At 43.4% G+C, this 121,470-nt stretch overlaps 1 protein-coding gene, 1 long non-coding RNA gene and 1 pseudogene across 8 annotated transcripts; 2 read left to right on the top strand and 1 right to left on the bottom strand.

Moving 5' to 3' along the window:
• Nucleotides 1-1,347: 1,347 nt before the first annotated feature.
• Nucleotides 1,348-102,420, top strand: lrch1 (leucine-rich repeats and calponin homology (CH) domain containing 1). 7 transcript variants are annotated; one of them, XM_071355131.1, is made up of 21 exons: nt 1,348-1,684; nt 40,914-41,058; nt 51,310-51,436; nt 51,939-52,044; nt 67,627-67,763; nt 68,152-68,282; nt 69,185-69,272; nt 69,912-70,017; nt 72,537-72,655; nt 74,032-74,099; nt 75,056-75,136; nt 79,696-79,773; nt 79,862-79,904; nt 85,905-86,021; nt 87,488-87,557; nt 88,770-88,886; nt 94,759-94,868; nt 94,998-95,135; nt 95,249-95,326; nt 97,117-97,381; nt 99,251-99,372. In XM_071355131.1, the coding sequence occupies exons 1-21, from the start codon at nt 1,468-1,470 to the stop codon at nt 99,253-99,255; spliced, it is 2,346 nt and encodes a 781-aa protein (XP_071211232.1). In that variant the 5' UTR covers nt 1,348-1,467; the 3' UTR covers nt 99,256-99,372. The 7 variants fall into 7 exon arrangements, with proteins under 7 accessions (XP_071211232.1, XP_071211231.1, XP_071211235.1 ...); XM_071355130.1 differs by having other exon boundaries at nt 97,117-102,420; XM_071355134.1 differs by lacking the exon at nt 97,117-97,381 and having other exon boundaries at nt 99,251-102,420.
• LOC139546585 (S-formylglutathione hydrolase-like) lies at nt 102,417-106,718 on the bottom strand (annotated as a pseudogene).
• Nucleotides 106,719-107,094: 376 nt separating this feature from the next.
• LOC139546586 (uncharacterized) lies at nt 107,095-107,842 on the top strand. Its single transcript, XR_011669256.1, has 2 exons — nt 107,095-107,202; nt 107,491-107,842. It is a non-coding gene; the product is annotated as an uncharacterized lncRNA (long non-coding RNA).
• The last annotated feature ends 13,628 nt before the right edge of the window (nt 107,843-121,470 follow it).

Here is a 121,470-nt window from a genome sequence, read left to right on the forward strand (position 1 = left end):
CTCCAAGAAGTGTCTCAGAACTACACATTATTATATGTTTGACTTGACAAGTAGGCCTACTAAATCTTATACACATTAATTCCAACAGCTCACACATCTCTGGTGCGAATTGAGTTTTCATGCACAAAGAAATAGACTGAACCTAATCCATATGTAATAGTCTTCCTTATTAATGTTTGGGTCAAGAGTAGTGAATTCTGCTTTGTAGTCCTGATAGGTTCCCTGCAGCGGCAAGTAATGCTTTGTTCAGCATGAAAATGTTGCAGAAATCAGCCTTAAGCCTATCGAACCCTGTGTCACTGCAGAATGCAGCTTGAACAGAAAAGAGGAACTATCAGGAGTATCCATTTATTTGCATTGTACTTATCTGATAATAATAGAAGATGAAGTAAGGGGATGAAAGTGACAAATAACCCACTGGGCACAGACGTCAATTCAATGTCTATTCCACATTGGTTCAACGTAATTTCATTGAAATGACTTGGAAACAACGTTGATTCAACCAGTGTGTGCCCAGTGGGAAGTGACATGAAGATGTGGACTGGCTTTTCAGGCCCTGAAAATAAATAGTCACACTGTCATGAATATTGGGAATAGTAGAACTATAGGCTATTTCTCTTAAGCAGGATTAGTCTGGAATAGAATTCCAGAAGCCTTTACTAACTCCAGATGTAACCAGACTGAAAGATGACAGGATGAGAAGTGAGGTATGACAAAACAGAGACGAGTCTGTCACTCCACCACTCTCACTCACTGTCTTCTTTCGGTTCTGTATCTGAAGGCATATATCTCTGCCTCTCTGTTTGTCTCTCTCACTTTATGTGTGTTTGTGTCAGTGTGTATGTGTGTTTATTGTGTAGCCCCCATGGTGATCAGTATATCTGCTGATGCAAGCAGGTTATTCAAGCGTTTGACTCAGCACTCTCATTGGCAGTGAGGCCTCTCTCTCTCTGTCTCTCTGTGTGTGTTTCCCTCTCTCTCGCTCTCTCTCTGTTTCTCTCTCTATCAGACTCAACGAACTCCAGGAATCCTCATCCAAGATATAACATGAAATGAATGGTATGAAAAGTTTTTCTGTAATTGTAATTCTGTAAAGTTATTGTGCAGGCCTTTCAATCATTCAAAACCCATACTCACTGTGACTGAATCCCTAAGATGTGTTATTGTTCTGTATCACTCAGTTCATATGAACTACATAGGTAGGCTAGGGTACAGATAGTCATGTCATAGTAGGTCTTGAAGATAAATTATGGAAGTTTTATGTTTCGTCAGCAGGGGTCGCAAAATCCAAATTTACCAGTATGCCGTTGGTCTGGCTAGAGTTCAATGTAGTACTGTAAATAGCGCAGTCGCAGTGGGAGCGGAGGCAGTCGAAGAGGAAATCGCAAACCGTTGGAGTCTCTCCCATAGTTTGTGCTTGGATACAGTCGTTGCAGAGAATTTCTTTTAAATAAAGCAGGGGCTAATATGGCGACGTTGGGACCAGACCCTCGTCCCCATTCCCAGCTCGCTTCTGCCTCGATACAAAGTAACATCAGTGGCAATAACCTGCCTCCCAACCGCGGTTTGGAAAGAGCGTTGGAAGAAGGAGCGAACTCCGGGTTTTTGAACCTCAGCGCCAGGAAACTCAAAGAATACCCCAGGACAGCATCTAACTACGACTTATCAGATACGGTGGAAGCAGGTAAGAATAGACAATGCCGTATAATTCTTCTGAATCTCTTCCGCTCCTGCGCCCAGCAGTCCCGACAAAATGCATGGATTTTTGGAATTCAGGTAGTCTATTGGAGACGGAAGGGTTTTGTATTCTGTGTAAGCGATAACTTGATGTGTGGAGTTTGTTTGAATTAAGAAGTTTCAATTCCAGACACATGAACATGACAATGATGGAGAATTTTATGGACATGCCGTGTCTAGCGCACGACTAAGCTTTTCTCGATGCGGAGAATCAGCTTTGGCTGGGACAGATGTTCAGTATTGTGCGTAGGCAACGAAATGTGGGCCATTATAGATAGTATGGCCATAATGCTCCAACAAGGCTACTACTATAAATGCCCCCGGTCTGTATGTTTATGTCAAACAATGACGGAACAGCACGCTGCCCTTTCCTTTGAATTTTGTCCGGAAGATGTCGTGGAAATTCCCATATTATTTCCCAGAACCGTACTATTCCCTTTTCGGTGTCACACTCACCGCAGCCAATCATGGACAAAGTTTCTATGGTAGGCTGTCATACAACGAGCAGTCACGCTATTAACTCCAGTATTTTATACTGAAGAAAAATAGAAACGTAACATGCACGAATATAAAATATTTTACTGAGTTACAGTTCATATGAGGAAATCAGTAAATTTTTATTAATTAATTAGGCCCTAATCTATGAATTTCACATGACTGGGAATACAGATATGCACCTGTGTATCCTTTAAAACGGATCATTCAAATTGCCATAGATAAAAAGCAATTATGTTCGTTGTCTGTAGCGTATACCAGCCCAATACACAACCCCACCGCATGACTGCCCTTTATTGTCCACAGCACAAGGTGTGTAATGATCATGCTGTTTAATCATCTTCTTGATATGTCACACCTGTCAGGTGCATGGATTATCTTGGCAAATGAGAAATGCTCACTAACAGGGACATAAAGAAATGTGTGCACAAATGGAAAATGTCTGGTATCTTTTAATTCAGCTCATGAAACATGGGACCAACACTTTGTTTATATTTTTGTTCAGTATAGATGGGCTGGGCCATGCATGACTGCGCACTGCAGCAATTAACCTACTGACAGATCAATGGATTTATCTTAGTAATTGCCTGGAAACCCGAAGTTGAATTGCGTTGAATTCTACGTCGGGAAGAAATGAGCATTTGAATCAGGAAAGTTTCCTCTCACGACCTCTACATGCCAGAATGTTGAATACAAGTATATTTTAATTTACTTTACCGGTTGTTCATGTGGTTGGGCCTTTTGGCGGTAGTAATGTGAGACAATATCCACAGGAAACTATTATTCCATCAACTTTTCAAAGCCCTGGTAGTGCATTCAGATTTCTATCACCCGAAGCATGCGATGTCCCGAGAAGAAAGTTTCCTGATTCAAATGCTCATTTCTGCCTGATGTAGAATTCAATGCAATTCAATGTTGGGTTTTCAGGCAAGCTTAATAAGTAAGGGCTGTCAATGGGTTTGACAGTAAATCCTAGTCTTTGTGTTTACCCCTTATGTGCATGTGTTTAGGATTGCACAACGCATCATACATGATTCATGTGTGTTTAGTTGTGTCCTTGACCATTTCAGTGAGGAGTCAACTTATTGGCTCTAGTTTATAGTTTACATTATAACAGAGCGACCATAATCCATCCTCATAACCTGGAGTAGAAAATAGATCATTGCATTATTGTCATGCGTTTGGACGTAGTAGCAGGGGAGTTCCAGTCCATCATACGCAATCTGATACTAAATTACAGTTGGCAACATTCCATCAGCCTTGTTATCATGAGGTAATGTCATGAACATTGGCATAACGTTGCAGAAAAGTTATTAGAGCATATTGTACTCATGTAAATCAAATGTATTTATAAAAACCTTTTTACATCAGCAGATGTCACAAAGTGCTTATACAGAAACCCAGCCTAAAACTCCAAACAGCAAGCAATGTAGATGTAGAGACACAGTGGCTAGGAAAAACTCCCTAGAAAAGCAGAAACCTAAAGAGGATCCAGGCTCTGAGGGGTGGCCAGTCTTCTTCTGGCTGTGCTGGGTGGGGATTATAAGAGTATATGGCCATTAAGACCAGATCGTTCTTCAAGATGTCCACCATTGTTCCTGTACCCAAGAAAGAATAGGTAACTGAACTAAATGACTATCGCCCCGTAGCACTCACTTCTGTCATCATGACAGTGCTTTGAGAGACTAGTCAAGGATCATATCACCTCTATCTTACCTGACAGCCGAGACACACTTCAATTTGCTTACAGGCCCAATAGATCCACAGACGATGCCATCACACTGCCCTTGCCCATCTGGACAAGAGGAATACCTATGTAAGAATGCTGTTCATTGACTATAACTCAGCCTTTAACACCATAGTTCCCTCCAAACTCATCATTAAGCTTGGGGCCCTGGTTCTGAACCCCACCCTGTGCAACTGGGTCCTGGACTTCCTGATGGGCTGCCCCCAGGTGGTAAAGGTAGGAAACAACACCTCCACTTCGCTGATCCTCAACACAGGGGCCCCACAAGGGTGCATGCTCAGCCCACTCCTGTACTCCCTGTTCACCCATGACTGCGTGGCCACGCATGCCTCCAACTCAATCATCAAGTTTGCAGACGACACAACAGTAGTAGGCCTTATTAGCAACAATGACGAGACAGCCTACAGGGAGGAGGTGAGGGCCCTGGGAGTGTGGTGCCAGGAAAATAACCTCTCACTCAACGTCAACAAAACAAAGGAGCTGATCGTGGACTTAAGGAAACAGCAGAGGGAGCACCCCACTATCCACATCGACGGGACCGCAGTGGAGAAGGTGGATAGCTTCAAGTTCCTTGGCGTACACATCACTGACAAACTGAAATTGTCCACCCACACACAGTGTGGTGAAGAAGGCGCAACAGCCTCTTCAACCTCAGGAGGCTGAAGAACTTTGGCTTGGCACCTAAAACCCTCACAAACTTTTACAGATGCACAATTGAGAGCATCCTGTCGGGCTGTATTACCACCTGGTACTGCAATGGCACCACTCGAAACCGCAGGGCACTCCAGAGGGTTTTGTGGTCTGCACAACGAATCACCAGGGGCAAACTACCTGCCCTCCAGGACACCTACAAAGATCATCAAGGACAACAACCACCTGAGCCACTGCCTGTTCACACCGCTATCATCCAGAAGGTGAGATCAGTACAGGTGCATCAAAGCTGGAACCGAGAGACTGAAAAACAGCTTCAATCTCAAGGCCATCAGACTGTTAAATAGCCATCACTAGCACCTTAGAGGCTGCTTCCCTATATACAGTGGGGAGAACAAGTATTTGATACACTGCCGATTTTGCAGGTTTTTCTTACATAGCATGTAGAGGTCTATCATTTTTTTTATCATAGGTACACTTCAACTGTGAGAGACGGAATCTAAAACAAAAATCCAGAAAATCACATTGTATGATTTTGAAGTAATTCATTTGCATTTTATTGCATGACATAAGTATTTGATCACCTACTAACCAGTAAGAATTCCGGCTCTCACAGACATGTTAGTTTTTCTTTAAGAAGCCCTCCTGTTCTCCACTCATTACCTGTATTAACTGCACCTGTTTGAACTCGTTACCTGTATAAAAGATTCATGTCCACACACTCAATCAAACAGACTCCAACCTCTCCACAATGGCCAAGACCAGAGAGCTGTGGAAGGACATCAGGGCTAAAATTGTAGACCTGCACAAGGCTGGGATGGGCTACAGGACAATAGGCAAGCAGCTTGGTGAGAAGGCAACAACTGTTGGCGCAATTATTAGAAAATGGAAGAAGTTCAAGATGACGGTCAATCACCCTCGGTCTGGGGCTCCATGCAAGATCTCACCTCGTGGGGTATCAATGATCATGAGGAAGGTGAGGGATCAGCCCAGAACTACACGGCAGGACCTGGTCAATGACCTGAAGAGAGCTGGGACCACAGTCTCAAAGAAAACCATTAACACACTACGCCGTCATGGATTAAAATCCTGCAGCGCACGCAAGGTCCCCCTGCTCAAGCCAGCGCATGTCCAGGCCCGTCTGAAGTTTGCCAATGACCATCTGGATGATCCAGAGGAGGAATGGAGAAGGTCATGTGGTCTGATGAGACAAAAAAAATAGCTTTTTGGTCTAAACTCCACTCGCCGTGTTTGGAGGAAGAAGAAGGATGAGTACAACTCCAAGAACACCATCCCAACCGTGAAGCATGGAGGTGGAAACATCATTCTTTGGGGATGCTTTTCCGCAAAGGGGACAGGACGACTGCACCGTATTGAGGGGAGGATGGATGGGGCCATGTATCGCCAGATCTTGGCCAACAACCTCCTTTCCTCAGGAAGAGCATTGAAGATGGGTCGTGGCTGGGTCTTCCAGCATGACAACGACCCGAAACACACAGCCAGGGCAACTAAGGAGTGGCTCCGTAAGAAGCATCTCAAGGTCCTGGAGTGGCATAGCCAGTCTCCAGACCTGAACCCAATAGAAAATCTTTGGAGGGAGCTGAAAGTCCGTATTGCCCAGCGACAGCCCCAAAACCTGAAGGATCTGGAGAAGGTCTGTATGGAGGAGTGGGCCAAAATCCCTGCTGCAGTGTGCGCAAACCTGGTCAAGAACTACAGGAAACGTATGATCTCTGTAATTGCAAACAAAGGTTTCTGTACCAAATATTAAGTTCTGCTTTTCTGATGTATCAAATACTTATGTCATGCAATAAAATGCAAATTAATTCCTTAAAAATCATACAATGTGATTTTCTGGATTTTTGTTTTAGATTCCGTCTCTCACAGTTGAAGTGTACCTATGATAAAAATTACAGACCTCTACATGCTTTGTAAGTAGGAAAACCTGCAAAATTGGCAGTGTATCAAATACTTGTTCTCCCCACTGTACATAGACTTGAGATAACTGGTCACTTTAATAATTGGAACACTAGTCACTTTAATGTTTACATATTTTGCATTACTCATCTCATATGTATATATTCTATTTTGCTGAATTTTAGTCTATGCCGCAACGACATTGCTCGTCCAAATATTTATATATTCTTAATTCTATTCCTTCACTTTAAATGTATGTATTGTTGTGAAATTTAGATATTACTTGTTAGATATTACTGCACTGTTGAAGCTGGAAACACAAGCATTTCGCTACACCCGCAATAACATCAGCTAAACATGTATATGTGACCCATAACATTTTATTTGAGATGACCAGCAGGGTCAAATAATAATCACAGTGGTTGTAGAGGGTGCAACAGGTCAGCACCTCAGGCGTAAATGTTAATTGGCTTTTCATAGCCAAGCATTCAGTGGTCGAGTCACTGTTATTCCAGTGTCACATTAACGGCCTGGACACACACGCATTCTTGTATAGCTAACTTTGTGGGGACATATAATTCAGTCCCATTCAAAATCCTATTTTCCCTAACCTTAACCCCAAAACCTAACCTTAAGAGTAAAACTAACCCTAGCTCCTAAATCTAACACTAATTCTACACTTTATCCTAAACCCCCTAGAAATAGCATTTGACCTTGTGGGGACTAACAAAGTCCCCAGTTGGTCCAATTTTTGTTTGTTTACTATTCTTTTGGGGACTTCTGGTCCCCACAAGTATAGTTAAACATGTGTACACACACACACACACACACACACACACACATGCACTAGAGGCTACAAACAGGCCTTTAGCTACTCTTCTGTCATCGGCTGTCAGTCTGTCAGAGGGAGTGTGTCTTTACAGGCACACAGTACCACTATAACCCAACCTGAGGAAGAGATTAGTCTACCTGACAGGCTATACTGATGACTGATGAGGGAATGTGTGTAATAAGCACTACACAGTGTATGATTCGAGAGTGGGATCGAGGAAGGGTCAAATCGAAGTGTGCTTGGTTATGCTGCATGAGAAATCCATTGATGGCAGTTGAAGTACCCCCTTATCCCACTGTTAATGAATTGACATATGGCATAGAGATGGGACCAGCACCACTAACTGTAATGATAACATGAATAGGCTGTAATACTGTACCTAAGATCACTTAAAATGGCGCCGGAAGAAATGGCAGCAGTTTTACGGGCACCCAACCAATTGTGCTATTATGTGGGGTGATTTGTAACTTATTTTGTACATAATGTTTCTGCAACCGTATCTTATGGCAGAAAAGAGCTTCTGGATATCAGGACAGCGATCACTCACGTCGGATTAGACAAAGATTTTTTTCTTCAACAAGCAAGACTCACAGGACATTCTCCAAACACCCGACAGGGCCAACATCCCCGTTATTTGCAAGAGGAAGAAATGCAGGTACAGGGGACACAGAGCGGGATGCCTCGTGAGGACCCGCAGAAGGCGAGTGGGAAAGCTGCCGTTACCATTGATATTACTCGCCAACGTGCAATCATTGGACAATAAATTAGACGAGGTACGATCACGAATATCCTATCAAGGGGACATCAAAAACTGTAATATCCTATGTTTCATGGAATCGTGGCTGAATGACGACATGGATATTCAGCTAGCGGGATATACGCTGCACCGGCAAGATAGAACAGCACACTCCGGCAAGACGAGGGGGGGCGGTCTGTGCATATTTGTAAACAACAGCTGGTACATGAAATCTGAGGAAGTCTCTAGATTTTGCTCGCCTGAAGTAGAGTATATTGTGATATATTGGGCAGGCCACACTATTTGCCTAGAGAGAGTTCAGCTATACTTTTCGTGGCTGTTTATTTACCTCCACAGACAGATGCTGGCACTAAGACCGCACTCAGTCAGCTGTATAAGGAAATAAGCAAACAGGAAACCACTCACCCAGAGGCGGCGCTCCTAGTGGCCGGAGACTTTAATGCAGGGAAACTTAAATCAGTTCTACCAAATTTCTATCAACATGTTAAATGTGCAACCAGAGGGAAAAAAATTCTAGATCATCTGTACTCCACAAACAGAGACGCGTACAAAGCTCTCCCTCGCCCTCCATTTGGTAAATCTGACCACAACTCTATCCTCCTGCTTCCAATCAAAAATTAAAGCAGGAAGCACCAGTGACTCGGTCTATAAAAAAGTGGTCAGATGAAGCAGATGCTAAACTACAGGACTGTTTTGCTATCACAGACTGGAACATGTTCCGGGATTCTTCCGATGGCATTGAGGAGTACACCCCATCAGTCACTGGCTTTATCAATAAGTGCATCGAGGACGTCATCCCTACAGTGACTGTATGTACCTACCCCAACCAGAAGCCATGGATTACAGGCAACATTCGCACTGAGCTAAAGGGTAGAGCTGCCGCTTTCAAGGTGCGGGACTCTAACCCGGAAGCTTACAAGGAATCCTGCTATGCCCTGCGACGAACCATCACAGGCAAAGCGTCAATACAGGGTTAAAATTGAATCACACTACACCGGCTCCGACGCTCGTCTTATGTGGCAGAGCTTGCAAACTATAACAGACTACAAAGGGAAGCACAGCCGCAAGCTGCCCAGTGACACGAGCCTACCAGACGAGCTAAATCACTTCTATGCTCGCTTCGAGGCAAGCAACACTGAGGCATGCATGAGAGCATCAGCTGTTCCGGATGACTGTGTGATCACACTCTCCGTAGCCAATGTGAGTAAGACCTTTAAACAGGTCAACATACACAAGGCTGCATGGCCAGACGGATTACCAGGACGTGTGCTCCGGGCATGTGCTGACCAACTGGTAGGCGTCTTCACTGACATTTTCAACATGTCTGAGTCTGTAATACCAACATGTTTCAAGCAGACCACCATAGTCCCTATGCCCAAGAACACTAAGGCAACCTGCCTAAATGACTACAGACCCGTAGCACTCACGTCCGTAGCCATGAAATGCTTTGAAAGGCTGGTAATGGCTCACATCAACGCCATTATCCCCGAAACCCTAGACCCACTACAATTTGCATACCGCCCAAACAGATCCACAGATGATGCAATTTCTATTGCACTCCACAGTGCCCTTTCCCACCTGGACAAAAGGAACACTTATGTGAGAATGATATTCATTGACTACAGCTCAGCGTTCAACACCATAGTACCCTCAAAGCTCATCACTAAGCTAAGGATCCTGGGACTAAACACCTCCCTCTGCAACTGGATCCTGGACTTCCTAACGGGCTGCCCCCAGGTGGTGAGGGTAGGTAGCAACACATCTGCCAAGCTGATCCTCAACACTGGAGCCCCCCAGGGGGTGCGTGCTCAGTCCCCTCCTGTACTCCCTGTTCACCCACGACTGCATGGCCAGGCACAACTCCAACACCATCATTAAGTTTGCAGACGACACAACAGTAGGCCTGATCACCGACAACGACGAGACAGCCTATAGGGAGGAGGTCAGAGACCTGGCCGGGTGATGCCAGAATAACAACCTATCCCTCAACGTAACCAAGACTGAGATGATTGTGGACTACAGGAAAAGGAGGACTGAGTACGCCCCCATTGTCATCGACGGGGCTGTAGTGGAGCAGGTTGAGAGGTTCAAGTTCCTTGGTTGTCTACATCAACAACAAACTATCATGGTCCAAACACACCAAGACAGTCGTGAAGAGGGCATGACAAAGCCTATTCCCCCTCAGGAAACTAAAGAGATTTGGCATGGGTCTTGAGATTCTCAAAAGGTTCTACAGCTGCAACATCGAGAGCATCCTAAATGGTTGCATCACTGCCTGGTACGGCAATTGCTCGGCATCCGTCCACAAGGCACTACAGAGGGTAGTGCGTACAGCCCAGTATATCACTGGGGCTAAGCTGCCTGCCATCCAGGACCTCTACACCAGGCGGTGTCAGAGGAAGGCCCTAAAAATTGTCAGACCCCAGCCACCCAAGTCATAGACTGTTCTCTCTACTACCGCATGGCAAGCGGTACCGGAGTGCCAAGTCTAGGACAAAAAGGCTTCTCAACAGTTTTTACCCCCAAGCCATAAGACTCCTGAACAGGTAATCAAATGGCTACCTGAACTATTTGCATTGTGTGCCCCCCCCCAACCCCTCTTTTACGCTGCTGCTACTCTGTTTATCATATATGCACATTCACTTTAACTATACATTCATGTACATACTACCTCAATTGGCCCGACCAACCAGTGCTCCTGAACATTGGCTAACCGGGCTATCTGCATTGTGTCCCGCCACCCGCCAACCCCTCTTTACGCTACTGCTACTCTCTGTTCGTCATATATGCATAGTCACGTACATACTACCTCAATCAGCCTGACTAACCTGTGTCTGTATGTAGCCTTGCTACTGTTTTTCACTGTCTTTTTACTGTTGTTTTTATTTCTTTACTTACCTATTGTTCACCTAATACATTTTTTGCACTATTGGTTAGCATTTCACTGTAAGGTCTACACCTGTTGTATTCAGTGTATGTGACATAAACTTTGATTTGATTTGTCACTGCAGGATAGCACTGTCTGTGCCACTTCTGCTTTTGCAGTGAGACGGTTATCAAAAGTATACACACGTTCTCTCTCACACACACACATTCTTACTCGGCTAAGGAAAATCCCAAACACAGTTTCATATTTGCTCATCTGCCTAAAACCAAAAGCTTACTTCTACCTGGTACCTACATGTTAGGACCTATGTGCAGACTGACACTGCTATGTAATACTACTGTATGTGGCCTGAATCTGATGTTGGTGCCCTTTTAACCCCCTCCCCACTGCCCCTATTTCCCTGTCAGTGGAGCTCAATGACTGAGATTGAGCCGTGGCCCAGGTCGGCAGCAAGGTGGCCAGGGGATCGCTAGATATTACTAGCGGTGATAATTACCCTACTACTGTCTGACTGGGTTTACACACTGATAACATTACTCCCAGTTACACACATACCTGTTGTTATTAATATCCTGGAATGTCACTTCTGACCTTCATCTGCTCTGCACCCTACCTGATGCGCGCACACTCCTACTACTGTGTCCACTCACTATAGACATCACTCATAGTTAACACATACAGACACTGTGCCACACAAAACGATGACAGTTGAATTGAGCGAACATTGGAACAGGCCTCCTCATAGTGGTCGGTTTGGCCACTCTGTTCTTTCTAGATCAGATGGTAAAGTAAACATTGCTGGGTATATCACCATTGGTGGGTATATCACCATTGGTGGGTATATCACCATTGGTGGGTATATCACCATTGTGAATTTGCACTGGGATGACGGAGGGTACTATATTTGAACTATATTTTAATAATCCATCTCAAATTAGTGGTCGCCATCAATTAAAAAAAAAACTGAGTTATGTACACAGATGAAGCTCTGTCTTACACTTTGATGTTATGATGATCCTAAAGGTGTTTAGCTTTACAAGGTCCTGTTGGTCTAATCAGATTGCTGGTAGGATTAGAAAGGAGGAGGAGGACACTCCGGCAACATTACCATTCTGCCTTCCTGACCGCAGAACTCAACTCACCCAGACTAGAGCGAGACCTTTTTTGGTTGTCTCCAGAAAGAGCCTGATTGATTTCATAATGATTCCCAGGGGAGGTTTTTGAGGAAATGGGAACCAAGCAGAAATGTAAGAAAGGCGTCCACTTCAACTGGTGGCGAAAGTTCTCTGAATGTTGTGGTGACGTTATGTATCTGATTGTAGCATTGTTCTCTGGTTATTTATGTTTGAGTGTAATAGTCAGTTGTAGAGATTTTATTGGCCTGTTCTGAGGAATATGTCAGGAAAGGAAACAGCCTCCCATGACAAAGGGCATTTCTGGCATTGTTTCACGCCGTTCACTCACATTCTAGAGCTACAGCCTGAGTCTCTCTCTTTCTCTCTGTGTGTTGTGATGTGAGATGTGTTAGGGCCCAGACACACCAATAGCGTTTGCTGGCTGAGAGTACTTAGCACCTCAATGAAATTTGCGACCCGAGTGCACAATGATTACATGTAGAATCGCATGAAAAGTCTAGGCAGTTGCTCCCTTAAACACCACACACTGAACGATCGGCGCACCAACGAACGCAAATCCACATTCGGTGCGATGTGTGCCAGCCCTTAGCCTGGTTCCTAAAGAGCCACCTCCCCAGGTGCTGTGTGTGTGATCCTGTATTACGACCCTCAGCTCCAGTCCAGCCCCAGCACTCGTCCTTCACCACTGGGCTGGCTGCCAGGATACACTCTGGTGCCCTGTAAACACACAGACACCTGCTTTAATTTCTCTGTCCCCTCCCTGGGATGTCCTGTCAGACGTGCACGCACGTACGTACGTCTCTCTCCAACAGGAAGCTGTGAATTCCCAGGAATGCAACCAGGGATAGGGTGTTAGGGTGTTGGAGGGTAGAGTTTGTCTCTTCTGTGTACGGACCACACCTGAGAACTGTCATAAACCACAGCTGAGTTTTAAAAACAGACTCACACATCTACTATTCCCCCTCTCGCTCTCTCGCTCTCTCTCACACATTTACTGCCTATCTCACTAGTGTCTAGCGCTCCTTTTCTCTCTCCAATTATATCTCCCTTACACACATGTTAAGTTTTAGCATGGGGAGGATAATATGAGTCTTAGACAGACCTCATCGCCTCCAGCTAGTAAACTAGCTTCAAAAGTTAATTGTGTATCCTGTAGCCTTAGTATCGCTCACTCACACACATCCCTATATCACCAGGTCTAGATCTTAGACACGACACTGTGGGCTAGGCGCCGTGACGGTAACCGTGGTGATGGGATAAACAGGTTGCGGCGGGTGCTATGGTGGAGTATAGTCTGGGGATAGGAGAATAATGAGCTAATGCATTGTTAATGGAGCTGTTCAGAGGAGGTGATGCCCCAGAGACCAGGCCAGAGACGGGCTGGAACAGCAGAAGATTGGGTTTCAGTATAGCAGGGGTCGGCAACAGGTGGCCTACAGGCCAAAACTGTCAGTGAGTGATTTAAAAATATATATATATATTTGGCCCCCAAATTTGCAGTGAACAAAACCTCAGGCTGAATCTAGTGGCCTACACCTGCACTACCGTATAACTAGTGAAATAAAGGTTTACTGTGGTGAGATGCAGGGCAGAAACTCCACAGGGCAGAAACTCCACAGGGCAGAAACTCCACAGGGCAGAAACTCCACAGGGCAGAAACTCCACAGGGCAGAAATTCCACAGGGCAGAAACTCCACAGGGCCTAACCTATGGAATGTGGACAGATGCAGTAGTAGTGGAATGGATGGCAATGATAGACTATGTTGCTTTGGCAATTTATTACTGAATTATCACTATTGATATATTAGGTCAGTAAAGTTAATTGAATCAAAATAATGGAATTTAGATGCCTCTACCCTTTCTCTTGCTTTGTTGGTACAGCTGTATAGATCCTCAATCTTCTGTTATTGTGTTTTTAATCAAGTTCGTTACCTCCGTGTGTGAGGGGGGTGTGTTTTTAAAAATGTATTTTTAAAAAACTGGAGCGTCACCATGGAGCACGGAATACACACGCTGCTCTAGAAACTGTTTGTTGTGACCCAGTGAGTGGCAGACAATCAGGGATTAGGACTAGGGATTATATGGGCTGGTTGTAATCCCTCCCTCCGCCTTTGACCTGTCAGTCCCTGGTAGGACTGTACTGGTACCATCAGACCTACACCTATAGCTCTACAGACACACTTTGACATTGTTTGTGTGTCTGACTGACTGGGTTTAAGTGTGTGTGTGTTGTGTGTGTGTGTGTGTGTGTGGCTGAGGATGGTGTTAATGTGTTTTTTTTGTAGTTGGTACATTTAGGTGTTCTTTAATGAACTCTCCAGAGAAATGTGCAAACTCTAGAGGTATAGCGGAAAAGACGAGGGCATGCTGATGGTATTAACTCGATTAGAGGGTTAATTGCCTCTGGCTGTGATGTTTCGCTGGCAACCCCCGACACTGCACTGTCACGGCTCAACTGTGTTTTATACACACACACACACACACACACACACAAAATACCCTCACAAACACTCCACGCCACTACACACTCCTCCCTCCTCCCCACTCCTACAACCACTGACCCGTGTCTTATCAGTCTCTCCCTGCCTCTGTATTAGTGCCCTTCTCTCGCTCTCTATCTATCCAATTCAATTCACTGGGCTATATTGGCATGGGAAACATATGTTAACATTGCCAAAGCAAGTGAAGTAGATAATATACAAAAGTGAAGTAAACATTCCCTGCTCTCTCTTCTCTCTCTCTGCCACTGGCTGGGATGTGCTGTAGGGGGATGTGCTGTAGGGGGATGTGCTGTAGGGGGATGTTGACACAGTAATGTACCCCCCTCTGCCTCTTCACCTCCCCTTCACACAGACACAGTGTGACAGGATGGCATGGTGCCCTGCAGAACACATTCATAGGGTGGGTGGGTAGGTCAGTGGGGGAGGGGTGCAATTATGATGCCAGGGGCAGAATTTGGGTGATGTTGGGGAAGGGGTGGTGAGGTTCTAGTATGTGGGGGTGGATGAGAAGGGCTTATATTTTGGAGGATTACATTTTTTATTTTTAAAGGAGCTTATGTCTTCACATCATACACCCACCCACAGCCTTGAGCAAGTGCCAAATACTATCTTCGGTCCATTTTAGCACTATGAATGTTAGAATAAAGTTTAGGGCTTTTTGGAGGCTCAATAACATTTTTGTTGCTTTATAGAACTCTGTTATGGTGAGGGTTCGTAAATGTGCGTGGGGTATTTGAATGGCCTTGCTAAATATCATTGATTATAGGAAAACACAAGTTATTTTGGTGATCCTGGATATTGTCTCAAGCCAGCAGATGACCCAAAACCATGCTGCAACGCCATAACAACACTGGTAACATTGGTTGTTGGTCAGAGCTGTTCTAATAGAACTCTTCAGGCATGTTTGGTTGCTAAGAGAGGGAGAGGTTCTTGTCTGGCGGATATGAGCGTCTGTGTTTGTTTCACGCTCCACAGGCTGGGTTCAAAGCTCTGCTCTGTGGAGGCATGAGGGGAGCAGCATACCGCCCTGCATCCCACTGCTGGCTTGCTTCTGAAGCTAAGCAGGGTTGGTCCTGGTCAGTCCCTGGATGGGAGACCAGATGCTGCTGGAAGTGGTGTTGGAGGGCCAGTAGGATGCACTCTTTCCTCTGCTCCAAAAATAAATTTCCCCAATTCCCCAGGGCAGTAATTGGGACATTGCCCTGTGTAGGATGCCGTCTTTCGGATGGGACTTTAAACCAGTGTCCTGACTCTCTGTGGTCACTAAAGAGCCCATGGCACTTATTGTAAGAGTAGGGGTGTTTACCCTGGTGTCCTGGCTAAATTCCCATTCTAACCCTCATACCATCACGGTCACCTATATCATCCCCAATTTATAATTGGCTCATTCACCCCCTCTCCTCTCCCCTGTAACTATTCCCCAAGTCGTTGCTGTAAATTACAATGTGTTCAGTCAATTTACCTGGTAAAATAAGGGTTAAATAAATTAAAATGTGTACAGCAGATAGGACCTGTATAAAATAGTTATTTTAGCCTGGTAAACACAGTCTAGTTAAATGGTATCGGTTCTGGGGAAGTGGTGCACTCAGATAAAGATGACAGGAACTGGAGTTTCTACTCGATTCCTGATCTCTCTCTCTCTAGGGGGTTTCTGTGTGTGTCATTAACACCCTTGGCGTATTGGTGTGAGGTGTCACCAGAAATCCCCTTCTAAAGGCTCAATGACAGTACTGTCTCCCAGTGTTCTCAGATTCACTTGTTCTCTTGAGTCGGGGTAGCAAGGGATGGCCGACATTGCAGTAGGGGCAGGGAGGATGGTAGGATGGTGTGATATAAGGTTTGGTGTACGGGGGGGTATGCGGTGCCTCAGCATTTCCCAGCCAGGAAATGGCCTTAGCTGCTGCCCTTCCAAACAATGAGCCAGGCGGGGTGGGACTAGGATGGCTTCCTGCCTCTGTTACAGTACAGACCTGCCTCAGCCTCACAGCCCTCAGATACAAAACGTCACACAGACAGCAACACCATGTACCAGACCAGTACTGACCAGTAGAGAGCAGAGCAGTAAGAGCGGAGCTGTGTGTGCGTGTTGGAGCCAGGTGAAAATGTGTAATGGGTGTTTTCCCTGCTGCTCTGAGGCTGTCATGTGTCTAAAGGTAGCAGCAGCCTCAGCTGGGCCCCAAATGTGGTGACCTCATCACTCGACAGCATCAGTAGGCAGAGAGGAGGGCAGTAAGCCTGGGCATTCATTTGATAGGTACAGATTAAAACATCTACAGATTAAAACATAATTTAAAACATTGAATTCTACTTCGGCTGTGCTGTTTGAGGCGGAGGTAGCGGTCCTGCTGCTGGGTTGTTGCCCTCCTACGGCCTCCTCCACGTCTCCTGATGTACTGGCCTGTCTCCTGGTAGCGCCTCCATGCTCTGGACACTACGCTGACAGACACAGCAAACCTTCTTGCCACAGCTCGCATTGATGTGCCATCCTGGATGAGCTGCACTACCTGAGCCACTTGTGTGGGTTGTAGACTCTGTCTCATGCTACCACTAGAGTGAGAGCACCGCCAGCATTCAAAAGTGACCAAAACATCAGCCAGGAAGCATAGGAACTGAGAAGTGGTCTGTGGTCACCACCTGCAGAACCACTCCTTTATTGGGGGTGTCTTGCGAATTGCCTATAATTTCCACCTTTTGTCTATTCCATTTGTACAACAGCATGTGAAATTTATTGTCAATCAGTGTTGCTTCCTAAGTGGACAGTTTGATTTCACAGAAGTGTGATTGACTTGGAGTTACATTGTGTTGTTTAAGTGTTCCCTTTATTTTTTTGAGCAGTGTATATAAGCTATATACAGTGGGGAGAACAAGTATTTGACACACTGCCGATTTTTCAGGTTTTCCTACTTACAAAGCATGTGGAGCATTTTCTGGATTTTTGTTTTAGATTCCCTCTCACAGTTGAAGTGTACCTATGATAAAAATTAACGACCTCTACATGCTTTGTAAGTAGGAAAACCTGCAAAATCGGCAGTGTGTCAAATACTTGTTCTCCCCACTGTGTATCTATATATATATATTTTTTTTTATATATTTGTAATAATGACTATTGCAACAATACTGACTGAACAATGAACTCTTTTATTTTAACTTAATATAATGCATAAATAAAATCTATTTAGTCTCAAATAAATAATGAAACATGTTAAATTTGGTTTAAATAATGCAAAAACACAGTGTTGGAGAAGAAAGTAAAAGTGCAATATGTGCCATGTAAAAAAAAAGAAAAGCAAATGGTTAAGTTCCTTGCTCCTGGTTCAATATTCCCAGTTAAGAAGTTTTAGGTTGTAGTTATTATAGGAATTATGACGCTTCGACTATTTATCTCTATACCATTTGTATTTCATATACCTTTGACTATTGGAGGTTCTTATAGGCACTTTAGTATTGCCAGCTTTATCTCGGGAGTTGATAGGCTTTAAGTAATAAACAGCGCTGTGCTTCAAGCATTGCTTAGAGCTGCTGGCAAATGCAGTAAAGTGCTGTTTGAATAAACGCTTACGAGCCTACTGCTGTCTACCACCGCTCAGTCATACTGCTCTATCAAATATCAAATCATAGACTTAATTATAATAAACACACAGAAATACGAGCCTTTGGTTATTAATATGGTCAAATCCGGAAACTATCATTTCGAAAACAAAACGTTTATTCTTTCAGTGAAATACGGAACCGTTCCGTATTTTGTTGAACGGGTGGCAACCCTAAGTCTAAATATTGCTGTTACGTTGCACAACCTTAAGTGTTATGTCATAATTATGTACAATTCTGGCAAATTTAATTACGGTCTTTGTTAGGAAGTAACACAGTTTGCAATGAGCCAGGCAGCCCAAACTGTTGCAAATACCCTGACTCTGCTTGCACTGAACGCAAGAGAAGTGACACAATTTCCCTAGTTACTATTGCCTGCTAACATGCAGTTATTTTAACTAAATATGCAGGTTTAAAAAAATATATATACTTCTGTGTATTGATTTTAAGAAAGGCATTGATGTTGATGGTTAGGTACATTTGTGCAGCGAATGTGCTTTTTTCGCGAATGCGCTTTTGTTAAATCATCACCCATTTGGCAAAGATGAAGTAGGCTGTGATTCGATGATAAATTAACAGGCACCGATATGATTATATGCAAGGCAGGACAAGCTAGTTAACCTAGTAATATCATCAACCATGTGTAGTTAACTAGTGATTATGTGAAGACTGATTTGATTTTTGTAAGATAAGTTTAATGCCAGCTAGCAACTTACCTGGCTCCTTGCAGCCACAAGGTCCCTTTGACGCTGCACTCACGTAACAGGTGGTCAGCCTGCCACGCAGTCTCCTCGTGGATTGCAATGTAATTGGCGTCCAAAAAGGCTGATTACCGATTGTTATGAAAACTTGAAATCGGCCGATTTAATTGGCCATGCCGATTTAATCGGTCGACCTCTACTCTGCACCCTACCTGACACACACACGTATTAATAACATTGCAGTAACTTTAGAACCCAATAGTAATCAATGTTTGGGTAAAAACAGCTAAACCCAGATTAGTGTGTATGTGAGCTTGACCCAGATACTGTAGCCCAGATACACACCCTCCTGGTCTGTAGTAAATCAGCTGTGAGGCTGACCCAGATACACACCCTCCTGGTCTGTAGTAAATCAGCTGTGAGGCTGACCCAGATACACAACCTCCTGGTCTGTAGTAAATCAGCTGTGAGGCTGACCCAGGTACTGTAGGCCAGATACACACCCTCCTGGTCTGTAGTGAATCAGATGTGAGGCTGACCCAGATACACACCCTCCTTGTCTGTAGTGAATCAGCTGTGAGGCTGACCCAGATACTGTAGGCCAGATACACACCCTCCTGGTCTGTAGTGAATCAGCTGTGAGCCTGACCCAGATACTGTAGGCCAGATGCACACCCTCCTGGTCTGTAGTAGATCAGCTGTGAGGCTGGGTGGCCTGAACTACCCTACCTTTAGGGAGCTGGCCTATGTGATTGTCTCTGATGAGGAGACTGGAGTCACATGTTATTTCTGGTTTCTGCCCTAGTTTACTCAACTGGGATAGAAGCACCAGGACACTATGAGTGGATGACTTAATAGAGCACCACGTGTGATGTGTGTTTTAGACGGGTCAGCGCCACCATAGTCCAAGCTGTGTTTACTATTCAATCAAAATCTGCACGGAATTGACGTTGTCATACAAATCTCTTATTTATGTCAATGTAGGATTGACGTGAAAGAGTTCCACATTGATATCTCAAGTTAGGATTCAGCTCTTATCTATAGGAGTTTTTAGGTGAGCTGAAGACTGATGAGGTTGTCACATACTGTAATTCAGACTGAAACAGAAGGATAATGTGATCTGTGTTGTAGAGTGAAATGCCCAACAGTACGAGAGCGTGTGTTTGTGGGTGTTTAACATTGCTCTGTTACATAACATGGTCATCTCCTAGTGTGCTGCTATTGTAGTGGTACAGAGGGAGTGATTGTGTGAGGGAGAGAGCTACAGTATACTGTTTTTAGAAGAGAGACAGCAGATGGACAGTGACTGGCAATCAGGTCATTCAGAATTCTTGTGGAAGTACGACTCACACTGGTCATCCGCTATGGGTTACAGCTAGGGTTGCACATTTTGGGGAATATTCGGAGGTGGAAACTTTCCATGGGAATTAACGGGAATATATGGGAATTAATATTAATAACATTTAAATGTAGATGGTTTTATTTCATTGGCTATATTTACCATATCATATGGAGACAGAAACATAAACCTTTTACCTTATCATAAGTAGACATAATTGCAAATGATTAAATCCTTCCAATAGAAATAAAACATATTTTTTTGTTACAAATTGAACTTTAATTAAATGATTTAACTCTTCACATGGGATGATTTCACTGAACAACAAAAGAAAGGGAATATTGAATGATCAATCGCATCTTCCAAAAACGTTTTCAACATACATCTGTAAAATGATAGTCTAGAAACAAAAGCTTTGGTTTTCTTCCTCTCAGGCTTCCATGTCTTCTCCCTGGACCTTCTCAATGTCCACCTCTTGAACATCAGACTCTGAGTACTCTTCTTTTACTGTCATTTTCCAACCTTGTTGAGGATGGCTCGTGTCAGGCTCAAAAAGCCTCAATTTGCCCAGATGGCCACCAATTTTTCAACCCTTGTATTGGTCAGCCTGTTGCGTGCTTTGGTGTGTGTGTTCCCAAACAAGGATCAGTTGCGCTCTGAGGCGGCTGATGTTGATGGGATTTGGAGGATGATGGAGGCAACAGGGGAAAGAGCCTCAGATCCACAAAGGCACTTCCGCCAGGTGGCTGATGAGATCTGTTGGCACGACTGCCATATTGCATCTCCATCCCAAATCCCTTGCTTGGAAGTGTACTTTGCCAGACTGCCAAGAACCTTGCCCTCATCCAGGCCAAGGTGGTGAGATACGGTAGTGATGACACCATAGGCCTTGTTGAGCTCTGCACCAGACAGGATGCTCTTGCCAGCATACTTGAGGTCCAACATGTACGCTGCGGCATGTATGGGCTTCAGGCAGAAGTCTTCACACTTTTTGATCTATTTCAGAACTGCAGTTACCTCTGCTTGGAGCAACAGTGAAGTGGGCAGGGCAGTATGGATTTCTTCTCTTACACCTGCAAGCTAAGTCTGAACATCAGACAGAATGGCATTGTCTCCTTCAATCCGTGCAATGGCTACTGCAATAGGTTATAAAGTTACCACTCTCTCCCAAAAATACATCATCCAGGATGATCCTCTTGATGGGGCTGTCCATATCGGCAGACTGTGATATGGCCATTTTTTGGAGAGACTCCTTCCCCTCCAGGAGACTGTCAAACATAATGACAACACCACCCCAACGTGTGTTGCTGGGCAGCTTCAATGTGGTGCTCTTATTCTTCTCACTTTTCTTGGTGAGGTAGATTGCTGCTATAACTTGATGACCCGTCACATACCTAAACATTTCCTTGGCTCTCTTGTAGAGTGTATCCATTGTTTTCAGTGCCATGATGTCCTTGAGGAGCAGAATCAGTGTATGAGCAGCACAGCCAATGGGTGTGATGTGAGGGTAGGACTCTTCCACTTTAGACCAAGCAGCCTTCATGTTTGCAGCATTGTCTGTCACCAGTGCAAATACCTTCTGTGGTCCAAGGTCATTGATGACTGCCTTTAGCTCATCTGCAATGTAGAGGCCGGTGTGTCTGTTGTCCCTTGTGTCTGATCTTGCAGAATACTGGTTTAGGGGTGGAGATGATTTTGTTAATAATTCCTTTCCCACAAACATTCGACCACCCATCAGAGATGATTGCAACACAGTCTGCTTTCTCTATGATTTGCTTGACCTTCACTTGACCTCTGTTGAACTCTGCATCCAGCAAATGAGTAGATAAAGCATGTCTGGTTGGAGGGGTGTATGCTGGGCAAAGAACATTCAGAAATCTCTTCCAATACACATTGCCTGTGAGCATCAGAGGTGAACCAGTTGCGTACACAGCTCGAGCAAGACACTCATCAGCATTTCTTTGACTACATTCCTCCATTGAGTCAAAATAACTTCTGATTCCAGGAGGACCATGAGCTATTGTTATCGATAAGGTGTCTGATTCATCATTTTCACCTCGAATAGAAGTAGAGGGACTTTTGTTAGAGGTTGCTTATTGTGAGCGATGAGGGAACTTTAAGCACTTGGCCAGATGAATCTGCATCTTTGTTGCATTCTTCACATATGATTTGGCACATTATTTGCAAATGTACACAGCTTTTCCTTCTACATTAGCTGCAGTAAAATGTCTCCACATATCAGATGTGTGGTATTTTCCTGTAAATATTAGAAAAAATAGTAAAAAAACAACAAATCCAATTCCATGTACAAAGCAATAGTTAATTAAGCAGTTAGATAAAACATTTATCTTACAAAGGAGTTGTATAAAAATAAAACATGTATGGAAACATGTGAATTAACACTCAGTTAGCAGGCTCAAGCAAGCTAAAACACACATGGTAGCAAAAACTAACTAGGAGAAATTGTTAACAAGTTAGAAATGATTTAAACACACTTTGCTGTATGCTAGTATTTACTAGTTATCCAAAAAATCATGTATGTCATATAAAATATATTCACCCCACCCAGTATTGTAATTAAAACTTACCAGAAAGCATGTAGTCCTTGGCTCAGACAGTGTAGTATTGTGGGTCAAATAGCATCTCATTACTGTGCAAGATCTTGAGAATCAGCTGTACATGTGATGGAAGAATGCACTGTGCATGCAGAGGGTTGCAATTCCATTGAATTGGGGATAGTTTAACCAAAATATGCCACAAGACCTAGAATTGCCTTATGTGTATCCCCCAAAAAGTTTCACTGTTATAAGCTAACTTTTTTTTAATGAATTTAAGCAAAATTCCCGGGCTTAACTTCCCATGGAAAATGTCAGACCCTTTGCAACCCTAGTTATACAGTTGAAGTCGGAAGTTTACATACACCTTAGCCAAATACATTTCAACTTCGTTTTTCACAATTTCTGATGTTTAATCCTAGTAAAAATTCCCTGTCTTAGGTCAGTTAGGATCACCAATGTATTTAAAAAATGTGAAATGCCAGAAAAACAACATTGCTTAAAGAAAAAAATAGGCAAACACGTTTGGTGATTGCCAAAAGGCACGTAGGAGACTCCCCAAACATATGGAAGAAGGCACTTTGGCCATCAACGAAAATGCTATGTTTTGCGCAAACCCAACACCTCTCATCACCCTGAGAAAACCATCCCCACAGTGAAGCATGGTGGTGGCTTTATCATGCTGTGGGTATGTTTTTCATCGGCAGGGACTGGGAAACTGGTCAGAATTGAAGGAATGATGGATGTCGCTAAATACAGGGAAATCCTTGAGGGAAACCTATTTCAGTCTTCAAGAGATTTGAGACTGGGACGGAGGTTCACCTTCCAACAGGACAATGCATACCCTAAGCATACTGCTAAAGCAACACTTGAGTGGTTTCAGGGGAAACATTTAAATGTCTTGGAATGGCCTAGTCAAAGCCCAGACCTCAATCCAATTGAGAATATCTGTGGTATGACTTAAAGATTGCTGTACACCAGCGGAACCCATTCAACTTGAAGGAGCTGGAGCGGTTTTGCATTGAACAATGGGCAAAAATCCCAGTGGCTAGATGTGCCAAGCTTATAAGAGACTTGCAGCTGCAAAAGGTGGCTCTACAAAATATTGACTTTGGGGGGGTGAATAGATATGCACGCTCAAGTTTTCAGTTTAAAAAAAATCTTATTTCTTGTTTCACAATAAATATTTTGCATCTTCAAAGTGGTCGGCATGTTGTGTAAATCAAATGATACAAACCCCCCAAAATCCATTTTAATTCCAGGTTGTAAGGCAAGAAAATAGGAAAAATGCCAAGGAGGGTGAATACTTTCACAAGCCACTGTAGGCTACACTCTTAGAAAAAATGGTTCCAAAAGGCTGTCCTCATTGGATAACCCTGAGGAACTCTCTTACGGTTCTACCTGGAACCAAATAGGATTCTTCAGGGTCCTCCTATGAGGACAACCGAATAACTCTTTTTTTAATGTTCTAGATAACTGTATATTTTCTCCCTCTTCTTCTTGACCTTGTATCATTCCTGTAGATCTGTCACAATCTGAACAACCAACCAGTCAGTCAACCCTAGACCCTGGTGTTGTGTTTTTATTGACGGCGAGATGTTGGTGGGTCCACTGGTTTTGATGTGTGACTGCTAGGGGCTGTGGAGATTGGCTAATGCTTCTTGAACTTAGCTGTTGTTCAGTGATGCAGACCTCGGACTGTTTTTCTGGCAGTATTGTGAGAATCAGATGGCTCCCTCAGCCCAACTACATTGTTGTTCATCTGCAGCAGTGTACTGTGTGCCTCTACTGGTTCTCAGGATAGGCTTTTTAGATCACTGCGGTGTGTGTGCACATGTTTGTGGACCTAAAGTGTGTGTGTGTGTGTGTGTGACACAGACCCTGTCATTAGAGCTAGAGGGAGAGGCCTCTTCCTGCAGGGCCTGAGGATGCAGCTGGAACAGAGCAGTTAAACAGAACAGCAGTACAGGGAGTTTTAGTTCTCTACTCAGCCATGTGAGTTGGGTCCCATGGGACTGCCCTGTTGGGACAACTCATACACATGGTGCATACTATAAACAATAGGTGTATTAGTCTATATCAAAGATACTGTGTGAACAAATATTATCAGTGAGATGCAGAGTTTTGTGTGTGCCACTGTGTGTGTGTGTATGTGGGTCTTTTCTATAAACTAGGATACAAGTGAGGATTTCCTACGCTGGATAACTTGTTACAGCTGTTAAGTCATTGATAATAATCTACCAATTTGTTTCATGTCTTACATTAAGATAAGGTGGGTCATAGCTATAAGCTAATAAGATCATAGCTATATTCTATACAATTCATGTTTAACCCTTTATCATGGTTGGTGTCTCCATGGATTTGTCCAAAATCTTGTAACATAAAATATTTTGTTTTCTGTCTTTGCATGTATGGCAGTGTAAGTTATCGTTATATCATATATTAAGCATTAATCAGTTAAATTAGACATTTACACTTAAACCCTGTAAGAATCCTGGATCTAGCAACTGTTGGACGGTTTCTTTTTTTTTTTTTTTTGTATAGAGATCTCAGAAATGCAGTTTAACTCCGTAACATTTTGTGTCTTATGTTACAGGGTGAAAACAATTTTCATGTGCACACAAAATCCAAAATAATAAATGTGATTGCAAAATCGAATGCTTTTAACCGAAAGAGTCACCTTACCTTGATACTTAACCTAAATCGATACTGTCATTAACATGGTTCTTCAATAATTATGCATAATAATTGTTGGATGTGCATTTGGTGTCCAGCTGATTAATTACGCCTTGATAGTTTCACACATCATCATCTGATCCAGGATGGAATTTTCTGAATGACAGTCAAGTGACGAACAGCTGTTGTGATGGGCAGTTGCATCGCATGCGCGAAGTGCTAGAAAAAGGGTGTTCGCGAGGGATGTCCAGAATATTTTGGTGTCAATCGTTATGCTGGTGAAGACCGTTGTGCCTGGATCCACGTTCGATCTAATATCCCTAGCGAATTGATGTTGATCGTCTGTTGATTTACAGCAGGGTCTCGTTAGATATAACAGAAAAGCATCAAGTAATGTGTTCATGTTTTCAGTTGTCTACTGTGTGCAGTTGTGTAGGCTAGACTATTGCGCAACACCCAACGCTATTCCTAATAATTATTCTGGATATGGTGACAACAAATTACATAGCCTTGTGGGTTTATTGACAGTATGATCTGGTAATGAAATAACATGGGAACACGTATTTATCATGTTACACCAGCAATTTTAAGCAATACAAGGGGCTTGAAGTGGCCTACTTGAATTTGAATGTGGAGCTGAGAAATTCAAGTACTGGAATAAGCCTACCTTGAAAATCAGACATTTCCTCAATTTGGTGCTTCAAAAGTCTTTGTAATTATTGTAGCCAATTTATCCGTTTTCCTACTCCCTTATAATTTTTTATCCGTTTTTGTGAGGGATGTGGCCACTCGTTTGTTTTCCGCCGTTTCATTTGAAGGGTGTTGCGCTACTCTTGAGGTAAAACCACATGCAGTTGTTGAGGTCGACAACATCAAATTCTGGCTTCGACTTTGTTTTCCATACAAATCCTTCCAATAAAAAGGAACCTGGTCTTTGGTAACTTTCTCTTTATCAAAACAACGATGGTGAGATTAAAATGGTAAGATTCATGCTACCACTATTATTCTTGGCTTTATTATGGGTCCATGTGTCGGCCACATGGGCTACAGAAAAATCATCATGCAAACATTCAATCTATTTAGTCAGGCAATGTCCATATTGTTCCCACATATTTTAGAATGTAATAATAATTTGAATATCAATTGTTGATGCACCGATGTGACATTTTTGGCAGATACTGATATCCGATATTTTCCTTGGCAAAAAAACCCAATACTGATACTTAAAATTTGATGCTTTTTAAGCATTCTTGTACAGTTAAATAGTTAACACACACATGGACGCAGCGGTCTAAGGCACGGCATCTCAGTGCAAGAGGCGTCACTACAGTCCCTGGTTCGAATCCAGGCTGTATCACATCCGGCCGTGATTGGGAGTCCCATAAGGCGGTGCACAATTGGCCCAGCGTCGTCTGGGTTTGGCCGGGGTAGGTCGTCATTGCAAATAAGAATTTGTTCTTAAAAACTGACTTGCCTAGTTAAATAAATACAAGTTATTTTGTTGGCATTTACGTATGTCCCAATTACCAGTAAAACATAATCAAAACCTATTTCTTTCACTTACTTGCTGTGTTTTGTTGTTCATTTGTTCAGTCGTTTCATTCTCAACCAGGATTTCTATGGAACGCCGTTTGGGTCTTTGCTATGGAACGCCGTTTGGGTCTTTGCTATGGAACGCCGTTTGGGTCTTTGCGTGTCAAAAAGAAAACAATGACCAGGAGAACACTATTTGATGTGTCAAATAAGCTTGTTGACCAATCAGGACCTGAATATGACTGCACGTCACATAATAATTTAACTCGTTCATACATTTTTTACATAGTGTGATCAATGTGTAATAGCTATCACTTGTACTTCATGTCACAACGATTCATCGATACGTATGCTATGGTGCTGGTAAAGTTGTCTCGTGCACCTACAGTGCTGGTCATAAAAAAAGCTAGCTTGCTCATGAACGCAAACAATGTTCCTCCCCAAAAACATAGCAAAGCGACAATCTGTTTCAGTAGCTATAGTTAGCTAGCTAACTATATAGCTAGGTGTCATCATCTACAATAACCCTAATTTATCAGACAGTTATTATTTGATTTAGTGGTGGTCGGACTCATCTATGTGAAGCTAGCCACAATAAGGATTAGCCACAATAGTGGACTTTCAGTTAGCCTTCAAAATAAGTGTGGCATACTTCTATTTGTATTCATTTGCAGCACTGTCAATGACATAACCTTTTTTATTTTGAAGGCAAACTGCAAATTCCACTATTGTGCCTAATCCTTATTGTGGGTAGCTTCACAACACCTAACCCGGTCCGGTCGAGCATCACTAGCCAGATGAAGCTAGCTGGCTGCTTATAACGTTAGCTTTGGGCAACAGGGTTAAGTAGCTGGCTGCGATTTATTTTCATGAACTGAAGTTCAATTTCAATAGGCGAACAACAACTTAATAGCTAACCTAGCTAATACTTACAAGGATTCCTAAATCATTGCTAAGAATAATGAAAATGACTGCAGTTTCTTCTGGTCATTGTTTTCAGGCTGGTTGAATTGGTGCCATCTAGGTACCAACCTAAAGCTAGCTATGCCAGAAGTTGCGGTCGAACAAATTATGCTTTATTACCAACGCGGTATTGTAAACACATCGTTCGTGGCCGGTGTTTCCTTGTTTGCAGACTTTTTTGTACAGATTTGACAGTGCTACTGTATCTTCTTTGACACGCAAAGACCCAAATGGCGTACAATAGTATGTATGTCGTGAAGCTAATAGCAGTGACGCTATTACTGTGTAACTCCATTAGGGCAACATTTGAAAAATAGTGCACTTGGTAGTGTGTACTGGTGCTCGACCAGTCGGCGAAAGCCAACATCACCCAAGACGGAAAACGGTTGATTGTCAAGGGCATTGAATTCCATTATCTTGGCTTTAATGGATTTCGCCTTTTGAATTGTCATACTCTTTCAAATGACTGCTCGACTTGTTGACTGCTCAATCCACACAGCAGACATTGCAGCAGACAAAAATGTAACGTGGCGTCATTACAGCATGTACCTTCGTTATATAGGTATGCACGTCAGCTTTGACATCAGTTTTTCACATCAGCGTTAAATTAGACGTTGGCCGATACCGATGTTGGCATTTTTTAGCTAATATTGTCCGATTCCGATATGTTCACTGATATATTGTGCCTCCCTAATAGCAATGCATTGGCAAGGCCCCCCCAAAATGTAATTATTCTGAATGGTAATGGCCTTAATTTTGGACACTTTTTGCATGTTTTTTTTGAGGGGCGGTATTTATATTAGGCCCTATATGTACAATTATTTAAATTATACAATTGTGTAACATTAAGGTCCTTGAAAAAGTCCCTGAAAGTCCTTAAACTGGACTTGCCAATGTCTCAATGAACCCTGCTTAACGGGGGAAAGGCCTATATTGTAGGTGGAGTTATGTGAATATATGCAAATTGACACATGTATTCCTCTTAAGTACACATGTTGAACTACATGAAAATCCTTGATATTTTTGTTTCAAATCATTTTGAAATGTTTATCCCAATGTCACACAATTGGCCCCATTTTATTTATAGAAAAACCCATGTGCTCCTGATTCTCCAGATTCCTCAGTGGGTCCAGTGAGGGCTATAGTGTGCCCACAGTTGAGATAATGTTAGACTTTCAGCTGATTTCAATGACCAGCCTGTTCCTCTACCAGACTGGAGTGGGACTCAGAGAGAGGAGAGGGAGAGAAACAGTCTGTGTAAGTGAGTGGGCCCTCCAGCAGAGGGAATTGAGATCAGCAGTTATTTAGAGTACTGTGGAATCTGTTAGGCTTGATATAGACCCTAACTCCCTTAAGATGCTGGATATCATCTGATTGACAATGATACTTCTACACAGCAACAGGGAAAGAATGAATTTGACACTGATGGATGGACATGTCCTGTGTCTTCCTGTTTTAGTCACACACTCTATCAGGTGATTGGTCTGTGAGGTCAGACTCATGTCATGTGGGGGAGCGTTGATGTGGATAAAGGGTGGGTGGGTGGGTGTGGTGTGGTGTGTGTGTGTGAGAGAGTGTCAGCAGGTTTTCTCTCATGCTCATTCTCTTAAATTCCACTGTGGTTTTGATTCAGTGGTAGTGTTCATTTGGAGGGATTCCTTGGAAGCTGGCCTCAGGATGGGAAAATCCTGGGAGGTCTGATACACTGTAGGAGGAGGCCCATGTCAGGGTAGGGTGTTGGACCCACACAGTCATATGAAGAGTGAGTGAGATAAAGACCAAGTGAAAGAGGGGGAGAACAGAGTGAAACCGAGACAGTGTGTGTGAGGGAGCTAGCGAGGGCCAAGGTCACACCATGTCTTGTTTATGTCTTTCGTTCCTGTCTGTTCCTGTCTGTAGTGAACCCTGCCTCTGAGGGATGTCCTGAGAGCATACTGGAACTGATAATGAACATGTAGCCCTCTATGGATACACAGCCAAGTCAGAGAGTAGGTGGAAGGCCCTGTCCTATCTGTAACTTCTAAGAACTCCACTGTAAATCTTCTTAACACTCTCCCACATCAGTCTTTGGTATGTGGTATTCCTGAGAATGTTTATCAGGAATCATAAACAGCACTGGCCTCAGCCATTTCTGCTGCTATGACAACCAGCTCAATGCTACCTTTGTTTACCAGTGAGTTATGAGCTAACCTGTGCCCCTGTGCCACCACTAGTCCAGTGGACTGGCACCACATGAACGGCGGAGCAGAACAGAAACTCACTTTCTCTGACTCTGAAGACACTGGAGCCAGCTGACAGGCCTATTTAAGGCATCTAGGCTCTAGACGTTGGTTGATGTGCCTGTGGTGGCCATTTTGTGGCGGTGTCGGTAACAGCAAGTGGTGGAACTGATGTGAGGTTTACATTTTCAGTAGAGTAGGGGAACCATGACTCAGTCCTAAGCCTTCTACGAGAGTGTAAACATATGTTTTGAGACCTTCTGGAGAAGTTTGGAGCTGGGAGACACAGTAGTGATGGGAAAAATCCATACAGTTACATATCAGGATATTATGTTTGCCCTAGTTGGCTGTACCTGCACCAAACTTTTTAGTTCATAGCTTGTTCTCCAGCTTTTTAAATAAGGAGCCAATTTTGTTTTCAGCACTTATTTCCATGACGGATCAAAACTTGTTTTCTCATGGCTCCCTCTTCTTCCTCTGCAATACACACATGGTGAGCAATATACACTGCTCAAAAAATAAAGGGAACACTTAAACAACACAATGTAACTCCAAGTCAATCACACTTCTGTGAAATCAAACTGTCCACTTAGGAAGCAACACTGATTGACAATAAATTTCACATGCTGTTGTACAAATGGAATAGACAAAAGGTGGAAATTATAGGCCATTAGCAGGACACCCCCAATAAAGGAGTGATTCTGCAGGTGGTGACCACAGACCACTTCTCAGTTCCTATGCTTCCTGGCTGATGTTTTGGTCACTTTTGAATGCTGGCGGTGCTCTCACTCTAGTGGTAGCATGAGACGGAGTCTACAACCCACACAAGTGGCTCAGGTAGTGCAGCTCATCCAGGATGGCACATCAATGCGAGCTGTGGCAAGAAGGTTTGCTGTGTCTGTCAGCGTAGTGTCCAGAGCATGGAGGCGCTACCAGGAGACAGGCCAGTACATCAGGAGACGTGGAGGAGGCCGTAGGAGGGCAGCAACCCAGCAGCAGGACCGCTATATCCGCCTTTGTGCAAGGAGGAGCACTGCCAGAGCCCTGCAAAATGACCTCCAGCAGGCCACAAATGTGCATGTGTCAGCATATGGTCTCACAAGGGCTCTGAGGATCTCATCTCGGTACCTAATGGCAGTCAGGCTACCTCTGGCGAGCACATGGAGGGCTGTGCGGCCCCACAAAGAAATGCCACCCCACACCATGACTGACCCACCGCCAAACCGGTCATGCTGGAGGATGTTGCAGGCAGCAGAACGTTCTCCACAGCGTCTCCAGACTCTGTCACGTCTGTCTCATGTGCTCATGTGCTCAGTGTGAACCTGCTTTCATCTGTGAAGAGCACAGGGCGCCAGTGGCAAATTTGCCAATCTTGGTGTTCTCTGGCAAATGCCAAACGTCCTGCACGGTGTTGGGCTGTAAGCACAACCCCCACCTGTGGACGTCGGGCCCTCATACCACCCTCATGGAGTCTGTTTCTGACCGTTTGAGCAGACACATGCACATTTGTGGCCTGCTGGAGGTCATTTTGCAGGGCTCTGGCAGTGCTCCTCCTTGCACAAAGGCGGAGGTAGCGGTCCTGCTGCTGGGTTGCTGCCCTCCTACGGCCTCCTCCACGTCTCCTGATGTACTGCCCTGTCTCCTGGTAGCGCCTCCATGCTCTGGACACTACGCTGACAGACACAGCAAACCTTCTTGCCACAGCTCGCATTGATGTGCCATCCTGGATGAGCTGCACTACCTGAGCCACTTGTGTGGGTTGTAGACTCCGTCTCATGCTACCACTAGAGTGAGAGCACCGCCAGCATTCAAAGGTGACCAAAACATCAGCCAGGAAGCATAGGAACTGAGAAGTGGTCTGTGGTCACCACCTGCAGAATCACTCCTTTATTGGGGGTGTCTTGCTAATTGCCTATAATTTCCACCTGTTGTCTATTCCATTTGCACAACAGCATGTGAAATTTATTGTCAATCAGTCTTGCTTCCTAAGTGGACAGTTTGATTTCACAGAAGTGTGATTGACTTGGAGTTACATTGTGTTGTTTAAGTGTTCCCTTTATTTTTTTGAGCAGTGTATTTGGACCAGCAATATATTTGGAACATCAAATCGCAATAAAATCACAGTATCGAATCGCAATGCATATATGTAGAATCTTGAGTATCGTGATAATATTGGTGTCTTGGCAATTCCCAGCCCTAAGGTATTGTGTGTAAGTGGTTGAGGCTTGTCACACTGTTGGAAGGTAGGCCCTCAGGCTGCAGTTATAATGTTAGTAGGTTGTAGTAGTGTTGAGGAGTTTGGAGAATATTTGATGTAGTGTAGGTGGAATGCCATGCTTAGGATTGAGGTTGGTTGACACAAGCGGAGTACAGTGACTTCATATGTGCTCCCCTTTTCATACTGTCTGTCATATTGTTTATTCCACAGAGGTCATGTGCAGGAGAAACTGTTATACAGAGCTGCAATTTTGTCTGAAAAACATGTAATTCAGGTTCCCCCCTGTGACGAGTCACCTAATATATGGTTGTGTCCAAATGATTGTTGGGCGGGTAGTTATACATCAGGGGCGGGGGTGTAAACAAGGTCCTAATGACAGGGTCTTGCACCATACAGTGAGAAATTCCCTTGTGTCTAACCCTTTTATCAGAAACACACACACACATACACACCCCAATCCTGTGCCCTAGTAGTAGTAGCAGCAGCAGTCGCAGCTTTGTCAGTATGTTGTGTGCCGTGGACTAGAATGATAAGCCAAGCCATCTGGACAACCTTTCTCTATTGTGGTGGTGCCGTGTGCTTGTGCATGCGTGTACGTTTGTGTGTGCGCCACTGTATCTATCCAACAAAGAGCCAGACTCTATTGAGCAACGCTAGTGTCTGTATCTGTTGGCTGTCAGTCGAACCGTTCAGCCCATGGCGTCTGGATAAAGGGAAGAGATATGTCAAGTGCTCATATAACGTGTGAACGTAGAACGTGTTCTCAATTTGCCTACCTGGTTAAATAAAGGTTAAATAAATAAATATATAAAGAGAGAAAGTAAAACTAGCTGCAAAAGCGTGAATGAAAAGGGGGGAAAGATAAGGAACTTATAACAAGAATGTTCTTGTCCATAACATAGCTATCACTAAGAGTATCTGAGCTGTAGGGCAATTCCGCAGTAACGGAATTGTGCTGAGCCACTTAAATGTATGCCAAACAAAAACCATTGATTTCAACGTTTTAACAAACCATACGTGCAACACAGCATTCCTAATATGTACAAGGACCACTTTTTACACAAAACATTTTACAAAACACATTTACTGAAAGAACTGTCCAGATGCAGTTTGGTAACAGAATTTCAGTAAAATCTCCCTCTGTTTCTTTTGTGTCCATGTTTTACAAAACAAAATATCTCCCGAATTAAGATTGAACAATGTCTGCAGAAAGAATGGGTGTCAGCTATGACATCACACCTTGAAAATCTCTCTTGGTTATTGAACTACAGTAAGTGAAGAGGATTTACACCTGGTAACGGAATTGCAGTAAAGGAATTTCATCATGGGTCCCTGATCTGTACTACACAGAAATGCATAATTATGGATATGAATGTCGTTCTCTTCATGGTGATGCATCCTACAGTAATTAGGGACACAAGGGTATAAATATTCAATATCCTCCTTTGTAGATTTGCATATTATTCTACACACTGGCTATTATTTTAATGAGCTCTGCCCCCAAACAAGACCATATTTGGTTGGTTCAGATTTGGTCCGGATCTTTCATATAGATGTCTGTTTCACAAGTTTGGAAAGCACAGTGGAGTACAGTTCAGTAGATTTTAGTACAGGACATGTATACTGCCATACAAAGGCAAAACGCAGTAACTACGAATTTGGTCAAATCTTTCATCTGGGTGCCTCCCGAGTGGCGCAGCGGTCTAAGGCACTGCATCGCAGTGCTTGAGGCGTCACTACAAACCGAGGTTCGATCCCTGGCTGTGTCACAACCGGCCGTGACCGGGAGTCCCATAGGGTGGTGCACAATTGGCCCAGGGTTGTCTGGGTTAGGGGAGGGTTTGGCCGGGGGGGGCTTTACTTGGCTCAATCCGCTCTAGCGACTCCTTGTGGCAGGCCAGGAGCCTGCAGGCTGACTTCGGTAGTCCAACTGATGCGGCTGGCTTCCGGGTTCAGAGGGCGGGTGTTAAGAAGCCCGGTTTGGTGGGTCATGTTTCGGAGGACGCATGACTCGACCTTCGCCTCTCCCGAGCACGTTGGGGAGTTGCAGCGATGAGACAAGATCGCAATCGGATATCACGAAAAAGGGGGTAAAAAATGTATAATTCAAAATAATCTTTCATCTGTTGTAATGACCAGATAAATGATCTGATTAATGTGGTTTTTAGTTTCCTGACACGAGAACAAGCCAGTTGAACGGAATATATAATTGAGTATCAGAAATTGCTGTCTGTCAAGACAGAAAAATACTTAAGTCAGATTTTGCAGCAAAAAAAAACAAAATATGAAGTTACTGTGTTTTGCCTTTAGGGCAGTATAGTGTACTCTACTTGTCTTTAATGTTCTGTACTGAACTATACTCTCCTTTTTTATTTATTGTGCTGTACTGCACTGTGCTGTCCAAACTTGTGAACCCAACTGTGGTTTGTGACTAATATAATTTCCCATTATTGACATTTCAGTAAAAACTAGGGATGCACGATATATCAGTGAACATATGGGAATCGGCCGATATTAGCTAAAAATGCCAACATCGGTATCGGCTAGTGTCTAGTTTAACGCCCGATGTTCAAAACCGATGTCAAAGCTGACGTGCATACCTATATAACGAAGGTAACATGACGTAATGACGCCACGTAAAATTTTGCGCTTTACGTGCAACTCAGCATTCCTAATCTAAGCATTCCTAATCTAGCCCACAATGTCTGCCGTGTGGATCGAGCAGTCAAGCAGTCATTTGAAAGAGTAACAACATTTCAGCGAGACAACTCAAAAGGCCAAATCCATTAAAGCCAAGATAATGGAATTCATTGCCCTTGACAATCAACCGTTCTCTGTCTTGGGTGATGTTGGCTTTTCATAATTCAATTCCCTTAGGAATCGACTCCTAAGATTCAGTATTTTTAGAATGGAGGAGACTGATTAGTTGCCGTACTTCCGAGAACACAAACACTAACATCTTTCATAGCGAGCTAGCGAGGGACGGGGAGAGAGAGGGGAAGAGCACAGTATAAGCAGGTCAGCCACCAGGCAGACCGATTCCAAACCGTGTACTAGGCCTATCTATCGGCAATAAAAAGCTGTATCTCTCAATAAAAAGCTGTATCTCACAATGGAATGCTGTATCTCTCAATAAAAAGCTGTATCTCACAATGGAATGCTGTATCTCTCAATGGAATGCTGTATCTCTCAATGGAATGCTGTATCTCTCAATGGAATGCTGTATCTCTCAATAAAAAGCTGTATCTCACAATGGAATGCTGTATCTCTCAATGGAATGCTGTATCTCACAATGGAATGCTGTATCTCTCAATAAAATGCTGTATCTCTCAATGGAATGCTGTATCTCTCAATAAAAAGCTGTATCTCGCCATGTCTTGTCTTGTCTTGTATCCCTCGCAAATTCACCAAAGTATCCTAAAGTTTACCTCGTCCTCTCTGGTTTTATTTAAATGTATCTTCTAGTTAGGCTATTTCATGGAAAAATAATGTTTTGTGATGACTGCATTGTGATTTTTAAAGGGACATTAAAAAAAAATTCAACTTCATATTCGTCATCTCCAGCCCAACATCGACATACTGTATGAAAATGGTGCATTTCTATGCTTTGTTGAAAAAAAGATAAAGGAAGAGAAGTGTTTCCAATGACATCATCAGTGTGCATCGTGATTTTAACCAATAATGCCGACTAATTGTCTAATGATTGGTTGATGTCACTGGAAACACTTATCTTCCTCGTTATCTTTTTGACTACAAAACATAGAAACGCACTATTTTTACATGCTCATGTGTGGGTGGTGCTGGAAATTCTGAATATGAAGTTGAACATTTTAGAAATATCCCTTTTAATTCTGTGGGGGGGGGAATTATTTTTGGTTGGGGATCTTCTTAACATTAAGGATTCCAATTTAATTGAAACGTTCACACCCCTAGCATTTGTGTGTGGTTCCCAGCACTATAGGGTCATGTAAAGGGTAGTGGGGTAGAATACTGACACATCTCACCCTTGGTCCTTGAGCATGTGCAGTGTGTGTGTGAAGGGGAATGTTTTTTGGTTTGGTAATGGCATATGGTACTCTTTATTTATTTATTTATATATATATACAGTGGGGAGAACAAGTATTTGATACACTGACAATTTTGCAGGTTTTCCTACTTACAAAGCATGTAGAGGTCTGTAATTTTTATCACAGGTACACTTCAACTGTGAGAGAAGGAATCTAAAACAAAAATCCAGAAAATCACATTGTATGATTTTTAATTAATTAATTTGCATTTTATTGCATGACATAAGTATTTGATACATCAGAAAAGCAGAACTGAATATTTGGTACAGAAACCTTAGTTTGCAATTACAGAGATCATACATTTCCTGTAGTTCTTGACCAGGTTTGCACACACTGCAGCAGGGATTTTGGCCCACTCCTCCATACAGACCTTCTCCAGATCCTTCAGGTTTCGGGGCTGTCGCTGGGCAATACGGACTTTCGGCTCCCTCCAAAGATTTTCTATTGGGTTCAGGTCTGGAGACTGGCTAGGCCACTCCAGGACCTTGAGATGCTTCTTACGGAGCCACTCCTTAGTTGCCCTGGCTGTGTGTTTCGGGTCGTTGTCATGCTGGAAGACCCAGCCACGACCCATCTTCAATGCTCTTACTGAGGGAAGGAGGTTGTTGGTCAAGATCTCGCGATACATGGCCCCATCCATCCTCCCTTCAATACGGTGCAGTCGTCCTGTCCCCTTTGCAGAAAAGCATCCCCAAAGAATGATGTTTCCACCTCCATGCTTCACGGTTGGGATGGTGTTCTTGGGGTTGTACTCATCCTTCTATTCCTCCAAACACGGCGAGTGGAGTTTAGAGCAAAAAGCTCTATTTTTGTCTCATCAGACCACATGACCTTCTCCCATTCCTCCTCTGGATCATCCAGATGGTCATTGGCAAACTTCAGACGGGCCTGGACATGCGCTGGCTTGAGCAGGGGGACCTTGCGTGCGCTGCAGGATTTTAATCCATGACGGCGTAGTGTGTTACTAATGGTTTTCTTTGAGACTGTGGTCCCAGCTCTCTTCAGGTCATTGACCAGGTCCTGCCGTGTAGTTCTGGGCTGATCCCTCACATTCCTCATGATCATTGATGCCCCACGAGGTGAGATCTTGCATGGAGCCCCAGACCGAGGGTGATTGACCGTCATCTTGAACTTCTTCCATTTTCTAATAATTGTGCCAACAGTTGTTGCCTTCTCACCAAGCTGCTTGGCTATTGTCCTGTAGCCCATCCCAGCCTTGTACAGGTCTACAATTTATCCCTGATGTCCTTACACAGCTCTCTGGTCTTGGCCATTGTGGAGAGGTTGGAGTCTGTTTGATTGAGTGTGTGGACAGGTGTCTTTTATACAGGTAACGAGTTCAAACAGGTGCAGTTAATACAGGTAATGAGTGGAGAACAGGAGGGCTTCTTAAAGAAAAACTAACAGGTCTGTGAGAGCCGGAATTCTTACTGGTTGGTAGGTGATCAAATACTTATGTCATGCAATAAAATGCAAATTAATTACTTAAAAATCATACAATGTGATTTTCTGGATTTTTGTTTTAGATTCCGTCTCTCACAGTTGAAGTGTACCTATGATAAAAATGACAGACCTCTACATGCTTTGTAAGTAGGAAAACCTGCAAAATCGGCAGTGTATCAAATACTTGTTCTCCCCACTGTATATATAGTATATATATAGTGTGTCAGGTTGGGAGGGTGCTAAAGGCTTTGTGTGTATGGGTCACAAGTGGTCAGACTAGGAGGCCACCTTGCTGCTCAGTCAGCGATTCACTCCTCCACCTGTCCGTCTCATCTGTGCTCCTTTCCTCCTATTCAACCATAAGCTACACACACACACACACACACGTGTTCCATGCCTAGGAGTGCTGGATAACAGTACACACACATGCTCTCTCGATCGCTTCTTTCTCTCTCTTCACATAGAGGGGAAATTATGCAAATCAACACATGGTCCTGAGTGCTCTCTGTATGGAGACGTTAGCCCCTCAGTAAAAGAGGTCTGCTCTCTGGTAACTCATAGTTCTGATAACACTGTTTACTGCCTACACACACGCACACGCTGCTTCCTCTCAATCACATTTTCTAGTGTTGCATAGTTCTAAGCCTCTCAGAGCCTAACCGGGATACTTGTCTGCCTGGTTTATGGAGGCTACATGTTTCCCCATGTGATTGTACATCACACTGGTGTTGAAGGAGAAATCCACTCATGCCTTTTAATTTACAGTGTCAATTAACACTATGTAAGAACAATATTTTTTGTGAACAAAATGTTTGCGTTTATAATAAGGTTGGTAGCGACATGGAAAATCGTTGTGGAAATCTGTTGCAGCTCAAGACTATTACAAAATCCATAATGCAATGCTCGTTCTATGGGCTGGATGACTAGCAAACATGGCTACACACAATAATACCAAAGACAATATCAGCATGTACCGTAGATAGTTAGCTGTAAAATCCCCTAAATAAATGGCATTATCAAGGATTATTTAGGAGTCTACAATCTCACCATGTTCAACCTGCAGATCGATGTGCCTTACAGAGTAGAGTCTAACATTCGCAATGGCAAATATATACTTTTGAGGAGACGGGAAACATTGCCCATGCTATGTCAATGGACCACACAGTGCCTTCTGGGCGATTTCTGGAACAAGGAGCACTCTCCTTCAAGGAGTGAATGGGAATCTATTGGGCGCTAGCTCAAAAACCCAACATTAGCACGAATTTCGTCAACAAAAAGTAGAACATCAAAAATCCAATAAAAAATGGGTGAACCTTTCCTTTTAAGGTTGAATCTGTCCCATGGGGATTGTTGTTCCCTTCACTTCCTGTACTGGGTCTGGTGAAGTTCCCTTCCCAGCATGCTCTGCATTGACTGATGGCCCTCTGTGTGTGTGCATGCTTGTATGAATAGGTTTCTCAGATGTTTGTGGGTGCGTGTAAATATATAGGTATGACTCTAAACTAACTAGACCCCTAGCTGTGTCTATGTATTTAGTCTACGTGCTGAGTGAGTGCTCCTGCGAGTTGATGGCTAACTCTGTTGGGAAAGCGAGGGAGGAGGGATTATTAGTTCTCCTCCACTTCTGAGGGAGATGTGGTTCAGCTGCTGTACAGTGGAAATATGAGGCACTTAGAGGGCTGTAAAAGAGCGAGGGAGGGGAGGGAAGGGGGGGGGGGGGGGTTAAGAGGGCTGTAAAAGAGCGAGGGAGGGGAGGGAAGGGGGGGGGGTTAAGAGGGCTGTAAAAGAGCGAGGGAGGGAAAGGGGGGGGGTTAAGAGGGCTGTAAACTTTTTTGCTTTCTGGATCAACACTTCAGTCTGGCTGGGGCAGGGGAATGGACACAGCTTTAGAAGAGTAGCACAGAGAGAAGATGATGTGTGTGACAGGAGGAGGACACTACTCCTAATAGTCTTCATCCTCCAGACAGTCTGGGTTGTCATGGAAGCTATCTGAACTAGCCTAATCTGAAGATAAACTACCCAGAGTGAATTGCAGCGAGATGCAGGATATGCTGATCTTATCTTTGTCACAGTCACATGGTTGTCTCCTTGCATGAAATGTCACGCATGCACACATTTATGCAGGTGTGTTCATGTGTGTCATGAAAAACATCAAGGCTCCTGTGTCTGGTTTGTGGGGGGTGGTTACTACGGGAATGCTCTAATTTACCAGGGTCACATGACCTGTTGTATAGCCTACACTGCCGCCATGCAAACACATAGACACATACATGCACACGTCCCCACCCCCTAATGTCTCAGTTTGAGCCTTAATCGGTCTGTCATGTTGTAGTGTAACAGGAGCTGTCCCATTAGATTTGAAGCATAGTAGGATGGGGGTCATAGTGATGCTACATGACACTAACACCATTCACTGTGGGTATTTGGTCTTTCTAAATACATAGTACATGCGCACACACACACATCGTGATGTTATTTTCAGTCCTTAGTCATTATTTCCAGTCTGCGCTACTAGTGCTAGCAGGGCTTTGAGTCACACTGAAGCTGTTTTGCTAGAGCGGAAGATCAACTATGAGTAGCCTTTTGTCTCTGAGTGTTTTTAACAGAACTTCCTTCCCCTGTGGTGTCCATAATGTAACACAGGCTTCTATATTGACTGAGTGCTCTAGGTCATCCCAGTTGAATTCACTAAATCACTTTGGAACAGTAGGTAGGAGTGGAGCTAATCTGAACACAGTGGCTAATTGTTATTATGGCCTCAGCTGATATCAATGTTGTTATTTGCTGCTGGGAGCCAGTACAGGAATTCTTGTGTTAGCCTGTAGGCTTTGGATAGCTTGGCTGGACTGGGTTGTGTGGAGGGGAGGTCCTGGGCCAGGGAGAGACACCTAGTGGCACTAGTATATAACTACAGGTGATATCTGTCTCTTCCTATTCTCTCTCTCCCTCAGACCTGTCGAGGAATCGTTTGGCGGAGGTCCCCTTAGAGGTGTGTCACCTGGTTGCCTTGGAAACGCTGAACCTCTATCACAACTGTATCAAGACCATTCCTGACACCATCATCAGCCTACAGTCACTCACCTCCTTAAACCTCAGGTAAGACTTGAACCTACAGTTAACAGGTGACTGTGTTGAGTGAGAAGCACATTTGTTTTCAATGACAGAAAGAAAATGTAGGCGTTTCTAAGATTTGCCGAATATCAGTGGTTTATCCTTAAAGTTGTTTGCACAGTTATCCCTATAAAGGCGGCAGTATTGGTTCAGTGAAATGTTAAATATATTAGATTAGATATTATTTGATAAGCAGCACAGAAGGTTGGCAGTAGTCTGGTTGGACCAGGGCTTGTTTAGACTCAGGTGTTTGATCCCAGGGCAGACACGCTTGTTAGGCTTCACGCATCACTGACGCCTCTCAATGGGCTGATGTTACCGCTTCCAACCTCATGGCAGGACCACAGAGCAATAGCATATCTTGTCTCTGTGTTTGTGTAATGCGCTCAGATCACATATTGGAATGATGCATGACACTACTTGTTTCATTTTATCTCTCTCCACTCCCGCTCTATCTAGCTATCGAGAGACAGAGAGAGACATAGAGAAAGAAGGGGAGAGGGAGAGAGACAAAGAGAGAGATGGGGGAGGAAGATGGTAGAGAGAGAGGAGAGGGAGAGCGCGAAAGAGAGACCGAGAGAGATGGGGAGAAGGTCATCATATAGCCTGGTTCTTTACTGCCTGCTGTACGCATCATCAACCTGAGACCGACTCGGTACTCTCTGTCTCTAATCTCTTCCTCTGTGCTCACACCACCGTGCAACTGAGGGAGATTCATTAGTCATATCTCTGACACACACACACAGAAGACCAAACCCACACGCATGCATATGGTGTTGCGGCCATATCAGTTGATTCATTGAATTTAAGCTGAGTTAATAAGTTGATTCATTGAATTTAAGCTGAGTTAATAAGTTGATTCATTGAATTTACACTGAGTTAATAAGTGATTCATTGAATCAGTTATATAAATGCTACATCTGAACGGGGAGGATGTAAAATACCCTCGGTGGAGGGTAGCTGATGTAGGTTAATGTGAGTCTGTGGCGTGTGTCTGAGCATAATGTGATGTGAGCACCACAGTGACCGCACCAGGGTATGTGTTTTACACCACTAGACAGGAATGTTATCAGACGCCATGGAGACACTGGCAGATAATCTCATTTGAATTTGTGGTATTTCATATTGCTGTCAAAACAGGAAATAGACAATGTTCTCCATGTCTGCACCAGGAACACATGAAAAGGAAGGCATTATTTTTAGGATCGTTCTGTTCCTGGCCTGCATCGTGGTGGAAAGAGGATAAAGGCTCTTTGTTGTCTAGATAGAACTTTGGCAGTTGTGGAATAAAATGTCTTATTTTGAAGTTGATGGGATGGAGGCTGTTTAGAGCTGTCAGCTGTTGTCATTGAGTTTGCTGATTTTGTTTTGCTGCTTTTGTTCTGTTAGCTTTTATTAAGGCAGGCAGCTTTTACTGTGACTGTTGTCCTGCTCGCTTGTTACTCTATTGTGTTAGCTTGTGCTGCTGCGCTAGCTGCAGTGCAGTGTAGTGGTTTTCAGATCGACACACTAGCCACTTGAAATATAATAGCCATAAAACATATCACATGACTCTTCATGAGGGGTTGTAAAAAGCTATCCTTAATATGAGTGTTCACAGAACAATAACATCTAACATATACCAGACAACACATTGTTTCAGGGAGGGAGGGAGTCATGAGCCAAGGTCATGAATGCCTTCTACCTACTATGGTCCTGTTGTGTATCTGGAGCTGAAAGGTCGTTTCCATAGCAGAGAGAAAGGCCTGCCCTCCCTGGTATATGGAAAGATTAAACACAGAGAAAGACGGTAAGGAAACAGAAAAGGAGAGAGAGAGGTTCAATAAGGAGCTTGAGACGGATTACCAGGAATCTCACTCTCCCTGACCCAGTCTGTAATACCTACATGTTTCAAGCAGACCACCATAGTCCCTGTGCACAAGGAAGCGAAGGTAACCTCCCTAAATGATTACCGCCCCGTAGCACTCACGTCGGTAGCCATTAAGTGTTTTGAAAGGCTGGTCAGGGCTCACATCAACAGCATCATCCCAGACACCCTGTGGATGCAGATCCACAGATGTAAGAATGCTGTTCATTGACTACAGCTCAGCGTGCAGCACCATAGTGCCTACGAAACTCATCACTGAGCTAAGGACCCTGGGACGGCGCCTCCCTCTGCAACTGGATCCTGGACTTCCTGACGGGCTGCCCCCAGGTGGTAAGGGTGGGCAACAACACGTCTGCCACGCTGATCCTCAACACTGAGGTCCCTCGGGTGTGTACTTAGTCCTGTACTCCCTATTCACCCACGACTGCGTGGCCAAACACAACTCCAACACCATCATTTAAGTTTGCTGACGACCCAACAGTGGTAGGCCTGATCACCGACAACGATGAGACCGCCTATAGGGAGGAGGTCAGAGACCTGGCAGTGTGGTGCCAGTACAACAACCTCTCCCTCAGTGTGAGACAGCCTATAGGGAGGAGGTCAGAGACCTGGCAGTGTGGTGCCAGGACAACAACCTCTCCCTCAGTGTGAGACAGCCTATAGGGAGGAGGTCAGAGACCTGGCAGTGTGGTGCCAGGACAACAACCTCTCCCTCAATGTGAGCAAGACAAAGGAGCTGATCATGTACTATTGGAAAAGGAGGGCCGTACAGGCCACCATTAACATCAACGCGGCTGTAGTGGAGCGGGTCGAGAGTTTTTCAAGTTCCTTGGTGTCCACATCACCAACGTACTATCATGGTCCAGACACACCAAGACAGACGTGAAGAGGGCACGACAAAACCTTTTCCCCCTCAGGAGAGATTTGGCATGGGTCCCCAGATCCTCAAAGTTCTACAGCTGCACCATCGTGAGCATTCTGACTGGTTGCATCACCGCCTGGTATGGCAACTGCTAGGCATCTGACCATAAGGCGCTACAGAGGGTAGTGTGAATGGCCCAGTACATTCCTGGGGCCAAGCTTCCTGCCATCCAGGACCTATATAATAGGCAGTGTCATTGGAAAGCCCATAAAATTGTCAGACTCCAGTCACCCAAGTTATAGACTGTTTTCTCTGCTACCACACGGCAAGCGGTACTGGAGCACCAAGTCTAGGTCTAAAAGGCTCCTAACAGCTTCTACCCCCAAGCCATAAGACTCCTGAACAGTTAATCAAATGGCCACTGGACTATTTACATTGACCCCCCCCATTTGTTTTGTACACTGCTGCTACTCGCTGTTTATTATCTATGCATAGTCACTTCATCCCTACCTACTGTACATGTACAAATTACCTCAACTAACCTGTACCCCCGCACACTCAACTAACCTGTACTCCTGCACACTCAACTAACCCCCGCACACTCAACTAACCTGTACCCCTGCACACTCAACTAACCTGTACCCCCCGCACACTGACTCAGTACCGGTACCCCATGTACAGTTGAAGTCAGAAGTTTACATACACCTTAGCCAAATACATTTCAACTCAGTTTTTCACAATTCCTGACATTTAATCCTAGTCTTAGGCCAGTTAGGATCACCACTTTATTTTAAGAATGTGAAATGTGCCAATAATAGTATAGAGAATGATTTATTTCAGCTTTTATGTCTTTCATCACATTCCCATTGAGTCAGAAGTTTACATACACTCAATTAGTATTTGGTAGCATTGCCTTTAAATTGTTTAACTTGGGTCAAACGTTTCGGGTAGCCTTCCACAAGCTTCCCACAATAAGTTGGGTGAATTTTGGCCCATTTCTCCTGACAGAGCTGGTGTAACGGAGTCAGGTTTGTAGGCCTCCTTGCTCGTTCTGCCCACAAATTATCCATAGGATTGAGGTCAGGGCTTTGTGATGGCCACTCCAATACCTTGACTTTGTTGTCCTAAAGCCATTTTGCCACAACTTTGGAAGTATGCTTGGGGTCATTGTCCATTTGGAAGACCCATTTGCGACCAAGCTTTAACTTCCTGACTGATGTTTTGAGATGTTACTTCAATATATCCACATAATTTTCCTGCCTCATGATGCGATCTATTTTGTGAAGAGTACCAGTCCCTCCTGCAGTAAAGCACCCCCATAAAGTGATGCTGCCACCCCCGTTCTTCACGGTTGGGATGGTGTTCTTTGGCTTGCAAGCCTCCCCCTTTTTCTTCCAAACATAACGATGGTCATTATGGCCAAACAGTTCTATTTTTGTTTCATCAGATCAGAGGACATTTCTTCAAGAAGTACGATCTTTGTCCCCATGTGCAGTTGCAAACCGCAGTCTGGCTTTTGTATGGCGGTTTTGGAGCAGTGGCTTCTTCCTTGCTGAGCAGCCTTTCAGGTTATGTCGATATAGGACTCGTTTTACTGTGGATATAGATACTTTTGATACCTGTTTCCTCCAGCATCTTCACAAGGTCCTTTGCTGTTGTTCTGGGATTGATTTGCACTTTTCACACCAAACTACATTAATTTCTAGGAGACAGAACGCGTCTCCTTCCTGAGCGGTATGACGGCTGCGTGATCCCAGGGTGTTTATACTTGCGTACTATTGTTTGTACAGATGAAAGTGGTACCTTCAGGCGTTTGGAAATTGCTCCCAAGGATGAACCAGACTTGTGGAGGTCTACAATTTTTTTTCTGAGGTCTTGGCAGATATCTTTTGATTATCCCATGATGTCAAGCAAAGAGGCACTGAGTTTGAAGGTAGGCCTTGAAATACATCCACAGGTACACTTCCAATTGACTCAATTTATGTCAATTAGTCTATCAGAAGCTTCTAAAGCCATGGCATCATTTTCTGGAATTTTCGAAGTTAAAGGCACAGTCAACTTTGTGTATGTAAACTTCTGACCCACTGGAATTGTGATACAGTGAATTATAAGTCTGTAAACAATTGTTGGAAAAATGTGTCATGCACAAAGTAGATGTCCTAACCGACTTACACTTAACAAACTATAGTTTTGGCAAGTAAACTTCCGACTTCAACTGTATATAGCCTCGTTATTGTTATTTTGTGTTACTTTTTATTCTTTATTACTTTAATTTATTTGGTCAATATTTTCTTAAATCTTCTTGAACTGCACTGTTAAGGTCTTGTAAATAAGCATTTCACGGTAAGGTCTACAGTTGTTGTGTTCAGCGCATGTGACAAATAAAGTTTGATTTGAGTGAGTGTCAGTAAGGAGAGGGGGAGAGAGCGGGTCAATATGGAGAGGGGGAGAGAGCGGGTCAATATGGAGAGCGGGTCAATAAGGAGAGGGGGAGAGAGCGGGTCAATAAGGAGTGGGGGAGAGAGCGGGTCAATAAGGAGAGGGAGGAAGAGAGGGGCTCTATAAGGAGAGGGAGAAAGAGAGGGGCTCTATATGGAGAGAGGAGGTCTATAAAGAGAGGGGCTCTATATGGAGAGAGGAGGTCTATAAAGAGAGGGAGAAAGAGCGGGTCTATAAGGAGAGGGAGAAAGAGAGGGGGTCTATAAAGAGAGGGGGTCTATATGGAGAGGGAGAGAGAGGGGGTCTATATGGAGAGAGAGAGAGAGAGAGAGGTTTAATAAGGAGAGGAAGAGAGAGAGTCAATACGGAGAGAGAGAGGGTCAGTACGGAGCGGGGGAGTGGGTCAATACGGAGCGGGGGAGGGTGTCAATACGGAGAGAGAGTGGGTCAATACGGAGTGGGGGAGGGTGTCAATACGGGGAGGGGGTCAATACGGGGAGAGCGAGAGAGAGGGTCAATACGGGGAGAGCGAGAGAGGGTCAATACGGGGAGAGCGAAGGAGAGGGTCAATACGGGGAGAGCGAGGGAGAGGGTCAATACGGGGAGAGCGAGGGAGAGGGTCAATACGGGGAGAGCGAAGGAGAGGGTCAATACGGGGAGAGCGAAGGAGAGGGTCAATACGGGGAGAGCGAAGGAGAGGGTCAATTCGGGGAGAGCGAGGGAGAGGGTCAATACGGGGAGAGCGAGGGAGAGGGTCAATACGGGGAGAGCGAGGGAGAGGGTCAATACGGGGAGAGCGAGGGAGAGGGTCAATACGGGGAGAGCGAAGGAGAGGGTCAATACGGGGAGAGCGAAGGAGAGGGTCAATACGGGGAGAGCGAGGGAGAGGGTCAATACGGGGAGAGCGAGGGAGAGGGTCAATACGGGGAGAGCGGGGGAGAGGGTCAATACGGGGAAAGCGGGGGAGAGGGTCAATACGGGGAGAGCGAGGGAGAGGGTCAATACGGGGAGAGCGAGGGAGAGGGTCAATACGGGGAGAGCGAAGGAGAGGGTCAATACGGGGAGAGCGAGGGAGAGGGTCAATACGGGGAGAGCGAGGGAGAGGGTCAATACGGGGAGAGCGAGGGAGAGGGTCAATACGGGGAGAGGGAGGGAGAGGGTCAATATGGGGAGAGGGAGGGAGAGGGGCAATATGGGGAGAGAGGGTTAATGGGGAGGGAGAGCGGGGGTCAATAAGGAGAGAAAGGGGGTCAATAAGGAGAGAAAGGGGGTCAATAAGGAGAGAAAGAGGGAGAGGGTCAATCAGGAGAGGGAGAGGGTCAATCAGGAGAGGGAGAGCGAGAAAGAGGGTCAGTAAGGAGAAAGAGGGTCGAGAAGGAGAAAGGGGGAGGGGGTCAATACAGAGAGGGGGAGGGGGTCAATAAGGAGAGGGAGAGAGAGAGAGTATATAAGTGGTGAGAGAGAAAAAACTAAGTGATATAGAAGGGAGTATAGAGAGAAACATAAGAGGTGCAGTTTTTGTATAAGGATTTGTCTTTTTTTGTGGTCCTAGCTGATAGCTGATAGCTCCTCTCTTGGCCTGTGTGTTGTTATGTTACTGCTTCACTGGGGATTCCATTTTGCGTACACAGGTAGATGGAATTATTGGATGGTCGGTTGTTAGAATTTTTCATTCAGCCAGTCACCATGTTATGTCTATACCTTCTCCCTCGTCATATGGAGTGGATCTAAGCGGCTCTTGTGGGAGGATTCAATAGAGAGTGGATCCCAGAGAGGAACTCATGCCGTCTTTAATCTCTTGGGTCGGAGACAGAGACCGTGTTTGACAGCTCTGGCTCTGTGGCGCCTCTGGACTGCACAGTGATATGGCTCGATCTGATGCAACGCACGCATGCCAACTCGTAAGCATGCAGGCACGCACGCTCACACGTACACACAGCAAACACCGCTGAGGGGTGTGAAAGCATCCAGTTTTCCAGAAGGTTCCCATACTATAAGTTCTCACCACTCTCAATGTTCTCCAGCACAAATAACCAATAACTCAGGGAAGTGTAATCAAAGTCTTTGCACACACTCCAGAACAAGAGGCCTTCCCGTGTGTGTGTGCATGTGTGTGTACCAATGGGTCATTTCCAGGATATTTTTTTGCCTTTTGTTATTGCTGTGGAGAGCTTGTTTTCTCTGGGTCAACTGTAATCGGCTCTGCTCATGCTGGCAGCCTCTCTACCAACCTCTCTGTCTGTTAAATATCTCTAAATTCTCTCTGTCTATGTTAAAGGCCTCTGTTCGTCTCTCTGTCTACATATTAAGGCCTCTTTCTTGCTCTGCCACAGACATCCTGCTGCGTGCTGGCTAACTGCAGCTGTAAGCCGGAGACAACACCAGAAGTCTGTTTTAATGAGGTTCAAACTGTTTTGGAGGAGTTCTGATCTGTTTTGGAAAGGCTTTGGATTGTTTTCCAGCATTTTGTTTAACTGCTCATGTAAACCAGGGAGGGAACACCAACATCCTGTTTTTATGAGGGGTGTTGGGCTGTCGTGCTGGACTGAACTGAATTAGATTGGGACTGTGTGTTTTATGTTTTGCAGAAGTATGAAAGTGTTTATGGGAAAGCTAATGAGTAGTTTTTTACAGTACAGTAGTGTTGCACGGTATACTGAAACTTCTGTACTTTTTTCGATGCTAGAACATGAAAAACAGTTCGGTACCAGAATTTCTGTTACTTTCGGTACTTCCCTCAAATGTGTCTCACAGATCAAGTCTGTATCAGATAAAGCTGATGTCCCCTTTATAGCGCATGTGCCTGTTCCGCTTAGCTTGCACTGGGAGACCGGGCTGCATCATGTTATGTCCCCACACATGCCACACAGAAGTTAACACACTTCAATAATGCAACATGGCATGTAGACATGTTAAAACAGTTCATTACTGTTCGCAAAACAGGCTAGAACACTTTACAATGCAAGAAGATACCGGTATCTTCCAGCTTTGTAGACTAACCTTCCTTGCTAGCTTACAGCTGAAGCTAACATCAATTCACTACCTAGACCAAGCAGCCTTCATGTTTGCAGCATTGTCTGTCACCAGTGCAAATACCTTCTGTGGTCCAAGGTCATTGATGACTGCCTTCAGCTCATCTGCAATGTAGAGGCCGGTGTGTCTGTTGTCCATTGTCTGATATTGCAGAATACTGGTTTAGGGGTGAAAATGATTTAGTTAATTATTCTGGGCGAAGAACATTCAGAAATCTCTTCCAATACACATTGCCTGTGAGCATCAGAGGTGAACCAGTTGCATACACAGCTCGAGCAAGACACTCATTAAGCAAGACACTGTTATAAGCTAACTTTTTGGATGAATTTAAGCAAAATTCCCCCAAAATTTCCCAAATTCCCGGGCTTAACTTCCCATGGAAAATTTACCGGAAAGTATCCTTCCTTTTGCAACCCTAGTAGTGACTCCTCCAGCACTGAGATGCAGTGCCTTAGAACGCTAAAAACAGAGTCAAATTGATTGTAGAATTGATTCATTAATGCAACATGGATGTTGACGTAAAACATGTCTAATGGAATGATATTGAACTCATAAGATGCCCAACGATTTAACAGAGTAGTAGCTGAGTTTCTGTCGGGATCAAGTGTCATTCTGTGACTGGCTAATATGCTTTATTTTTTTGCTGTGTTGTCTTGGTATTGAGTATCGTGATACTATACCTTGTACCTAAACATTTCTGGTATCATGAAAACACTACAGCACATTACACACAAGCAATTACACACACTGAGTCATTTACATCTACTGTTAATATGAATATGTCAGGGATGGGCAACTTTGATGGGGGTGGGAGCCACAAAAAACTCCTCATGAGTGGCTGCAGTGGCTCGTGGGTCTGCGTACCCACATCCAGACCCCCCCCCCCCCCCCCCACCTTAAACATTGAGTTAAACATTTTAGCGGCCCCACCTTGTGACAGCGAAGACAAAAAAAACGTTTACAGCTAATATCCTGCTATTCTACAAATGTTGCAATAGGGTGGATGTTTGCAGTTTTTATGTTGATAACTGGTTATCAATTAATTTGACCATGTTTACTACACGTTTTGATACATAGTCAAGCAGCTAACTTACCAATATAAAAATGTTTTGCAGACAAATTTCAAAATTGCACTTGTGTATTCTGTTATTCTAACTCTCAACAGTAAGTTGAAACCCTGACTGAGTCGTCACCCCCCCCCCCCCCCCCCCAAAAAGCAACAGAATTGGTCCGCGGGCCTACAACAGGGGGGCCGCCAGTTGCCCATCCCTGGAATATGTCATTACATTCTTAGAATGCAGATAGTGCGCTTTGCCTTTACACTCTTAACCTTCATTGATTTAAAATTATTCAAAAAGCTTATGTTTACATAAGAAAATAGACAAGGTCTTTCTCCTGTTGGGTATAACCATGTACAGTGCATTCGGAAATTATTGACACCCCATAACTTTATCCACATTTTGTTCCGATAAAGCCTTATTCTAAAATTGATTAAATAAATAGAAAATCCAAATTTAATCAACACACAATACCCCATAATGACAAAGCAAAAACATGTTTTTAGGGATATTGTGTGTAGATTGATGGGGGGAAAACAATTGAATCCATTTTACAATAAGGCTGTAAAGTAACAATGTGGAAAATAAATCTAGATTTCTGAATACTTTCCGTATGCACTTCCTGATTCTACCAGTGAAATGAAAATGTTCTAGCTTGTGGTTTGGATAATTGTGATGTTTATGATAAAAACGTAATGTTGTTAATATAGTAATGACTATAGGCCGTGGCAGAGCCAAGGTAATATTCCCCTTTTAAGGAAATGGGTTCAGTTGGTATGGGGTCGTATTCATGTATATTAGAGTACATGACACAAGGTCCATCACACATCTGACACTTTTTTAAATTGAAGTTTCCATCCAAGTGGATCGTCGTCAGGTCTAGATTGTAGACACTCTGGACATCCTATGTATCGCTCTTTGATCTGCATCTCTCTGCTGGTGTGTAATATAATACCTCTGTGTGTTTGTGTCCACAGTCGGAACCAGCTGTGTGCTCTGCCAGCCTCCCTGTGTGGGTTACCCCTACGAGTCCTCATTGCCAGCAACAACAAACTGGTGTGTATACCTGAGGCCATCGGACAGATCAGGAGCCTCATGGAGCTGGTAAGAGATTATCTTTCTTTCTCTCTCTCTTGTGTGTGTGTGCCAGTCTCTGACTCAGCTCTTAGTTTCCTGTGTGAGCTCCTAGCCAGGCCTTATGTAACTGTTCTGTTCTCCACTGAGGGGTGAAATTAATGGAACCGGCCCTCATGCAGCTAGAGCAGGGAAGGAGAGGAGAGGGGAGACATTGTCTGACTCCATGTGAGGAGACAGGGAAGAACAGTGGGATAGGGAGCATTTAATATGGATGTGTTATGAGCCATACAAACCCCTAGTCCTTAACGTAGCTCTTGTACACAAGGGGCGACTAACCATCCTCCTGGAGAGTTACTGGGTGAGCAGACCGGCCCTTCTCTAACACACCTGATTCTCTTATCTGCAACTCATCAGGACCATGATTAGATAAATCAGGTGTGTTTGAACAGGGCTGGACCAAAATCCTGCACACTCACCAGTAAAGCGTTAGTTGTGTGTGAGTTAACTCAGTGTGTTGTGCCCCCTACAGGATGTGAGCTGTAATGAGATCACTGCTCTGCCCCGTCACATCGGCCGACTCAAGGCCCTCAGAGAACTCAACGTCCGCAGGAACCTGCTCTGTGTCCTACCTGAAGGTGAGTTTAGACCCATTAAACCATATTACCTGCCATGTCTTTCCTGTAAGTGAGTTTTGATACCTAAGGAAGTGTTTTCCAGATGGGTCACGAAGAGACTCGGATGTTTTGTCGCAGCTGGGTCATGTCCGGGTTGTGTTTGGAAACAATCGTTTGTTTATTTAGCTGATTTTGGTGGATCACAGAATATTTAGGGAACCAGTTACCTAAAGAGGAATTCTATGTTTGTCTTTGAATTACAATCTGTGGAAACTATGAGAATAGAAAGGTTCAGAACTTTTGTAAAGCAACACAGTTGAAAAATATATGGCAAATCGAAATCAAACTGGATGGACATCAGACATAGATGGGAGAGGTTGAGGGTAGAGGAAGGACAAGCCAAAAAACAAACAAAATATAACTATTGTAAAATAGATTGTGTCCTTAAAATGTACAGTCGTATGAAAAAGTTTGGGCACCCCTCTGAGGCTGCATAATAATTTACTCTGTCGTCACAGAAAATGATCACAATGGCATGCCATTCATTTTATAATATAAGCTGAGTACTGGGGTATTGTCCAGACAAAGAATTTTAGTGTAGCAGTATTAAGTGTAGCAATATTAAGTTAAATCAGATGTGAAAAATAGGCTATGCAAAAATGTGGGCACCCTTGTCATTCTGTTGATTTGAATACCTGTAACTACTTAGCACTGAATAACTGGAACACACAATTGGTTTGGTGAGCTCATTAAGCCTTGAACTTCATAGACAAGTGCATCCAATCATGAGAAAAGGTATTTAAGGTGGCCAATTGCAAGTTGTTGTTCTCTTTGACTCTCCTCTGAAGAGTGGCAACATGGGGGACTCAAAACAACTCTCAAATGACCTGAAAACAAAGATTGTTCAACATTATGGTTTAGAGGAAGGCTACAAAAAGCTACCGCAGAGATTTAAGCTGTCAGTGTCCACTGTGAGGAACATAGTGAGGAAATGGAAGACCACAGGCACAGTTCTTGTTAAGGCCAGAAGTGGCAGGCCAAGTAAAATATCGGAGAGGCGAAGGATGGAGAGAACGGTCAATAACAGCCCACAGACCACCTCCAAAGACCTACAACATCATCTTGCTGCAGATGGTGTCACTGTGCATCGTTCAACAATTCAGCACACTTTGCACAAGGAGAAGCTGTATGGGAGAGTGATGCGGAAGAAGCCTTTTCTGCACACACGCCACAAACAGAGGTATGAGGTATGCAAACGCACATTTGGACAAGCCAGCTTCATTTTGGAATAAGGTGCTGTGGACTGATGAAACAAAGATTGAGTTATTTGGTCATAACAAGGGACGTTATGCATGGAGGTAAAAGAGCACAGCGTTCCAAGAAAAACACTTGCTACCCACAGTAAAAATTTGGTGGGGGTTCCATCATGCTGTGGGACTGTGTGGCCAGTGCCGGTACTGGGAATCTTGTTAAAGTTGAGGGTCGCATGGATTCCACTCAATATCAACAGATTCTTGGGAATAATGTTGAAGAATCAGTCACAAAGTTGAAGTTACGCCAGCGCTGGATATTTCAACAAGACAACGACCCAAAACACTGCTCAAAATCTACCCAGGCATTTATGCAGAGGAACAAGTACAATGTTCTGGAATGGCCATCCCAGTCCCCAGACCTGAATATCATTGAGAATCTGTGGGATGATTTGAAGTAGGCTGTCCATGCTCGGCAACCATCAAACCTAACTGAACTGGAGATACTTTGTAAGGAGGAATGGTCCAAAATACCTTCATCCAGACACTCATTAGAGGCTATGGGAAGCGTCTAGAGGCTGTTATTTTAGCAAAAGGAGGCTCTACTAAATATTGATGTGATTTTTCTATTGGGGTGCCCAAATTTATGCACCTGTCTAATTTTGTTTTGATGCATATTGCACATTTTCTGTTAATCCAATAAACCTCATTTCACTACTGAAATATTACTGTGTCCATCAGTTATTTGATAGATCATAATGAAATTGCTGATCCTAACACCCAATTATTTAGAAATGGAAATCATGGAAATTGTCAGGGGTGCCCAAACTTGTTCATACGACTGTATATAGTGTGTGTATAAGCTGGAAGTAGAAGCCTAAGGGTTGTTCATTAGTTTACTTCAATTAGGGGAGGGGTGGTAGGGTTAGGGGAAAATAGTAATAAAGGAAACTATATTGTTAAAAGATGTGTGTGTGGATATATACAGTACCAGTCAAATGTTTGGACACACCCACTCTAGAGGTAGTTTTGAGTTGCGAACCGCCACAGGATTTATGGTCTTGGAATTTGAGGTTACAGTTAGGGCATCCCGCGGGACCTGCGTGTCCCGACAGAGAGAATTGTGGCGCTATCTGCATTTCTCATGCTGCGGGTGGCGGGAGCAGGCAGTCAGACAGATGACTTAGCGATTTAAAATATTTTTGTTGTCCCGCGGATTATTTGGCAACTAATTTTTCTGCTTTGTATGCGTCAGCCTGAGCCTACCTATTGTATTAAAACACATACAGCATTATTCACACACAGAATTTGCTGCTTCAACTTCAGTAGCCCACCTCTCCTCTCCTAGTTGGGTGTGAGTCCAAGTGCACCTAGTATGTGTGGTCTCATTAAAATAGAGTACGCTGTCTACATGGGCGGAGAATCGTGTGGCAGTTAACTTAAATATGAAAGTAACATAAATATGATTGTAATTTACTACAGTGTCTAAATAAATATTGATAATGAAAAGAAGTGGAGGCTGCTCAACCAACATGAGTCGAGGTGCAATCAAAAAATGTAACATTTAAAAGGAAAAGACACAACGTGCTCATAGGTTAGGCTGCTATGGTGAGCGAGCATTGTGCCTTTTCATTTTCAATAAGTATTGATTACTCATGTATTTGTCTCTGCTGGCAAATCATCCTCCTAAAAAGATAGGCTATATCCTATATGAAAAAGTAGCAATTGTAGCTGTCATCATTCTTGCTGCTCCAAGTTCAAGTTCAGTAGCCATACATTAGAGATCAGGTGTGTTGGTCTTAATTAAATAAAGTAGGCTATAGTATATGCAGGTGTAGTTGCACTACATGACCAAAAGTATGTCGACACCTGCTTGTCAAATTTCAAAATCATGGACATTAATACGGAGATGGTACCCCCTTTGCTGCTATAACAACCTCCACTCTTCTGGGAAGGCTTTCCTCTAGATGTTGGAACATTGCTGCGGGGACTTGCTTCCATTCATCCACGAGCACTGATGTTGGGCGATTAGGCCCGCAGTTGGGGTTCCAATTCATCCCAAAGGTGTTCGATGGGATTGAGGTCAGGGCTCTGTGCAGGCCAGTCAAGTTCTTCCATACCGATCTTGACAAACCATTTCTGTATGGACCTCGTTTTGTGCACGGGGGCATTGTCATGCTGGAACAGGAAAGGGCCTTCGCCGAACTGTTGCCACAATGTTGGAAGCACAGAATCGCCTAGAATGCCATTGTACAGTGCCTTTGGAGACTATTCAGATCCCTTGACATTTTCCACATTTTGTTACGTTACAGCCTTGTTCTAAAATTGATTAAATCGTTTTTTCCCATCAATCTACACACAATACCTCATAATGACAAAGCAAAAACAGGTTTTAGATGTTTTTGATCATTTATAAAAAATAAAGGAAATATCACATTTATATAAAGTACTCAGACCTTTTACTCAGTACTTTGTTGAAGCACTTTTGACAGTGATTACAGCATCGAGTCTTCTTGTGTATGATGCTACAAGCTTGGCACACCTGTATTTGGGGAGTTTTTCCCATTCCTCTCTGCAGATCCTCTCAAGCTCTGTCAGGTTGGATGGGGAGCGTCGCTGGACACCTATTTTCAGGTCTCTCCAGAGCTGTTCAATCGGGTTCAAGTTCGGGCTCTGGCTGGGCCACTCAAGGACATTGAGACTTGTTCCGAAGCCACTCCTGCTTTGTCTTGGCTGTGTGCTTAGGGTCGTTGTCCTGTTGGAAGGTGAACCTTTGCCCCAGTCTGAGGTTGTGAGCGCTCTGGAGCAAGTTTGCTCCGGGTCTGAAAACTTAAGTAAATAAGGTATTTCAGGTTTTTTAAATGTTAATACGTTTGTAAATATTTCAAAAAACCTGTTTTCACTTTGTTATTCTGGGTTATTGTGTTTAGATTAATTAAGATTTTTATGTATTTAATACATTTTAGAATAAGGCTGTAATGTAACAAAATGTGGAAAAAGGCAGGGGTCTGAATACTTTCCGAATACACTGTACATCTTTATTTTCGGAATTGTCCGTAGAGATCCGAGACAGGATTGTGCCGAGGCACAGATCTGGGGAACGGTACCAAAACATTTCTGCAGCATTGAAGGTCCTCAAGAACACAGTGGCCTCATCATTCTTAAATGGAAAATGTTGGGAACCACCAAGACTCTTCCAAGAGCTGGCCGCCCGGCCAAACTGAGCAATCGGGGGAGAAGGACCTTGGACCTCAGAAGTGACCAAGAACCTGATGGTCACTCTGACAGAGCTCTAGAGTTCATCTGTGGAGATGGGAAAACCTTCCAGAAGGACAATCATCTCTGCAACCAGGCCTATATGGTAGAATGGCCAGACGGAAGCCACTCTTCAGTAAAACGCACATGACAGCCCACTTGGAGTTTGCCAAAAGTCACCTAAAGACTATGAGAAACAAGATTGTCTGTTCTGATGAAACCAAGATTGAACTATTTGGCCTGACGTCTGGAGGAAACCTGGCACCATCCCTAATCAAGTCAAAACCAATTTTATTGGTCACATACACATGGTTAGCAGATGTTAATGCGAGTGTAGCTAAATGCTTGTGCTTCTAGTTCCGACAGTACAGTAATATCTAACAAGTAATTCCACAACAACTACCTAATACACACAAATCTAAAGGGAAAGAATAAGAATATGTACATATAAATACAGTGGGGAGAACAAGTATTTGATACACTGCCGATTTTGCAGGTTTTCCTACTTACAAAGCATGTAGAGGTCTGTAATTTTTATCACAGGTACACTTCAACTGTGAGAGACGGAATCTAAAACAAAAATCCAGAAAATCACATTGTATGATTTTTAAGTAATTAATTTGCATTTTATTGCATGACATAAGTATTTGATACATCAGAAAAGCAGAACTTAATATTTGGTACAGAAACCTTTGTTTGCAATTACAGAGATCATACGTTTCCTGTAGTTCTTGACCAGGTTTGCACACACTGCAGCAGGGATTTTGGCCCACTCCTCCATACAGACCTTCTCCAGATCCTTCAGGTTTCGGGGCTGTCGCTGGGCAATATGGACTTTCAGCTCCCTCCAAAGATTTTCTATTGGGTTCAGGTCTGGAGACTGGCTAGGCCACTCCAGGACCTTGAGATGCTTCTTACGGAGCCACTCCTTAGTTGCCCTGGCTGTGTGTTTCGGGTCGTTGTCATGCTGGAAGACCCAGCCATGACCTATCTTCAATGCTCTTACTGAGGGAAGGAGGTTGTTGGCCAAGATCTCGCGATGCATGGCCCCATCCATCCTCCCCTCAATACGGTGCAGTCATCCTGTCCCCTTTGCAGAAAAGCATCCCCAAAGAATGATGTTTCCACCTCCAAGCTTCACGGTTAGGATGGTGTTCTTGGGGTTGTACTAATCCTTCTTCTTCCTCCAAACACGGCGAGTGGAGTTTAGACCAAAAAGCTCTATTTTTGTCTCATCAGACCACATGACCTTCTCCAATTCCTCCTCTGGATCATCCAGATGGTCATTGGCAAACTTCAGACGGGCCTGGACATGCGCTGGCTTGAGCAGGGGGACCTTGCGTGCGCTGCAGGATTTTAATCCATGACGGCGTAGTGTGTTACTAATGGTTTTCTTTGAGACTGTGGTCCCAGCTCTCTTCAGGTCATTGACCAGGTCCTGCCGTGTAGTTCTGGGCTGATCCCTCACCTACCTCATGATCATTGATGCCCCACGAGGTGAGATCTTGCATGGAGCCCCAGACCGAGGGTGATTGACCGTCATCTTGAACTTCTTCCATTTTCTAATAATTGCGCCAACAGTTGTTGCCTTCTCACCAAGCTGCTTACCTATTGTCCTGTAGCCCATCCCAGCCTTGTGCAGGTCTACAATTTTATCCCTGATGTCCTTACACAGCTCTCTGGTCTTGGCCATTGTGGAGAGGTTGGAGTCTGTTTGATTGAGTGGGTGGACAGGTGTCTTTTATACAGGTAACGAGTTCAAACAGGTGCAGTTAATACAGGTCATGAGTGGAGAACAGGAGGGCTTCTTAAAGAAAAACTAACAGGTCTGTGAGAGCCGGAATTCTTACTGGTTGGTAGGTGATCAAATACTTATGTCATGCAATAAAATGCGAATTAATTACTTAAAAATGTGATTTTCTGGATTTTTGTTTTAAATTCCGTCTCTCACAGTTGAAGTGTACCTATGATAAAAATTAACGACCTCTACATGCTTTGTAAGTAGGAAAACCTGCAAAATCGGCAGTGTATCAAATACTTGTTCTCCCCACTGTATATGGATGAGCGATGACCAAGCAGCATAGGCAAGATGCAATAGATGGTATAAAATACAGTATATAGCAATGGTGGTAGCAATGTAAGATATGTAAACATTAACGTGCATTATTTAAAGTGACTAGTGATCCATTTATTAAAGTGGCCAATATTTCGAGTCTGTATGTAGGCAGCTGCCACTCAATGTTAGTGGTGGTTGTTTAACTGTCTGATGGCCTTGACATAGAAGCTGTCTTTCATTCTCTCTGTCCCAGCTTTGATGCACCTGTACTGACCTCGCCTTCTGGATGGCCTTCCTGTGACATCGGGTGCTATAGGTGTCCTGGAGGGCAGGTAGTTTGCCCCCGGTGATGCGTTGTGCAGACCTCACCACCCTCTGGAGAGCCTTGTGGTTGAGGGAGGTGCAGTTGCCGTAGCAGGCGGTGAAACAGCCCGACAGGTTGCTCTCAATTGTGCGTCTGTAAAAGTTTGAAGGATTTAGGTGACAAGACAACCCAGCCTTCTTCACCACACTATCTGTGTGGGTGGACCATTTCAGTTTGTCCGTGATGTGTACGCCAAGGAACTTAAAACTTTCCACTTTCACCACTGCTGTCCCATCGATGTGGATAGGCGGATGCTCCCTCTGCTGTTTCCTGAAGTCCACGATCAGCTCCTTTGTTTTGTTGATGTTGAGTGGCAGGTTGTTTTCCTGACACCACACTCTGAGTGCCCTCACCTCCTCCCTGTAGGCTGTCTCGTCGTTGTTGGTAATCAAGCCCACTACTGTTCTCTGCAAACTTGATGATTGAGTTGGAGGCGTGCATGGCCACGCATTCATGGGTGAACAGGGAGTACAGGAGGGGGCTGAGCACGCACCCTTGTGGGGTCCCAGTGTTGAGGATTAGCGAAGTGGAGATGTTGTTTCCTACCTTTACCACCTGGGGGCAGCCCGTCAGGAAGTCCAGGACCCAATTGCACAGGGAGGGATTGAGACGCAGGGCCTCAAGCTTAATGATGAGCTTGAAGGGTACTATGGTGTTGAATGCTGAGCTGTAGTCAATGAACAGCATTCTTACTTTGGTATTCCTCTTGTCTAGATGGGATAGGGCAGTGTGATGGTGATTGCATCGCCTGTGGACCTGTTGGGGCGGTATGCAAATTGAAGTGGGTCTAGGGTGTAAGGTGGAGGTGATATGATCCTTAACTAGTATCTCAAAGCACTTCATGATGACAGAAGTGAGTGCTACGGGGTGATTGTCATTTAGGTCAGTTACCTTTGCCTTCTTGGGTACAGGAACAATGGTGGCCATCTTGAAGCATGTGGGGACAGCAGACTGGGATAGGGAGTGATTTAATATGTCCATAAACGCACCAGCCAGCTGGTCTGCGCATTCTCTGAGGACGCGGCTAGGGATGCCGTCTGGGCCAGCAACCTTACGGGGGTTAACACGTTTAATTATCTTACTCACGTCGGCCATGGAGAAGGAGAGGGGGGGCCCGCAGTCCTTGGTAGCGGGCCGCGTCGGTGGCACTGTATTATCCTCAAAGCGGGCAAACGTGTTTAGTTTGTCTGGATGCAAGACATCTGTGTCCGTGGCTGGTTTTCTTTTTGTAGTCCGTAATTGCCTGTAGAACCTGCCACATACGTCTCGTGTCTGAGCCGTTGAATTGCGACTCCACTTTGTCCCTATACCGACATTTCGCTTGTTTGATTGCCTTGCGGATGAAATAACTACACTCTTTATATTCGGCCATATTCCCAGTCATCTTTCTATGGTTAAATGCGGTGGTTCACATTTTCAGTTTTGCGCGAATGCTGCCTACGGTGAAGCATGGTAGTGGCAGCATCATGCTGTGGGGATGTTTTTAAGCGGCAGGGACTGGGAGACTAGTCAGGATCAAGGCAAAGATGAACGGAACAAAGTACAGAGAGGTCCTTGATGAAAACCTGCTCCAGAGTTCTCAGGATCTCAAACTGGGGCGAAGGTTCACCTTCCAACAGGACAATGACCCTAAGCACACAGCCAAGACAAAGCCGGAGTGGCTTCGGGACAAGTCTCTGAATGCCCTTGAGTGGCCCAGCCAGATCCCGGACTTGAACCCGATCTAACAGCTCTGGAGAGACCTGAAATTAGATATGATAGAGGATCTGCAGAGAAGAATGGAAGAAACTCTCCAAATACAGGTGTGCCAAGCTTGTAGCATCATACTGTATCTAAAACAACTCGTGGCTGTAATCTCTGCCAAAGGTGCTTCAACAAAGTACTTAGTATAGGGTCTTTATACTTATGTAAATGTTATATTTATTGTATTTTTTTTTATTCATGTTTTTGTTTTTGCTAACATTTCTAAACCTGTTTTTGCTTTGTCATTCATGAGGTATTGTGTGTAGATTGAGGGGGAAAAAACAATTTAATCCTATTTAGAATATGGCTGTAAAGTTACAAAATGTGGGAAAAGTGAAGGGGTCTGAATACTTTCCGAATGCACTGTACATGAAAATAAAGTTAATGAATGTAGGGCCTATTTTAAACAGTTTTGATGGGTATTTTATTGGCAGTGTTCATAACGGTCAGTTACACGGTTATTCAATTAAGTCATAGCTAACGTTCACTATAAATTGCGCGTGTGCACAAGAGATTACTTCCATGATTGCCGCGCTATATAGATCAACGTTTTTTCTGTGATCGACTCAACATTATATCAGCAACTTTTCAATGCAACAAACCAAAAACAAATCTAACTTTGCAAGATTGAGTCTTTGATTTTCTTTTAGCCAGAGTGCAACGGAGTAGAATTCTATTGGCGGGGTAGCCCACGATCAGTCTTCCAATCACCCGGGAGGCAATGGGTTTTTCAGATTTGATCCGCACGTGTGCACATTTGTTGATATTCTTTGCTAGTTAGCGAGTTATTAGCCCAGTTATAGATAAGTATAGGTCAGCAATGGGGTGTTACTGCTTCCTACAAGAGCACAAAACGTGTAGGCTACATTTCAAGTTGTCTTTGAAAAGCCAGTCAGGTAAAAAGCTTATGTCATAAAGGGGCAGTGTTGTATTTTGAGACAGGCTTGACTGTGCAAATAAGCCAATAAGCAGAGGGGTAGGCTACATTGTCTAATTCTCTGTATGGTAATGATAATTAATTGTAATTGTTTTTTTGCATCCTGCAACACAATACAAATTAACCTAACCTAAAACCTATTTGGCCTATGATGTCACAGACCAAGTAAAACATCATGAATTAATGTCAAGCCCTTTATAATGTAAAAACGTGTTTAAAAGTCTCATGCAATGTAGGCCTGCATTGAACAGCACGTATAGGCTACTGTAGACTATAATCATAGAAATCAAAAGCTATTTACATATGATAATGTTATGGGATTTGCTCCGTTTTGTTTTGTTGGTAGAACTATGTTATACTCAAATAGCCACAATGGCCTATCGGCTACTATCTAAAACTAAGGGTACAGCCTCAGTGTTCACTGTAAGCACGCTGCATGAGGCAAATGGTAGTTACACCAGATACTGACTGGTTTTCTGATCCCCGCCCCTACCTTTTTTTTTTAAAGGTATCTGTGACCAACAGAGGCATATCTGTATTCCAAGTCATGTGAAATCCACAATTTAGGGGCTAATCAATTTATCTGAATTGACTGATTTCCTTATATGAACTGTAACTCAGTAAAATCTTTGAAATTGTTGCATTTCGTGTTTATATTTTTGTTCAGTGGGTCTGTGATTTGGCTGGGCTCAGATATCAGTTACTTGGAATATAGTTCAGAATATATAAACATTTCAAAGAAACACATTCAGCAGGGCTGTGACCAATGTTCCCCCAAATTTTTTGGGGCACTGAGAAAATGTTTGGTCTTGTGAGCAGAAACTTGGTCATTGTGAGAATTTACACATCTCCTTCTCATAGAGGTGACCAGGCTGTTAATTGTGGCCTGTGGAATGTTGTCCCAGTCCTCTTCAATGACTGTGCAAATGTAACAGTATAACTTTAGTCCGTCCCCTCGCCCTGACCCGGGCGCGAACCAGGGACCCTCTGCACACATCAACAACAGTCACCCACGAAGCATCATTACCCATCGCTCCACAAAAGCCGCGGCCCTTGCAGAGCAAGGGGAACCACTACTTCAAGGTTTCAGAGCAAGTGAAGTCACCGACTGAAAGGCTGCTAGCGCACACCACCGCTACCTAGCTAGCCATTTCACATCGGTTACACAAAGTTGCTGGATATTGTCAGGAACTGGAACACGCTGTCATACACGTCGATCCAGAGCATCCTAAACATGCTCAATGGGTGATATGTCTGGTGAGTATGCAGTCCATGGAAGAACTGGGACATTTTCAGCTTCCAGGAATTGTGTACAGATTGTGTAAAGGGGCCATGCATTATCATGCTGAAACATGAGGTGATGGCGGCGGATGAATGGCACAACAATGGGCTTCAGGATCTTGTCACTGTATCTTTGTGCACTCAAATTGCCACTGATAGAATGTAATTCTATTCGTTGTCTGTAGCTTATGCCTACCCATACCATAACCCCACCGCCACCGTGGGGCACTCTGGTCACAACGTTGACATCAGCAAACCGCTCGCCCACACGACGCCCAAACTGCCCGGTACAGTTGAAACAGGGATTAATCTATGAAGAGCACACTTCTCCAGCGTGTCAGTGGCCATCGAAGGTGAGCAATTGCCCACTGAAGTCGGTTACGACGCCAAACTGCAGTAGGTCAAGACCCTGGTAAGGACGACGAGCACGCAGATGAGCTTCCCTGAGACTTTCTGACAGTTTGTTCAGAAATTCTTCTGTTGTGCTAACCCACAGTTTCATCAGCTGTCCAGGGGGCTTGTCTCAGACGATCCCGCAGGTGAAGAAGCCGGATTTGGAGGTCCTGGGCTGGCATGGTTACACATGATCTGCTGCGGCAGGTTGGACGTACTGCCAAATTCTCTAAAACGACATTGGAGGCAGTTTATGGTAGAGAAATTAACATGAAATTCTCTGGCAACAGATCTGGTAGACATTCCTGTAGTCAGCATGCCAATTGCACGCTCCCTCAACTTGGAACGTCTGTGGCATTGTGTTCTGTGACAAAACTGCACATTTTAGAGCAGGGGTGGGCAACTCCAGTCCTCGAGGGCCTGATTGGTGTCACACTTTTTCTCCATCCCTAGCAAACACAGCTGATTTTATCAAATTGCATTCTAAACTGAAGATCATGATTAGGTGTTTATTCTAGTCAGGTGTGTTAGCTGGGGCTGGGGAAAAACTGTGACACCAATCAGGCCCTCGAGGACTGGAATTTCCCACCCCTGTTTTAGTGACCTTTTATTGTACCCAGCACAAGGTGCGCCTGTGTAATGATCATGCTGTTTAATGAGTGTCTTGATATGCCACACCTGTCAGATGGATGGATTATCTTGGCAATGGAGAAAAGCTCACTAAGAGGGATGCAAACAAATGTGTGCACAAAATTTGAGAGCAATAAGGTTTTTGTGCGTATGGAACATTTCGGGAATGTTTTATTTCAACTCATGAATCATGGGACCAACACTTTTACATTTTGCGTTTTTTATATTTTTGTTCAGTGTATGTCTGTCTCAGACATATATATGATGTCTATGATCCAGTCTCCTGGTATGTCTTAGGGCCTAGGGGTATTGTAGCAGTGGTCTTTGTGGTTTGAGAGGTCTAGTAGAGTAAAAGACGTCTGTGACAGGACAGCTCTTTAAGTCCCAGAGACGCCACCCACCATCTGTCAGAACCTCTCGTTGTCTGAATGATGGACGAGAGTATTTTTACGACCAGTCTTACTACATATTTTCCTTGTGTGCGTCTCTGTTGCAGATTTACAGAAAGTGCTTTATGATCCCGCTGCAGATGCTCCATCCTCTCTGGGTTTGATTGATGAGCCTTAATCTGGGGCCAGGAGGCTCGACTCCGTTAGTGGAGGACAGGAGAGGAGATAGTGGATTGGATGAGAGCCCTGGGGAGGAGGGGATGTTGGGAAATCGGGTTTTAGATGAATGGTTGTTGAACTTTCGGGGCGTCCCTCCTCAAATGTCTTTTTGTTGAGACCTCCTTACTGGACCACCAAGGCACTGAGGTATTTTAGTCGTCTTGCCTTAGAGGTTTACTGAAGGAAAGTGTTTCTTTGTTGGTTTTTGGAAATTCCTATGGTTACTGATTCAGTAGGTCAGTGGTTTCCAGTGGTTTCCAAACTTTTTATAGTCCCGTACTGCTTCATTCAACCTCCAGCTGCATACCCCCTCTAGCACCAGGGTCAGCGCACTCTCAAATGTAGTTTTTTGCCATCATTCTACGCCTGCCACACACACACACTATACGATACATTTATTAAACATAAGAATGAGTGTGAGTTTTTGTCACAACCCAGCTCGTGGGAAGTGACAAAGAGCTCTTATAGGACCAAGGCACAAATAATAATAATCAATTATTTTGCTCATTATTTAACCATCTTACATATAAAACCTTATTTGGGCCCTCCTGAGTTGTGCAGTGGTCTAATCTGTGCCGCTAGAGATTCTGGGTTCGAGTCCAGGCTCTGTCGCAGCTGGCCGTGACCGGGAGACCCATGGGGTGGCGCACAATTGGCCCAGCGTCGTCCGGATTAGGGGAGGGTCTGGCCGGCAGGGATGTCCTTGTCCCATCGCGCACTAGTGGCGGGCCGGGCGCAGTGCAGGCTGACACGGTCGCCAGGTGTACGGTGTTTCCTCTGACACATTGGTGCGGCTGGCTTCCGGGTTAAGTGGGCATTGTGTCAAGAAGCAGTGCGGCTTGGTTGGGTTGGGTTTCGGAGAACGCACGGCTCTCGACCTTCGCCTCTACCGAGTCCGTACGGAAGTTGCAGCGATGAGACAAGACTGTAGCTATCCAATTGGATACCATGAAATTGGGGAGGAAAAGGGGGTAAATAAAAAAAATATTATTATTAAAACCTTATTTGTTCATCAAAATTGTGAATTACTCACCACAGGTTAATGAGAAGGGTGTGCTTGAAAGGATGCATATAACTCTGCAATGTTGTGTTGGAGAGAGTCTCAGTCATAAATCATTTCCCACACACAGTCTGTGCCTGTATTTAGTTTTCATACTAGTGAGGGTCCACTCTCACATACGCTACCAGTCAAAAGTTTTAGACCACCTACTCATTCAAGGGTTTTTCTTTATTTTTACTATTATTCTACATTGTAGAGTAATAGTGAAGCCATCAAAACTATGAAATACCACATATGGAATCATGTAGTAACTGAAAACTGTTAAACAAATCAAAATGTATTTTATATTTGAGATTCTTGAAAAAGCCACAAATGTAAAAGAATGTGAATCACATTTTTATTTGGGGTACCCCCGACGGCATTGCGTGTACCCCAGTTTGGGAATACCTGCAGTAGGTGATATAGATTCTGAAAATATTGTCTGGAGGTTGAAATCCTGTTGTAGAAAATGCTGGTAAAGTTCTTGAAAGCTGGAATTGATTTACTGTACTATTCAGAATGAGATATCTCCCTTTTTAGACTGAATGATAGTAGAAGTCCCTCATAAGTTATTTTAAGGGGTGACCTTGAGGGAAGAGGATGTGACAGACTTTCTCATTTCAGCTAATTAAGAAAAGTAGAATACTGGTTGGTTAAAAAAATTATATTTGGAGCTCACCCTCATGTCCTCCAAGCCAAGATTTATCTTTGTCATCTCAGCGATTTTAATTATAAAAGGTTGTCAGAGAGATATAGTCGTCATTGTTTCGCTTGAATTTCGACCTTTTGAGGAATGTGTTGCTGGCACAGAATCTCTGAGACTCTCTAGCTCTGTCTGTTACTCTTTCTCTCCTAGCTAGCACGTAACGTTCTGAGAAGCATGTGTTTTGTTAGAGCTTTGTGAGAGCTTGCTTGTCCTGTGATTATTTTGCATACAACCCTCCCACAAACTTATGGGAATGGTGCAGGATACCCAGCTAGCTCATAACGTTCTGAGAACCATATGTTTCTTAGCTGAGAATTTCTGTACTTCAGCATAAGGTTTCCTCATGGTTCTATTTAAAGTCATGTTCTCAGAACGTTCAGAGAACTTTAAGAAACAACATTCTTCTGTGGGAATTTCAGTACTTATGCTTTTTACAGGTTTCCTCATTGTTCTATTTAGAGTCATGTTCTCATAATTCCTGTGCTTGGAGTTGAAAACATTTAACCCAAACTAAGCTAACGGTGTTATAAAAAGTCTTATTGAAACATGTTCTCAATGTTATTTAATGACCTTCCAATAACCTATAATTACCGTTCTCAGAACATTACTAAAACTTGGGCTGTTAATATATTTACTATATTTCTCCCTCTGTCATTGATCTTTCACTGTCTGTTTTCTCTGTCTGATTTAAGGACTACTTTATCCAATGTTACCCATTTAAATGCATATGATACGACAACAGTACACCAGTAACACCCAGCCTAATAGCTGCTATTTAGTTTATCAGTATTTTCCAATGTTGTGATAACCACAGACAGAGAGGCTGACTTTCTTCTGTTCCCTAGCTATGTATCTCCTCCCACATGGACAGGGCCATAGGGGTTTGTGCCGAGGTTAGTGCCTAAGATGCGTTCCTCCAGTTTATTTTAAACTTTTGGCATGGTCCATGTTAGTGGAACTTTGCCAGTGAGGGACCCTTGAAGTATCAGGGCTGCTCCTGCTGGGCTGTGGGGGATTCTAGAGGGGAAAGTTCTGTCTGATGATCCTAGTCATGACCTTGTCAACCCACACACTCTGGATTCTGTGGATGTTGCTCAGAGGTTGTCTGGGTGTTTATACTGGGTTGTTGATGTGGGCTAGGTAGATGTTGTTCTTGTGGACATTCCCTCTTCCTCAGGATGATGGCCACAGGGCTGTATGCTCTCACCTGATAGGTGGATGGAGCTCCATGTTGCTCCCTGTCAGTGATGACCCTCAGGAGACCACTGGAGTCATGTCCCAGAGCTGTTGACACACATACAATTACTCCTCTAACTCTAGGAATTGTGTGTTCGCCCTCAGACTTGGCGGAGCTTCCCCTGGTGAAGTTTGATTTCTCCTGTAACAAGGTGTCCACCATCCCAGTGTGCTACAGGAAAATGTCCCAGCTCCAGTCACTACAGCTGGAGAACAACCCCCTACAGAGCCCACCTGCACAGGTCAGTCTGGGTTAGGGATGGGCACAGATAATGAAATATCCGAACGGACGTTAGTATTCGATTACTTGCAAGTAGGCCTATTCATAAAAGTAAAAATATATAGCCCTATTTTAACAATGAAAAGGCTTTGTCTGATATTATTTGAATAGTGAAAATATTTCAAATGGCCGTCCCTAGTCTGGGTCTGCATGGGGCTATTGCTTTCTCCACAGCTTGGCATGACATACGCTGCAATGGAATGTAGCATTCATCATAGGGCATTCTATTGACCATGTCACTGTGTTTATTTTGTTTTAGCTTTCCATATAGTGGAATTATTTGTGTACCTTCTAATTTTCTATCATCATCTAGTTGCTCAAATTCGTCCATTTGATGATCTGTTTTCTAGATCTGCATAAAGGGAAAAGTTCACGTATTTAAGTACCTGAGCATCGAGGCGTGTCGGAGTGACAAGATGCCTGACTCTCTCTACCTGCCTGTCATGGAGCGCCTCAGCCTATCACGTCCCACCACTGGCAGGTGAGTTGCTATGGCAACCCTAATGGAGGCAACTGTTAGTGCTGGGCTGGTACAAAAGCCTGCACACACTTTGGCTCTCTAGGACCAGTATTGGCAACCTCTGATTTATTTACCACGGAGTGTTGCCAGATTCTCAATTTCTACCTGTTGTTATAGTGCTGCTGCTGAGCCTTCCTCTCACAGTGTGTATGAGAGAAGTGTTTTACAGGGAGGGAGGATGTTATGTTCTGTAATGTGCCCTGTAATGTCCGCCCCCACCCCTATAACCCTCCCCACTGCAAAGCGTGGGCAGGACAAATGTTCCTTTTGTCCTGGAGAGCTTAGAGACTCACACTCACATCCCACTCTCACACACACACTCCTGGCAGTGGAGGAAAAGAACAGCAGAGCTATTTATAATTCAGCCATAGAGCCATAGTAGAAGGATCCAACACCCTGGCCCAATGTTTCAGTAGAACTGTATTCACATGGATTCTCAAAGTTTATATATTGAATGGTAATAATGATTAAGTAGGTGTGAGGCCAGAATTGGATTTAGCGTGTTTATGTGAATGAAGATAAGAACAGAATGCCATATGCTTCACTCTGATCAGTGAACATGCTCCCTTGGGATGCAAATGTAGGTGGCCTAGAAACGGCAAGGTGTGTGTGTGTGTGTGTGTGAGAGAGCGAGAGGGAGGGAGAATCTCGGTTCAGTTGTCTGGAGACTGTTTGTGGATAACTTCCCTTAAACCTAGCTTTCATGTGTGAGAGACAGAGCGAGAGAAAGAGAGAGCGTGACAGAGCCGTGCTTCTCCTCTGTGATCGGAGCGATTACACTTTCTCTCCTCTTTCCTCCTCCGCGTGCGTTTTTACCTCCTGACCCTGGCCGTCCCATAATCCTCTCACCCCTCTGCTCTCAGCACGGAGGACATTGACCAGAATAAGAAACAGGACACTGACTCAGGAGTTGGCAGTGACAACGGGGACAAGAGACTGTCTGCCACCGAGGTAGAATGAGTGTGTGTGTTTGTTTGTTGTGTGCGCACGCCTGCATGCATTTGTATGTAACATTTGCATTGATTACACAGTATGTGTCCGACATTATACATTGCCATTGAACGTTCCCTTCATTTTCTGCGCCATGACTTCAGAATGTTTAGAAATGTATATAATAAAATTATGCAAGAAATAGCACATCTACCTAGTGATGTTGAATAGTCACCATCTCCTCAGAGCTGTTCTAGGCTGTACTGTGCCGGTTGAGCACATAGTCTGAGGGTAGCAGGCTATCTTTCTGTCTTTCTTTCTTTCTTTTCTTTGTCTTCTTCCCTTTCTTTTTTGGGGAGTTTGAACAAAACATTTAAAAAAATAACATTCTTACTTTTCTACCCGTATACATTCATCTATGACCTCAGTGTATTTTGTGATGATCAGATAGAAGTAGTGAAGAAGATATTGTCAGGTATGAAACGACAGTTCTCTGGAATGATGCATTTGACAGAATATCTGGTTGTATTCTGGCAGCTGAAACATTTGGCTGATTCTGACTGAAATACTGTTGAGTTGTACCAGCTGAAGTGCTTAGATTTCTGTTGGTAACAAATGTTTGCTAGTGTTTTTGGTAACTGAGCTGTGTGGTTGTTTCAGCCCTCAGACGAGGACAGCTTGAGTCTCAATGTCCCCATGTCCCACATCACAGAGGAGGAGGGGCTAAGCAAAGACGACTCCAGCGAACACATCAGCGCTCTCACAGGTAGCATACACACACACACACACACACACACACACACACACACACACACACACACACACACACACACACACACACACACACACACACACACAACGCCACACGTCTCTGACACTCTCAGTAAGGATATCTCCACCCCACTCCACCCACCGACCCTGTCAATGAGTAGCCACCCATCCCCGATACCAGCCCTCCTGAATGGGAGAAGAGAACAGCCAGCAGGGCTGTGTGTTACATCCTCAGATTAGGATAACACGGTAACACTGCCCAGATAGACACTGTAGAGAGGCCTCTGGTTTATGTTACTCCCCTATCTGCCACAAGAGGAAACAGAATAGAAACATTGTCACTTTCTGTTGCTCTAAAGAGAGGACGTGGGATGAAAGAGATGTTTCCGGAGCCTTCATGGTGTCTCTGTGGCTCAGTGGGAGTTCTTCCAGATTGTTGTTTTTGAGTAAGAAAGAGGGAGGTCTGGGGCAGTGTTGACCCTGGCTAAACTCTCTCTCTCTCTGTGTGTGTGTGTGTGTGTGTGTGTGTGTGTGTGTGTGTGTGTGTGTGTGTGTGTGTGTGTGAGAGTTGGGGACAGGAAGTAAAGATATACACCAGGAAGGCTATGTCAGCACACACAGGGAGTAGTCTGGGAGGGGGTCACTGATAGGCTGGCGGTCCTCAGACTGGGTGGGAATGGTGTTGAAAGTGAAGGTGGTGTGAGAGTGTAACAGTACTAATGAAGTGTATGTGTAACATGTAAACTCAGCAAAAAAAGAAACGTCCCTTTTTCAGGACCCTGTCTTTCAAAGATAATTTGTAAAAATCCAAATAACTTCACAGATATTCATTGTAAAGGGGTTAAACACTGTTTCCCATGCTTGTTCAAAGAACCATAAACAATTAATGAACATTCACCTGTGGAACGGTCGTTAAGGTACTAACAGCTTACAGGCGGTAGGCAATTAAGGTCACAGTTATGAAAACTTAGGACACTAAAGAGGCCTTTCTACTGACTGAAAAACGCCAAAAGAAAGATGCCCAGGGTCCGTGCTCATCTGCGTGAATGTGCCTTAGGCATGCTGCAAGGAGGCATTTATCGTCGAAGGAATGAGCATTACACCGAGGCCTGTACTCTGGAGCGGGATCGATTTGGAGGTGGAGGGTCAGTCATGGTCTGGGGCGGTGTGTCACAGCATCATCGAACCTAGCTTGTTGTCATTGCAGGCAATCTCAACGCTGTGCGTTACAGGGAAGACATGCTCCTCCCTCATGTGGTACCCTTCCTGCAGGCTCATCCTGACATGACCCTCCAGCATGACAATGCCACCAGCCGTACTGCTCGTTCTGTGCGTGATTTCCTGCAAGACAGGAATGTCAGTGTTCTGCCATGGCCAGCGAAGAGCCCGGATCTCAATCCCATTGAGCACATCTGGGACCTGTTGGATCGGAGGGTGAGGGCTAGGGCCATTCCCCCCAGAAATATCCTGGAAAGAGTGTGTTAACATCTCACAGCAAGAACTGGCAAATCTGGTGCAGTCCATGAGGAGGAGATACACTGCAGTACTTAATGCAGCTGGTGGCCACACCAGATACTGACTATTACTTTTGATTTTGACCCCCCCCCTTTGTTCAGGGACACATTATTCAATTTCTGTTAGTAACATGTCTGTGGAACTTGTTCAGTTTGTCTCAGTTGTTGAATCTTGTTATGTTCATACAAATATTTACACATGTTAAGTTTGCTGAAAATAAACGCAGTTGACAGTGAGAGGACGTTTCTTTTTTTGCTGAGTTTGTGTTAAATGGCAGGCTTGATCAGACTGACTCAGATGAGATGAGGGCCGTCACCTTTTAGTCACTAAGCCCTCTAATTTATTGGAAGAATGTGGCCTGGTACAACATGGTGGACTCATCAATCCTTTGGAAAAGTGTAGCAGAGAGGACAATACAGCTGCCTCAGACTATCTGGGCTGTTATATTAGCAGAGCTCGGATGGATGCGAGAGAGCGAGCTTTGCCTTAACAGCAGACTCGTACATTTCCTCAGCGAAAACAATGTCCTGAGCATTGTCAAAATTGGCTTTTTACCAAATTACCGTACAACAGACCACATATTCACCCTGCACAGACCACGTATTCACTCTGCACACCTTAATTAACGAACATGCATTGTTTATTTAAATGCATTGTTTATAAAAAATAAAATAAAAAAAAGAGATTTATGAATGGTTAAACAGATATGCATGAAAATACCCTCAAATACTGTACTGTCACCTTCTGTACATTTGAATACAAATCCAATGCTGACGTATAGAGACACATAAAAACATAAATCTTCATTGTCCAAATATATACGGAGGGGAGTGTAATGTTGTTTCACTATCCACCCAAATCTCATAAACAAGCGATCAAACACTATATTTTCAACATATATATATATAATATATAAGGGACAGTATCTCCATACAGTACAGCCTTTGAACTGTGACATTCTTTCCATTGATCTCTGACCTCGATCTCTGCCCCCTGTAGCGGACCCCCACGGGGACGGGGTGCGACTGATAGAGGAGAGCCCCACTGAGGCCCTGAAGGAACAGTTTGGCTACAGAGATTCTTCTGCTCTCAGCAACTGCTTTGTCAGCTACATCAAGGCAAGGCCATTCTCTCTCTCTCGCACTCACTCACTCCCTGAAAGATTTGGTTTAAAGTTAATTAGGTGAGCAACTTGCTGAATTCATACATTTTGACATTTGGGGTGAACTACCCCTTTGATTTTGGGTAAACTTTTTCTACCTGGGTCTCAGCATCATCCATTATGAGCTAGATGTCTAGACTGACTCTGGAGCTGTTACTAAGGATGATAATGTGCATATCTGCACCTCCACTTCCATTAAGGCTGTCTGTATTGTCAAAGATTCATGGGGAAATGGCCGTGCTGTAAATAATGAAAGTATTGGTGTTTTTAACAGAATGAAAAGTGTAGCTGATGTGTTCAGACTTCCAGTCTCATGTATATTACATTCGTTCTCTATGACCCAGTACTGTTTATCCGATCACACTTTCATCCATCAACTCTTGGTGAAGACTTTTGGATGGCCGGTAGGCTTGATTAATGGCCCTTAATGATACTGTAACGTTAATGCATATGGATGGAATATGAATCTTCAGTAATCATTAAGATTGCAATTTAGATAATGATATATTGATATCGCAGTCATCTCAATAGGCCAGTATGGATGATATCGCAGTCATCTCAATAGGCCAGTATGGATGATATCTCAGTCATCTCAATAGGCCAGTATGGATGATATCTCAGTCATCTCAATAGGCCAGTATGGATGATATCTCAGTCATCTCAATAGGCCAGTATGGATGATATCTCAGTCATCTCAATAGGCCAGTATGGATGATATCTCAGTCATCTCAATAGGCCAGTATGGATGATATCTCAGTCATCTCAATAGGCCAGTATGGATGATATCTTCAGATTAGGGTCAGGAAAAACTCCTGGTACTCTTGATTACTATTCCCACCATTCTCCGTCTTTTATTTTCTATCTCTCACCTCCCTCCCCTGCTGTCCCATGGGTGTGTGACAGCAAGATATAAACACTGTACATAGACATTTTAAATGTCTATTCCTTTGAAACTTGTGAGTGTAATGTTTACTGTTAATTTTTTGGTTTATTCCACTATTGTTTATCTATTTCACTTGCTTTGGCAATATAAACATGTTTCCCATGCCAATAGAGCCCATGAATTGAATTGATAGGGTGGTCTCATCTTCAACCCCATGTGGATTGTGTCAGCAGATCTTTGAACGAGGGAAGGGGAGTGTGAGGGGTGGCATACTGGGCTGCTTATTCACTCTCTCACTCACTATGAAAAAGTCTAGTGACGGTAATGTTGAACCGCAACCAATCGCTGGCTGGTCCTCTGGATCATGTGACCTGACTGCAGCTGATGTCGCGTGTGTGTAACTCGGTGTGTGTGTGTGTGTGTGTGTGTGTGTGTTCCTGCTCGTGCAGGGACGGGCGGCAGACTACGACGAGCCCCTCAGGATAGAAGAAGAAACACACTGGGCTTCTGAACAGACGTGAGTATCCCTCATCCATCCGTCTTCCATCTCGTCATCCATCCAGTTCTCTCCTTTTTGCCTCCCTCTCTCTGTTCACTGTAGTGGGTGTGTCTCTGTGTCAGGCTGTTTCTGTCCTTTCTTTCTCTCTCTCTCGCTCTCTTTCTCTCTCTCTCGCTCTCTTTCTCTCTCTCGCTCTCTTTCTCTCTCTCTCGCTCTCTTTCTCTCTCTCTCGCTCTCTTTCTCTCTCTCTCTCTCTCTCTCTCTCTCTCTCTCTCTCTCTCTCTCTCTCTCTCTTTCTCTCTCTCTCTCTTTCTCTCTCTCTCTCTTTCTCTCTCTCTCTCGCTCTCTTTCTCTCTCTCTCTCTCTCGCTCTCTTTCTCTCGCTCTCTTTCGCTCTCTCTCTCTCTCTTTCGCTCTCTTTCTCTCGCTCTCTTTCTCTCGCTCTCTTTCTCTCTATCTCGCTCTCTTGCTTTCTCTCTCTGGGCTACAGTATAAGGTGTTATTTTTGTCTTTATGCATCCATAGGCAGTAGTACTCTTTGTCCATCTGTATTCACGTTGATTGATGTACACTGTCAGCACTTTACTGTAGGCTAAAGTAGAAACGTCTTTGGTGACTTTTGAGAAGCTGTGCTGCTCCCAAGTTGTTCTTGGCTCTTCTATATTGTGGTCGCTGTTTTCTTAGATGAAAGATAGACCCACGCTGTCGAATGTGGCCCAAAAAGAGGCTTGGGAAAATGCTCTTTATTTTAACAGACCATCACCATACTATTTTCTTGCCACAGCAAAGCTATGTGTGTTCTGCTACAAACCACATGATGTATTTTGGTTGTGCCTTTGAAATCTATACCAGGGCAACATTAGGTTAGCGTTTAAAATATTCTTCATATGAATGTTGTCATATTAAAAAAATATTATGTATTGGTGAAACGTGGTTCTGAATTGTAAACAAGATGACTCACTTCCTGGCCCATAGGTCAAAGGTCACAGAAGGAACACACATTGCCATGATCAACCAGCTGAAGGAGGCTGTGGAGCTACTACAAGACCCTAACAGGTGGGCACCATTATGATACTTAATTAACATAAACATGTTAAGCACCTCCAGGCTTACATGCATACAAGCTGTTGATGCACGCCTTTGGAACATTTAATTTTTTTTGTTGTTGAAAAATCCATTTAATATACAGTAGGCTACACTATCACAATACAACTGTTATTTATTTAGTTGTGATAGGCTTATAAACTTGGGAATGTCTTAGAAGTCAAAACATGGGCTGCATGATGCGGCTCTATATTGACGTCTGCTGATGTAAAAAGGGCTTTAAAAATAAATATGCTTATATAGAATGTGCTTATATAGAAACCCAGCCTAAACCCCAAACGGCAAGCAATGTAGATGTAGAAGCATGGTGGATAAGAAAAACTAAGAAAAACTCCATAGAAAGGCAGGAACCTAGGAAGGAACCTAGAGAGGAACCAGGCTCTAAGGGGTGGCCAGTCCTCTTCTGGCTGTGCCGGGTGGAGATTATAAGAGTACACGGCCATTAAGACCAGATTGTTCTTCAAGATAGATAGATGACCAGCATGGTCAAATAATAATCACAGTGGTTTTAGCGGGTGCAACAGGTCAGTACCTCAGAAGTAAATGTCGGTTTGCCTTTCATAGCCGAGCATACAGAAGTCGAGACAGCAGGTGCGGTAGAGAGAGCAAGAGAGAAAAACAGCAGGTCTGGGACAAGGAAGCACGTCCGGTAAACAGGTCAGGGTTCCATTGCCGCAGGCAGAATAGTTGAAACTGGAGCAGCAGAACGACTAGGTGGACTGGGGACAGCCAGGAGTCATCAGGCTAGGTAGTCCTGAGGCATGGCCCTAGGGCTCAGGTCTTCCGGGAGGGGAGGAATATATAATTAGAGGGAGCATACTTAAATTCACACAGGACATCAGATAAGACAGGAGAATTACACCAGATATAACCGACTGACCCTAGCCCCCCGGCACATAGACTATTGCAGCATAGATGCAGGCTCTCGAGTGGCACAGCGGTCTACCTCTCAGTGCTAGAGGTGTCACTACAGACCCGGGTTCGATCCCAGGCTGTATCATCACCGGCCTTGATCGGGAGTCCCATAGGTAGGCGCACAATTGGCCCAGTGTCGTCCGGGTTAGGGGAGGGTTTGGCCGTGGTAGGCCATCGTTGTAAAATAAGAATGTGTTCTTAACTGACTTGCCTAGTTAAATAAAGGTTAAATAAAAATGGATAGTGGAGGCTGAGACGGGGGGGGTCGGTGGACACTGTGGCCCTGTCCGACAATACCCCCGGATAGGGTCTACCAGGCAGGCTATAACCCCACCCACTTTGCCAAAGCACAGCCCCCACACCACTAGAGGGATATCAACAGACCACCAACTTACTACCCTGAGACAAGGCTGAGTATAGCCCACAAAGATCCCCTCCACCGCACAAGCCCGAGGGGGAGCAAATCCAGACAGGAAGATCACGTCAGTGACTCAACCCCCTCAAGTGACCCCTCTCTCAGTGGAGAGAGGGGAGCCGGCCAGGCAGAGACAGCAAGGGCGGTTCGCCTTGCCGTTCACCTTCGCACCCCTGGGCCAGACTACACTCAATCATAGGACCTACTGAAGAGATGAGTCTTCAATAAAGACTTAAAGGTTGAGACAAAATCTGCGTCTCTCACACATGGAAGGAGAAAGCCCTGCCTCCAGCTGTTTGCTTAGAAATTCTAGGGACAATAAGGAGGCCTGCGTCTTGTGACCCGTAGCGTACGTGTAGGTATGTACGGCAGGACCAAATCGAAGAGATTGGTAGGAGCAAGTCCGTGTAATGCTTTGTAGGTTAGCAGTAAAACCTTGAAATCAGCCCTAGCCTTAACAGGAAGCCAGTGTAGCCATTTAGTTTCTTACTTGTTTCTGACTGACAAGTTCTGTTACCCAAATCCCTAATTTGTTTATGAAATACAATCCCTATTCACTCAACCCTTGCTCTCTTTATGTGAAACATTTAAGAGTTGCATGCATGTGACCAATAGGGCCTGACCTATAGCCTATCATAATCACATCAATAAATTGGTTATAACAAACTCCAAACACAGTAAGGTCGACAGCAAAATGGATGCGGAGGACATGAAAGCAACTTGAAACGGGTGAATGTTTACTGGTTGCTCAGGAGGGAAAGGTGAAGTCAGATCTATGGAAGACATTTTACTTAGTTGTAGAAACTATTGAAGATCAAGATAAAGGAGGGTATAGCAGTAAGTGTTGTGAGTTATGTTGCTGTTGGATTACAATAGTATTTTGTTTCTGGCCATTTGGTACAGTTTAGACAACACTAAATATGTGTACCAGAGAGGCTGTTGTAATGGAAAAGAATATAATATATAAAGCCTTTATTATAGCAGACTGAAAACAGTTACATTCATTTGGCAATTGCGGTTTATTTATTGTTGAGGCAGCTCCTTTTGTTCATTTTTTAAAAACTAAAATGCTTGATTGCATTTCAAGCATTAATGTCTCGTATGCTGTGATGGCATGAACAAATTAATGTTTGATTGATACAGTAGCCTATATATTGAAATATAGGCCTAAGTAAGTTACGGTATTAAGACAAAACAGGACATGCTCTTAGGCCTACAGCTAGGTGGTGGTTATACAAAGATATTATACAAAGCCTACTCATGATAACGAAATTACTTTTTATTATAATGATGATCATAATAGTAATTGTAATAATAACAATAAGGAAATCAAGAAAAGGGAGGATATAGGACCAGGAGCTGCGTGCATATTATGTGTGACAAACAGGTGCTGTTAGATTATTATATTCTTCTGCCTGTTTGGAACAGTGTAAACACGAAATAAATTATAAGTAATACCAATCTGGTGATTATTATTTTTTTTTAGATGGCAAAGATTAAAAACGTCAATCTGTGAAATAGCTTTTTCCTACATTTTGCCGTTGCATGAGGCTTGGTGCTCAGTAGGCTATTAAACAAACACTCAAACATGCAACAGAAGCAAGATCTATCCAACGTGGGAGAAAGCACATTTGTTATAAAATAATATTATACTGACCGAATATATAAACGCAACATGCAACAATTTCAAAGATTTTACAGAGTTACAGTTCATATAAGGAAATCAGGCCCTAATCTATGCGTTTTCACATGACTGGGCAGGGGTGTAGCCATAGGTGGGCCTTGGAGGGCATAGGCCCACCCACTGGGGAGTCAAGCCAATCAGAATGATTTTTTTTCCTCACAAAGGGTCTTTATTACAGACAGAAACTCAAGACGATCCCGCATGTGAAGAAGCTGGGATGTGGAGGTCCTGGGCTGGCGTGTTCTGCGGTTGTGAGGCCGGGTAGACCTACTGCCAAATTCTCTAAAATGACGTTGGAGGCGGTTTATGGTAGAGAAATTAACATTAAATTCTCTAGCAACAGCTCTGGTGGACATTCCTGCGGTCAGCATGCCATCCTATTGATATGCCACATCAGGCAGGTGGATGGATTATATTGGCAAAGGAGAAATGCTCGCTAATAGGGATGTAAACAAATTTATGCACAAAATTTGAGAGAAATGAGCTTTTTGTGTGTGGAACATTTCTGGTTTTTTTTCAGCTCATGAAACATGGGACCAACACTTTACATGTTGTGTTGATATTTTTGTTCAGTGTAGATTTATTGGAGTTGCATTTTTTTTACATCATATAACTCTATACAATTTCAGTATCACATGTATTAGAGTGATGGACTGTGCCATCCCTGTGGCCGCCGCAATGTATTAGTCCACTGAGACAGGCGGGAATCAGACAGGTGTCTTGTGCACCATATAAAAATAAATTGCGACTGCTTAATAAATTGCAACTGCCGTTAGCTAGTTTGGTAGACTACCTATCAGCTCCATTGTGCAGTTTTGGATGGGATTACCGTGACCAACAGTCACAGGGACTGTGGGGGTGACTCGTGACTGCTGGTGTGGTGGTAATAAAGTCACCGGGACAGCCCTATACATGATTATCATAATAATTTGTTGTCTTCTATATGAAGTACCGTTGGAACATTGCATTGAAAACTTTGGAGTACCGTTATCCCTACTGAATCAGAGGTTACATTTATGACAAGAACAAGTACATCCCCCAACCCAACAGATGGCTCATTATCATATGCAGATAGGCAGTCAAAATCGCCCATACACAGCCCAATGCTCAGTCTGTAAAATATATTATCCACCTTGTGTCATCTAATCATATTTCAGGTCAATGTTGTTATTGAAATGTCCCACTTGGCCATATCAGAATGTTGTCTTTGTAGCTACTATTCTGTATTTGTTTAATTCTTTCAAAGCCCAGTCATTGGCACACACACTGTGCCGCATGCTGCTCCCTCCTGCTCTCTAACATGTATATGGTAGCAGAAATGGCACATTTGACTGTCTTCCTTGGTTCTGTGAACATCTAGTTCAGTACAGGGACTGGATAACTCTGGGGCTGTCTCAGTGGAGGTGAAAGAGACTCATTGGGCATTGAGCGGTAAAACTTGTGGGGATCTGTGTAGTTGCTTGACGCTACTCTCTCTTTCTCTCTCTCTGCTCTCAGAGTGAATATGGAAACAGAGGACCTGTCTGGAATTCAGCTCTACCCTGTTGAGATGGTCATGGTGGAGGACTCTCTCAAGTAAGGCTGTTGTGTGTGTGTGTGTGTGTGTGTTTGTGTGTGTGTGTGTGTGTGTGTGTCTTACTCACTCTCTCTTCTCTCACTACAGTGGCCAAGACAGTGATGGCAGTGAAGGACAAACCACACCCAAGGTGAGACCTCTTTCCTATGAGAATCACATGGTTTTACTGCATAATGCACACACCTACAAGCACCTATATTGCATGGACTATGACCATTGTGTGAGTATGTGTATCATCTGTATGTGCAGTGAAAGGGTGTGTGTGACGGTGTCAAACTGTAAAATACATCAGTAGCATCTGTGTTAGACTTAAGACCCCTCTCCTGGGTTAGTGTGTGTTTAGTTTCCCTCCCTGAGCAAGCAGACCTGCCCTTCCTCCTCCTCTGATGTAATTTCCTGTCTACTGTAATATACACTGCTCAAAAAAATAAAGGGAACACTAAAATAACACATCCTAGATCTGAATGAATGAAATATTCTTATTAAATACTTTTTTCTTTACATAGTTGAATGTGCTGACAACAAAATCACACAAAAATTATCAATGGAAATTAAATGTATCAACCCATGGAGGTCTGGATTTGGAGTCACACTCAAAATTAAAGTGGAAAACGACACTACAGGCTGATCCAACTTTGATGTAATGTCCTTAAAACACGTCAAAATTAGGCTCAGTAGTGTGTGTGGCCTCCACGTGCCTGTATGACCTCCCTACAACGCCTGGGCATGCTCCTGATGAGGTGGCGGATGGTCTCCTGAGGGATCTCCTCCCAGACCTGGACTAAAGCATCCGCCAACTCCTGGACAGTCTGTGGTGTGGCGTTGGTGGATGGAGCGAGACATGATGTCCCAGATGTGCTCAATTGGATTCAGGTCTGGGGAACGGGCGGGCTAGTCCATAGCATCAATGCCTTCCTCTTGCAGGAACTGCTGACACACTCCAGCCACATGAGGTCTAGCATTGTCTTGCATTAGGAGGAACCCAGGGCCAACCGCACCAGCATATGGTCTCACAAGGGGTCTGAGGATCTCATCTCGGTACCTAATGGCAGTCAGGCTACCTCTGGCGAGCACATGGAGGGCTGTGCGGCCCCCCAAAGAAATGCCACCCCACACCATGACTGACCCACCGCCAAACCGGTCATGCTGGAGGATGTTGCAGGCAGCAGAACGTTCTCCACGGCGTCTCCAGACTCTGTCACGTCTGTCACATGTGCTCAGTGGGAACCTGCTTTCATCTGTGAAGAGCACAGGGCACCAGTGGCGAATTTGCCAATCTTGGTGTTCTCTGGCAAATGCCAAACGTCCTGCACGGTGTTGGGCTGTAAGCACAACCCCCACCTGTGGACGTCGGGCCCTCATACCACCCCCATGGAGTCTGTTTCTGACCGTTTGAGCAGACACATGCACATTTTTGCAGGGCTCTGGCAGTGTTCCTCCTGCTCCTCCTTGCACAAAGGCGGAGGTAGCGGTCCTGCTGCTGGGTTGTTGCCCTCCTACGGCCTCCTCCACGTCTCCTGATGTACTGGCCTGTCTCCTGGTAGCGCCTCCATGCTCTGGACACTACGCTGACAGACACAGCAAACCTTCTTGCCACAGCTCGCATTGATGTGCCATCCTGGATGAGCTGCACTACCTGAGCCAATTGTGTGGGTTGTAGACTCCGTCTCATGCTACCACTAGAGTGAAAGCACCGCCAGCATTCAAAAGTGACCAAAACATCAGCCAGGAAGCATAGGAACTGAGAAGTGGTCTGTGGTCACCACCTGCAGAACCACTCCTTTATTGGGGGTGTCTTGCTAATTGCCTATAATTTCCACCTGTTGTCTATTCCATTTGCACAACAGCATGTGAAATTTGTCAATCAGTGTTGCTTCCTAAGTGGACAGTTTGATTTCACAGAAGTGTGATTGACTTGGAGTTACATTGTGTTGTTTAAGTGTTCCCTTTATTTAGCTCTGCTGCTCGTTGGTATTTGAATATTCTTAAGATGACTTGTTTGTAGTATAACATATTTGAGCTGTGGTGAAGTGAAGCTTGAATTGCTGTGGTAGATGTACACTACATGACCAAAAGTATGTGGACACCTGCTTGTCGAACATCTTATTCCAAAGTCGGGCACTGATGTTGGGCGATTAAGCCTGGCTCACAGTCGGGATTCCAATTCATCCCCCAAATGTGTTCGATGGGGTTGAGGTCAGGGCTCTGTGCAGGCCAGTCAAGTTCTTCCACACCGATCTCGACAAAACCATTTCTGTATGGACCTCACTTTGTGCATAGGGGGCATTGTCATGCTGAAACAGGAAAGGGCCTTCCTGTTGCCACAAAGTTGGAAGCACAGAATCATCTAGAATGTAATTGTATGCTGCAGTGTTAAGATTTTCCTTAACTGGAACAAAGGGGCCTATTCCAAAACCATGAAAAACAGCCCCAGACCATTATTCATTCTCCACCAAACTTTACAGTTGGCACTATGTATTCGGGCAGGTAGCATTCTCCTGGCATCCGCCAAACCCAGATTCGTCTGTCGGACTGCTAGATGGTGAAGCGCGATTCATCACTCCAGAGAACGCGTTTCCACTGCTGCAATCGTTGCTGCAATCGAGTCCAATGGCTGCAATCGTTAAACCACTCCAGCCGACGCTTGGCATTGTGCATGGTAATCTTAAGCTTGTTTGCAGCTGCTTGGCCATGGAAACCCATTTCATGAAGCTCCCGACGAACAGTTCTTGTGCCGACGTTGCTTCCAGAGGCAGATTGGATCTTCGGTAGTGAGTGTTGCAACCTAGGACAGACGATTTTTACGCGCTATGCGCTTCAGCACTTAACGGTCCCGTTCTTTGAGCTTGTGTGGCCTAACACTTTGTGGCTGAGCCGTTGTTTCTTCTAGACGTTTCCACTTCACAATAACAGCAGTTACTGTTGACCGGGGCAGCTCTAGCAGGGCAGAAATTTGACGAACTGACTTGTTGGAAAGGTGGCATCCTCTGCCCCCAGCTGTGCTCTGGACACCATATGTGAACTGATTGTCCCCCATCTATCTTCAGAGCTCGTGCTGCTAGGCGACCTAAACTGGAACATGCTTAACACCCTAGCCATCCTACAATCTAAGCTTGATGCCCTCAATCTCACACAAATTATCAATGAACCTACCAGGTACCACCCCAAAGCCGTAAACATGTGCACCCTCATAGATATCATCCTAACCAACTTGCCCTCTAAATACACCTCTGCTGTTTTCAACCAAAATCTCAGCGATCACTGCCTGCATCCGTAATGGGTCAGCGGTCAAACGACCTCCACTCATCACTGTCAAACGCTCCCTGAAACACTTCAGCGAGCAGGCCTTTCTAATCGACCTGGCCGAGGTATCCTGGAAGGATATTGATCTCATCCCATCAGTAGAGGATGCCTGGTTATTTTTTTTTTTTTAAATGCCTTCCTCACCATCTTAAATAAGCATGCCCCATTCAAGAAATTTAGAACCAGGAACAGATATAGCCCTTGGTTTTCTCCAGACCTGACTGCCCTTAACCAACACAAAAACATCCTATGGCGTTCTGCATTAGCATCGAGCAGCCCCCGTGATATGCAACTTTTCAGGGAAGCTAGAAACCAATATACACAGGCAGTTAGAAAAGCCAAGGCTAGCTTTTTCAAGCAGAAATTTGCTTCCTGCAACACAAACTCAAAAAAGTTCTGGGACACTGTAAAGTCCATGGAGAATAAGAACACCTCCTCCCAGCTGCCCACTGCACTGAAGATAGGAAACACTGTCACCACTGATAAATCCACTATAATTGAGAATTTCAATAAGCATTTTTCTACAGCTGGCCATGCTTTCCACCTGGCTATCCCTACCCCGGTCAACAGCACTGCACCCCCCACAGCTACCCGCCCAAGCCTTCCTCATTTCTCCTTCTCCCAAATCCAGTCAGCTGATGTTCTGAAAGAGCTGCAAAATCTGGACCCCTACAAATCAGCCGGGCTAGATAATCTGGACCCTTTCTAAAATGATCTGCTGAAATTGTTGCCACCCCTATTACTAGCCTGTTCAACCTCTCTTTCGTGTCATCTGAGATTCCCAAAGATTGGAAAGCAGCTGCGGTCATCCCCCTCTTCAAAGGGGTGGACACTCTTGACCCAAACTGCTACAGACCTATATCTATCCTACCCTGCCTTTCTAAGGTCTTCGAAAGCCAAGTCAACAAACAGATTACCGACCATTTCGAATCCCACCATACCTTCTCCGCTATGCAATCTGGTTTCAGAGCTGGTCATAGGTGCACCTCAGCCACGCTCAAGGTCCTAAACGATATCTTAACCGCCATCGATAAGGAACATTACTGTGCAGCCAAATTCATTGACCTGGCCATGGCTTTCGACTCTGTCAATCACCACATCCTCATCGGCAGACTCGACAGCCTTGGTTTCTCAAATGATTGTCTTGCCTGGTTCACCAACTACTTCTCTGATAGAGTTCAGTGTGTCAAATCGGAGGGTCTGTTGTCCGGGCCTCTGGCAGTCTCTATGGGGGTGCCACAGGGTTCAATTCTTGGACCGACTCTCTTCTCTGTATACATCAATGATGTCGCTCTTGCTGCTGGTGAGTCTCTGATCCACCTCTACGCAGACGACACCATTCTGTATACTTCTGGCCCTTTTTTGGACACTGTGTTAACAACCCTCCAGGCGAGCTTCAATGCCATACAACTCTCCTTCCGTGGCCTCCAATTGCTCTTAAATACAAGTAAAACTAAATGCATGCTCTTCAAACGATCGCTGCCTGCACCTGCCCGCCTGTCCAACATCACTACTCTGGACGGCTCTGACTTAGAATATGTGGACAACTACAAATACCTAGGTGTCTGGTTAGACTGTAAACTCTCCTTCCAGACTCACATCAAACATCTCCAATCCAAAGTTACATCTAGAATTGGCTTCCTATTCCGCAACAAAGCATCCTTCACTCATGCTGCCAAACATACCCTTGTAAAACTGGCCATCCTACCAATCCTCGACTTCGGCGATGTCATTTACAAAATAGCCTCCAATACCCTACTCAATAAATTGGATGCAGTCTATCACAGTGCCATCCGTTTTGTCACCAAAGCCCCATATACTACCCACCAATGCGACCTGTACGGTCTCGTTGGCTGGCACTCGCTTCATACTCGTCGTCAAACCCACTGGCTCCAGGTCATCTACAAGACCCTGCTAGGTAAAGTCTCAGCTCGCTGGTCACCATAGCAGCACCCACCTGTAGCATGCGCTCCAGCAGGTATATCTCTCTGGTTACCCCAAAAACCAATTCTTCCTTTGGCCGCCTCTCCTTCCAGTTCTCTGCTGCCAATGACTGGAACGAACTACAAAAATCTCTGAAACTGGAAACACTTATCTCCCTCACTAGCTTTAAGCACCTTGTACATACCCTTGTAAAACTGACCATCCTACCAATCCTCGACTTCGGCGATGAGCAGCTCACAGATTACTGCACCTGTACATAGCCCATCTATAATTAAGCCCAAACAACTACCTCTTTCCCTACTGTATTTATTTATTTTGTTCCTTTGCACCCCGTTATTTCTATCTCTACTTTGCACATTCTTCCACTGCAAATCAACCATTCCAGTGTTTTACTTGCTATATTGTATTTACTTTGCCACCATGGCCTTTTTTTTGTTTTTGCCTTCACCTCCCTTATCTCACCTCACTTGCTCACATTGTATATAGACTTATTTTTCTACTGTATTATTGACTGTATGTTTGTTTTACTCCATGTGTAACTCTGTGTTGTTGTATGTGTCGAACTGCTTTGCTTTATCTTGGCCAGGGCGCAATTGTAAATGAGAACTTGTTCTCAACTTGCCTACCTGGTTAAATAAAGGTGAAAAATGACTGTGCCACATTTGAAAGTCACTGAGCTCTTCAGTGAGGCCATTCTACTGCCAACGTTTGTCTATGGAGATTGAATGGCTGTGTGCTAGATTTTATACACCTGTCAGCAACAGGTGTGGCTGAAATAGCTGAATCCACTAATTTGAAGGGGTGTCCACATACTTTTGTGTGTATATATAGTGTACTAAGTAGATGTACAAATAAGTTCCACCGGTTGGTATGTTCTATCTAGTGGGACACTCCCGAAGGAGGCTTTGAGTTCCAGAAGAAACGAGAGTTGATTCTAGAGAGGGCCAGGCTGGAGGCCCAGCTTGCATGCCAACAATATGAGACACATATGTCCAACCAGGTAAACCTAGTAACGAGCCATGGGTGGGCCACTCCCCTCAGGCTTACCAGCCAATCCCTGCCTCTGACTTCCCTCATCTTTGTGTGTGTGGTCACTTCATGCTCTTAACCACTGGTCCCAAGTCAGTTTTTGTGTGACGTATTACATAGTTCAGACGAGGGCTATAGTAGGGGTAGCTGATCCTAGATATGTGGTTAAGGGCATTAGAGGGCAAATCCTAACTCAAGATCTGTGCGTAACTTGAGTTTTCTCAAAAATCTGCCATTGACTTCAGTGCAAGATTGCTTGAACGTTTGTTTACTTGGATCTCAAGTTAGGATTCAGTCTCGTGACCAGTAGTTGTGTTTGCTGGTGTGACCTCTATCCTGTTACCTAGTCACCTCATGACCTTTTAGATCTGTGTGGCGGTCTGCTGTTTTAAATGTCTATAACTTTGATCTTACCTTTTTGTTTACGCTTCTAGAGGTAGATGAAGGGAATTATTTGAGGCAGGTGCTTGTGTGTAGTGTTGGTGTTTTTGTTGACTGTGTGAGATTTAGTTGTGTGTTGTATGTAGCATGGCGCTATAGTTAGTAGTTTGTGAAGTTGGCCAATAGTTTACAAACATGAGGATTTGACCCCGCCCCAGTCTGCTTCAATACCATGGTAACTGTTGCCCAGATACAATATATAACAATAAATGTTGCCCAGATTGTTCCGATCCTTCAGAGCAAGACTGGGATTGGCTCACACACTTTAAAGACCTAAACAAATGCTTTTGAGCTTAAAAGTTGGTTTAATGTCATTAAAAAAGCGCTAGCTGGAGAGTTGACAACCCTGAAGTTGAAATAGACCAGCACCAAGGGAGGAGGAACAACAGCATAACACATAACAAGGAGAACAAGACTTCATTGTATGTGGATTCTTTAAAAAAAATCTTCAACAATGCCATAGCGTTGTCACACACACACAGCGAGAGAGACAGGGCCCACTATTGGGAACAGTGTACACAGCCAGCTCTGTCACCACATAGCGACAGCTTGTCCAATACGAGCTACATGGTCATAGCAACAGTTACCTCAGCACAATCAACTAATTAGAGTTGAAGCAATATTGATATTACCAAACCTCTAGATACTGTGCAACCCATGAGATGTATTGACCAATCCAAGCTAGAGGACAACTGGCCATGCTAGTCAATCTGGGTGAGGGTCAGAGAAAGGGACAGGGTGAGTTGTGCTCTAGTTAAGCCAGCTCAGAGGTCATCTTTAGTGTTTCATAGTATAGGATGCCAAGCTCCAATCAAAATCCTGAACACACGTACATCATACACACATACACAGAGGTCACAAATATACACACATTCAATACCGGCTGTCTTGTCCCCAATTGCCCATATAGACCTGGACAATGTGTATGTATTATGTACTCTCGGGATAAGAGGGTCCCTAACCTTTATGTTTGTACTCCCATGGACTCTCTATCAGGGAGAAGACAGAGTTCCAGGCAGCGGTCCCACGTTTACCACCCCTGCCTTTGGGCTGAAGCCCCGCTCTGGTGAGTGCAGGCTGGGAATGGCACAGTATGGAGGGTGGGTAGAGGCCTGGATGGGTGGGTGAAGGGATGGGTACATCTCTATACCTACCACAATCCATAATTACATGATACTACTGTCCCTAAATCCATCCTTTCACTCCAACATAAAGACATGGATGCCCTTGATCCGCTCTGCTTCTCCCCCAAGTTCTCCCACACCTCGATCCTACTTTTATGGGGTTATAAGATTATCCCAAGGTAAGAAAGACCTGGGCAGTTCCTCCAATGGTCAAGAGCCAGTCGCCCCCCCCCAACTACCCCAACTTGTTCCCCTCAGACTAGAACTTCTGAGACACACGGTATCTCATAACGCCCTCTGTGCTCAAGTCCCGTAAAGCAGCAGCAGTAGTTGGGCCGTGCTGTAGAGGCTACCAGCCCTGTCCTGGCTAACATGCAATGCTCCCACAATGTTTCTGTAATGCTGTGTGAACAATACGGAAAAAGTGATGTGTGTTTGCTTAGAAGGCGTGGATGTGAGTACTCTGCACCCAATCCCAAAGAGTGGCTATGGAGGAAGACGCATACAAGGTGTCATCCATCTTTTAGCTAACTAACTGGAGGACTGGTTAGCTACCTCCCGTGGAACAGAACAGGTCCACAGATTCTGAGTTGAGAAAAAAAATCATTTACAAATCCTCTACCTGTTTGGTACTGCTCAGGGTCAGATGGCTTTGGGTGCAGGTTCACTGAAACGACTCTAGCATCTGATATTTGCTGCTTGTAGAAATAGAGCTAGCATCCATCCAGCTAGTTGCTACGTACAGTGGGCTACTACTGTAGTGTGTCAAATTTAGCTGTAGGCTACCATTAACAGCATGTCATGAAATCTGTATTGTGAAATGGCACTAATATTGATTTATTTTCTTTTTATGTATTTTTTCTTCTTCATGGCATCTCTTTCACATCTCCTTTGTTTCCTCTCCTTCGACTACTGCATGACCTCTTACACCAATTCTCACTCCAATCACACCCCTTTATCTAACCCAACCTGCCTTTGCATGCGATTATCAACTGCTGCTGCCTGTTTCGTTCCCTTGTCTTTTAAAATTCAAACTGTTTTTTTCCCGGAAATTTCCCTGGTGTCTCGGGTGTGGTTTTGGGTTTTGGAATGGATCTGTCTTGTTCTACTTGGCCTCTCCCCCTATACCTTGCCCTCCGCCCCTCTTCCTCTAGCCCCCGCCTCACTGCCCTGCTCGCCCCCGCTCTGTCTCCGCCCCCTCCTCACACAGGCCCTGTCCGTCGATAGAGACACTCCCCCTAGACCAGGCGATGGAGGCATGCACAGCAGTGGTAGGTCACTCCTCCCAACTAATTGGCCAATCGGAGGCCTCGAAACCAAACACAACTAGACACAGTCAGATGTTTGCAAACCATTTGCGTTGTGTGACTCCCTCCTGTTTCTCTCTTTCTCCTTCTCTCGCTCTCTCTCAACTCTTTCTCTCACTGTTTCCTTTTTCTATATTTCTACCTATTACACTCTGTGATCTCTCATCTTCTCTCTATCCCTTGTTCCAAGCCATGGGTGAGTGTGATGAAAGTGTGCACTGTACTTTTGCAGTCACATCTGTGCCTTGGACCACATGTTTGGGGTGTTTTCGATTACTCCGTTCCCTGACTCTGTGTCTGTGTGTGTGTGTGTGTGTGTGTGTGTGTGTGTGTGTGTGTGTGTGTGTGTGTGTGTGTGTGTGTGTGTGTGTGTGACGCTGCAGAACTCTGAGGCCCAGAGGATCAAAGGAGAGCCTCCACACTTCACACACTCCTCCTCTTCCTTCATCTTTCCATCCCTCCATCTGTTCTCATGTTGGCACGTGTGTTGTGGTGGCACATGGTAAAAGTTAAACCGTGTGTCTGTACGCCACTGCATCAATGTGGTTGAAGACATTGGAAGGGGGTCTGCTATACAGAAGCTAGTTCCAAGACCACCCAACAACACACACACACAGATACTCTCTGATGCACATACACATTTATACATACAGATGTATTTTGTCTAGCTCTGGACATTACCACATTCTGTCTGACAGAGAGAAATTGTTCATTCCTCCTGCAGTCATTATCAGCCGTATGTTCACTCCCAGTACAACCACAGTCCAGATCTGGCAACACACACAGACGCCACCCTCCATTAAGTCCCCTTTGATACGGGCTCTGCCTAACAGTGCATTATAGCCTTTGGAAAACGAATTAAACACAGACACAGTATCTTTCATGCCAGGGCTGATATTGGTGGGAAAGCAGATTGGGTACTGAGATATCTGATGTCATGCACTCACTCACTCACTCACTCACTCACTCACTCACTCACTCACTCACTCAGCCTAGTACGTACGTACGAACGGAGTATCTTGCTGTTCCTCTCCCCTGGCTTCCTTTCTATTGCTCATGGTATTTATAGTTTTATATTTTAACTGTTAGATAATGGTCTCACTGGGGATATCCCACTTCCATAAGGAGGGAAACAGAAAGCTGCCGACAGCCATTTCCCCCAGGGCGACTCATGTTACATGATTGTTCAACATTGTTCAAAGTGTGCGCTTTTATGATATCAGCATGGATTCAAAGTCAACATTAACTTTTTAGCACTCTCCCGTTGCTAATGATAATAGTTCAATAGGTAGATTATAATAACAAAGACATTCCAAAAGAATGTCCTGAAGAAAGAAAATAGGAGTGTTCCAAGGAGCAGTAATGTTGGACAATCGGTCATGGAATTCCCAAGTAGTGAGAACAGCGGTGATAGCTTTGTTTTTCAATGAAGATATAACCAATCACCAGTAAACGGGTCAGGCCTCAGGGAGGTGACATCACCAGTAACCAATAGGTGAGATCACGAGTGGCTGACCTCATTAACAGCCAATGAGCTCTCAGAACCCAGTCTGAGGGCGCCATTCCAACTCCAAGTGTGTCTAGGGCAGGTCTCTCCAAACATGTTCCTGGAGAGCTACCGTCCTGTAGGTTTTCACACAAACCCCAATCTGGCACACCTGATTCTAATAATTAGCTGGTTGATAAGATTAATCAGGTTAGTTACAACTGGAGTTGGAGCGAAAACCTACAGGAGGGTATCTCTCCAGGAACAGGGTTGGAGAGCCCTGGTCTAGCGTCACACCATCACCAGTCGTTGGTAGCACAGTTACACAACCTGTTTGTGTGTGGATGCTTGAGGGCTGATCGAGGAAGCAGAATGACTGTACTGATACTGAATGACCGTATGGTGCAGTAGCTTTTATTGACCTTTGAACTCATAAACAACACCAGCTGTTGACAGTTTTATTCTCTGTGGGTCGGTGATGTCACACAGTAGCAGCCCTGACTAGAGAGGAACCAGGATTTTAGACTTCCTCTCTGATACAGGATTTCCTTCTGGGCTAGAACGCCACTGGGCGGCCATTAGACAGGGTTAAATTGGGTTTGTTGTTGAAAGCATGACACACACAATATTCCTCTCTCTCTTTCTCTCTCTCTCTTTCTCTGACCCCCTCACAGTGTGTGCCCTCAGAGGCCCAATCTGTGTCTATTACTCTGGGAAAAATGAATGCTTTGCTATTACACACACACATACACTAAATATACAAAACTATGTGGACACCCCTTCAAATTAGTGGACTCGGCTATTTCAGGGACACCAGTTGCTGACAGGTGTATAAAATCGAGCACACAGCCATGCACTCTCCATAGACGAACAATGGCAGTAGAATGGCCTTACTGAAGAGCCCTGTGACTTTCAATGTGTGTACACACACACACTACCGGTCAAAAGTTTTAGAACACCTACTCATTCAAGGGTTTTTCTTTATTTTTACTATTATTCTACATTGTAGAATAATAGTGAAGCCATCAAAACTATGAAATACCACATATGGAATCATGTAGTAACATCAAAATATATTTTATATTTGAGATTCTTCAAATAGCCACCCTTTGCCTTGATGACAGCTTTGCACACTCTTGGCATGCTCTCAACCAGCTTCACCTGGAATGCTTTTCCATCAGTCACGAAGGAGTTCGCTCAAATGCTGAGCACTTAGCTGCTTTTCCTTCACTCTGCGTTCCAACTCATCCCAAACCATCTCAAATGGGTTGAGGTCTGATGATTGTGGAGGCCATGTCATCTGATGCAGCGCTCCATCACTCTCTTGGTCAAATAGCCCGTACACAGCCTGGAGGTGTGTTTTGGGTCATTGTCCTGTTGAAAAACAAGTGATAGTCCCACTAAGCACAAACCAGATGGGATGGCGTATCGCTGCAGAATGTTGTGGTAGCCATGCTGGTTAAATGTGCCTAGAATTTTAAATCACGGCAGTGTCACCAGCAAAGCACCCCATACCATCACACCTCCTCTTCCATGCTTCACGGTAGGAACCACACATGCGGAGATCATCCGTTCACCTACTCTGTGTCTCACAAAGACACGGTGGTTGGGAACTAAATTTCTCACATTTGGACTCATCAGACCAAAGGACAGATTTCCACCAGTCTTATGTCCATTGCTCGAGTTTCTTGGCCCAAGCAAAGTCTCTTCTTATCGGTGTCCTTTAGTAGTGGTTTCTTTGCAGCAATTCGGCTATGAAGGCCAGATTCACGCAGTCTCCTCTGAACAGTTGATGATGAGATGTCTGTTACTTGAACTCTGTGAAACATTTATTTGGGCTGCAAATTCTGAGCCTGGTAACTCTAATGAGTTACCAGGCTCACACCCCCATCCCTCTGCAGCAGACGTAACTCGGGGTCTTCCATTCCTTACTTGAAATGTTCCGTATTGACTGACCTTCGTGTCTTAATGTAATGATGGACTGTCGTTTCTCTTTGCTTATTTGAGCTGTTCTTGCCATAATATGGACTTGGTATTTTACCAAATAGGGCTATCTTCTGTATACCACCCCTACCTTGTCACAACACAACTGATTGGCTCAAACGCATTAAGAAGGAAAACAATTACACAAATTAACTTTTAACAAGGCATACCTGTTAATTGATATGCATTCCAGGTGACTACCTCATGAAGCTGGTTGAGAGAATGTCAGTGTGCAAAGCTGTCATCAAGGCAAAGGGTGGCTACTTTGAAGAATCTCAAACATAAAATATATTTTGATTTGTTGAACACTTTTTTTGGTTACTAAATGATTCCATATGTGTTATTTCATAGTTTTGATGTCTTCACTATTATTCTACAATGTAGAAAATAGTAAAAATAAAGAAAAACCTAGAATGAGTGTGTTTCCATACTTTTTCTGGTACTGTGTGTATATATACATAATTTGTTCATATTATTTTTACTCCAAATACAAACATATACATAGAAACAACAACTTAAAGACACACACATACAACTACATCTCATCTGCCCAGACCCCCATCCCTAGTGCCTGCATTATTGTTTGCCACCTGGACATAAATTGCACCAATAGTTTTTCGGTCACCCATGCCATTTTTATATTTCAATAATAAATCATTCAATTTTTCCATTGTATTAATGATAGCGAATTGATTGATTTCAAAAGAATCGTCCAGCCCATTTGGTATCTCACTACACCCCCATATGCTGTGTCTTGAAATATGCAGACAGACAGATTAAAAGTAAGTTCACATTGTAATACTTCTGACAGCCAACTTTCTTTCTCTGCCCATAACTTTTGGATTTAATAGCATTCCCAGAAATCATGGATTATTGAGTCATTATTAGTTTTACACTTAAGACATGACTCTGCCGTTGTGCTGTAGAATAAGATAATTTTGTCTCTTGTATAATGCATTCCATACATTATACACTGGATTAAGCATACATTTTAGTTAACTGTAATTTCATTAGTTATGCTCCAACTTTCCCTCCATCTTGTGTCAACATCAGGTCTTTTTAAGTCTTGGTTCCAATAGTTCCTATTTTTTTCTAAGAGATTGTCAGTTGGATATGGGCTCTGCAAGGTTTTGTATATCTTCCCTATCATAGCAACATCCTTTTATGACTCAAATAAGATTTCCTCAACGTTGCTCTGATGTCCAAAATATTTAAAATCCAAATGTTGTGATGTGAAAAGTTACATGTCTCTTTCTGTTGTTGTATTGTTAAATGTTACTCTTACCCCTTGCTAACCACATTTACAACCTCTAATAATCAACATCCTGTTCTCTTTATGGCGAAAGTGGAGGGTGACCATCGCCCCTCGCTGTTCCCCTATACCCACTCTGATAGTTATCAGCCAGTCATGCTTCTGGATGAGGCCTGTATGTGTTTATCTCTAACTTCCTTGGATAGCCCCTCAAGGAGCCATATCCCTGTGAGAGATGACCAGATAGGCCCATGTTATTAAGGCCTAGTGTGAATACTTCAGAAATGCGTTCTTCTCTTTTCCCCAAGTGTGGGTTGAAGTATCCAGTGACTCTTGGGCTCCCTCATGTGGTCTGAGTGTGTATCACAAAGCAGAGCTACTAAACATGTGGTGTGTCACTAAGCTGTATATGGTGGCTGTTGCAGGGGAGATTTATGACTAGAATATAGGCCACTGACTGATTTTCGTAAATGATTCACTCCTACGTTTTAGAATGTGATCATAGGCCATGCCTGTTTTTCACACACACACACTCTGAATACATTTCCTCCTCCCACACAGTTTTCTTTTTAAAGACACATTTCTCTGCAGCTTTGACTTCCATATTTTGTGCTTACCCAGTTTAAAACACTGATTTGAATAGAATACCAATGAGAGAAGACTTCTGCTTTTAATGTACAATAAGATAAGAACTTTCAGTTCCATCAGTTCCTTGAGGGCTTGCTATGCCATCTGTTGGTATGCAGGATTGACTAAGTGGAACGCCTTTAGGAAACCCAATCTTCCACATTCACTCCTCAGTGCAGATGACTGTTTCCATGACAATGAATGCAGCCCAGAGCCCAGCACTATAGAGTGCATCTGCATTAGTGGATATGAATAAGGGGTTATGCAAGTGTACGGTAGCTACGCATCCACTTGTAAGTGAAAGTGTGTTTTCCGTGTCAGTGAATATTGCAGTATGTATTTATGTAGGCTACAGTATGTGTGGTTGTATGGGTGTGAAGTGTGGGTGTGAATGACTATGTACAGTACAATATGTGTAGGTGTTAGTTACTGACTTCCTGTCTAATGGATGGCGGCTGTTGTTCTCTCCTCCTGCATGTTGGGGGCAGTATTCCTGAGGACCCATAAGAGCCTGGAGTCTGTTGACCCTCAGTTCACCATGAGGAGGAAGATGGAACAGCTGAGAGAAGAGCTGGAGCTGATGGAACAACTCAGAGACGTGAGAGCTTCTCTCTTTCTCTCTCGCTTCTGGAAATTAACTCCCCAGTATTAGCATTATGTCCTAAGTTTGTGTGTGTGTTAAGGTGAGTGGGTTTTTACCCCTCTTACCCCTCTTGTCTCTCCTCAGAGCATAGAGAGCAGACTGAAGGTGGCTCTTCCTGAAGACCTAGGCTCCTCCCTCATGGACGGGGTGGTGCTATGCCATCTGGCCAATCACATTCGCCCACGCTCCGTGGTCAGCATCCATGTGCCCTCGCCTGCTGTGGTACGTCTTGGGGTCAATGAGGGGTTAAAGAGGGATAAGTGGGAATTGGTGATTGTTTTTGTTACAGACAATTATAGTCTCCGTTGAGCTCTGCGTTCTGTGTGACCCCGCAGCCCAAACTCAGCATGGCTAAGTGTCGGCGGAACGTAGAGAACTTCCTGGATGCCTGTAGGAAAATGGGCGTTCCTGAGGTGAGACACACCCCCTCCTTTCTGTTAGATAGTGGCACCTCATTGATCCTGAATCAGCCACTGTATTTCAGATTCACTGTAAGTTAGGATTTAACTGAGGTAAACTGATCTTCGATCTGTTAAGAATTTGAATAAAAGCCACAGTGCATCATTGGGTTTGGAATCAAGTTGTGGGTGGGCTGACTGGGGATCAGTGAGCACACAGCCTGTATAGAACACAGATACTATACACACTAGTATTGAGGGTTAGAAAGGCTGGGTGCTAGTGCTGGGATGAGACTAGACCATTTGAGAAGTCTACAACTTATTTATTTTATACAGTATTACCGTTCTAGGATATGTATTTGACATCGGGACCATACAGCTTTATAATCATCGCCTCAAAACAATCTGCCCAGTCAGAGCACAGAGTTTGATCCCAGAACTGGCACATCTAGCCAATCACCTTCCCATCTTCCTCTACTCCTCCTCCTCTGAGAGAGGGATGCATTGATGACACAAGCATTAAAGCTCCATCATCATCATCATCATCATCGCACTGGACTATGCTGTCATCATCGCTACTCACTACTGCTTTGGGCTTCCTCTATACTTTAGAACTTTGACTTGGCTCTTGCTTGGTTCTGACCCCAGCTAGTGCCAAAGAAAAGAAATCATTTAACAGGAGCTGGTGTGCTGTCATTCCTGCAGAAAAACATGGCAGAAATGTTATAGAATTGACTTGACTGAAAGATGTCCTGTGTGCATGGGATGGTAACATAATATATGTGTGCTTGTGTGTGAGAATCAAATTGGCCCTGCTGACTCATTACTGTGTTGATTTCTCCTTTAGTAAATAGTCAGTAATTATAACCACTTTCTGTCACCCAGTGGTTACACATACAGTGGTAGTGGGACTCTTACCATGATGTAGTAAGCCCTGCTGTGTCAAAACCTCACACTACAAAAGCTGCCTTTTGTTCACTGTTTGAGTAGCCTGCTGGGACTGTACAGCAGAATGCACAGTAGTACCAATACCAACAGTGAGACTGTTGGCTGCTTCCTTAGACCTCCTGCTTGCTTGCTGTGGCTAGTCTGGTTCTCCTTGTATAACCTGGCCCTAGCCAGCTTGTGATCCTGCTGCTGATTCTACTGCTGCTTGCTGGCTGAAATGTCACTGCCTCAATGAAACAGGTGCTTTGCGCTGGATTGAAAGCTAATGCTAGCGAATGCAAGCGAAGGTGTAGCTGGCTAACACCACCCGCATCCTCATTGCTCCTAACGCTCCACACCCCAGCATGGCTTGCTTTCTGAAAGAGACAGAGTTCAGTTTTATAAATGTAAGTCACACACTCACCCACACGCTCTCTCTCTCTCTCAAAAAGCAGCCCTGCAAGTCGCCCTGGTAACCCACGCCTGCGCAGCCCTGCACATAAATACACCTTGACCTCTGTTCCCACCGGTTAACATCCTGCCTTGTTTCTCTCTGTTCTATTTTCCTGCCGGACCACCCTCCCTCTTTCTTCTCTTCCTCTACTCTGCATCTCTACCCCTTATTTGTCTTTTCCTGGCACTCCCTTCCCATTTTCTTCCTTCTTCCAATGGTATTTTCTGTCCTCTGTTCTTCCCCCTCTCATTGTTCTCCTCCACTTCTATCTGACTGGATTTCTCTTCTTCGTGTGCAATATCCATCGATGTTCCTCTGTGACCCCTTTCATCCATCTGTATCATTCTTTCCCCCGTTTTTCATTCTTCTCCTTTCATCTTCATTCACCTTGTATGTTTCCTCCTCTTCCTCCTTGGGCCCTCAGTCTTCCCTCTGCTCAGCTTATGACATCATCCAGTGTCACCTGCGGCCGATCCGTGTCACCGTGTGCGCCCTGGTCGCCATGGAGACCCCCACAGAGGGGCGAGACTCAGACAGACAGGGAGAGGTCCCAAACCCAAGCCCTGCCCCCGAGGCTTCTACACAGGTGGCCCAGGCTCCGCCTCCAGCATGGCAGCCGTGGGACCTGATTTGCTCGAGCCTGTTACACATGTTCTGTCTTCTCCTGCTGTTTGTGGCCTATAGCTGGAGTGAGCTGACGTAACACTACCTGTCAATCTCCTGTCAAAGCCCGCCCTCCTCTCAGCCCTGCCCCCCGCATGTCCCAACACTTCTCCTCCGCAATCCTCCTCCTCTTTTTCTTTAACGTCTTGTTTCTGTGCTCTTCTCCTCTGTCTGATTCACACACACAAGTGTCTCTCATACACAGATTGCAGATGCGCACCATTAAACTCCAATAAATACCGACTCACAACCTCACACACATGCATTCGTAAACTGTCCCCACCAATAACACACATTCCAACTGTTGAAAAGAATCCTGGCGCTTGTACACAAAAGTTACCTGAAGTCTCTACAACTCTTTGGCCAATGCGTCAAGTCAAGCCTGTCATGTGGGACTGTTCGTTTTATTAATGCCCTCCGGGGTCAGACACGTGGTCATACACACTGATTCCCCATGTGGTCATACAGTCTCTTGGTTCCATACAGCTTGTCTAGTTTGGGTCCAGTCCAGGTAAGCACAGAGCACTAGTAGAGCTCCTCCATCATGCTGGATTTTGGAGCTTTTTTGTTGCATTGGTCAGTCTCTTCGAGACTCATTAGATACAGTATAACAACTGTATTTACACATGTACGTCTGTTTGAAGGAAATGGCAACGCTCAATAGTAATGCCATCCACGAGACAAAGACACAACAAACAGTGTATAGGTTTGGACCTAATAAACACACCACTTATGACTAGACTGTAAAATGTCACACAGCACACTGTCACTAAATAAAGTTTAATAATCACGTCACTACTGCACCTCTCTACCGCTCAACCATCTACGTTACTCTCATTCTAATATAGTGTATTTATCCTGGGGTAGTTACATGACTACGGTTCAGTATGTATACTTTTTGGCCCAACTGTTGTACTATTCTGTTAAGCCATATATTCATTTTCTTATTTTAAAACCCCAAGAGGGTACATTGGATGGAAGTTTTATTTTACCCAACTTTCTTATTTCCAAGCACCTGGACTGAATAAAAGGTGTGAAAAGATCCATCATTTCTAAACATACAAACCATTTGCACATGCAAAATTACAGAACGGACTAATCTGGAGGTCTTATGTTGAAGGGCTAGTGAATATGATATGTGTTCAGTAATATGTGAACTGTACTAGAAGCGCATTCATTTAAATGAGAACTTTGATACTTTGAGGCCAGCAGTGCTGCTACTGTCCATTGATTGATGTATGTATGTCTGTAGTTGAATTTAAAGCAATGAGGGTTAACCTTCTTTTCTGACTTAATTTAAAAGCCATGGATGTAGTGTCCAAAATTGCCCCCAAACTGTCCATCTGTTTCTATCCATATTTTCCTTTTAACTCTGTTAGCTTATTCACTGTTGTCATGTCAACCTTGCCAGCGACTATGTTGGAGTGCAATTGGTTCGCCATTACTGTATACTATTAGTTGGGTGTGTTTTAACTCTTAGTCAGTGCTGATTTTGATGGACCTTGAGGCTTTTTCTGACTTGTATATCTGATGGTGTGAATGGAACAGGTAATAAATGTACAGTTTGGGGTTATTCTGTCTCTGTGTTGCTGTTCTCTGAAGGAGGATGATGAATTCAGTGCTGTTTCTTCATATAGGCTCTTCAGCATACTTCCACATAAACCTGTACTGTCTGTATGTTCACTCATCACCATAGTTGCATTGAGGTGTCTTTTTGATTTACTTGTTTTTTTCTGCCTCCTCGTCTCTCTCTTTCTGTCCCACTCGCTATCTCCTCTCCCTCCTCCCCGACTCTCGCTCGCTATCTCCTCTCCCTCCTCCCCCGACTCTCGCTCCCTCCTCCCTATCTCCTCTCCCTCCCTCTCTCTCTCTCTCTCTGTGTGGAACCTCGACAGGATAAGCTGTGTCTGCCTCATCACATACTAGAGGAGAAGGGTATGATCAAGGTGAGCGTGACGGTCCAGGCGCTGGTGGATGAGACCTCAACCAAGCAGGCTCTCTTCACGTGAGAGGGAAGGAGACCAACACACCAACATATAGACACACACCACTTAGTCTGTGGTTCATTTTGTCAAAGTGACGAACACAGTTGCCATTGTACCTCCTGAAATAGCCTTTTCCAAGGGACTGTAGCCTATATCTCAGTCTTCCTTTCGTGATTCTTACAACCATGGTTTGAAGTTATAATGTGATGCATGGGGCGCCCTAAAACACAGTAGTGGGCTGTACTAATGTGGATATTCGAAGCTGACAGAGGTGTCCACATTGATGGTTTTTAATTCTTACAGGAGTGCCCTGGTTTGTTATGGGAGCCTCCAGTACCCTTGGACACTCCTGTAGCTTGAACCCTGCCTACAACAACTTCTAGCATGCTGCACTGTGTATGATTGACTATGCATTTCATGGGCTGTCAGTTTCCACCCCTCTATTCCTAAAGCCAGGTATTATCACCCTCACTAATTTCAGACTAGACACCTAACACTCCAACATAGCGGTCTCTCTGCTACAGCTTCCCTATTTAAAGATATTTATAATAAATATGGCCAAGTGGTTGAGAGTTGTATCCATTGAAAAGAATCCCCTAAATATGTTTCTCTAATAGCTAATATATTTTAGGTATAGTTCTGTATACTGTATGTTTTACTTTGAATTTGTCTCTCACCTCGTCTGTAGAGGTTGAAATGTTGTCCTATGATTGTGGGAACCTGGTGTTTTTGAGTTGGAATCTGTGGGTATGTAACTCAGGGGAGGGTGTGGGCTTACTACACTGTTATGATCCATTCCGTAGACTGCTTATTTGTCAATGGTATTACTTGCGCGTGGTGTGTGTATGTGTGACTGCATGCGTGAGAGACAGAAGAAAAGAGTTCGATGGAATGAAAAAGAGCGAAGGAATGGGTTTGTATGTCCTAGTACATTCTATACTGCTAAATAGCCTCGAAGTGTCTGGTGATGCTGACCATGTCAGGTGGTCATGTAGGACCAGCAAAGTAACTGAAATGCATTCACTGATTTAGAGACACTGTTGGTAGCATCTGAAGAGTAGTGCTTGAGTGCCCAATATCCTACTACTACACAAACAGCAGAACACTCCAATATAAGCATACTAGGTGTGTGTGAGTGAGTGAGCGGTGGTGTCTTTTTTTTATTGTACAGATATAATGCATTTTCTACAGCTTGGTATCCAAAGCTTAAGCTTAGCAGTAAAATCAAACAATGTTTCACTGGATAGATTTGACAGTTGCCAAAACAACTAAACAGTTTTTTTTCAGAGCCACTTATGATCTAATGTCTTTAGTATGGTAATATCTTTTTTTATGAGAAGTGGTGATGTGAAGCTGTAATGTGATGATGGTTTGTGCAAGTGGGTTTCGTATTTAGAAAGTATTTCTAACTTTATTAATAGTATTTTTTTGATATTTTAGTTAAACTAACAGTCGCTGCCATACATAATCAGCCACACTCCTCAGGCAAAGTGAACAATCTCTTAGAATCAGGATCTGGAGTGATCTCGTTAACATAGCTACAATGCAAAGTAATAATATTTACAACAGTACTACAATTTATGTACAGCTAACTGCCAAAACCGCTTCAATGCACTTTAATGCACCTTGGCTGGATCTCTTGGAGGGATGCAACGCCATTCTTCCACAATTTGGTGTTTTGTTGATGGTGGTGGAAAACGCTGTCTCAGTCGCCTCTAGGATCTCCCATAAGTGTTCAATTGAGTTGAGATCTGGTGACTGACACACACGCACACTTAAAATGATGGGCAACTGGGAATTTTTCTATATGACCCTAAACAGGATGAGATGTTTTAATTGCTTAATTAACTCAGGAATCACACCTGTGTCGCAGCACCTGCTTTCAATATACTTTGTATCCCTCATTTACTCACGTGTTTCCTTTATTTTGTCAATTACCTGTATATAATGTAGCTTATATTTAATATAATTCACAATGCATAAATAAAATTTAAAAAATATGCACATTAATCTTACTTAAATACTCAAAGTAATTCCCTTTCCACTTAGCTAAATAGAACTACTAACGGGTAAAAATACCAGTATCCCCTTCTCCCAGTTCTAACGTTTCCTTCAATATTTTGATGATCGACCAGAGAGATGTGGAGACTGAAGGGAAATGTGACAGGGATATTTGTTAAGAGAAAGTTGCTGTGTAGTTTATTGTTTCACTTAGTCATTATGGAGGTTTGGGCCATGCGCTGCAAACCTTTTTAGAAACTTAACGAGGGGACTTTACATGAAAAGAGATCATTATTTTACTATTCATTGATTAGTCAGTCAATCCCTTTGACCTTTTGGGAGGTTGATGTTTATTGTCATGAATCTTGCCCTGGAGACAGAATTAAGGATTTCTGCTAGATGGGCCAGCTGCAAAGTCAAAGTTGTCTATTGAAAAAAGTCATGAAAAAATAAATAGTTTTTTTAAATGTATGGTTGGGCATTAGAGGGTTAGCAGTGTGGTTATGGTTCAAATCTGATGTTATGACTTTGTGGCTGTGCCAGCTAGTGACCACTGCAGAGCTGCCTGCAGAGCAAGATTCATGACAATAAATGCCAACCTGCCTTTGGGAGTGGCTGCGTGGCCTGAAATGATCTGCACTTTAAAAATAAGTATTTATAGTTTTGTTTTGGCAACTAACAAATCTGAGCTCCATTTTGATTTAGAAATGTGTGTACGGCATAATATGAAATTAATTTGAACTATATCATTGTGAGAAATGTTTTTACCACAGTGTAACTGTTGACTGCTGAGTGTTGAGCAGTTGTTTTCTACCTTTCTCTGTACATAGTCCTGAAAGCTTGTACTCAGTTTTGTACTCATGATTGGGAGGACATTGATTTTAAAGTGATGGTTTTTTTTGTATGTTTTTTTGCATTTTGATGTACCATGTACAATTTTGTACCTTTTGTCAAATTGGTGTATTTGTTGTACAGCAATTTGGATTTGATTGCATGAAACACCCCTTTAACGTCACCGTAACTGCTGTGAATACTGTATATATTTCTCATCACTTTGAGTAAAGACTATCTGAAGAAAACAGTCTTATGTTTGGTCTTTAGTCTACATGTGTTTTGTATTGGTCTCAGATGTCAGTGTGTGAGCCTAAGGTCATAAGATGGAAACAAATGTAATCAAAAGGAGTAACACTTTTTTTTTTTTTTCAGTTGGCGTGACCACGTGGGTGGCAAGCAAGCTCCTCTTAACAAACATCCTGCTCTCACTATTGTCTTTTTCTCAGCTTGACTCAACACAGCAGGTGTGTTCATTTCAGCTCACCAGGTGTATCAGGTTAATGTCAGTTCACCAGGCACCTACGTCTCTCTGTATGGGACAGGTGAATAGTAGCAGGTGCACAGTTGGGAGGAGAAAGCCTGGTTGGGTTCTGGTCCAGCAGTCATGGTCTTAAGTGTTGAGGAACTTGGCGTGGTGCTTAATGTGGTCGTTGATGAAGAAGTAGCTATGGTCGTAGCCCTTACAATAACACTGTTCATCTGGTACAATACACAATAATTCCAAACTAAAGTACAGGACATTAATCGCTCTGGATAAGAGCGTCTGCTAAATGACTTAAATGTAAATGTAATTAAATTGTTAAATATCAAACAGTTGCTGTAGTTGGCCACTGGGTGGAAGCACTGACCGGCTGCAGCCTGAACACCACAGGGATCTTCTCTGAGCAGGAGGCGATCAGGTTGTCAGGAAGTAAATGACTGGCCGACAGGAACTGATCATCACTGCCCTGGTCGATCAGGATGTCCAGCTGAGGGCCGGAGTAGGATGCTGCCAGCACCGTGACATCATACGCCTGGAGAGCGGGATGATTCCATTTATTGGTCTGGAATTCTATTCCGCCAGCAGGGATCTCTAGTTGGTGTTTAGTGTGAATTGATCCCTTTGAATTGTTCAACCCCCCCCCAGGCCCATACTATACCTCCCAGGCTTTCTTGTCTTTTTCCAGGTACCCATTGAAGGCCTTCTGGCTGGGGTTGCAGATGGTGGCAAACAACAGACACAGACTGTAGAGAGGGGTGGGGGCTTCATTCACATGTGTATATTACATAATGACTATATCATGAGTTGTAAGACTGACTTGCCATGCCTTGTATTTTCCAGGGTTTTTCAGGGCTCCGTGTCCCCCTCATGGAGTGGCCAGAAATAGACATCTTCTCTGGGTCAGTGGGGAAGTTAGCGTTGATCAAATGAGAGTTGAGAGAAGAAGAAAAAAGAACAAAGAGACCAGGGGAGAGTTGTATCAGGGGATTCACAATCGTAAATGCTATTATCATGTGACCCACACACCTCTGTGACGTAGGCGTACATGCGGTAGTTGCTCTTCCAGGGCTCCTGGGTGGCGTTGACATAGAAACCAGCCCCTGTGCCAAAGTCCCAGCTCTCATCTTTACCCTCGATGTTACAACCACCTGAACACCACAGAAAGAGAGGGAACAAGTGAGGGTGGGAGTGATAAGTGTGTGCGCGGTTGGTCGTAAGTGGGCTGGTGTCTGGTGCAACGATGATGATTCCATGCTCAGAAGCTGCCTGCTGACTGCCAGCATTGGTGATGAAGTTCTGCTCCATGCAAGTCAATCCTGGTTAGTACAGACACAGTAACATTCTCAGAGTCAAATCCATAGAGATACTGTGTGTTTATCTGCAGATGGAAGTTCACCATACATTATGTTAGTTTGTAGAACTCACCTGAGAGCCAGTACAAGACAGAAGACACTTCCCATTCTCAGCCTTGGGAGGCAGGTAGATGGCAAAATTCATTTTACACTTGAGCTCAGTGCTGGACAAAGAGATGCATTATGTTACATTTATAGTTTTCCACCTAAGGTGGATTCGAAATCAATGGTATATAATATATAAAACGACATTAATTCAAAAACGATGTAGTGTGCTGCATTGATGTATTACAAATGTGGCTATAGTCACGCGAGATTTACCTTCTGGTAGCCACTTGAGGGCCATAGTTCAGTTATCTTTATTGGAATTCTTTCAAAAATCTTGCTGCAGAAGTTTTGGTTAAAATATAACATTGCATTTTTTTTAAACTACTACTAGAATGTTATGCATGCTAAAAATGAAAGTCGCGGCTCATAGTCCACAACTGCATGCAAAATTAGAATAGGAAATTGTTCTAATGTCATTGGACAGCCAGGGCAGAGGACTCGACCAAGAAGGGACCAACCAAGAAGAGGGTCCCAAAACAACACTAGCTATATACCAGCCACATGAAGACTTCCGGTTTTCGGATTTTGCTTTCAAAATAAAGGTTGGTGATAAAACGCTATGCGTATGATACAAAATAAATATTTTTTTGAGCTTTGCAATCAATGCATGTTAAAATTCTGTATTTTTTTTTTTTAAATGAACAATTATAAATACAATGGATAAAATCTAAACTAAACTACTAAATATAAACTACTTTATGTAAGATAAATAAAGCCTATATGGTGGAGCTTAAGTAAATGAATGTCAAGAACATAATATACAATTCATTATATTGATTGTATGAGTCTTGTTTATTTATTGGTGCTATTGTTCAAGGATGCAATTTTGAAATGTAATGTTTAAGAAACGTATTGCTGTATTTTTGTTGTATTGCACAAACAAATTGCACTGTACAGGAAAAAATATAAGATTGTGTCTATCTCACTAGGGTCCCTAGAATACAAATCAGATGTGTTTGAACAAAAAGCTAAGTAATAGGAAGTGTTGCAGGACTTTTTCTGTGGTCAAACAGCTTAAAATTGGGTGACTGGACACTATGTACAAATGTACAGGAGAAACTATTATTTGTGCCGATGTTTCATTCTCAATTTTTTTCTTTCAGTAATTGCAGTGAATTGATTTAATCAGAATCCAAAAAGTTATTTATTTGTGCGTTGTTCAGATTTTATGTTTCTCAACACTGATGTATCTAGTCCAATGCCACTTCTGTTCTGAGCGGCCAAACATCGGAGGTCGGCGTTGGCTATTAATTCCCTGTGCACCTTATATGCGGCAGTATTATGTAATGGCAATGCAAATTGGTCCGTCTCTGGAGCTCGAAATGGTCTTTATATCATCTTCATCTGAATGTATGATATCGCCTGAATATGAGACATGGAAATCTAGTGCATTCGCAGAGTCCAGAATAACTCATTTTATCTTGCATGAAGAATGGCTACAGTATCCATTTATTTTAAGGTACGTCTTTTTATATCCTTTTCTGAGCCACTGAAAATTGATATCGAAAATGTACTACCCAGTAAGGATGGGACTCTTTAATCTTTCCTGCAAATAGGCTTACCCATGAAAACTTTTTGAAATACCTACCACTTCAAAGTTTGCCTCATCTGACAAAGCACATTTCAATGTATCCTCGCTTATTTCAATGTATCCTCACTTATTTCAAAGTATCCTCGATTATTTCAATGTATGCTGCTCATCTGGCTCAGTTGTCAGAGTTTATGATTTCCTCATCTGATAAACCTCTAACACAACTTTGTCTCAAAGTGCTAGTTTCATTCCCAATGTCTTGGGAATTAAAATGAACACTCTTACATCGGCACCACTGACATTTCCTCATACGAACTCTTGGCCACATCAGGATGAATGTAGCAGGTTCTTTATCCTCAAAAGTGTATACATTTTGCATATTAAGTTTTGCAGTTGACATTTCCTCATTTAAACTCTCCACAGGCAATAGGTTTAGAACCTGAGCCTCATTTACATGATCTGTTTGTACCATTTTGTTTAATTTCACCTTGTTGTCACTAGCAATATAATGTATAAATGTGTCACAGTTGTGTAGATATGACAGTCTATCTTTGTTGCAGTCTTTGAAGAAGTTGGCTTCTTAACTAATCACCTGTTAATAATCGGTATTTGGCACCTCCATTAGCGCAAGGCAAGTGCATGAAAGTCGTGTATGGAATGGCATTTTATTTCACAGTAGCTAAAAACATGTTTTTACTGTTAAGGTGTTTTGTGTTTCCAACTGATATTCAACAGAAAAACAGTAAATGTATTTATTGTTTTGAAATTAATATAACATGCAGGATTAAATGTAGACATTACAAGAGACTGAACATTTTGGTTAGTAGAACCCCAACTGAGTATTTTCCACCCCAGTTTATTTGCAATTATAAAAATATTACATCACATTAATATGCTTTTGGGTCACATATTTGCCATGTATTTGGAGATAGGCTGACAGTGACAACTCAAAGTGTAGCTGTCCATGGTGCAAATGTCAACATAAAACTTCCTATGACCTGTTTTGTATTGTAGGGATTCTAGTGAGTAGACTGGACCCTGGTTTTATGGACACATAATCTATTGTTTTCCCTGTACAGTGCTATATTTGTAACATATAGTGTCCAGGCAACCCACTTTAAGCTGTTTGACCACAGTAAAAGTCCAGAAACCCATGACATGACATAATATATACATTCTACAGACCCTAGTGAGTATTCCCTACAATACTTTTACTATGGCACTAATAGTTTTTGCTCTATATGTCAATATGATTCCATATTCAGTGATTTGCATTGTGGCCATTTATTTGACCTTGGAACATGTTTTAAAACCCAAATTGATTCAACGTTAATGTGTAGACAATTATAAATGGAAGTTTTTGACACGTTTCTACTGTTACGTGGGGGACTTTTATTTTGAATGTTTCCGAAATTCCCTGACCCGGAAGTACTTTTCTTTTAGCGTTGCTGACGATACGCTGATCAATACAGTCAACGCTCTAGGTAGCCAACTTGAACAATAACATCTGCAAAAAGCACCAACTTGAACGTATGCAGCATCTGAAAAGCACTAGGTAAACTCACGGGGCTAAAAGTCTTAAGAGGATGAGCATGCAGCTACTGTAAATTACAGACAGAACGTGCAACATTGTATAGGTTTATGTATAGCTGTCTGGCCTATTCTAGCCATTTCTATCCTATAAGCAAGCTGCAATTTTGCATGTTCCCGTAACTTGTACTTTGTGATTATAGCTAGATACACTGAAAATAATGATATATGATGTACACTGACATACCTTGTTTAAATTACGACTGAAGGGAATAACTTCACTTTGGCTACTTCCCCACTGTTTGGGTTCCAGAGTTCAGCGTGTGGTTAACGTAAGACGTCATGAGGACGCATCCCCTTCCATCTCCATTCTACAAGTATATGACGACAAGCCACCGAAGGGTGGCGCTGTTGTCTAAGAAAAGTTGCGAGGCCCCTGAGTAAACTGTAAAACTATTGCTATGTCTCCCTGTTGAAAAACATAACTATTTAAAAATGTATGACTTAAAAAAGGAAGCAAATAGTAGCATGATCTATTCTCTGTTCATCAGAGTCTGTCTGCCTGCCTTACTAATTATTATGTATTATTCTTTTAAATATTATGTAAAATGTGTTTTACTTGTCTGATTCACTTCCTGTAATTAAACCATTAAACTAAAATCATGTACTACCAGATAGCAATTGCTTCCTGGAATAAACAATGCTTACATTTATGCTAGGACTAGGCCCACATGAGTGCCACTGGGCAAAAACTGGTTGAATCAACATTGTTTCTACTTCATTTCAACTAAAAATATTCCATGTGATTCCATTGAATCAATGTGGAAAACTGATTACATTTTCAAAAGTCATCAACGTAAGGGAATTTAGTCTTTTTCACCCAACTTTGAACCTAAATCCAATGACATGTTGACATTTTGTGTTGATTTCAAGTTAAATTCACGTTAGTTGACAACTCAATCAAATATAAATCAAAACTAGATGTGGAACTGACATCTGTGCCCAGTGGGTCATCTCCCCGAATGCAATCAGGGCTGGCGGTAATACGTTATATTAGTACCTGTATTAACACGCCTCATCCAAAAACAAATTGGAACCTTGGAATAACAAGAAGCTCGCTGGAGCGAGATGACGTTAATCAGCAGAATAATTAGCTCTCTCCAATATAATGTGTCTTACAGACCTGAGGTCATTTAAGTTGCTGCAGCATAATCAAAGTGGAAATGCTCATCAGCTCAAAATAAACCTTGCTCGGCTACAGTCTAGTTTGAAGAAGCCATCAGCCATCTCGCTGTTGTGGATGGTTGAATGATCCTCATTCGCCAGCACTTTTGTTGGTGACATGCATTCTGCGTAAAAGTGTCAAGTAGCCATTTGGATTGAGGGCCCTTCTCTTGTCAAATAAGGTTCTTTATGATTATGCAGCTGGGCATGTGCTTGTATATGAATCCTTTACAGTGACTTCAGAAAGTATTCACACCCCTTGACTTTTTCCACATTTTGTTGTGTTACAGCCTGAATTTAAATTTGATAAAAATGAAGATTTTTTGGTCAACGTGAAATTATGATATTTTCGAAAATTTTACAAATCAATTCAAAATGAAAAGCGGAAATGTCTTTAGTCAATAAGTATTCAAGCCATTTGTTATGGCAAGCATAAATAAGTTCATGAGTAAACATTTGCTTAACACGTCACATAAGTTGCAATAATAATGTTTAACAGTGAATTTCAAACACAGATTCAAAGACAAAGTCCAAGGAGGTTTTGCAGTGCCTCGCACAGAAGGGCACCTATTGGTAGATGGGCCAAAAATAAACAGACATTGAATATCCCTTTGAGCATAGTGAAGTTATTAATTACACTATGGATGGTGTATCAATACACCCAGTCCTAACTCAGTTGCCGGAGAGGAAGGAAACCACTCAGGGATTTCACCACGAGGCCAATGGTGACTTTAAAACAATTACAGATTTTAATGGCTTTGATAGGAGAAAAGTGAGGATGGATCAACAACATTGTATTTACTCCACAATACAAACCTAACTGACTGAGTGAAAAGAAACATATATCCTGTTTTTAACAATGCACTAATGTAATACTGTCAAAAATGTGGTAAAGCAATACATTTTTTGTCCTGAATACAAAGTGTTCAAATCTAATACAACACATTACTGAGTACCACTCTCCATATTTTCAAGCAATAGTGGTGGCTGCATCATGTTATTGGTATACTTGTAATTGTTAATGACTGGAGAGTTTTTTCAGGATAAAAAAGGAAACAGAATGGAGCTAAGCACAGGCAAAATCCCAGAGGAAAACATGGTTCAGTCTGCTTCCCACCAGACACTGGAGAAGAATTCACCTTTCAGCAGGACAATAACCTACTATAAAACACAAGGCCAAATCTACACTGGAGTTTCTTACCAAGAAGGCAGTGAATGTTCCTGAGTGGCCGAGTTACAGTTTTGACTTAAATCTACTTGAAAATCTATGGCAAAACCTGAAAATGGTTGTCTAGTAATGATCAACAACCAATTTGACAGAGCTTGAAGAATTTTGAAAATAATAATGGGCAAATGTTACACAATCCAGGTGTGGAAAGCTCTTAGAGACTTACCCAGAAAGACTCACAGCTGTAATCGCTGCAAAAGGTGTTTCTAAAAAGTATTGACTCTGGGGTATGAATACTTATGTTAATGAGAAATTATTCATATAATTATAAAACATGTATATATATAGTATATATATATAGTTGTGCAAGTGTTGGTCCCATGTTTCATGAGCTGAATAAAAGATCCCAGAATTTTTCCATATGCACAAAAAGCTTATTTCTCTCAAATGTGGTGCAGAAATTAGTTTACATCTCTATTAGTGAACATTTCTCCTTTGCCAAGATAATCCATCCACCTGACAGGTGTGGCATATCAAGAAGCTGATTAAACAGCATGATCATTACACAGGTGCACCTTATGCTGGGGACAATAAAACACCAATCTAAAATGTGCAGTTTTGTCACACAACTCAATGCCACAGATGGCTCATGTGTTGAGGGAGCGTGCAATTGGCACGTTTATGTAGTGTATCAACATCTTACATAATGTATGGAGTCAATATGAGACAAAAAATATGTAAATATCCATCTCAATATCACGCATTATGGGTAATACTTAAGATATGAATACATTAACATGTGTGACATGGAATGTCAATGGAATTGTGCAGCCAGAGAAAATAATTAAGGTATGTTCTTATTTTAAAAAGAAAACATCAGTTTTTTACAAGAAACTCATCTATCAGCATTAGAAAGTGAAAGGTTTGGGTGCGCTTGAGATGGATTGGCGTTCTCTTCCACTGACTCCTCAAGATTCAGAGGAGTATCAATTCTCATTAATAAAAAGAGTCCCATTTAAGTCTACATAAATTACAACTGACCCAAATGGACGTTTTAAAATGATAAAAGGAAACCTGTCACAAGAAAAAGTAACTTTATTGACTTGCTATTGCCCAAATGAAGACGACCCAAAATGAATTAACGACTTTATACTAAAATGATCTCAATGTTACAGGAATATTATATGGCGGGGGATTTTAACTGTGTGTCGGATGCAACTTTAGCCAAGTCATCAACTTAACTATACTCTTTTCCTAACATGACCTGTGTTGCTCAGCTGGTGGCGCTTAGAACGCCAGGGATGGGTGTTCCACAGTTTCTGTGTTGTTGTGGGTTTGTATGTGTGTGTATTTCAGGAAATGGCTTCCTGGATTCTAAGCAGCTGATTGGTCGGCCCCATCGCAGGGGATACAGCTGTCTCTGCAATTACCAACTCCTTCTCCAGCTTGATAAGAGCCAGTGTTCCTTCCCCAGGGAAGAGAGCTTCTTTTTATGTCCTGCGTTGATTGTTGTGGTGGTCAGTAAAGGTTTTATGGATATTATTATGTAGCCGCTCCTTCTGAGGTATGTGTATGCCAATAGGACTTAGTGTTTTTTGGTAATTGAAATGTTTCACTTAAAGTATTAGTAATTATTCTGTTTCATTTGTTCCCAGGGGAGGAAGGGGGACGCACCTTGGTAGTGTTTAAGCAAGAGTCCAGCGGGCATACATAACCCGTAGTAGTTAATCTGTCTATGCACACTAGGTAAAACCTGGGCGGACCACCCCCTGTATTTTGGTTAGCGCGCCAGGTTGTGCTAAAGGTTAGGTAAGTAGTGGGAAGGCAGGTAAGGTAGGAGAGGGAGCTCTTTAACTTTAACTTTCTTTGCTTTGATTCCATCCAGCCCCTTTTCCCCACTTTCCCGTGTTAAGGAATAAATAAATTCCCTGTAAACTGTATTTTTCTCTGTCTCTGTCGTCCTTCCCCGCACCTACGTTCAAATACTTTTTCACTCCACGGGGAGTTGAGATGTAGCGGGTTGTCGCGTTCCCTCCAAGAGGCGTACGTAACAGTGTTCTATTACCACATGGGACCAGTATGACAAATGGATGCACTGTAAGTTTCTCTGGATAAGGGTGTCTGCTAAATTACAAAAATGTAAATGTCTAAGGCAGGAGTGTCAAACTCAGAGGGCAGAGTGTCTGCGGGTTTATGGTTTTTCCTTTTATTTAAGACCTAAACAACCAGGTGAGGGTAGTTCCTTAATACTTAATTACCTTAATTAATCCAACAAGTACAAGGGTGGAGCGAAATCCGCAGACACTCTGCCCTCCGTGGAATGAGTTTGACACATGTGGTCTAGGGTATTAAACCACAACATCAAAGAGATGGGTCTATGTGAACTGTGGAGATATAAACATCCAACTGAAAAACAATGCTCCTATTACTCTCATGCCCACAACTCATATTAAAGAATGAACTTTTTTAATGTAAACTTTTTTTAAATTGACTGTCTTTTTAAATTTAATACCTTAGAATAATTACAGACCATAGCCCATTGTATTTCACGTTTATGCTTAAACCTCCTATGCCAATATCAAAGACTTCACAATTCAGCACGATGTTACTTGGAGATAAAGCGTTTACCTCATATCTCAACACACAGACATGTTTTTGGAAATATGCTCAACGGCCAGTTTATTAGGTACTGGGTCGGACCCCCCTTTGCCTCCAGAACAGTCTGAATTATTCAGGGAATTTTACAAGGTGTCGGAAACTTTCCATAGGGATCTTAGTCTATGCTGACGCGATGGCATCACACAGTTGCTGCAGATTGGACGGCTGGACATTTATGCTGTGAACAGCCCGTTCCATCTCATCCCAAAGATTCTCTATTGGGTTGAGGTCTGGGGACTGTGCAGGACACTCAAGTAAACTGAACTTGCTGTCATGTTCCAGACAATGTTTTTCCACTCCTCAATTGTTCAGTGTTGGTGATCGCGTGTCCACTGGAGCCGTTTCTTAATATTTTTAGCTGATAGGAGTGGAACCCAGTTTGGTCGTCTGCTGCAATAGCCCATCCGTGACAGGATCGAGGCGTTGAGTGCTCCGAGATGCCGTTGTGCACACCACTATTGTACTGTGCCATTCTTTCTCTGTTTGTGGCCCGCCTGTTAGCTTGCACGATTCTTGACATTCTTCTTAGACCTGGCACCGACAATCATACCACGCTCAAAGTCGCTTTGGTCACTCGTTTTGCCCATTCTACTGAATGCCTCGATGCCCGTCTGCCTGTTTTATATAGCAAGCCACGGCCACATGACTCACTGTCTGTAGGATCGATGCATTTTCGTGAACAGGGTGGTGTACCTAATAAACTTGCTGGTGAGTGTAATTGTAGATAATGAAGTATGCCCTACTGTTGTGTGGGAAGCTCTTAAAGCATATATGAGAGGTTGTATCATCTCTTACTCTTCACATAAGAAAAAGAAGACCAAAAAGAGTTTGAAATAATAGAACAGAAAATCCACGACTTAGATAGACATGTTGACATCCATCAACAGTGTTGACATCCATCAACACTTTGAAGCTTGAATATAGCATAATAAACACCTGCTCTGCAGAGACTGCTGCCCTGAAATCCAAACAACAATATGTTGAGCAAGGTGAAAGGGATGGATAATGCTTGCTTGGCAAATTTAGAAAGAGGAGGAGGAAAGTATTATCCATAGCATTAAAACCCCCAGATAGTACCATAACAATGGATTTTTCTGAAATTAGCTCAGTCTTTAAAACATTTGATCAAAAACTGTATCAATCCGGAAACAAAAGTTCAAAGAAATATATAGACAATTTCTTTAATATTCTACAAAATGGGAAATTTCCTGGTAATGATGGATTCCCAGTGGAATTTTACAGACACTTTCATCCCAAATGACTAAGCCTATGTTACTTATGCTCACAGCAGCTCTAGTGAAAAATGAACTTCCCCAATCACTGTGTTTGGCTACAATCGCCCTACTTAAAAAGAAAGAAAGAACAATTGGACAAATCTCTGATCCATTTAAGTTATCAAAAAGGACAAGACAGGGATTCCCTGTGTCCAGTTATTGATTTGCTTTAGCCACAGAACCCCTAGCATCAATAATCAGAACATAAGGCTCAATCCGGGGAATAGAGATTGGCGGAGAACAACATGTAATATCATGACATTTTACTGTATTTATCTGAACCAGAACATTGCCTGTCATTTATTTTGCAACTGTTGGACACATATGGTGCTGTATCAGGATTCAAAGTGAAATAATGCCCATTTCTAATTGACCTTTCAAGCTTCAAAAGTAGATTTAAGTGGAAATGGACAAAGACATGTTAAGTACCTGGGTGTATTGATACAATGCAATTTGGAGGAGACCTATAAAATCAATGACTTTCCTTTAATGGATAAGATTGAATCTGATGTTCAGAGATGGAGAACTCTCCCTATTTCTATGTTAGGTAGGGTCAAGATAATACACATATTTTTATTAATATATTACTAAGTGTGATTCTAAGCCTTACCATTATCAATCCCATCCAACTTCTTTAAGAAAATAAATGGCCTACTCTCCAACTTTATTTGGAATGGAAAGACCTCAAGAGTCAAATTGAATGTTTTACACTTACCCTATAAAGCTGGAGGTCTTGGACTACCTCATTTGAAAATGTATTACTGAGCCGCACAAATGCGTTGAAAAAATACTGAAAGAAGCTGCAACGCCAATGAAGTTGATTGCCAAGTTCCATCAAGGGTTGATTTAACCTCTACCGGATATCTCAGAACCTATAACGAAATATGGGAAACAGATCTCTTTTTTAGTGGGTAGATCAGATTTAATATTGCAGAGAGATTGTAGTTTCCATCAATGTAATTGTCTGCGTTATTTCCAATCCCCCATATAATAAAAAATTTGGATAATTATACAGTGCATTTGGTTAAAGTATTCAGACCCCTGGACTTTTTCCACATTTTGTTACGTTATTTAAATTCTAAATTATTTTTTTCCCTCATCAATCTACAAACAATACCCCATAAATGACAAAGTGAAAACAGGTTTTTAGACCCTTTCAGACCCTTTGCAATGAAACTCGAAATTGAGCTCAGGTCCATCCTGTTTCCATTGATCATCCTTGAGATGTTTCTACAACTTGGAGTCCACCTGTGGTAAATTCAATTGCTTAGACATGATTTGTAAAGTCGCACACCTTTCTATATAAGGTCCCACAACTGACAGTGCAATTCAGAGCGAAAGCCAAGCCATGAGGTCGAAGGAATTGTTTGTAGAGCTCCGAGACAGGATTGTGTCGAGGCACAGATCTGTGGAAGGGTACCAAAAAATGTCAGCAGCATTGAAGGTGGCCAAGAACATAGTTGCCCCCATAATTCTTAAATGGAAGAAGTTTGGAACCACCGACACTCTTCCTAGAGCTGGCCGCACGGCCAAACCGAGAAATAAGAGGAGAAGGACCTTGACCAGGGAGGTGACCAAGAACCCGATGGTCACTCTGACAGAGCTCCAGAGTTCCTCTGTAGGTGGGAGAACCTTCCAAAAAGACAACCATCGCTGGAGCACTCCACCAATCAGGCCTTCATGGTAGAGTTGCCAGACAGAAGCCACTCCTCAGTAAAAGAAACATGACAGCCCACTTGGAGTTTGCCAAAAGGCACCTAAAGGACTGTCAGACCATGAGAAACAAGATTCTCTGGTCTGATGAAACCAAGATTGAACTCTTTGGCCTGAATGCCAAGCGTCACATCTGGGGGAAACCTGACACCAACCCTACGGTGAAGCATGGTGGTGGCAGCATCATGCTGTGGGGATGTTTTTCAGCAGCAGGGACCGGGAGACTAGTCAGGATCAAGGGAACGATGAACGGAGCAAAGTACAGAGAGATCCTTCATGAAAACCTGCTCTAGAGCACTCAGGACCTCAGACTGTGGTGAAGGTTTACTTTCCAACAGGACAACGACACTAAGCACACAGCCAAGACAATGCAGGGGTGGCTTCAGGACAAGTTTCTGAATGTCCTTGAGTGGCCCAGCCAAATGCTGGACTTGAACCCGATCGAACATCTCTGGAGAGACCTGAAAATAGCTGCGCAGCGATGCTCCCCATCCAACCTGAAAGAGCTTGAGAGGATCTGCAGAGAAGAATGGGAGAAGCTCCCCAAATACAGGTGTGCCAAGCTTGTAGCGTCATATCCAAGAAGACTCGAGGCTGTAATAGCTGCTAAAGGTGCTTCAACAAAGTTCAAGGCTTTATTGGCATGGGAAACATATGTTAATATTGCCAAAGCAAGTGAAGTAGATAATATGCAAAAGTTAAATAAACAATAAAATGAACAGCAAGCATTACACTCACAGAAGTTCTGAGTAAAGGGTCTGAAAGTACTGAGTAAAGGGTCTGAATACTTACGTAAATGTGATATTTCTGTTGTTTTTTATACTTTTGCAAACATTTCTAGAAACCTGTTTTCGTTTGTCGTTATGGATCGTGTGTAGATTGATGAGGGGAAAAAAACAATTTAATACATTTTAGAAAAAGGCTGTAACATAACAAAATGTTGAAAAAGTCAAGGGGTCTGACATTTTCCGAATGCAGTACCAGTCAAAAGTTTGGACACACCTACTCATTCAAGGGATTTTCTTTACTTTTTACTATTTTCTACATTGTAGAATAATAGTGAAGACATCAAAACTATGAAATAACACATATGGAATCATGTAGTAACCAAAAAAAGTGTTAAACAAATCAAAATATAATTTTTTAAAACATTTTTTTTCACAAATTTGTTTACATCCCTCTTAGTGAGAATTTCTAATTTGCCAAGACAATCCATCCACCTGACAGTGTGGCATATCAACAAGCTGATTAAACAGCATGATCATTACACAGGTACACCTTGTGCTGGGGATAATAAAAGGCCACTCTAAAATGTGCAGTTTAGTCACACAACACAATGCCACAGATGTCTCATGCTTTGAGGGAGTGTGCAATTGGCATGCTGACTGCAGGAATGTCCACCAGAGTTGTTGCCTTAGATTTGAATGTTCATTTCTCTACCATAAGCTGCATCCAACGTCGTTTTTGAGAATTTGGCGGTTTGGTGGTCTGAGCCGAGCCTGGACAGCTGATGAAATTGTGGGTTTGCACAACCGAAGAATTGCTGCACAAACTGTCAGAAACCGTCTCAGGGAAGATCATCTGTGTGCTCGTCATCCTCACCAGGGCCGTAACCAACTTCAGTTGGCAAATGCTCACATTCGATGGTCACTGGCACGCTGGAGAAGTGTGCTCTAACGGATGAACACCTGTTTCAACTGTACCAGGCAGATGGCAGACAGTGTGTATGGCGTCGTGTGGGCAAGTGGTGAGCTGATGTTAATGTTGTGAACAGAGTGCCCTATGGTGGCAGTGAGGTTATGGTATGGGCAGGCATAAGCTACGGACAACGAATCCAATTGCATTTTATTGATGACAATTTGAATGCACAGATTTCACCACAATTTCATCAGCTGTCCAGGCTCGGCTCAGACCACCAAACCGCCAAATTCTCAAAAACGACGTTGGATGCAGCTTATGGTAGAGAAATGAACATTCAAATCTAAGGCAACAACTCTGGTGGACATTCCTGCAGTCAGCATGCCAATTGCACACTCCCTCATGACGAGTTCATGACGAGATCCTGAGGCCCATTGTTGTGCCATTCATCCGCCGCCATCACCTCATATTTCAGCATGATAATGCACCGCCCCATGTCATAAGGATCTTTAAACAATTCCTGGAAGCTGAAATGTCCCAGTTCTTCCACGGTCTGCATACTCACCAGACATATCACCCATTGAGAATGTTTGAGATGCTCTAGATCGACGTGTACGACAGCATGATCCAGTTCCCGCCAATATCCAGCAACTTCGCACAGTCATTGAAGAGGAGTGGGACAACAATCCACAGGGCACAATTAACAGCCTGATAAATTCTATGTGAAGGAGATGTCACACTGCATGAGTCAAATGGTGATACTGACTGCTTTTCTGATCCACGCCCTACCTTTTTTTGTGACCAACAGATGCATTTCTGTGACCAACAGATGCATTTCTGTTTTCCCAGTCATGTGAAATCCATAGATTAGGGCCTAAATGTATTATTTAAATTGACTGATTTCCTTATATAAACTGTAACTCAGTAAAATCTGTGAAATTGTTGCATGTTGCGTTTATATTTTTATTCAGTATAGTTAATGTAAATTTGCGCGATTTAAGAGCTCTGAAAAAACATCCAAATTAATTACAGATTTCTTGAGTTATCTTCGATTTCAGACAAATTTGAGGAAGTGTATACTGACTTCGGCGTCTCAAGAGGGACAAACAGTACTATTGCCTCTTTATTCTAGTTTTTCAAGCAAAGGTCTTTAAGGGAGTATACGAGGCACAGATGTTCACTTTGCCTAGCTGAGTTCTGCTAGGAGAAAACCAAACCTCGTATGCAGATGACATTAGGACTCGCCACTCAGTGGTTGTGGTGTCTGTTTGGTTCAGTTGGTGTAGCCTTTGATGGACCAATATGGGCCGAGAGTAAATCTTTACTGTTTTCCTTCTCTTTGAACCATGTGTGGACAAAGTGATGCTCCTCTTCTAACTGTTGAGCACTGAAGACAGAGTGAAACACACTTGCCTGATTAAAGGTTTGTGTTAAATTACCTACCTGACAAAGACACAAATGACCTAATAAATGGATTGTGGTTTATGTGTGCGTGTGTGTGTGTCCCGAGTTATATGTGTCTGCTAACTCGCACACACTCCCTTGAAGATGTAACCAAACAATCAAACTGCCCACTGCTAACAATGACTTCATTGGTTGTTGCCACATTGAGATGTACCGTGTGCCTCATAATCAAATACCACCACATTCCACCTCATGATGTAGGACTGCCGGTCGATGACTGCCATAGGCCAGAGAGTGAAGTCGGAATTGTTCTTATTATGACAGCCGTGGAACTCAAGATATGTGCCGTGCGCGAAGTGGATATGGAGAGTACCAAGTGACTGAAATTCCTACCAATACTGTAAATGTCACAACTACGAATTTGGTCTGAATTGTTTTGGTTTTCTAAGCTGTTTGAAATTCCACTCTGTTTTTCAGTTTTATCTCATTGCTGAGATCGAACATTGCTCATTGAGGTGTATTAAAATGCATATTGATATTTTTTCATCATAAAATCCATAGTGATATTAATACCTACTCCAAGCACTTCATATGCCTTTCTTTTTCATTTGTTTATGGCGAAAGATTAAAAGGAATCGATTAAACTGCTCTGCTGCTGTGAAAATCCAAGCCAAATACACACCTTTTTTTTTTAGGAAAACAGCTTGAATGAGATGAATTAGAGATTAAAGCCCTTGATAGAAACAGTAATTATTTCTCCTCTGTGAGAACATTTTCAAAGCTTATTGAAATAAAGAATAAACACCTCAGCCTTGTTAAAAACCCATCACCTGTCCACCATTATGATTGACACTAGGGTCACAGTAGCCAGCACTCTGACAGCATCTCTCACTCTCTCTCTCTCTCATTCTTCCCTCCATCCCACTGACTGTCTTGTTTTCCCGTTTTCAGTTGCTCTAGGTCTCTCATGCTCCTTTCTCCCCATTCTTAATCAGTCCCAAAAAGAAACCATGGAGACCATGGAATAGGAGCCTACCATACCCTTTCTACTCTCTCCTTCCCTCTCTCATCACATTTCTAATTAATCCATCCTCCCCACCCAGCTACTGAAGGAATTCCCAAATAATCATTTAATTAATGAGACCTAAATTAAACCCCTGTACCCCCTTCTTTTACTCCTCTTAACATTATTATTTATGTTAGGCTTCAGCTTCAACTTGTTTTAATTGGGCTTTTTTATTATTTCCCTGTGAGAATATCCTCATGATCCCATGACATGTGCTTTTTTCTTCCTGGCTAATTACCCATGTCTATGTCTTTTGATGGATCACCCAAGTATGGTTTTAAATGGTGAAGAAGTTATAATGATCAGAGCTGATGGCCTTCGTGAATAATTTAGTGGAAGTTGGGTCATTTCAATAAAGAGGGATCGGGGAGCATGACAGGTGGGTTTAGAGATGGGTAATGATGACAGTGAATGGTGTATGTGTGTGTGGCGCTTTACTAATTCTAACACATAGCAGCCATCGGGGACTGGCATTTCACATCCCCACACACTACCTTCATGGATATGATTCTCATACATGAATGATTATCATCATCATTATCTCATATACTTGATGAGACATGCACCCAAACAAGCACTCAAACATGACAAGCAATTGGGGTGGGTGGGGGTGTGTGTGTATGTGTATGTACACATCTGCTTGAGTGTGCGTGCATAAGTGTTATCGAATAACAAGTTTTATCCCCTGAGAGTTGGGGGATAAAACTCCTAAAAGAGATGTTCATTTTTACGTGACGAAAATTAACATTGCCCACACACGTAGACACTTTGCTTCTCCTTGGTCTCCAGTTTTAAAAAAAACAGGTCTGCTTTGACCAGTCAGACGTACACACTAAAAGGACCCCCACACACTCATAAAGGAATCAATTTCTATTTTACTTTGATCGGAAAAAAGAAATTCTCATTTGTGTCAAGAAGAAAAATAGACTCCATCAAATACACAGAACTTTCTCCGTCGGAGTTAAAGGGGTTACCCAGGCAACATCAACATTGTCTATGTTTCAAAAAGAAGCATCAGTTCAATGCTTGAGTAGGGTTGAGATCAGAGGAACTGGTGGTAGAGTGGCGATGGTGGGTTCCCTATGAAAAAGAGGGAGGGGTTATAACAGATCACATCAACCATAGGTACAACAACACTTAGTGCAAATGAGTCCCACGCCTTTAAAAGGAAGGTCCTTTAGCCCCCTGAGCTATGCCTAGGAATCTGTCAACATTTACACTACCATTCAAAAGTTTGGTGTCACCTAGAAATTTCTTTGTTTTTGAAAGAAAAAGGACATTTTTTGTCCATTAAAATAACATCAAATTGATCAGAAATACAGTGCAGACATTGTTAATGTTGTAAATGACTATTGTAGCTGGAAACGGCAGATTTTTTTATGGAATATCTACATAGGCGTACAGAGGCCCATTATCAGCAACCATCACTACTGTGTTCCAATAACACGTTGTGTTTGCTAATCCAGTTATCATTTTAAAAGGCTAATTGATCATTAGAAAACCCTTTTGCAATTGTGTTAGCACAGCTGAAAACGGTTGTTCTGATTAAAGAAGCAATAAAACGGGCCATCTTTAGTCGAGTTGAGTACCTGGAGCATCAGCATTTGTGGGTTCGATTACAGGCTCAAAATGACCAGAAACAAAGTGAATAGGCGACTCCGGGATGCTGGCCTTCTAGGCAGAGTTGCAAAGAAAAAGCCATATCTCAGACTGGCCAAGAAGAACACAGATACTGGACAGAGGAACTCTGCCAAGAAGGCCAGTATCCGGGAGTCGCCTCTTCACTGTTGACGTTGAGACGGGTGTTTTGCGGGAACTATTTAATGAAGCTGCCAGTTGAGGACTTGTGAGGCATCTGTTTCTCAAACTACACATTCTAATGTACTTGTCCTCTTGCTTAGTTGTGCACCAGGGCCTCCCACTCCTCTTTCTATTCTGGTTAGAGTCAGTTTGCGCTGTTCTGTGAAGGGAGTAGTACACAGCATTGTACGAGATCTTCAGTTTCTTGGCAATTTCTCGCATGGAATAGCCTTCATTTCTCAGAACAAGAATAGACTGACGAGTTTCAGAAGAAAGATCTTTGTTTCTGCCCATTTTGAGCTTGTAATCGAACCCACAAATGCTGATGCTACACATACTCAACTAGTC

This window comes from Salvelinus alpinus, chromosome 20 (assembly GCF_045679555.1).
Source record: "Salvelinus alpinus chromosome 20, SLU_Salpinus.1, whole genome shotgun sequence".
Taxonomy (NCBI): domain Eukaryota; kingdom Metazoa; phylum Chordata; class Actinopteri; order Salmoniformes; family Salmonidae; genus Salvelinus; species Salvelinus alpinus.

What these genes read in the sequence shown, in the direction of transcription:
- lrch1 (XM_071355130.1), top strand. Translation starts at nt 1,468, where the DNA reads ATGGCGACGTTGGGACCAGACCCTCGTCCCCATTCCCAGCTCGCTTCT. An exon ending in ATCAGATACGGTGGAAGCAG is followed by an intron (nt 1,685 to 40,913) that starts GTAAGAATAGAC and finishes TCTCTCCCTCAG; the next exon opens with ACCTGTCGAGGAATCGTTTG. An exon ending in ACACATCAGCGCTCTCACAG is followed by an intron (nt 70,018 to 72,536) that starts GTAGCATACACA and finishes TGCCCCCTGTAG; the next exon opens with CGGACCCCCACGGGGACGGG.